We start from the raw sequence: 144179 nt of genomic DNA on the forward strand, positions 1-144179 counted from the left end.
CTTCTACGGGGATCACCGCTTCTGAACCGTAGACTAGGCTGAAGGGTGTTTCCCATTGCTTGTTTTTGGGCTTGTACGGTGAGCCCATAAGATACTTGGGAGTTCATCGACCCAGCCACGCCTGGCCGTTCCCAACCGTGCCTTGATCCCTTCGACTAGGCTTTTATTGATACTCTCGACTTGGTCGTTCCCTTGCGGGTGTGCGACTGATGAGAATATGTGCTCAATATGTAGTTCCTCTAGCCATTTTTGAAATTCGTCGGCAGCGAAGTTGGTGCCGTTATCGGTGACAATGCACATTGGTAATCCGAAACGGCAGATGATGTGTTCCCAAATGAACTTTCTTGTTATCATAGCAGTGGTTGAGGCGAGTGGTTTTGCTTCTACCCATTTGGTGAAGTAATCAACCGCCACTATGATAAATTTAACCGCACCTGGAGCGTCAGGGAAAGGTCCCACAACGTCAATTGCCCATTTCTGAAAGGGCCATGCGGTTGTGACGGGGACTAAGTTGTTTTTTGGCCGCAAGGTTTTTGGAGCATGACGTTGACAGTCGATGCACTTGCGCAACTCTTTGACGGCGTCCAGGTGCATGCCGGGCCAGTAATACCCGGCATTCATGATTTTGGCCACTACCATGCGTGGTCCAGCGTGTATGCCACATATGCCCTCGTGTATCTCTCGAATGAGGTATGTGGCATCCTGGGGGTTGACGCATCGTAGTAGTGGCCCGAGGTATGATTTGCGGTATAAGATACCGTCTCCCATTTGATAATGGCACGCTTTGTATTGTAGTTTGCGTGCTTCTGATTTGCTTTCGGGAGTCACACCTGATTGTAGATATGCGATAATAGGTGTCATCCATGATGTTGAACCGTATTGAATGACGTTGACTTGGCGCAGGGGTACCGAAGGATTTTGCAGGATTTCGATGCGTATCTCCTTTGCCAAGTGTTGGAAGCTGGTAGATGCAAGTTTGGATAGTGCATCTGCGGACTTGTTTTCGCTTCGATTAATATGGCGAATATTGAACGAAGCGAATTTGGATTTTAGTTGCAGGACTTGCTCGAGGTAGAGGATCATGATATCCCCCTTTGCGGCATAGTCGCCGCGTACCTGGCCTGCAACTAATAAAGAGTCGACGTGGGCTTCCAGATGTTGCACGCCGATTTTAACTGCTAAACGTAGCCCCGCTAACAGAGCCTCATATTCTGCCTCGTTGTTTGTGCTTTTGAATTCGAGGCGGATTGCATATGTAAGTTCTTGGCCGTCAGGGCTGACGAGTCGCAGACCTGCACCCGCCCCTTCGTCGTTGGAGGCACCATCTGTGAAGAGTGCCCATGTCTCTGAGGAGGGTGGCGTTGGTGCAGGAGTTTGTGCTTCTTCGCATTCTTGGATGCGATTCACCGGTACTTCGGCGGCGAAATCAGCTAAGATCTGGCCTTTAATCGCGGGGCGCGGCTTATAATGTATCGTGTGCGCGCCCAGCTCGATTGCCCATTTCGCTAATCTCCCAGAGATGTCGGGTTTGGAGAGGATCGGGCCGATCCTGTAATTGGTTAGCACTGTGATGACGTGGTTTACGAAGTAGCGTCGCAACCGTCTTGAAGCGTGCACTAATGCTAGCACCAATTTCTCCATTATTGAGTACCTCGTCTCTGGATCGTTGAGCATCTTGCTGATGTAGTAGATGGGTGTTTGAACCCCCTTTCGCTCCACAATTAGTACCGCACCCACCGCGTTGTCCGCGGCGGATAGGTATAGTATGAGTGGCTCATCCTTGCGTGGTGCGGTTAAAGTTGGGAGTTGTATCAAACACTCCTTCATTTCCCGGAAGGCCTGTTCAGCCTCTGCGGTCCACTGGAATTGTTCTTTCTTTGAACAGCTTCGCAGGGTCTTGATGAACGGATAAGACTTAGCTGCGTGGTTGGCTAAGAATCTGTTGAGTGCCGCTAGCCTGCCGGCTAGCCGTTGCATATCCTTCATCGATGAAGGCGATGGCATGCGCTCGATCGCCTTGACTTTCTCCGGGTTTACCTTGAATCCATCTTTAGTTACGATGAACCCAAGGAATTTGCCTTCTTCCATTCCAAACGAGCATTTCCCTGGATTGAGCTTTATGTTAACGCTTCGCAGAGTTTGGAATGTTCTTTCAATATCTGTGAGCATGGTATCTTCTTCCATGCTCATGACGACCAGGTCGTCCATGTAGATTTCGACACTTTTGCTTATTTGGCCGCGGAAAGTGTCGTTCATCAACTTTTGGTAGGTTGAGCCCGCGTTGCGCAACCCAAACGGCATTTTTGTATAGCAGTAATTTCCGGTGGGAGTCCGGAATGCCGTTTTGTCTTCATCCTCGATTGCCATTTGTACTTGATGGTAACCTTTGTAGCAATCGAGGAAACACTTCCACCTGAATGGTGCGAGATTATCGACCTTTTCGTCGATCTCTGGAAGCGCGTAACAATCCTTGGGGCAGGCTTTGTTAAGGTCTTTGTAATCGACGCACATGCGCCAGCCCCCGGACGGTTTTTCTACCATGACTGGGTTGGACAACCAAGTCTGGTATTTAACTTCCCGCAGGATGCCTGCGGAGAGCAGTTCTTCGATCTGCTCTTGCATCGCCTGATTTTTAGCTGACCCAAGGTGGCGTTGGCCTTGGATCACTGGCTTGATACCTGGCATGGTATTCAAGTGATGTTGCGCAATATCACGTGGGACCCCGGTCATGTCTGCGGGTGTCCACGCGAAGATGTCTTAGTTCCTGAAGAGGAGCTGCTTCAGTTGCGCTTTGGTGGTCGGGGACAAGGCGTGACCCAATGTGACCTTTTGTTCTGGGTATCTCGCGTTGAGAACCCATTTTTCTGGCTGGTCGTTGGGGGTGGGCCTTGCGACCTTGGTCGGACGTACTTCGTCCGACATCATGACGTCCCTGCGGGCATAGATTATCGCGACCCCCGATTCGGTTGGGAAACCAACCGCAGAGTGGGGGACCGACGTAATCATATTGAAATCTCCTTGAGATTCTCTCCCGAGGAGTACGTCATATCTGGAGGTGTGAGGTAAAACCATGAAGTTTACCTCTTCTGTCCTTGTGCGGTTTCCGCTGGAAAGACGCACAGGGAAAGTAATATGGCCTAGGGGAAAGACAGTTTCCCCTGCGAACCCGGTTAACGGGTAATCTACTGCTTGCAACCGATCTTTGTCCTCCTGTTCGAACTGGTTGAAGCATTGTTCGTAGATTATATCAGATGTACTGCCCGGGTCGATGAATAGACGCTCGGTGCAGTAATGTGCCAGTTAGCCTGAAATGACGACGGCGCGCCTATCGCGCGGTCCGCCTCGGACCTTTGGAAAGACGACTTGCTCGTCCTTCCAGTCACATTCCGGCCTTCTTGCCGCTTTTCGCGGCCTGCCCTTGCCTCCGTGGATCATGTGGGTGGAAGCCACGTGCATGGTTCTCTTCCCGGAGGAGGTACCTTCGCCATGAGGGGTAATGCGCTTGGTGGGTTTTTGCCCACCTGGCAAAAGATGTTGCAGTTTCCCCTCCTTTAAGGCGCGCTCAATCTCCAGTCGGAGACTGATGCATCTGTTGGTGGTGTGGCCCGAGTCCTTGTGGTACTCACAGTAGAGTGTGAGGTCCTGATTTTTCTTGGACTTCATTGGTTGGGCCGGTCGCAAGAACTGTGGGTCCGCAAGGAGGACCTCACTTGGCGATATGGTGATCTCGGTCCAGTTGCGGTCCCGAGATTCTTTCTTTGACGCCCGACTGTCTCGGGCGGGGTTGTAGTTCTTTGGGTCGAACGTGTTGGTTTGCGGGAAGTATGGTTTGGAAATATCGCGATTTCCAACGTCCCGGTTGCGTTTATTGTTACGCTTGGACCCTTGTTGGGATGTTTCGGCTTGGGGTTTTGCCTTTGTCACATGCGGTTCGAGTGACCGCTGTGTCTGGGCGTATTTCTTGACCGCAGTTATGACATCTTCCCATTTTTTGGGCAAGCCCTCCTTGCCAGAGATGGTCATGATCATCTCTCTGTCTTTGACGGCCCGGATGAAGTGGTTTCGTGCCATCTGGTCTGCCACGTCACCTATCTCCAGGCACTCTTTATTATATCAGACGACGAATGCTTCGAGCGATTCGTCGTTCCTTCGCCAGATGTTCATGACGTCACACGAATCTCGTTCGTGGCGTCGTTGCTGGCAAAAATGTGCGAGGAACTTGGTACGCAAGTCCTCGAATGAATCCAGTGATCCCACTGGCAAAGAATCGAACCATGCCCTGGCCAGGCCCGTAAGGGTCTGGGGGAAAAATTACACCAAGTGTGTTCATCCCACTGGCCGTTGATGCCCGCGCCCATGAAGACGTTCATGTGGTCGTCCGGGTCGGTCGAACCATTGTATTTCCCAACGTTGAATGGGAACTTTGTCGTGGTGACATGGGCGTTGGCAATCCGCGTGCCGAACTTGGAATTTTCGGCCGCTGCCTTTGGCCTGTATGGTTCGTTCGCAGGGCGCTTTGCCGCCCTAAGGTATGTGTTGCGGGGATGACTGGGAGGAACATAGTTGCGTCCTCCTGGTCTGCTACTGGTGTCATGCGAATCATCGCGGTAGCTGTGGTCGTCAGGGTCGGTATGACCGTACCCTTCGGTGTATGGTTGTGGGCCCAATCGGCTCTGAATGCCTGGGCCGCGTCTGGAGGTTGATCGCCTCCTGTCCTCGCCATGGGGGCCAAGGCGGGTATGTACCGGTCCTCTGGTGTGGGACCCGTATGAGGAATCATCCTCGTTGAGGGTGTGGACCGAACAGTAAGACGATCCCCGTTCTTCACGTCGGCTTCTTGAAGCCGGGCGTGAATGTATCCTGCCGTCGTATTGTAAAATACGCTCAACAGGGGTGTGCGGTGCTGGGGGAAGCCCAGCTCGTATATTCGCTTCAGTACAAGCGCGGTTGTATGCTGCAGTCAGCGTGGCTGCCTGCTGCTCGTACCAGGCATGAACGGTCATGCCTGGTGGGATCACAGATGGGAACTGTGATAAGTCATGTCCGAACATAAAGGAGGGGCTCCTTTGTGTGGACGTGCCAATGTGTCCGGGTTGGGAGGTCGAGGCATTGACCCCTACCGGGTTTTGGATTGGAGGATTTTGGTTATCCGCAGTGTTGTTTTGGTGATCAGTCATGATCGTGAGAGAGGAAAAAGGGATGGTTTAGAAAATGCTAAGAGTAGCGGTGGGCGCCAATGATGAAACAATGGTTAACCGGGCGGGGTTAACACACTGGTCTCGTCAAGAAGGGTTAATCCCTTCCTCTCGAGGATCGCTGGCTGGATCACCGGTGGTTGATCTCCTGCACAAGGAAACAAGTCGTGACTCGTAACAAGGAGGATGGGGTGGGGGGTGCTCCTTGTTACCACTCTCCGGCGTGAGAATCAGTAGTTTGCTTGGGAAGCAAAGTAAGATAGTAGTAGTAGTGAGAGAGTTGTGAGAAGATACCTCAAACCTGGTTTGGGGTTGGTATTTATAGCCGAGGAGTGAAGGAGGATGATGATGGATGGACTGACGACGTGCTGCACCTTTTCAGGTGTGTCAGGCTCGTCGGTTATGGAGGTTACGCCACGTCAGTCCATTGCTTACGTAGCTCTGACAGGTAACTGCCATTGGTGCCACTTGCACTGTGGTGTCAGTACCACTTGCTTGAGTACATAGGATGCGGTGCAAGCCGCATCGCTACGTGCGGTAACATCTGAAGTTACCGCGTCTCCTACTTGTGATCAAGGAATACGCGAGATGCGGTGCTAGCCGCATCGTCGTCTTGCCTGCATCCCTTGTCGTGACGAAAATGTCCGTATGGTGTGGTGTCAGCCGTACCGCTACGTTCATCTTCTTCTATGCCTAAGGTAAGGCTTTCCTGTATTGATAGAAGTGTTCACTGGATGCGGTGCGATGCCGCATCGCTGTGAATACTTCCGTTTTCATACACCAGACGTGATGCTATGTCGCATCACTCTACCGTTCTCATGTTCCATGTAAGTCCTTCTTTGTTACTAGATAGATTGGATTCAACCCTTGTGTCGACGCGTTCCCGCATGGGCACAAGTAGGTTGTTAGTTAGTGGGGGTTTTGATAAGGGTAATGGTCACTCGCGGTCTATGCTGACGCGAGATCTGGGACCATACCCCTTCAGTACCCATATTTGACAATTTTTGGTACCGAGCTCATCCTTAGGTAACACAGCGAAAGTTAACCGGAGTGTAATTTTGATGCTTAAAACCTCCTAAATTATTTTATTCAAATGCATAGGTTCCATTAAAAAACAATCGTTTGGCATGCTAATCATTAAATGAAAGCATCGGTAATTTTGGGGAAAAAAGTGCTTAGTGTTAACATGAACTCACCCGTTTCGACGGGTACCAAGCATACCTTCTGAAGTAGATGTTGAGTTTAGCAACTCATATATAAGAAGCATAAATGTGTAAAACTACCTTCCCCTGTTAACATTACATATGCATCTGCAATTGTCAAAAGTGTGTGATGAATAACCTGACATCAAAACAAATATCATGAGTAGATTAGTCGGCATCTATGTTTCCAGCCAGCATGTTTGTAAAAACTCCCGTGACTGTCCTTCGCATGTATACTTTTCATTATCTTACTTTGGAGGAAATTTACACTTTTTAGGCATAACCTATTTTAGACTCTTTTAAATATTCAGGTGTAAAACAAATGTCTTTAATGTCAGCTTGTTCTAGATATCACACATTAGTAAACAACTTAAATCCAATTCCCTTCAATCTTATCCCATCTCATGTCTCCCATGGCAATACCCTATAGGATCAATATTAACGAAGTGAATTACAGATATGGACATTAATTTCAGTTAAAATAAGAAAAAAATATCAAACATACCTGGATGAGAAGATCAGGTAGTAGGCGTTGCCGCGTTAATTAAGTCCATTAGATGCAACCGGTGAGAAACACTAAGAAACTATACCTATAAAAAAACAAACAAAAGCCATTAAGAAACACTAAGAATCTATACCTATAAAAAATGTTAATAGGTTATATTTGGTCTGTTTAGACACATTTCTAATTCTGATGGCTTCGGTTTTTGTTTAGGTCCACAAAACTTCAAAAATTGAATAAACCAATATCTGAATCAATGAACACCCATGGATGTTATCATAAACCTCCCACTTGACTTTTCTCTAAATGCTAAGAATATAATATGCTATAAAACATACTTGTAACAATAATATGCTATAATACATACTTGTAACAATAGCACTACAAAGACCCCACTCTTACATGGTAGTTTTAAAGATTAGGAGCATCTAAACGCCAAGCCAATGTCTAAAAAACAACATGTTAGGATAAATATAAGAAGTAGATAAAATATTATAATAAGAAAAAAAAATCCAGTGAAAATAAAGACATCGACGTTAAAATAGACTTCTGGCTACTTTCAATCCGTTTGAACCATTCCCATTTAGGTAACTATTTACCCTTAAGCAAAGTAAGAAGCAATATAATTTTTTTAAATATAATATTCATATACCTACCATATTACTGAATTTTGATTATTAACTTTTAATAATATGAAGGGATAAAATAATAAGTAATTAGTCAAACCTGGCTGACTACACAAACAGCAGGAACATTCATGTCGAATGATGCCGAGTGTATTGCTTCTTAAACTTGTTTTCTTGCTGTTTTAGCAACTTCCGTATCTTTAGAGAAGACGAATTAAAATATATGAACTAATATAAATAACTAAAAAAGAAACAAAAACCATGAATTTCCTATGAATTAGAATATATGAATACGCCAGCAGAGATCGAATCGAAGCATCGTTAATGTTTAACTTTGGCGCTACATAAAGGTATTTCGAATTTCCTCTGTTGTTCTTACGGATTTCAATCAAGCTGTCCTCCCACCTCTACCTTCCTTCATTCGCAATTGACAGCCCCTTGTAATGTTCTGATTTCACAGAACTCAAAAACAAAAAACATATTCAACACAAAATTGATTAAGAAAAACACTTTGATTTAGGGTAAATCAGATAACTATGATGAATACATCAGCGAAAACACATTAATCGGTGAAAAAAATCCTTGATTCAACACAAAATCAAAACACACCTGAAGAGTGAGTGGTCGTACTACATCAACATTACTTTCAAAATTTACATCTACATCAGACAACCACTATTTTACATATTTAGCTACGTGCACAGTGGGTTTCGTTTTACGGATATACTGATTAAACATGAAATAGTACAACACAAATCTAAAAATAATAGACGGAATTAGTGAAATAGAAGCAAACCTCGAAAGAAGACAGTTTCAACAACTTTTACTGCATGCACGAAGACAACGTCGATGACGAACACCACCGGCACTGACGACCAACCCTACCAACGACAGGGATTCACTCGTTGGGGCCGAAATCGGCTACTTGGAACCTCGCTGCAGTCGTCACCACCAATCTCCCTTGTACCGCAACCCAAAGGTGCGGCTATTAACCACCGCGAACCACCGTCACAATTGTGGCTATGTCACCAAAACAGCAAACCTGTTTTAACAAACAAAAACATAAGATACACAAATAATAACATAAAAATCCAAACATACCAAGCATAATCCAGGTTAAGAAGAACATCAATTGAGCAGCCATTAATGAAGAAGAGCACCAGCAAACCTAATCGAAAAAACAAAAACTTAAGATAAAAAAACAAACATTACGAAAGAAATCAAATCAAGAATTCCAGCTCAAAGGAATACGGGCCAGAAAAGAAACACATATGTAATCGAATTTCGATGATATATATATACAACTACCAAAAAACGGAAAATGATACAAATGTACGTACAGCAGAAAAAGCTCCAACTTCCTTCCTATCACGCAACCATCCCTAAATATCCTCTTATCATCCTACCTCACCCAATCTACTCTCATTACTCCATGAAGGATTTTGAAATAATGTCCCAACCCACAAACCCAAATTCCACTCATAAATATAAAAATGAATTTCACATGAAAAGATCTAACCTTTTCCTTCTCAGTAAGTTCTGCATATTTGATCAACACCTGCCCATTGTCATATGTCAACCTCTTATTTTTATTTTTTTAATCATATCATCATTGTAAAAGGTGGTCAATCTATGATACCAAATTTCACTGTCTAGCCAAAAAAATTCCAATGGCACAAAAGACACTCTTACAAACAAACTGATTATGGAATGAACCCAGGATTATTGATTATACAACTACCATCTTTTTTATTGATTTAAATAATTGGCGATTTGAGATTTTGAATGAAACCCGACTTCAAGTTTTGTAACTTACCGCTTCAATTTTGGAATGAACCCAGGATTTCAGTTATGATATTGAATATGGAATGAACCCATGTTTCAGTTATAGAATGGAATGAATGGGAGATCAAAAAAGGGTCTATCAAATGAGTAAAATACAGAATGGAATGAAAACCCTAGTTAGTTAGAAAATGAAATCATACCTTTGGGACCCTAAACGATGAACCTGATCTAACAGTTGGACAGCAATGGCTTCACTTCCAAGATTATTCCATTGGTCGATTCGAAACATCCCCGTCGATTAAGCTAAATTTTAATAACAACTAAATCCATTTCCATTTTCAAGAATTGAACATGGATTCATTGATAATATCAAAATTAACAGCAAAATTTTAATAACAAAAAGAAAATAAAAGAAAAAAGGTGTGAGAAATCAATGATTTTTTATCAACCAATATCAAGATATACTTACAAAAAATTCATTCTCGGAAAAATTGGGGTCATGTATCCGATTTGTAGTCACAAACCCTTCACCCATTCAGCGACAACCGTAGAATGAAAGACACGAATCCAAATAATGAGAAAGAAATAACATAAAATCAGATAACAATATGACAAAGCATGAAATTTGTATATAGAACAAAAAAATACCTTTGCCTTCAATTAAGTTATTGATACCTGAAATAAACTTTGCAAAGCATTAAACTCCATTAGAGAAATCACTTCCACTGTTTAGGAAACGGTTCGTACTCGCCGGTAGGTACACCGGAATCTTTTCTCCAGCAAGTTTTCACATCTGGCTCTAATAATTGCCAGACATTGTTCTCAGATATGAACTGAACATCATCAAATATATACCTGCGAGTTCTGTAATCAAAATCGGCAAACCATTGAAAATCAATCATAATAGAAGAAGATCAAGGAATCATTACCGTCGATATTCACTATTGAGTATTGAAGATGGATTAATCGTTGTCGCACAGGGTCGATTGATTGAGCTTCTGAAGAGGCGATTCGACTTTTAGGGTTTACGAATGAGAGAAGGATCGATGGATGAGAGATTAAGAGAGAGAGAGAGAGAGAGAGAGAGTAAAAGAAACGTACGTAATAAGCTTCTCCAATCCTGACCTTAGAGCAATGCCACATGTCCAATTATTTGAGATTTGCCACCTCATTGCCTATGTGTCTGCTTAGTTGGTTTGCACCATTGGGTGACATGTGTCCCCCAATTGTTTGCTTTATTAGAGATATAGATTGTGTTGTATACATTTGTGTTTTTTAAGTAAATTTTAATTTTAATATATTAATGTCAAGAAAAAAAATTCGGGTTGAACTGGTCGTGTTCGGGTCAACCCACAAAACTTCGGGTCGTGTTCGGGTTCATATGTATGCTACGATTTTCGGGTTCGGGTCGGGTTGAACCCGCCAACCCGCGAACACGAACCGTTTAGCACCCCTAGTGGTGGCCACGGGTATTTAAGTTCCACCTATGGTGGACCCTGGTGAGTTTTCCCCTCCATGTCTCAAGTTCGAGTCTGGGTGATAGAAGTTTCTCATTGAGAGGTTTAATTGTTTAAATTAGGGATCTATTGTGCTAATAGACTCTCTAACGCAGACCCGATTAAGATAACATATGTTAAACCTTTCGACATTTGTGAATAATTCACACCATTCAAAAAAACTAGAAAAGACAAAATTATTTTTTCAATATTAATACGTACGGAGGGAGATGTTGGTGATAGTGCTCCACGACTAAAAGCTTGAAAGTTCAATATATATGTTGGATTTAACACCATTTTTAAAATAAAGTTGAATAAAGCTAACACTTATGTACAATTTTTTTTCTTCGACACATCCACTGACGCATTGATGGACAACTATAGAATCAATATCTACTTGAAAATACCATTACAACGTGTCAACAACAGCAAGAATTTACCGAACAACATGCAACGAACAGGCAACTACTGATACAGACCATGTTTTACATGGTTCCGACACTAGCCGAAGGTACGGGCGTAGGGCTATCTAAAAAGCTCATGGCTCGGACCTTGTTAGAAGCTCGTTCGGATTTAGCTCGGAAAAAGCTCGCCTGATATGGCTCGGTTTGAAAGTGATTCGGGATGGCTCGGCTCGGCTCGTAACAAGCTGGGTTGGCTACGCTTGGTAGCTCGGCGGCTTAGCTCGGATTATATTACTTTTGATATATTTTATTTTTATGCACATTACAATATATTACAAAAAAGCCGATTATTATTTACATGTATTTAGGAGTATAATTTAATATTTTGACATATTTAAAGGTTGATTAACATGCTAATGAACTTATACCGTATTTCGTTGAAATTTAAAGCTTATTTTGAGTTGTTGAACTTGATTTTAGCTTTTGGATATGTTCTATTGAGCTATTGAAAAATATTTTAGAGTACTGAATTCTGAGGGTTATGTACTGATTTTTCTTTTTAAAATCGAGCCAAGCCAGCTCGGTTTAAAACCAAGTTGAGCCCGAGCTTAGATTTTCTGCTCGGTTTCAAATCTAAACCGAGCCAGCTCAATTTATAATTGTGCCGAGCCTGAGCTTACCCTGTCTCGGCTCGTTTTGGCTCGTGAACAACCCTAGCCGAAGGTAGAGTTATATTTATATTTTTATAGTTTAAAAAGCTTACGTTATTTATTACTTTATTTTCCTGATAACTCAATGACATATATACGTGTGATTCACACGCATTGATTACCTTTGTATGTTTTTATACCTTTCTATTTTTTTTTTGTGTCCATAATGAATACAATGAAAAAGATTTGTAAGTGGAGGGGGTGGTTCACTAGTGATAGAATTTATCATTCACAAGCACCAATCAAGTTCCGTCATGTCATCGACCATTTTTCCATCACTCACAACCTTTTTTAGTGGGGTGGTCATCACTCACCACCACACCCAACAATTTCCCCCCAACCAACAATACACTCACAAAAAAAAAAAAAATAATAACAGCGTGATAAAAATAACGAAAATGGAATGCGTGATGCTATAATGCGTTATAGTTTGGACCGGCGGTGGGATTTTAGAAAGTTCCACGCGTTATAGGTATTCCCGTTATATTATCACGGGACCACCCCATGTCCTCTAACCAATACATTCATAGCAAATGTTTAAGATATGCATTTACCTTATAGTGTGTTTATTATTACAAAGAATATGTATTGGGTTGACAAAAAAAATCAAATTATGAAGGTAGGGCTATCTAAAAAGGAACAATGATGAATACGTAAAAACTAAGCTCAACTCTCAATGAAAAAGTCTAATACACAATATTGTTTCTATGATTTTTTTTTTTAAAATAACTTATATTTTTAATACAATTTATTCTATTTTGTTTTATTCTATTCTATAAGCTTACATTCTATAAAATATGGATGAACAGTGACAGGCTGCCATTGGTTACTTTTTTTTCTTTTGTCTTTTAGTAACTTTTTTTTTATTTTAGCATGTACCCTTTAACATTTAGTAATGACACTTACAACCCTTCAACTTGCTAAAAACTTTATAATTATTTTTACGTGCTTATATTTATGTACGCGTCGGTATAAATTCAAGTTGACTACGTTCGTATTTTTCTTCTTTTATTAAGTTTTTGTTCATTTTAGTCTTTTCCCGTCAACATATTAGTCTTCTTAAAAAACATAAATATAAGATTGGCAGTATAAGCACGTACATAAATATAAACATGTAAAAATAATTCAATATTGTTTCTATAAAAGTTTGCGTTTTATAAGTAAAAAAATATGTTTTTTAATGACACTTACAACCCTTTTTAAGAAAACATTAAAAATGTTATGCCAGGTGGATTGAACGAAATAAGATATAATCTCGAGTCGTCAATGAGGGTCCACTAGAATAAGAAATGGAAATTCCCATCAAGATATGGATATCACTCCTAACCTTATGGTGAAATTTCATGCAAAGTGTTATGTCAGGTGGATTGAAATTCGTCACCAAAGGCGGGAATGACCCCTTTTTTGATGAGTTGTTTCGATTGTGGAATATGAGTGTCTTCAAGTCCTTAACGTGTAATTTGCGTATAATGTCTTAGGATGAACGAATTGTATAATTATGACGAAAGAAACAGAAAGAAGCAAAGCAGGAAGAATTTGAGTATTTTAAGCATGAAACAAGAATGGTCAAGTATGGGTACTTAAACTATAGACTAGGTCGAATCATGGCAATTCTACCTAATTCCATATAGTTATGGCTCTGATACCAATCTGTCACACCCCAACCGATGGCGGAAACATCGGAGTGAATGAAAACATGATTGCAAGAGACTTCATAACACTATTGGTGACAAGTATTTAATAATTTATTTTACATTGCTTGAACTAGAAATACCACAAGTTTGAAATAAATAATATACAATAAGTATTCAAGTAATTAAATTTCATTTCATTGATAATAGTTTAATATAAAGACTGGAAACGGAATACAACATGTTTGAAAATGACAAAGTGTACGGTACATGGAAACAAATATGACATAACAAACTATCATAACTAAATTTAAGCGAGTATATAGCCATCCTACTAGATTACGTCTCTTCGATAATCATCAACCTGCAACATTATGATAAAATACAATTCAATACAAAAGTATTGGCGAGCATTCATGGTTTATGTGATAGCATACGTATACAAACAAGTTTAACGAAATCCACATGTGAAAAAATATATATAAGGCATATCATGGCATCACTAGCATGTAATCCTACATTGTCAAACCCAAGTATCGCACATGCATACAAGCATCCCGCATTCATAACTATGAATATGACCGTTTTTACATCAAGAATAAACATAGCTAAACAATGACCCGTCGCTACGGGCGGTGTACATATCCTATAGCGCTATACATGTTAAGGGGGGTCTAGCTAAGTAAATGACAAGTATCATACAAGAATCTAGCATGCATGTATTCCTAGCATAAGTTTAGCATGTATAAAGGATTCATTTTCAAGCATAAAGTGTTTTATGTGAGAATGTGTTTGTTAATAAGTTCATAAGTTGCACCCCAAAAGTGGGAAATCAAAAAGAGGCATGAATACTCAAGGTGTAGGATCGGATTCTGACCTAAATGAGTCGTTCAGAGGTAATCTCCTGTGTTTCAGATGCGGAATTATAAGAAACAAAGGTAGAAATAGCTTGTCCTTCACTATAACTGCTTGTTTTATTGATTTGACAGCTTTTACAGTTCAAACGTCACACCGGCAGAGCTTCGGTGCGGAAATCAACGACCATCCAGATCCGCTCATACAACCACCTATATATAGGGTGTTTGGTTCGCTTATGAGACCAGTGTACACATGAGCGGACCTCATGTGTGTCAAAAGCGGACCTACTACCCTTTGTCCCTAAAAGTGAACCTAGGTCACAAATCTCATACAAACTCATGTTTTCTCGTAATTCAAACCCTAATCTATACAATCCAATGTAAGACTCAACCCTAGACGAAATCAACAGATGTAGTGCACCAACAGACTCCCCCTCAGATGTTGATGGAGTCGACTATCGAACACTGACGCTGTGTCTTCACATCTTCAGTCTAGATCAGTCTCTGGGCTTCTCTATCTCTCTATCTTCAGACTCCCGCTCTCGATTTACTGGCATTTCTTTGTTCTTCAGTAATATCTTCAGGATCGTTGTCTGACTCTGCACAGGCTTTCAGGATCGATCAACTTGGCTCAAACATAGATCTTCAGGAATCAAAACCTGGCACTCTATCTTTAGTTTCAAGATCAAATCCTGGCTTTCCTGCACATTCTTAACCCAGAAATAAATTTCTTTCACAAACAATTTTTTTAACAAATAAACGTGCACCAATTCAAACTCCCTCTCATATGCACCAACACTTGATTTCCCCTCAAATCTCTTTCTCTATGATGAACCACTTGAAACTTAGATTATGCACACATTTCAATTCACACAAACACTTCCTCTCAAATGTTGCTCATCATGTTTAACACTCGGAATTTTGAAAATCAGCTATTCAACATCAGTTGTCGAAAATCTTTTTGACTTTTTCAACAATTTATGCTAAAACACACTGAAAATCCTTTTGGATTTTGAAATAAAGAAAACTGTAATGCAGTAATGAAAATATTTACAGACAATATTTTTGTGAGTTCGTGTAAGAGGATCATATCAGTTTATGAGACATGTCACTAACACCGTTAAGCTTTAAACATTCTTAGTTCTAAACAAATTTACCTAGATTGTCAGTATATTGGTCCACTTAAATTTTCACACAAAGTTCAATTGATCAGAGATACGATATTAATGTTTTAAAGACTTAAACTTAATTGTGTATCACTCCACTTGAATATACTCCTGTATCCAGATCCCAAATATTCAGTCTTACAGGTGAGTATACCACAGCTGATATCTGTAAAGGGGTAGATGCGAAACCGTGAGAGCTGGTCAGAACTTCCGTTCAGCAGAGAGATGACGGCTCGACTTTTGGTGGGTCCCCTTTAGAGGATCTTTTTTACAACAGCAATGACTATCAATTTTATTGTTTCATCGATTTGCTGAGGGCTGCGCTTTTTCAAGCATTTGCAGAAAGTATTATCCGGGGACTAGGTCAGTACTTCCATACAGCAGAAGTCCCGGGATAATACCCCAGATATCACTGAGTATAAAGACCTAGTATCTCAGAATACGGGACCTTTCAAACAAGATTTCAGGGGTTACCTATATATCCAAGCATAGTTACCCACGAATTTAAGCAAGTTTAAATTTAGGTTTATATCTCGTTTCAATTTACTAAATGTGCGAAAACCTACTGACATATCCACAGTAAGATTGTTTCTCACATTTTGACATTACATTTCTTTAGCGTGCTGTGATAGTCCACTGATGTACTATCATTTCCTCTTTTCACAACGAAACTAATTTTTGTATTTTATCATGTTTTTGAAATTTTCAAATTTTCAAATGTTTTTGGATTTTCTGAAAAATTTCTGAAAAATTTCTTACTCCCCCTAAAATGCAAACACATTTCAAAGGAAAATTTGAAAACAACTAGACTCTGACCCAATTGAAACATAAAATGCAAACCAAACTGTACAGAAACTTGACAACTGACATCAAATCACATCAATTCGCCATTCACTCAGCATAAACAATCAGAACTCCCCCTATCACAAACCATTTTCTCATTTAGATTTCAAAACACTTAAGTTTGTTTTAATCGAAATGACTTTTCCGGAAAATGAGTTTGTGTTGATAAAAACCACTTGTAGGTTTATCATTTTTAAGTACGGGGATGTGGTTCATCATCTTGTCTATCTTTTACCCATATGTAGTAAATCAAATACAACTTAATGTCCCTGATTTACCATTTGCAATCAAGCAACCTCTAAACCAATTGTAAAAATAACCACTTGTAAAAACACACAATACCACTTGTAGGAATGTTACGTCTACATCACCATTTTACCAATCAGGATGCCGATTCCTGCTTCTCAATTACCATCCTGGAAGCTCCGGCGTAGTCCTTCAACCTGTAAAATCCAAAACACTATTCAAATTCTTTCAAACAAACTATTCAAACACTAGAAAGATGTCGATTCCTGATCCACGATATAAACTTGGGATCTCCGGCATAGTCCTAAGACTATCATGGAAAGCATACATCCATCCAAGTCTTCTCAGACTTGATGGATTTCAACTCTTGAGCAGTAGGGTTGTATGTTGCCTTTTTCGTTGCATAAATATCTTTAACCCCCTTTGCTCTCCCACTCAGCATTTTCCCAAAAATCTTTTTAACATTCCCGTTGAATGTTTTCTCGACATCAAAATCTTTTTTCTCATTGTAAAACTGATTTGAAATTTCAGTTTTTCCAACTTTCTTTTTAACTTCCTCAAACTTCAGTGATGGAAACTCTTCATCATTCACTGAAATTTTCTCCTCAACCTGTGGCTCTTCTGGCTTTTTGGAACCAGATTCATCGCCGACATTCACATCAACCTTTTTAACAACCCACACTTGGTTGTCTTTTTCTTTCTTTTTGTAAAAATTCTTTTACGAACACTCACCAACCTCATATTTAGAATTTTCAAAACATTTAAGTCTATCGGTTGATGGTTCAACATCAACAACTTTTTCTTTTAGTTTCTGAGAAACTCCCTGTTTTGTTTTTGCATTTGCAGAACAGTTCCATGCAATGTGACCAGTTTCATTGCATCTGTAACAGGTACGAGTCTCCCTTTGATAAAACACTTCAGTTCCATTCTTCTTTCGCTCAGCAAGAAACTCTTGGTTTGACTGTCTCCAGAATGGTTTCTTCTGTTCTTCATCTGAGCTTCCACCTGACACAAATTCTGTTTTTGTTTTAGAATTTTTATCATTTTTATAATTTTCTGGTGGAACAAAGCCTAAACCTTTCTTTTTGTAGCTACGATTTTGGTTAGATTTCTTTTGAAAACCAGAACCAGAATTGTAACCCTTTTTCTTGTTTAGACGTTGTTGAACTCTTGAAGTGTACTTTTTAGGTTTTTCAGTAAGATTTAAATCTTTTATTTCAGAAATATTGATTTCTGTCATTTTGAAAACCTTTTTGATCATGTCAAAACGAACACTTCTTATTGGAAACTCTTTGTTGTAATATAATTTGTCAGAACCATTCAAAGTATAAACAACTTCGAATGTTTCATCATTCAAATTTGACTTTGATAACAAAAATTCTAAACTATAAGACCGTTTGACCGACGAATTTGGACTGTTGACTGACGAATTTGACCCTTCAGACTCAGATTTCGACTCGGACTCCTCATCAGTATCCAACACCTGATCGACCACCTTTTTAATTAACTCAGACTCATGATCGGTATCGGACGAGGTAAACGTGATATCAATGTTATCTGGTAAAACGTCAGTTGTGTCGGTTTTTAACTTTATATTGACTGCTTTCTCAAGTTGCTCCTCGTTTGGTTTCATAGGAGAATACCCATCCCAAATTGGAGGCGGACACTTGTTATAGCTAACAGTCGGTTTCTTACCACAGTCTTTCTTCTTCTTTGGCTTCTCGTCTTGAAAAGCTTCCAATCCTGCAACAGTTGGGTAAACACGATCAATGAGATAATCAGAAGTATAATAGCTTAACAATAACCGCCTAATTCTCTCATTTTCGATCTTTTCAGTTTCCAACTCTTGCTTCCATTTGGCACTCTATTCAATGTAGAAATTGATCGCTTTTTTTTTTACATCAAAGTTGCATTCATCATTGTCAGTGCCTGTTCTCTTTCTGAGTTTGTCGTTTGGAGACCCGTTACTGTTTTGTTCAAGACATCGTATGATTCTTTCACATAATTGAGGTTGAACAGTAACTGCTCCTTCTTCTTCTCGTACTCAGCTATAATGTCGTCTTTTGCTGCACATTCCTTGCAAGCTTCCAAACACTTCTCACAAGGCTTGACGACTTCAACAATCTTCTCAACCTCGATTGTTTTCACAACTTCTATCACCTTTTCAGCTACAGTCACCTTTTCTTCTTCTTTCTCCACTTCGGTAACCTTCTCAGCAACATTTTCAACATTCTGAACATCACCTTTACACTTCTCTTGTTGTTCTATATCAGCTCCTTTTTCCTTTAGTTTATTCATGCGATCTGCAAAATAAACATGAAAACTTTTAGGAGAAAGATGAGATTCAGCAACATTTACATATTTTTCTTCTTCATCATCACTGCTTTTGTCAACCGGTGATTGATCAAACTCTACAGATTTTTCAGAATCAGCATCTGCTACACCATAATCAGACGGTGTTTTATCAAATACAACTGCTTTTTCTGAAACCACCTCATTCTGTACACTCTCATCAGAACTCGATAAACTCTCATCTGAACCCTCTGAAATTTCTCCAGATCTTTCTAAAAGTTCATCGGTACTTTCCGAATTTCCATCAGACGCAACAGACTTTTCATCCTCACTAGATACATTCACCCCAATTGATTTCATCCAAGTAGCAAACAGATCTGGCTCTCGGACGATCTTGGCAATGAAAGCTTTAAACTCTCCCTTCTCATCCACAAACATATGATTTCCCCTCAAATCTCTTTCTCTATGATGAACCACTTGAAACTTAGATTATGCAAACATTTCAATTCACACAAACACTTCCTCTCAAATGTTGCTCATCATGTTTAGCACTCGGAATTTTGAAAAATCAGCTATTCAACATCAGTTGTCGAAAATCTTTTTGACTTTTTCAAAATTTATGCTAAAACACACTGAAAATCTTTTTGGATTTTGAAATAAAGAAACCTGTAATGCAGTAAAGAAAATATTTACAGGCAATATTTTTGTGAGTTCGTGTAAGAGGATCATATCAGTTTATGAGACATGTCACTAACACCGTTAAGCTTTAAACATTCTTAGTTCTAAACAAATTTACCTAGATTGTCAGTATATTGGTCCACTTAAATTTTCACACAAAGTTCAATTGATCAGAGATACGATATTAATGTTTTAAAGACTTAAACTTAATTGTGTATCACTCCACTTGAATATACTCCTGTATCCAGATCCCAAATATTCAGTCTTACAGGTGAGTATACCACAGCTGATATCTGTAAAGGGGTAGATGCGAAACCGTGAGAGCTCAGGTCAGAACTTCCGTTCAGCAGAGAGATGACGGCTTGACTTTTGGCGGGTCCCCTTTAGAGGATCTTTTTTACAACAGCAATGACTATCAATTTTATTGTTTCATCGATTTGCTGAGGGCTGCGCTTTTTCAAGCATTTGCAGAAAGTATTATCCGGGGACTAGGTCAGTACTTCCATACAGCAGAAGTCCCGGGATACCCCAGATATCACTGAGTATAAAGACCTAGTATCTTAGAATACGGGACCTTTCAAACAAGATTTCAGGGGTTACCTATATATCCAAGCATAGTTACCCACGAATTAAGCAAGTTTAAATTTAGGTTTATATCTCGTTTCAATTTACTAAATGTGCGAAAACCTACTGACATATCCACAATAAGATTGTTTATCACATTTTGACATTACATTTCTTTAGCGTGCTGTGATAGTCCACTGATGTACTATCATTTCCTCTTTTCACAACGAAACTCATTTTTTGAATTTTATCATGTTTTTGAAATTTTCAAATTTTTAAATGTTTTTGGATTTTCTGAAAAATTTCTTACTCCCCCTCTCGATTTACTGGCATTTCTTTGTTCTTCAGTAATATCTTCAGGATCGTTGTCTGACTCTGCACAGGCTTTCAGGATCGATCAACTTGGCTCAAACATAGATCTTCAGGAATCAAAACCTGGCACTCTATCTTTAGTTTCAAGATCAAATCCTGGCTTTCCTGCACATTCTTAACCCAGAAATAAATTTGCATTTTAGCGTTCCGTAAGTCTTGAGTTTAAGGAGGGTTGAGCCGGGAGCCAAGGTCACCCTATAACGGGAAACAAAGCTGGGTTAGTTTAGGGTTTACAAGACTTGAAGTAATAACATAAACGTAAATGTTCATTAAGTTATTTAGTCATGCATTCCCCAAGAGGGGTCATAAAGTTTGTCAAGCAACGAGGAGGATGATATGCATCCATTTAAACCTCGATATAAGTTCACCGAAACATAACCCGAAGGTCGGTTGGTCATGAGTTCGTGTTCACCAAAGCACAAGTCATTATAACTTGGTTGGTCATGAACAAGGTTAAGATTAGTGTGTTTAAGGTGTGTTTTAGTTGAGAACTCATCTAATGAGCTTAAGGTCTCCACAAACAAAAAGTTTGGGAGTATATAAACCAACTAACTTACTGATTTAAATCAGTAAATTCACCCATTAGTTAGGGTTTTGGTTGTATATAAGTTGGACACAACAAGAACACAAGAAAACTTGAAGAAAACATGGAGAACATGAAGAAAACTTAAAGAACATTTTGAAATCTTTTAAAAGCAGAAAAATGACCAACTTTGGACCTCAAAATCAGATCATTCCCAGATGTTTAACATCATACAATAGTAGGGCATTGATCCTTAGTGGAGTCCAAGTGGTTAAGAACAAGAAAGACAAGAAGAAAGTGAAGAAGAAAGGTGAGTTTTGCTCACTTTTGGACTTGAATGATTCTGTCCAACTCTTCAATTCCCAGCAGATTCTTGGTATTTTTGGAGAGATTAGATGATGAAGTGTTAGCAAAAGTGTAGGACTTGTATTTATAGTGCTAGGTGGTTGGGAGGGTGTTTAATGGTAGTTAGAAGGCTATTGGTGGAGAATGGAGGTGGGGGTTGGAGTAATAATACCAAAATTCAAAATTAAAATTTTCGGGTGAAGTTTAGAGCCTAAAATATAGATTAGAATCCGTGGGTTTAGTGGGGAGTTTGGATTTTTGTCACAAAAGGTCCCTCAAGTTTGATAAATATGCAATCAGGGCTCAAAGTCAGGTTTTTCTTGGATGTTCCTTTTTAAGTGCTTTTCGTGTAGTTTTAAGCGTATAACAAGTATGATAGTATCATAAACATAAAATTGATGTCAAGTATGTCCGGGTATGCATATTCATGTATTAACAAGTATCGAGAATGCCGGTTGTACACAAAATTGTCAGTTAAAGCACAAAATGCAAGTATGAGCACGTTTTAACTAATAAATCATGTTTGCAAGTATCCATAGCATATCAAAAGTGTTTACAAATATAAATTAGTGTAAATTAAGTATTGTAATCGTTAATTTTCGGTATTCGACATGTATTGCGCGTAAACACTTTTAAATCGGTTGTTTACACGCATTGCGACATAGTTTTGAATTAGGGTTTCCAATATGCGTTTTCGAGTATAATAAGTATAAATTGAATATATTAAGTGTATAAACAAGGTTTCCATTATGATCGGTGTCTCGAATTACAATTGAAACGAAAGTACGATACAATTACAAGTTTCCGGAAATAGAAAGCTTCCAAAACTGGAAAGTACAACAAGGCTTGCTATAAATGGAAAGTACAGGAATACGAAATGTTACAACAGTTGTCTATTATCGGAAGATGGTTTGTCGGGATGGACACGAAAGTACAATATTCGGTTAAGGTAATTTGAATAGCGTTTGTGTCTTCTATTTGTGTAGTCTTGTTGCTAAGAACGTCCTACTTGATATCATATAGTGCCCCAGACCTTACCAATAGCTTTGTTATTTGTGGGATTTACTTGGCATTACATAGTCTTGCTTGCTGCTAAATTACAATATGATGGAAGAAAGAAACAAAGTCATTTGGGTAAAACCATTTCAATGTATACAGGGGCATTGATGCACCAGAAATGAATCAAGTTTATGGGGATAATGCTAGGATTGAGCTTGCAAATTTAATCGCTAGCATGTGTTTGACAGTTCATGTCTATTATATAGATAAATTCAAGCGTTGTGTCGGCCCTCCTTCATCCCTTCGTTCCAATCCATCCAGACAACTATGGCAATATAGAAATAGAAAGCCTCTCTTCGACTCTTCTCGTTTACTGCGATAACAATCTTGTACAGGTAATTATGTTTGTTGTGGTCAGTTGTGTACTAGCAAATGTAATACAATATAAAACTCGATTATGCAGAAAACACTGTTGGAGAAGGGAGCCACATGGCATTATAATCTCTATGACAGCCATTATGCACATTTTTCTTTTAGTTTGACGCATCATTCTCACCTGAATAAAACAGATTGGAAATTTGAACCCATAGAAACACGTATGAAGAACAAGATCTGGAAGTCGGGTAGAAAGAAACGAGATGTGATGAACAAGATATGGAGCCCCACGGTGGGCGCCAATGAAGAAACACGGTATCAGCGCCCGGATGATTGGACCGCTTTATCTGTGAGGGTGAAGAATCATACCTTTTTCTTCCTCTTGAACCTAGATCTGCAATGGAGAAGACAAGAAAGTGGAGATGTAGAGATGACCGATAGGGGAAAGAATCCCCTATTTCCAGCAACAAAAGTGTGGTGGCTCCATATTTTGTGCCATAATAATGAGGTGAACACCTCTTTACATAGGAGTATGTGCCTCCCCTAACCTCAATGGGCCAGGCCCAGTTAGGGGTTATCTCTACAAGTCCCCAACCCAAAGTAGTGTAAACTACATCGCGTTGGGCTTTGCGGTTGGGTTAGTAAGCAATAATAATAGATAATAAATAACTAAAATAAGAGCGATAAGTAACGGATATGTCCGGTCGTGCGGGTTGGGTCTAATACCATACCCCATCAATGATCAAAATTTTACGGCTGATTTGGTAGCGTAGAGGAGCGATCGAAAGCAACTTCTCGTAAAAAGGCTGGAGAGAAAATAATAATGAAAAAAGAACAATGATGAATACGTAAAAACTAAGCTCAACTCTCAATAAAAAAGTCTAATACACAATATTGTTTCTATAAAAGTTTTTTTTTAAATAAATTAACTTATATTTTTAAAACAATTTATTCTATTCTATTCTATTCTATAAACTTACATTCTATAAAATATGAGAAAAATGCCCGGATAGTCCCTGTGGTTTCGCCTTTTTTCACCTTAGTCCCTATCTTTCTAAAACTACTTGAATAGTCCCCAAGTTTTCCATTTTTGTTCTCGGATAGTCCCTGGGTCTAACTTCAGTTACTTTTCTCAGTTAAGTGGGTGTTGAAATGACCAAAATACCCTTTCCTTAAAAGGCCAAACCATAGGGACTATCCGGGCACCTTCTCTTTATAAAACCCATCCACCCTTCATCTTCAACATTAAGAAACCCTAATACCCACACCCTGCTTCTCTTTAAATCCACTACCAAACACCCCGTGCCTCTTGTTTTCCCGACACGAATCTGAACCATACTCGAACCATGGCTGAACCGAACTAAGGCAACCCGATTCTGAATCATGTTTGGCCCTTAAAAATTAGTGTTTGACCTGCTTTGGTAAGACCTGAAACAACCAAAACTGAACGAAATCTAAAAATTTGAACCGTAACAAAGCTTGAATTTGAACCTGAATAGACGGTTAAACTCGTCGAAAGAGGCAAAACACCACCGCCGCATCGTCATCATCGGAGACAGGAAGTATCGCCGCCTTGAGACGCGCTGGTCGTCGGTGACGTCGCTGGCAACCTCGGCTCTCCGACTCTCTCTCTCTCTTCTCGGTCTCTCTCTCTTCTCGGTCTCGTTGCACCATCGTCGCCGCCACCAGACAGTGGTGGCCGTTCATCTTCGTTTAACAGGGGGTGTGCGTGAGTGGCCGGAAAACCACCGGCACCGGCTCTGCTTTGGTGACCAGAGAAGACAAGGGGATGGGGTGCAGTTGGTGTGGTTGACTGTGTGTTTGAATAAGACACCCTTCTTTGTGTCTGCAGGTATAACCGAGAGAGAGAGAGTGAACTTGTGGAGTGGTTTCTTTGTGGTTTGAATTGTGAAGGGGTCCTTGAAAACAGATCGTGCAGGGGGGATTTATGACTATAAATTTTGCTTTGGAACTTTAACAAGATTGTCCAGGCAATTGTGGCGGTGATGGTGGAGGGTGGAGAAGGGTGATGGTGGGTGGAGGTTGAAGATGAAGTGGTGTTGGGTGTTGGTGGTTTGCACAGCTGTCGGCTCTGTAAAAGGATGACCGACAGCGGCCGGAGGCACTGGATGACCGGCAGCTGGCGATGGTGGAGGGTGGAGGAGGGTGATGGTGGGTGGAGGTTGAAGATGAAGTGTGGTGGTGGGGTTTTATAAATAAAAATGAAGAAGATGCCCGAATAGTCCTTGTGGTTTGGCCTTTTAAGGAAAGGGTATTTTTGTCATTTCACATCATTTTAACATAGAAAAGTAACTGAAGTTAGAACCAGGGACTATCTGAGAACAAAAATGGAAAACTTGGGGACTATTCAAATAGTTTTAGAAAGATAGGGACTATAAGTGAAAAAAGATGAAACTACAGGGACTATCCGGACATTTTTCTTATAAAATATGGATGAACAGTGAGTGACAGGCTACCATTGGTTATTTTTTTGTTTTTTTTCCTTTTGTCTTTTAGTAACTTCTTTTTTATTTTAGCATGTACCCTTTATAATTTAGTAATAACACTTACAACCCTTCAACTTTCTAAAAACTTTATAATTATTTTTACGTGCTTATATTTATGTACGTGTCGGTATAAATTCAAGTTGACTACGTTTGTATTTTTCTTCTTTTATTAAGTTTTTGTTCATTTTAGTCTTTACCCGTCAACATTTTAGTCTTCTTAAAAAACATAAATATAAGTTTGGCAGTATAAGCACGTACATAAATATAAACACGTAAAAATAATTCAATATTGTTTCTATAAAAGTTTGCGTTTTATAAGTAAAAAAATATGTTTTTAATGACACTTAGGCCACCTGGTATACTCTAACACCCATAGGTGTTAATCCTAGTTGGCATCCGTTAACACATGTTAAACCGCTCCTGAAGGGTGTTAAGAGGCATTAAAAGCTTCACATGTTAAGAAGTTAACTAGTTGAGAGGGAGAGAATCAAGCTTTGCAAAATTTGCACACACACAACAACATGATATATATATATATATATATATAGGGAGAAGATCATGCGAGAACCACCTCTTATTGTGAGAACCGCGAGAACCAATGTGAACACACCAAAAATGCCTAAAAATAGCTAAAAATCACATAAAAATTTTTTTTTTGATTTTTTTAATATTTTTTAGGTTAAAATCGCTACTTTTCGAAGCAAAAAAAAAAAAAATTTTTTTTTTTTTTGCTTCGAAAAGTAGCGATTTTAACCTAAAAAATATTAAAAAATCAAAAAAAATTTTTTAGATTTTTTTTTGATTTTTTTAGATTTTTTTAGATTTTTTTTAGATTTTTTTAGGTTTTTTGGGGGTTTAGTTTTTAGCATTTTAGCTTGGGTGGGGGGGGGGAGGTTAGGTTTTTGGGGGGTGGGGGAGGGGGTTTAGGTTTTTGGGGGGGGGGGTGGGGGTTAGGTTTTTTTTTAGTTTTTTTTAGGTTTTTTTAGGTTTTTTTTAGCTTGGGGGGGGGGGGTTAGGTTTTTTTGGGGGGGGGGGGGGGGGTTAGGTTTTTTTTTTTTGGGGGGGGGGTTTAGGTTTTTTGGGGGGGGGGGGGTGGGGGTTAGGTTTTTTTTAGGTTTTTTTAGGTTTTTTTAGGTTTTTTTTAGGTTTTTTTAGCTTGGGGGGGGGTTAGGTTTTGGGGGGGGGGGGGGTTGGGGGTTAGGTTTTTTTAGGTTTTTTAGCTATTTTAGGTTGTGTTCACATTGGTTCTCAAGGTTCTCACAATAAGGGTGGTTCTCGCATGAGCTCCTCCCTATATATATATATATATATATATATATATATATATATAGGGTAGGGTTCATGCGAGAACCACCTTTATTGCGAGAACCGCGAGAACCAATGTGAACAGGGGGCAATTTTGTAAATAACAAACAAGTTTTAAAAAAACTCGCTACCTGATTCCTTTTACCATCGGACTTCAATCAGTAATTAAACTACATTTAATAAAAACTTTCATGTCCATTCTCTCCAACCTATGATTAGATCCAGATCTCTCAAAATTTCTAAACATTCAACCTGAATCTCTCAACAATACCAACAGTTCGTCCCTGAATCTCTCAACAATACTCAACAGTTCGTCGATTACATCATCGTCTCGAATAAATCATCACTTCACCATCATCAGTTCACCATATCGAGGCATCGAAGCATCTCGATCGAGATTTTATATCAGATTTGAGATTTTACCTGCAGATGGTCATATAATCGAGGTTAGTTCCCAAATTTTGTCCAAAGTCAGTCGCATAATATATATTAGGAACATAATCATCGACCGTACATTCTTCATCCATTCGTAATTAGGGCAACGTGATTCTAAGCATTGTGGATTTTTAATCCGTTCGTAATTAGGGCAACATGATTATAAAATAGATGATTCAATGAGTGTGTCATAGTGAATTTGAGCAAATAAAGTTAATAACATGATTATAATGATAGATATGATGGGCAACATGAAATTTGATTTGGTAAGTGTTAGGGTTTTTTACTAAATTATAACTGTTGATAAGTTATGTCATGTTAATGCACATGTGCATAGCTATAGTTATGCACATGTGCATAGCTATAGTTATGCACATGTGCACAATTTGACATAATATGCTTACACGGAACAGGGGATAATAAGGTAATGTTGTGGTCTATATAGATATGCACATGTGCATATTTTTCTAACAAAACAGGCTTACACAGAACATGTTGATTAGGTATAATTGTGTGACATATAGTTATGCACATTTGCATAGCTTGATAGAATATGATTACACATAAAAGGATAATAAACTAAATTTGTGATCTATATAGTTATGCACATGTGCATAAATTGTTATAATAGGTTAATATGCACGTGTGCATAGTTCGAAATAATAGTTTAACAAGGTAGATAATGTTGATGCATATGACTTTGAATAGGAGTCTCACCTATGCATCAAAGATCTGTAATCGGTATTTAGTTTTATCTAGGTGTTTTTTGGTGTGATATACAGTTATGCGAATGTGTATTTCATCTTGGAATATGTTAATAAGGTATAATTGTGCGGTATATAGTTATGCACATGTGCATATATTGACAGAATATGTTAATATGCACATGTGCATAGTTTGTCAACATATGTTATTAAGGTATTTAATGTTTATGCACATGTATATAATGATGCACGTGTGTATATCTTATATGTTGATCATAAATTAATGTTGATACACATGCTCATTGTAGATCATCGATGGAAAAAAAATACATGGATTAACAGATGAAAGAGTTAAGCAAAGATGAAAGAGTTAAGCAGATGTTAGACGAAGAGGCGTTGAAGCAATAGGAATCTTGGAATATGTTAATAAGGTATAATTGTGCGGTATATAGTTATGCACATGTGCATAGATTGACAGAATATGTTAATATGCACATGTGCATAGTTTGTCAACATATGTTATTAAGGTATTTAATGTTTATGCACATGTATATAATGATGCACGTGTGTATATCTTATATGTTGATCATAAATTAATGTTGATACACATGCTCATTGTAGATCATCGATGGAAAAAAAATACATGGATTAACAGATGAAAGAGTTAAGCAAAGATGAAAGAGTTAAGCAGATGTTAGACGAAGAGGCGTTGAAGCAATAGGAATGCTAGGGTGTGCTCAACAACCGGAAAAATGAATAGACGATATGATGTTATGGATGTTATATGTGGGTGACTCGAGGACATGAAACACGTAGTGTTTGTTTTTTTTCTTTTTTGTGTTTTTTTTTTTGTTTGGGCAGTAGTAAGTGGCTAACTGATGTGTGTGTGTGTATTTGGTTGACAGTAGTTGTATAGGATAAATTATGTATGGATGCATGTGTGCATTATGCAAAATTAGTAATCATATGTCGATGTATTATGTATGTCAAAGGATGTATTATGTATATTAAAGCGATATATATACGTATCAAAGCGTGCTGGTATGTTGTTAAAAAATATGTATGGGTAAGAGCATTATTAGAACACGTATATTGCGCGTGTGCATCTTTTTTTCCGTATCAAATAACCATGTTAAGTTAAACAGAAAAACATGTATGCACATGTGCATCTTTCTGTCAATACATTAAGTTTGGTAATGCACATGAAAACAACTAAAAAACATAATCAAAATGTAAATTTGATAATCCACATCATGACAACTAAAAAAAACAGAATTTTTATAAATACTGATTGGAATTGGTTTATCGTCATAAATAGTTAATTCGAGAATCATAAATTTGGGTTGGTCGATTTACTACGTCTTGTTGAACATCTAAGAACGATTGTAGCTCGTTATCAACTATAACGTAATCAAAATAAAAGTCTTTGAGGTTGGCAAATTGGGGTTTCATTGTATGCAGTATAATGTATGAATCACGTTCACCGATAAATAGACGTACGTCTCTCGTATGTACGTATGTACGTACGTCTCTCGTATGTCTCTAGAACGGTTTTTGAAATCTTATATCGTCTGCATCACCCTTATCGTCCTGTATTTTTTAAATGCATACATAATGTAATTATTAATATAATGCACTTGTGCATAATGTAATTGTCAACATAATGCACACGAGCATTATCAATTTATATATAACGACATTTTTTAACATAACAAGATGCCACATATTCAAACCATAACTTTAGACATGAACTAGAGAAGTACACATACAGTAAACATATAAACTCCTATTTTTTCTATTACATTCACACCACTAGTGTACCACTCTTCAATCACTAAATTCTCTATTTTGGCTATGACTTTCATCCACAACAGAGTACACTCATTGACTTATTCCAGTCTTCTAGTATTTGAACACCGCACGACTTTGAAAACCTTCTCATTTCTGCTCGACCATATGATCCATAATGTAACCATCAATATACAGTTGACTGTCTTTTTCTTCTTCTTAGAAATATCCAGCTTCCACGAAAAAAGAGAGAATATTCGCCACTGTTGAGTAAGAATGTAAATCTTTTACTCCCAGCCATGCTCTGACCATCCACCATAGCGTTTTCGACATCAAACACGGAATGAGGATGTGTCCAACAGTTTCTTGCTCGTATCCGCAACCTGGGCACAATGAGTCGCTGATATGAATTCCCCTTTTTATAGCTCTGTCTATGTCAGTAACCTGCCTTCGACGCCTTTCCATGCTAACATATTGGCTTTAGGTGTAGCCCAACCGTTCCAGGTCATTACAAAGCCACTCGACGGGTCCCCGCTTGTGACACACAAATCCTATCTAACGGGTTTAACATTGAAAGTCGACTTATTTTTCCGAGTGCCAACCCAACCCATATTGACCCGTCTTCATTCGGGTGTCTTTCACCAGCGCCAAAAGCTGCATTTACTCCAGCGATGCCTCCCTGGTTGTCGGCTTGTTCTTCCATTGCCAATCTCACACAGTGACCTCCCCTATTTTTTTTTTTTTTTTTTTTTTTTGTAGTTGTCCGCCACCCAAGACTCTTTGTGCTGCCATTTTGTACATAATTGGATAGTTATCCATAAGGCACTTGTTCAGAATACATACACCAACGATATAGTATAATTTTTAACATAATGCACATGTGCATATAATTTACAGTAAACATAATGCACATGTGCATATAATTTAATACAATATCATTTACAGTAAATATAACGATTTACAAAGTATTTACCTCATTTACAGTCAACATAATCCCTTTAGTCACAAATCAAATGATTTTCAACTCTTGATGTTCTGTATTTGTAGGTATCTTGTGACTATCAACTCTATTATCAGCAGATGGACCAACAATTTCAGCATCAGATGTATGAGGTGGATTATCAGAGAATGTATGAGGAGGAACATCAGATGTGTGAGGATCGACACGTGATGAATCAGATGATGCCATGTAGAGGGTGTAAATGGTGGGTTGTTCGTTGTGAATGCCGCCGGAACACCGTGCCCAGATGTCGCCGCCGTGAACTCCGGTGAGTTACGTGAATGCTGTCGGTCGTCGGCCGTCGTCGTCAATGTATACAACAATCTGATCTGATGAATGAAACCCCAATATTAAAGGCTGAAGCTGATGAATAAAACCCTAATATTAAAAGCTGTAGATCCTGAACATAGTGGTGAGAAGAGGGGCGCGTGTTTTTTAATAAATACCACATAATTACAACTTTGCCATGTGTTCACACTGGTTCTCGCGGTTCTCGCAATAAAGGGTGGTTCCTAACGGATCTTTGTCATATATATATATATATATATATATATATATATATATGTATGTATTTTAATTAATTTTAAGGGGCGTTAATGGGGTTAAACAATTTCCTTGGTGTGCGGTGAAGTGAAAAAGGGTCAAGTAGGTTATGTGGTGCCTACGTGTAGTAAAAGGGTGTGAAAGTATACCCCATGGCCTTACAACCCTTTTTAAGAAAACATTAAAAGCTTGGCAGTTACAACTCTTCAACTTTCCAAAAAAATTATAATCATTTTTTACATGCTTATATTTAGGTACGTGTTGTATAAATTCAAGTTGATTGTCTTTCTTTAAAAATGGGTAGGCTCAGATATAATATGTTCTTTTTTTTTTTTTTTTTTTTTGCTTTTTTGTACGTTTTAAGTTTATATACGTTTTAGCATAAATTTTGTTTTACAAATTCGACTTACTTTACGTTTCGACCCCACCGTAACGCATGGTACCATTTTTAACTTAAAAACATAATTTTTTTTACTTATTTTTATGTACGCGTCGGTATAAGTTTTGGTTGGTGGTCAACGTAAATTTCTTTTACAAGCAAGTCGGGCCATATATAATACGTTTCTCTGCTTATTTTTATGTATATCTTCAATTTATCTACGTTTTAACGTAACTTTTATTCAGAAACAATTCAACAATTCGGTCTCCACAAATCCAAGTTACTTTACATTTGAACCAATGAGGTATAAATATACACGATGCATATTACATAAGTCTAGAATGGCTAGGGCTCCAATTTGTCAACAAAAACCCCCAATTCCAAAACTTATGATCAAACCACACTCAATAACATAACCATTGATTGATCTCACGACATGCGTTCTGTAACCACTAACGATGATCTGTTACCGAAGCGAAGATTCTCTTACGGCATCTGGTAATTCACCTTCAACAACTGTTTAAACATTCAATTATCTGCTTCATTAATACATTTGAATCTCGTTTTGTAGGTGATTAGATGATATATTGCTGCTATTCTTCTAGAAACTGTCAAAGTTTTAATCTTTTGTATATTGGTGAGTTAAAGATTTGATTTTTTTAGTTTTGTTGTTAGTTTTTCTAAGTTTTGTGAACCTTGTTTATTGAATAATGCAGTGAATTGGGTTTTGTTATGACAAATTGATAGTCTTTTTTCAAGATATATGTGGGATTATGCTTTGTTTGAAGTTTTGAACCTATGTTGTCAAAAGCACACTAGGTGCACTCTGCTGTTTCAGGCGATCACGCGCGTTTTCCGGCTGAATTGCCACCAAAAATCGTAACCCCCAAACAAGCCTAAAATTAGGGGTGTGAATTTCTGACACACCCCGAAAACACGACACGAAATTCGCGGGTTTAGGTTTAGTCTAAACGGGTTTGGGTCAGTTTCAGGTTGAACCTGCAAACCCGTTTAGATAAACGGGCCGGGGTTGACCCGTTTAACCCATTTGTATTATATTTTGTTTTTTACAATATTTATTATGTCATACATTGATTTGGGTGTGTATTTTATGCATAATTATAACTTAAAAAGAGAGATTGACATAAAGTTTTATAATTAAAAAGCAATTTTATTATATACATTTTTGTTTTTTAAGTAAACTTTTAACTATAATATATTAATTTGCGAAAAAAAATAAAAAAATTGAAAATTCGGGTTGAACGCTGTGTTTGGGTTCATAAAAAAATTTCGGGTTCGGGTCGGGTTGAACCTGCCAACCTGCGAACTCGACCCGTTTAGCACCCCTACCTAATAGGTATTTCTATACTATGCGTCTCGCTTAAAAAGCCTTCACTTTTTTGCGCTTTGACTACATAGGCTTTCACGAAAAAATGTCAATGTTTATGTAGATTAAGCCATTAAGGTTTTGTATGATCTGCTTTTAGATGGAAGAAGTATCTCCCAACCGTAAGCATTTGACAAATGACGAAGACGGTGAGACTAATCTACAGGAGAAAGTAGAACACGACAGTGAAAACGGATTTCCCGAAGGAAAGAAGGATTTTGTAGCCCCTGCTGTAGGAATGGAGTTCGAGTCGTATGACGATGCATATAATTATTATAATTGTTACGCTCGGGAGTCTGGTTTTCGAGTACGTGTGAAAAATTCATGGTTTAAAAGAAACAGCAGAGAGAAATACGGTGCGGTTTTATGCTGTAGCAGCCAGGGTTTTAAGCGAATAAAAGACGTGAACCGTCTACGAAAAGAAACACGAACAGGTTGTCCTGCAATGGTGCGAATGCGTTTAGTGGATTCAAGAAGATGGAGAATTCTCGAAGTTACGCTAGACCATAACCATTTACTCGGTGTAAAGGTTCATAAATCCATCAAGAAGATGGTACAGTCGGATTCTGACGCAGAAGGGCGAACGATAAAATTATATAAAGCACTCGTGATCGATTCAAGGGGTAATAACGGTAATTCACATTCACACGGTCGGGAAATCGGTTCTTCTTCGTCTGTTCATGATCATCCTGATCAGTTGAATTTAAAGAAAGGTGACGCGCAAGCTATATATAATTACCTCTTTCGTATGCAATTGACGAACCCTAATTTCTTTTACTTGATGGATCTTAACGATGAGGGGCGTTTAAGAAATATGATTTGGTTAGACGCCAGGTGTCGGGCTGCGGTTGGTTACTTTAGCGATGTGATTTATTTCGACACGTCGTATTTGTCGAACAAGTACGAGATTCCGCTCGTCACGTTTACAGGGATGAATCATCATTATCAATCCGTATTATTGGGTTGCGGTTTGCTTTCAGGTGAAACATCCGAGTCGTATTTATGGGTTTTGAGATCATGGTTAGTTAGCACATCGGGGCGTGTCCCGCAAACGATAATTACCGACAGGTGCAAGATCTTGCAGAGGGTGGTTTCGGAGGTTTTTCCGAAATCTCACCATCGGTTTAGTTTATCTAACATAATGAAAAAAGTTCCCGAGAAATTAGGAGGGTTAAAAAACTACGACGCGATCAGAAAGGTTATGGTTAAAGCGGCTTACGAGACGTTAAAACCGTTCGACTTTGAAAACGCGTGGGCTTTCATGATCCAACGGTTTGGGCTCGGTGAGCACGAGTGGCTTCGGGCTTTATACGATGATCGGGCCTGGTGGGCCCCGGTGTATTTAAAAGACGCGTCTTTTGCCGGAATGGCTCCCGGTGACACGCCGCAACCCGTGTTTTATAAATACATCCACAAACAAACTCCGTTAAAAGAATTTCTCGACAAATACGAACTCGCGTTACAGAAAAAACACAAAGAAGAAGCAAACGCCGACGTGGAATCAAGAAACTCATCTCCTACATTAAAAACAAGATGTTTCTTCGAGTTACAACTGTCGAAAGTTTACACCCACGAAATCTTCAAGAAATTTCAACTCGAAGTTGAAGAGATGTATTCGTGTTTTAGTACCACGCAGTTACACGTTGACGGGGCGATTACGATCTTTTTGGTGAAAGAACGTGTTTTAGCAGGTGAAAACCGGAGGGAGATTAAGGATTTCGAAGTTTTGTATAATCGAGGGGCAGCTGACGTACGTTGCATTTGCAGTTGCTTTAATTTCAACGGTTATTTATGCAGGCATGCGTTATGCGTGCTAAATTTTAACGGGGTCGAAGAGATTCCTTCCAAGTACATTTTATCGAGATGGAAGAAGGATTATAAGCGATTATATGTTTCGGATCATGACGGGATTAACAGTAATGACGGTACAGATACGGTGGAGTGGTTTAATCAGTTGTATAGAAGCGCGTTGCAAGTTGTGGAGGAAGGCGTGATCTCGTTGGATCATTATAAGGTTGCTTTGCAGGCGTTTGAAGAAAGCTTAAGTAGAGTTCATAATATTGAAGATAAAACATGAATGATTTGTATTCTGTTATTGCCCTTTCCTGTGCATATATGTTTGATATATAATTTGTTTCCTGGTATTGCTTTTGATGTTTATACATATGCCGGTTTTGTGTTCGCTGTCGGTATGTAGTGAGTTTATATATTTTGTTTTACAACTTTACACCACAACGTACGAGACATTATACTTTTTTTTATCTATTTCTAACCACGTTAATGTCACTAACGTAAACAAAGTAGAACACACGTCACGCCTGACCGTTTTCAATAACCAAACCGAAACAAGAAACAAAAACTGATTGTTCGCTTTTTGGATTTTTAATAACTGAAAATTTCGGTTCGGTTTTCGGATAACCATTTTCAATAACTGAAAATAACTGAACCGGACTGATAAGTTATAATAGTAGGCTAAATCCATATATTTTTATGTTTAAGTTTAAGTATTTAACCAATGCTACTACTAAGAATTATTAATTTTGTTCTTGATTCTTAAATATTTATAATAAGAACATTAACATGTTTATTTATCATTGAAACATGATTTATCCATTGTTTACAAGAAATAACATAATTAACTATAAAAATTAAATGATTTTCAAAGAACAAAATTTAACATAAAAAATAAATGATTCTCAAAAGATTATAAAAGAAAACGTCTTAATAAAAACTTTGAATAAAAATTGAAATAGATTAGAAGGTTAGTTTTATGTGACAATATTAATTAAAATTTAAAAAGATTAAATATATTAACTTAAATGTAAATATTTAAGAAATATTTTTAAACTTTGAATCATACTTTTTTATTTTTGAATATTACGTAATTTGTTTCTAAAGCCGAAAAATCGAACCGAACCGTTGCTAAAACCAAAAATTAACGGTTTTCAAAAACCAAAAATCGAACTTTCGGTTACAGTTTCGGTTTTACCTAAAAATCGAATCAAACCGTGCACACCCCTGTAGGTAAAGCAAATCCGAGGTCTAGAACGAAAACAACTTAAACATTGGGGGTGTAAATTGTCATGCTGGAAAACTTCTACCCCTTTATTTTTCCCTCCAATTGGCCCAAATTATTCGATCATCAAATTCAAGGTACTCTCTCTTAAATCTGCATATTTGTTGATTATTTATGCTTATTCTTCCGATATTTAATCATAATTTGTGACGAATCGCTACTCTTATCATACCGTAAGTATAATTCTCTCTCAAATTTACATTTTCGCTAATTCATTGTGATTATTCTGGATTTTTGAACTTTAATTACGATCTGTGATGAATCGGTACTTATTATCATGCTTATTGTTTAGTAAATCGATGATATGAAACCAGATGTTATAGTTTTTTGTTCGTGTTTAGTTTATGACGATTTTAGGGTTACATTAGGGTTAGGGTTTTATGATATATTGATACGTGTATATATTTGATGTTTTTACAGGAATTTGGTTGTTAGACAGTTAGACTGTTAGCTCATTAGTTCTTGATAATATACGGATTAAAGAACACAAACACCTTATTTAGGCATGTAAGCGAACCGAACGTTCAACGAACAGTTCGGCGGGAAGTTCGTTTGCGTGCGTTTGTTTATTAAATGAACGAACAAGAACAAGATATTACGTTCGTAAGCTAAACGAACATGAACAAAGGATGCATTGGTTCGTTTATGTTCGTGAACGTTCGGTAATGTGTCCATTCATTTGTGTTCGTTTATGTTCATTTGTGTTCGTTCACAGAAAGGTTTTTATATGTTATATTTTGAGTTTTTTGGTTTTAGTTTTTTAACAATTATGAAAAGCTGGTTATACTATATGCCTCCGCCAACATCCTTCATTTGCTAATTTAAATTTCACTTTATGACAAAGCTTGGAAAACTTCTAAATTTTTGTGTTAGTTATGTTTATGACAATTATGTCAACTATGTTTCGGGTAATTATATTAAGTACTTATTTAATTTTGGGGGATTTTTCGTAATCTTTGTAATAAGAAATGCAGATTTTATTCTAAAACGAGTATATGTTCGTCTGTATTTGTTTGTGTGCATGAATGTTCGTTTGTGTTCATGTATGTTGATGAACATTTGTTTGTGTTCTTGTGTTCGTTTGTGTTTGTTTGCATTCGGTAAGTGTTCGTGAACAGTTCAGGAACACGCTCATTTCCTTAATGAACAAACACGAACAAGAAATCAAAGAAATCTCGTTCGGTAAGTGTTCGTGAACAGTTCATGAACATGTTCATTCGGTCATTCCTTAACGAACGAAGATGAACAAGGCTCTGTTCGTGTTCGTTCGGTTTGTTTACAGCCCTAACGTTATTAATTTCATGGACTGCTAGCTCATTAGCTCTTGCTAATATTCACAGATTGAAGAAGTTGGACACTTGAACGCGTTGTTAATCTCACTGTGAAAGATGAAGTTTAAAGCCTTTCTTACTGACCATGGTGTTAACCTCTTAGAGAAACGATTTCTTCCAGCCCTAGACAAAATGGGGAAAACCTGCCACCTGTACCTAACCCGAGACCACGCGATCTTCCTCCACAATCTTCTCAACGGTGACGGAATCCAATCCATCGCTCAGTTCCAAAAAGAAGCCCTCTTTGAAGATTACCGAATCTCCAGCCAAAACGATGACCGTATCGCCTTCACAATCGACCTCTCACTTCTCCAACGAGCCCTGCACAGCGTTCTCACGATCTACACTGAGTTCGGCGGCTCCATTGGCGGTGATGCCACCGCCAACCGCCTCCAGATCAAGCTGGTGAAGAAAACCCCGCCTCATTCAAACCAACCGATGCCGTTTCTAACTTTCGAAACCAAAGGGTATAAGTCTGCTGTTATTCAAGACGTCCCGATCTCGAAACCGCTGTCGAGGACAGACGTTCTTGAACTCCAGTCAGCATTAGACATGGCTCAAGACTTACCGCAAACGCTAGTCCAAGTTCCGGACATGAACCAGTTACAGTCGTTTGTGGACCGTATGAAACACGTTGGTGATGTTTTAAACGTTTCGATAACCAAATACGGTGACTTGCATTTACAAATCTCGACTAGTTTGATCACGCTTGGGGCCGAGTTTAGGAAACTGAAGGTGATAGGGGAGCAGGCGCGGGTCCCGCCTGGTGACGAGAATTTGACTGCGCAGACTCGAACGCGAAGGGCGATTGATAAAGGGGATGCGATGAGTGTGCAAGTTAGCGTGAAGCATTTCTTTAAGTCGATTCAGTGTCATTTAGCAAAACCGGATTGTGCTTTTTATGGGATTGCTCAACAGGGTTCTTGCTTGACTGTGGTGTTTCAGTTTTTCATTCCGGGTACGCGCCAAACTGATAAATCGATTAGTCTGCATTGCCGCCTTCCTGTTCTTGTTGATTCGGGTACCAACTGAAGTTAAATGAAGATTGAAACACAGGTTATGTTTATTATGTTTTCTCATCATGAAGTGTAGACTAACAAGTGAATAGAGTTGAAATGTTTTATTCTTGATATGGCTGATAGGTGCTTTCATTGTTGATTTAGTTTTGTTTTTTGTATTTTTTTTTTCTAAACATGTTTTTTTTGGATGATCGAATGAACTTCGGGCTCGTGTTGAAGGTGTATGCGCCTTCACACACACAAAAAAAAAGAGTTAAATGCCATTTTCGTCCCTGTGGTTTGGGTCATTTTGCCAGTTTAGTCAAAAGGTTTGTAATGTTGTCATTATAGTCCAAATAGTTTGAAACGTTGCCATTTTAGTCCACTAGTTTACTTCATTCCATTTTTCTATTAACGAGAAGGGCAATTTGGTCATTTTATATGGTCGAATTGCCCTTCTAGTTGGCAGAATTACATAAAAAATGACTGAATTGCCCTTCTAGTTAACAGAGAAAATGAATGAAGTTAACCCAGTGGACTAAAATGGCAACGTTTGGAACTATTTGGACTAAAATGACAACGTTTCAAACCTTTGAACCAAACTAGCAAAATGACCCAAACCACATAGACTAAAATGACATTTAACTCCAAAAAAAAAAAAAAAAAAAAAAAAAAAAAAAAAAAAAAAAAAAAAAAAAAAAACACTCCTCATTTAGAGGATTATTTGATTTAAGCTGTATTACAATCTATATTGAAATATCCTAGCTGGAATACTAATCAACCACCATAAGAATGTGAGGTTATACAGGTGTATGCACTAAACGGCTGTTTACAATGAACTAACATAGGCTAAACGCTGGTTCACAAGTAATATCCAGGGGCTAAACGCATGTTCACATTCTCTCGCCAGGTCTAAACGCTTGTTTACACAGTAACACCGAGGCAGACGAGGTCACGAGAGAGAGTGGGAGAAACAAAATAGAAAGGGGCGGTTTGGGTTGGGTTATTTTATTATAGTTCAAATTTTGTGGCATGGGTTAGGCTAAATTGTTTAATGAGTGGATTACAAACTTATAAATGATGTTGTATTTGTATAAAAAGCAGTCTTTAGGTTATATTTTTATAAAAATCGGTGTTTATTACAACTTTTTTTATAAATTAAAAATATGATTATTACCAGAAAATTAACACTTTTTTTCAAGGGGTGCGGCCGCTCACCCACGAGTGTGGGTAGGTCCGCCCCTGTAAAATATATAGTATTGATTTGGATTGTTGATAGAGTAGGGAAAATGATAAAAAAATATAGATTTAAATTTTCTTTTATTATATTCGAACTGAAATAGAAAAGTATTTAACAAAATAGTTATAAACTAAAATTATTCGTTTGGTTTGACGATAGATATCTAAATATATATTTTATAGGTTTACTATCACTATCTATAGAAAGATTTATAATAATTTAGAACTTATAAAATTTTGAAAGGAGATATTGCCACATGACATTATTTGGAATCCTTTATTATAAGTTGGAGTTGGATTAAAGAGTAAGGAGTTCTCACAAAGTTGTGTTGCTGTGTTTTTGATCCAATTCATTCCAACAATTGGTATAAGAGCGTGTAACGGTCCAAGGAAGAATCAAAGTTGTCAAAACCTTTGTGGATCAACAGAGAAAAGGAAGACTCCGAACCTAAGTAGATCGAGCAGGGAAGTTAAAGCCTAAATGGATCGACAGAAAGAAGAACATTGAACAAAGTGATCAAAACCTAAGCGGATCGATAAAGAGTTAAAAGGAAGGCTGCAATCATACTGAAGAGATAAAAAAGAACAATTTTTTATGATGAAATATTTGGAAAGAAAATAAGATGCAAGAAGGTTTTTAGTGTGATGTTAAACAGTGTATTAGTTAATAACTTAATATTGTAAGTTGGTGCCAGTTTGTTTTGTGTTATTTAGCTTGAAGTGGACCTGCTAGTCTGCTACCACTTTGACTTGGAAATTGAAAGGAGGCCCAAGTTGGATCAAGGCAGCCCAATAAGAAAAGAAGAAACCTATATAGCTATATAGTTGAAGGCAATTGAAGTAAAAACAGTTGAGAGATGGCAGACACAAATATCCTGTCTGTCAAGTGTCAATACAACACTTGTTTCGGTTCGAGAACGTATTAGTGCTTCGTTTCAGGTTCCTCGATTAACATCAACAGACTATAACACTTGGATCATTTTAACGGATGGTGTTGATGGTGGTTGTTGTTGATAGTGGTGACGGGTAATGGTGGTGGTGGTGGTTGTTGTGGTGAAAGTTAGAAATTCAATAACTAGGTTTGTGCCACATAAGTTGCCACGTCAGCAAAAAACCATCAGGGTCCCAGTTAGAATAGGATCGATGGGCGCCAATTCTTATAACTTGGGATTCTTATAAAGATTTTTTTAAGTTAGTTTTACGGCCGGCCAACGGGTGAAAATTAGGATTATTAAAATCCAATAACACTTATAGAAACACCCTATTTAACTAAGACCATTCATGACCTGGAAAATCTAATACTAGTAATTATAATCGTTTTCGTCATTGCATTCGCTTAAGTTTCTATAACATGATCATTATATTTAAATGGTTATTTGCAAAAATATGCATGTTTTGCATTCACTTGCAAAAATCTGCTTGCACTGTTCTAAATTTTCTTACACAAATTCGTTTGCACGGCTAGCAATGTAGGCGTCGTGAAACAATCACATTGCATACGAGCACATATATCATAGTCGCACCATTACAGTCGAACAAGAATCAACTTGATCGCCAACTTACGTTCGTTCTACAGATCCACTTTCTTCATGACCAAACAATCACAATAACTACCAACCGACGCATTCAACGTTTAAAACCGTGCACACTGCAGCACACACACAAATATAAAAATGGTAGAACAAGGCAAATAGAACCCAAATGATTTACATGATTATACCACAAATTCAAGTCTAATACTGTTTAACAAAATCCTCACAAGGGAAACGATTATTGCCTACTTCTCTTCGACAAAACAAGTTAAAAAAAAGAATTAGAATCCGTCTGTTACTCCGAGTTTTAACAAGTACCTGCAAAACACCCTTGTGATTGTACGTCTAAAACGACTATAAATGAGTTTTCACTACCGATTTTGGAGAAATCGAGGGTGAAAGATCCGATGAATGATCTGATATCCCGTTTTGCAGCCAGTCTTTTGCACATACAAGTGCTTCAAAGGTCGATGGTTTTAACGAACATCGATATCTATCTATCTTCTTACACTTCATATCGAAAACCGAATCTTGAAACTTTGTAGAAACGGGAATGGATAATATGTCGGACGCCATTTTCGATAAAGTTGGATACTTTTTTCGGTTTGATTTCCACCACCCCAAGACGTCGAACTCTTGCATACGCGGTAACACCGATTCTTCTAAGTATTGGTCGAGTTCTAGTTTTGTATTCTGGTGATTCGAAATTCCTGAGATGTATACATCGAAATCCGAAAGCTCGTCGCTTGTTGACAGAAATAATTCGTTTTCATCCGCCTCGGTTTTCACAATTTCGCAATGAAGAATCGTCTCTTCGTCTTCTTCTTCTTGACGGATTTCCGGCTTTAGAAAACCGTCATTTCCGTTAACGACAAACGTCGGTGGCGGAAGCATCTGTACAACGTAATCAAGAAACAGTTCATGAACACCGTTACTCACGTCTATAATCCAGTGATCCGCATCCTCACCGTAAATTCTCGTAAAACTAAACTCCACAAGCTTCATTTTAAAACGCGGGTCCATCACAACCGCAATCGAAAACACTAAAAAGCAATCTTTCCAGTACTTGTTAAACCTTTCGTACATTGACCTGGTCAACTGTCTGATAAACGCATCGTCACTAACCGATGCATTTCTAAGCTCGAGCTGTATCTTCCACGCTTCATGAAAAAACGCATTTGCGGTTGGATACGTGGGGCCCGTTAAAATATCCGCTGCATCGAGCAAAAGTTTCAAGAACGTACAAAGAATTTCGACGTGTTTCCATTCGTCCAATGTGATACTAATTCGGTAATTTGAGTCAAAAGTATCCAAACAAGAAAATACTTCTTTTAATTCACACGCAGCTACTAGCATATGATACGTCGTGTTCCATTGACTTTGGTCGTCAAGTACGAGACTTTTCGCACTCGGTACCTGAAGTTGTATTCGAAGATCGTTAAATCTGTCGAGACAAGATTTAACCGTAACCACATACTTTACACTATCACGAACTTTTTTAACCGTTTCCGATATCACCCCTAAAGCATCTTGTGCAAGATGGCATAAAACCCGTGCGTAACAACTTCCGATCAAGAACTTACCGTTAAGAATTAACGGGTTTTTAACGGAAAGCAAATGCCGTACATTCTTTCTTACGGCTTTGTTTGCGAAAGTTTCGTCAAGCGTTACCGCGAGCAACTTCGTCTCCAAGTTCCAATCGGCAACACACGAAAGAAGAGCATGATTAAACGCAGTTTCCGAATCGGGAAACGGTAACAAAATAACCGAAAGAACCATTCGATGCAGTTTCCAATCATCGTCGATAAACTGACCTGTTATGATTACGTACCCTACGCTTTGATCGGTGGCCCACATATCGAGAGAAAGATTAACCTGACCCCGTATACTACTAACAAGATTCAAAAGCGTCTGTCGTTCCCGTCTGTATAATCCCACGCAATCCCGTTCAACGGCTTCAACAGACAAAATGGGAAATTCGGGTTGAAGCGATTTTACACAGTTTAAAAAAGCGGGACATTCCGTTATCGTAAGCGGGTATTCGTGCATAATAACCATCTTTGCGATATCCTGTCTTCGACAATCTTGATAAAACGAAAAACTTGTTGATCCGGAGGTGCTACTTTTAACGCGCTTTCGTGGTACAGCGTTAACATCTTGAGAGACTTTAATCGGAAGAGGAGTGAACGGTACGATTTGACCGCTTTTCTCGTGATTTCGACTTACGGGGCAGATTCCCAATGCAATATGTCTTTTGAGGTGACTTGTGCCGGCTAACTTTGATCCCGAAATATACGCAAATGATTTCTTGCATTGCATGCAACGGGCTCTTGTACATCCAGCGTCGATTGTTTCGATTGTGAAGTGTTCCCAAACTATGGATTTCTTCCTCCGACGCTTGTTGTTCGTCTGTGAATCCACATTAGGGGGTTCACTGTTGTTTGTCGGGTTGGCCATTGATACGGAAATTTCTGCAATGTATAAATCCGTCAACACGTTATGCATAAATGATAACATAAAAACTTAAAAATTACAAAAAAAAAAAATTATAATATTTTGAATATAAAGTTTTTCACTAGAATGGCTTTCTTTTGGCGACTAACATAAACACTTGAAGTACTATTAAACTTACATTTAGGGGTACTTTAGCATTATTTAAAAAAGAGTAAATTACAAAAATCGTCCTTTATGTATGTCACTTATTGCAAACTGTGTCCTTTGTCTTCAATAATTACAGAAAACGTACTCGATGTTTGCAAACCCTTGCAAGTTATGTCCTTTAGCCCTAACTCAGTTACATTTTTTTGGTTAAATCTGACCAAATTGACCCCACATGATGGTATTTTTGTGGTTAAATCTGACCAAATGGACCCCACATGAGAGTAAAATTACCAAAATACCCTCATGTGGGGTCCATAAATTGCAAGGGTTTGCAAACATCGAGAATGTTTTCTATAATTATTGAAGATAAAGGACACAGTTCGCAATAAGTGACATACATAAAGGACGATTTTTGTAATTTACTCTTTAAAAAAAAACTATCAATCAGAAAATCAGCTGTAAAATAAACGTTCCGAGAGATGGTGTTTAGTTTAGTATTGGTTTCAAAACTGTTATTTATGGTATTATGTGTTACACGACCCTAAATAACCATTTGTGCCCTAGTTCGCGTCGATTTTAGACCTTGTTGCCTTGGTGCGCTTCTTGCCTTTTGAAACCAAGATATAATTAACACTATGTATTAACATTCTATTCACATGATTCCCCTACTCGTCCACACGCATCAATCTAGGTCTATTAGTCTATACGTACGTAGAGAAGACTAACGGGGCAAGAAAACACCAATCAAGGTCTATTAGTCTATATACATCTACATAAATCTTTTATGTTTATGGTAAAACTTTTTTGTTTAACTTTCTTTAAAATATATTATATATTGCACATATTAAATATCGGTTTTTGGTTTACATGAAAAACATCATATAAGAATGTGTTATAAGCAATTAAGCAATAAGCATCACTATTTAATATGTAATATGTTTTAAAAAAGTTAAAACAAAAATGTTTTACTTAAAACATAAAAGTATTGTGTAGATGTATATAGATTATAGACCTTGATTGATGTTTTCTTGCTCCATTAGTCTAGACGACCCTACACTCTAAACAACCATTTAGTCGTTTTTTTTAAAGTGCACCTGAGGGACATTTAGACACAAGGCGACCAGTGGCGGAGCAGGGCCGGCCCTAAGAATTCGTGTACCCTGTTCGAGCTTGAAAAAATGTGCCCGTAGGCCTTAACGAAATTGGGTATGGGGCTCACTAAAGGTCTAAACCTAATGCCAAAGGGGTTAATAACTAATCTAAACCATGAGAATAGTTTTGTGAGGGGGCCTATGTTGGTGTTTGTATGAGTGTACCCTATTAAAAAGTTATTTTACATATATTTATCGGGTTTTTTTCATAAAAAAACATGCCCCTCGGAATATCAGGCCCTGACCAGTGGTCCTCCCCGCCCACCCTCAGGGCCGGCCATGGCAGAGCTTGAACGAAAACTCCGTGTGGGTCGGACTCTCAAAATGCAAATCGGCGGGGACCGGACTCTTAAACACCCAATATTTTACACTGTAATATTTTTTCAGTAAAACTAACACCACGAGCGAAAAATCAGTGGAGGTCGGGGCAACATTAACTTCCGCCCCTGAAAGCGACCTCAGGCGCAGGGGGTGTTGCCTCAAACTATATAAAGCGAGTATTTTACATTTTTACATGGCATTTTTATGCAGTAAGATGTTGTACAGCAGGCTTATTTATAGCTAATATTTGGGCAGGGGATGCTAAAACCTATGAGATATAAATACATATATATGTATATATACGTACGAAAGGGACACCATTTTGCACCTCCATGCGTTTCTCGCTTTTCAAAACGAATCGGTTCTGTAGCAGCTAGTCCTAAACTGATCTTCCAAAGCTACTTATTTCATTTTAAACCCTAAATATCCATACAACCAACATCAATTTCACTATACCCAAAACAACATAAATTACTTGAAAAACAAGATAACCATTAGGGTGAGCAAGTTTAGGTCCGGACCGAAAATAACCGAGAACCGAACCGAAAATATACCCAACCCGACCCGAACACAAGTATCTAGGTATTTAGATCGGTTCCAATTTTTCATATAAAATCGGGTCGGGTCGGTTCTCGGTTCTTTTCATGGTGAAACCCGACTTGGACCTATGGATCGGAACCGACCCTATATTTAGGGTAGTGAATCAGTTCTGTATTTTATGTTTGATCGGTTCTCGGGTAATGGTCGGGTAGGGTCGGGTTTTCCCTTTGCTCACCCCTAATAACCATATAATCACTTTCAACACACAGTGCCAAACACCCCCTAGTCAATGCAACTTATGCAGCATTCAACTTTCAATTTTAACAAAACAAAAACCCTAAAAAACTCAAGAACTCATCTTTCATTCAAAAAACTATCTGTGCAAAAAATACTATTTCACATAAACCCAATTTTAAAATTAAAAAACATGAATCTTGAATGTAAAAAAAAAAATTTAAATAGATCTACAAACAGCAAACAACCCATGAACAATGATGATCAAGAAACCTAATGGGGCACAAAAGTTCGTTAATTTGACAAAAAAGATTCAAGAAAAGCAACAAACATGTCGATCTTGATCAAGATAATCGATACCCAGAAGCTATAATCAATAAAGGTTTAAGCTTTAACATAAAGAAGCATGATTTGAGTGAAATAAAACTAACCCTTGAGGCGGCAGAGATCGGTGAAAGAGGAAAAACAGTTGGTGTTTGAGAAATCTTGAAAAAAAAAATTGGAACTAGGGTTTAAGGGCTTCAGTTTATATAGTGTTTTTAATATTTGTGAGAGAATATTAAAAGAAATTAAAAACTAAATCTTCAGAGGTTTTTGTTTTTGGAGGTTGATGAAGATTTAAGGATGTTGGGCTTGGAGTTTTGTGGGCTGGGCTTAAGCCCAAGTGGCCCAATCACAGCCATTTGTTCATTTTGGGATCACAATTATGAGTAGTATCGGTTGAATCGTCTGGTAGAACTGGTTAAACCGTCCAGTATACCTGATTGAACGGCCCGATACACCCGGTTAAACTGTTTCTGAGCTCAATCTGGTACGGTGTAAAAACCGGTTTTTAAAACATTGAGTAGGGAGAGCGACTTCCGGTTCCGACTCTCTAGACCCACGAACCCAAACTATTAGAACCGTATTCATGAAGCTTGTAACTTTATAAGCCACATGGGTTTTGTTATCTTAGTTTAAAAATATAAAATTTTATCTAATGTTTCTTTATTACTTTTTAACCCGTTTATATATGAGCTTTAATGGTTAAAAATCACATAATATTATACTTTACATGCTAGTGACACTTATGTTGGTCAATTCTTTATCAAACGTAATAGAAACAAAAATATAGAACGTGCTTACTTGATAATCTAGAAACAACATAGATGGAGATAGACATGTGTTGGTGATCAAAAAACTATCTGATTTAATATTTAGTTGATAATCGAGCCGGAGGTCTCACTGGAAGCAGTCTCTCTATTCCTACATGGTAGAGGTAAGGCTGTCTACATCTACCCTCCTCAGACCCTACCTTAGCTTTGCTATTGATGGGATTTACTGAGTATGATGATGATGATGATGATTAGTATGAGATCGTTGGAGAAAAATACGTTTAACTTAGGATTGTCTTTAAACATTTTCTTAGTTGTGATTTAATATAAACCAATAGATGAAAGTTGGATTAGATAGGCTAAGGCACTCCATGGGTAGTGGTTGGCGGGTTCGAACTAGTGTTATAACACCGCCGTCATCCCTAAGGGTAGACAAGGCAGGTTGGTTAAGCTAGTAGGATAACCCGTGCAAGGGTTGAGTTGTTTGAGGGGGTTGTTGATCTTGGGATTGGTTGGTGGGTTTTAATTGGTTGGGGCATTTGACTTTTTTTAAATAAAAAAAAAACAAAATAGTTTATGGCATAGACAGGTGTCGCCGGTGTTTACTAGCTAATGGGTACTTTGAGTCAAATTTGACATGGTGGATGTTGGTTGGTTGGGGCAAGGGCACTACCCTTGAATGCCTATTCCTCGCTTTTTGGATCCGATAACCCTCCTTTTTTAACAAATAATGTTTTTCTTTTAAATGCAAAGGAAAAAATGCTTGTCATTATGACATTAAAACACCAGGCTACCGGAATGGTATTAAAATAGTTTGGGGTTGTGGTTGTGCTCGGTGTTAATTGAACGAAGAATGAAAAAATATGTCAAGAGCAAAGAGCCATTTGTGCTGATAACGTGTGAAAACTAAAAAGAAATGTAAGAAATAAGCTAATTCATTCATTCAAGTGACATATACATTATATATAGACCAATACAATACCTTAAAACCCATAAACATTTAGTTGGACCATAAAATAATCTGCGTTTATAGCAGGTTTATTATATACCCAACTTTATTTCATTTATATAAATATTTTTTATAAAACGCAAACTTCTGTGTTTTCCCAAGCATGTATCCTACATCTTTTGAATTGTGGATCTTTCTCGTAGCATTTTTATCCCCATGTACCTGAAATGGCGAATATAGTAAAGTAAATCATTGTTAGTTGATATTTTAAATTACATGATGATATATTTTTAAATATATATCAACTTTTTCTCATTGATCAATATATATATATATATGGGATCGCTAAAATGAAAATCACCTCTAATTGTAAAAACCATGAGAACCACTTTTTGGCCCTTAGATCAACTAGATGGATGGATGAGATTAAAAGTAGTTAATATTAATATTAAAAGGTTTTTGTCTTATTATGTCATTAATATTTTAATCAAAAAAGGTATTTAAGTAATTTTGTTTTTTTTGTCTTATTAGTTTTATTGTTTTTTAATACACTTTTGTCCTATTGCATTAAATGTTTCTTTTTTTTTTTTTTCCTAAAATCAGTTTTTTTTATTAAACAAACATATTGAAATCAGATTTTTTGATAAAAAAAAATTTGCGTGCGTTTTTCTTAAGGCCCGTTTTTTACGCGGGTTTTTTACGACCCGTTTTACGCTCCGTTTTTTCACGCCGTTTTACGACACGTTTTTTACGACCCGTTTTACGACCCGTTTTTTACGACCCGTTTTACGCCCGACTTTTTCACGCGTAGTTTTTTCAACGCGCCGTTTTTACGTTAACGTTTTTTACGTTTTACGCGCCGGTTTCTTACGTTAACGTTTTCCTACGTTTTACGCGTCTGTTTTTTACGTTTTACGTTTTACGTAAAACTTTTTACGTTTTACGTAAAACTTTTTACGTTTTACGCTTTACGTAAAAAGTTTTACGTTTTACGTTTGGCGTAAAACTTTTTACGTTTTACATATTACGTAAAACTTTTTATGTTTTACGTTTTAGGTAAAAAAGTTTACGGTTTACTTTAAAAAGTTTACAGTTTAAGTTTTTTTCTTTTACAAAAACTTTTTTACACAAAAACGAACGCACCCAGGAAATCGTTACTCGGTAGGTGTCTCAGATAGTTTGCTATCATCATCGACGCCTCAAAAAAAATATAAAAAACCCAACAAACAAAAATCAAAAAGAACGAGTGGATTATGGGAAAAAAAAAGAAGTTTCGGCTCAGATTTTCCGAACATCAGAGGCTGCAAAAGTGGGGTTGCGGGTTCAAAAACCTACCCTCCACCATCCTTGTCGCGCCATCGTCCTTTTTTTTTGCATCATCACCGCCGATTCAACATGAACAACATTCAAACCCAGATTCAACAGAATCAAACCCAGAAAGTCAAACCCCCCAAGATTCAAAACCATATTCAACAGATAAACCTGCAACAAAAACACAAAGATTCAAACCCAGATTCGAACACCCACCACCAGAATTCAACAAAAATTAAAACCCAAAATCAACAAAATTCAAACCCAGATTCAACAAAAAAAAACCCCAGATTCGAACACCCACCACCGGATTCAACAAAATTAAAACACAAAGATTCAAACCCAGATTCGAACATCAAACCCACATCGATCAAAACAGAGATAAAATAGAGATAAAAATACCAAATCAGAGATAAAAAAAAACCCACTTAAATGTGTTGTATGTCTATGTTGTATAACATTTTTTGTGCTGAATTTTTGTACTATATTTTTGTGCTAAATTTTTTGTGCTGAATTTTTTTGTCTTAAATTTTTTTTCCTCAATTTTTTTGTGCTGGATTTTTTGTACTACATTTTTTTGCTTAAATTTTTTCGTGCTATATTTTTTTACTAGATTTTTTTGTGCTATATTTTTTTGTACTACATTTTTTGTGCTATATTTTTTGTTCTAGATTTTTTTGTACTAGTTTTTTGTGCTAGATTTTTTTGTACTAGATTTTTTTGTTGTATTTTTAAAAAACAAAAGAGGTGCCACATGTTATTTTCACTCTTATTTATAAGGACCAAAATGCTCTTCATTCCTACTTATTAGGAGTGCCACATGTTATCATCACAATCCTTCTTAGGCTACTTAGGCAAAATCCACTTTTTAGTGGATCCTTCCCCTATATATATATATATATATATATATATATATATTATGTGTTAAATCATTAAAACTAGTATTAAGTCCCCCGCGTTGCAGCGGGGACGTAAAGGCATGCCAAATAGCATCAACGTCACACTATTGTCAGTGACCACCAACAATGGAAAAGCTCGTAAAACAAAAAAAATACATTGAACGAAAAGTAGACGTAGAAACGTTGAACCACACACGCCCGTTGCGACTGTTGATGAAAAGAATTAATACGAAACGTAAAACATAATAAATAATAACTAAGTCAATGCTCCGCGTGTTGCGACGGGCTAACGGGAAAAGTAGACATTAAAACAGAACCATACACGCACGTTGAGGCGTTTTAACTCGCAAAATTTAGAGCGAAACGTAAAACAAAAAAATTGTAAAAGACGAAAAGTACACATGACCAGAGAATAAAAAAGTGTTTTGGTTAAATTGTAAAAGATGAAAAGTATTGGGTTAAAAGTTGAAAACACACACAAAGCATAATGGAGATTGTACCTTAAGCTTATAAATTTGTAAAACAAACTTGGTAAATATATGTGTGTGTATATACTAGTGTATTTACTTGTAAAATTATGTATTTACTCTTGAATATACTATTTACATAACTATATAAATATAGCATATTCACAAGTGAATACAAATGGTTCGTAAACATTTAGTGGTTTTCATTTGTATCCAAAATTATAACTACCTATACCTTCCGAGCATCATCGTAGTAGCTTGAGGATTTGTTCCAGGGGAATTCAAAAGGGTTGAACTATCAATGATACGTAGTGCAGAAACACCAATAACTTTATAGTTGTGATCAACAACTTTATCAACCTGACACCCTCCATGGTAATGCCATATGGTCATCACTGTGTCTTTGCAATATTGCTCTAGGTCAAACGGAGCATTCACATGCCTAGGTCTCAAATTCAAAGGCAAAGCGACCACCAAAGCAAACAAATCTTGAACCGATAACAAAGGATCACGAAATTTTGACAATGATTTCGATTCCAACACCTTTACAATGGTTTCCAAGCCCTCAACACATGTTTGAAGGTCTCCAGGGTCTTTAAAGTAGTTAAACGTGACTTTAGGATTTTCATCCGGATTTGTTGTCACGAGCTCGAGACTTCCAGAAGAGAGTGGGCCCCTCACCTTTTCAAGGATCAATCCACCGTTAAGTTTCGAAAAATTCAAGTTAAAGCGTTTCCCGATGATGGATTTGACCTTGTAACAAAATAAAAATATTACGTGCACCCAGACCAACACTAAAAAAAATATAAATGTATCTATTAACTAAATTTTGGATGTTTTTAACTTTTATACCTACCTCTTTAGAAAGAAATCCAATTTTTTGGAGCAATGGCAAACTAATATTGGTACTAGCGGCTTCAATGAAGCTCCCGAATCGGGTAATACCCACAACCTCAATCAATGAAATCTCTACTTGCTCATGTGAAGGGACTAATACTATATTCATTGGGTTATCAGATAAGCCCTGCCCAACCATGGGTTGGTCCAATAACACCTTAATTCCATGGCCCATTAAATGTTCAGCAGGCCCAATACCACTCAACATTAGCAATTGTGGGCTCCCAAGTGTGCCTGCTGATAATATAACTTCGTTCATCAATGACCCTTTGTTTAAAATTGCCATATGCTTGTCACCTTTCATATCCGTGTACATTACTCCTCGGGCCCTTAGCTCTACACCATACCAAAAATAAAACATAAACTTCAAAAATATTATTAAGGGGTCGTTTGTTTCAGCTCAGTGGGTTGTTAATGATTTAGACATCTTACTGGTTCAGTACTTTATGGTTCAGACTGTTTGTTTCGCGAGCAGGTGTCTGAATGGTTCAGACATTTGCTTTTGAATGGTTAAACATTATACTGGGTCTAAATGGTTAAGACCTCTTATCTGAATTGGTCAGACATTAGCCTCTAGACGGTTAAGCATTATATTGGCTCTTAATGGTTCAGATATCTTATTGATTTAACACTTAATGTTTCAGACCTCTTACTAGTTCAGCACTTATAAATATTATATATTTTATAAATATTATATATGAAGAATACTATTGTTTATGAAAAAATAATTTAAAAAATGAGTAAAAATAAATTTAAGCTTAAAACGTGTTATATAAAAATATTAAGTTAAAAGATTAAGGTTAAAATGATTATTTATTAGATTGTTTTTAATAAATTGGGTATATTTGATATTTTAACTATTTTGTAAGGGCATATATGATATTTTAAGATTTGGTTGGGTATATATGAATTTTTTTAAGTTTGTAAGGGTATATATAAAATTTATCCTCTGATTACCATTGGGTTCGAATAATATTTGGTGCACGGTAGCATTCAAGTATACGGTAATGTTGCTTGGCTCAGCATACTCTAACAAATCGGCAGCCGTGTGTCTCCTCCCGTTGTGGTCGAAAATGCTACCGCCAACTTTAGTTCCGTATATATGTTCATAAGTAAACCCATTATCCGGCAACACCCCGGCCTCCAACAACCCTTCTTTGACCGCGGCTTGCCATGCCAACACCTTGGGCTCAAACGCCACTTTCTTTCCAACCCACTCGTAGGATTCCTTCACTAGCTGAGGGTCCCACCCGGCTACATTGACAAAGTTATCACTTGCCCAAGTAAAAAAGCCCGCGTTCAGGGCGGACCCACCGCCCAGAACGCGGGCCCTGTGATTAATCACTCCGTCAGTGGACACAAATGTTTGAGAGGCCGACGTGGAACCTAGGTCGGCTAGAGTTTCTAAAAAGCCATTAATGGTGTTGACGGAGGGAATGGCGTACGGTAAATCACCTCTTTCGAGCACTAGAACTTTTGAGGCTTGTGAAAGCGTTGCCGCCAATGCACAACCGGTTGTTCCACCGCCGATTACTATGTAGTCGTAGGATGTCTCCGCCGGAGCTTGTGTGGCGTCTCTTGCAAATGTGGAATATGGAGCTACAAAGAATCAATAAAATGTAGTTAATTATTAATATATGTATGTGTAGACAAAAGAATAAGTACATACGTTTTTCTGAAGTTGAAGAAGAAGCAAAAAAGAGGATGATTGCAAACATAGGCAAAAGATCAAATACAAATAATCTTAACATACTAAACATACAAATTGAAGGAAAACCCAAAAAGACAAGGTGGCATTTTTGTAATTACCACCAACTATCAAAGTTACAACCAAAAATACCTAAAAAAACACAATTTTTTTTTTAACATTTTTTATTAAAAAAATCGCTACATTTCGTTAGCAAAAACAAAAAAAAAAAAAATTTTTTTTTTGCTGCTACTAAAAGTAGCGATTTTTTAATAAAAAATGTTCAAAAAATAAAATAAAATAATTTGTGTGTTTTTTTTTATTTTTTTAGATTTTTTTAGGTTTTTTGGGGGGTTTAGTTTTTAGCATTTTAGCTTGGGTGGGGGGGGGGGGGGTTAGGTTTTTTTTAGGTTTTTGGGGGGTGGGGGGGGGGGGGTTAGGTTTTTTTAGGTTTTTGGGGGGTGGGGGGGGGGGTAGGTTTTTTTAGGTTTTTAGGGGTGGGGGGGGGTTAGGTTTTTTTTTAGGTTTTTGGGGGGTAGGGGGGGTTAGGTTTTTTTAGGTTTTTGGGGGGTGGGGGGGTAGTTTTTTTTTAGGTTTTTGGGGGGTGGGGGGGGGGGGGGTTTAGGTTTTATTTGGGGGTGGGGGGAGTGGTTAGGTTTTTTTAGGTATATTAGTAGAGTAACTTTGATAGTTATTGATAATTACAAAAATGCCACCTTGTCTTTTTGAGTTTTCCTTCAATTTGTATGTTTAGTATGTTAAGATTATTTGTACAAGAACTTTACCCTGCAAACATAAACTGGGAAATGAAGGTGTTGTAATCCATAATTGAAACAAGAATTTAGTGAAGTAGATAACAAGAAAACAATATCCTCATAATAATACAAAGAAAGTTTTGTATATAATAATAATTCATAAGAAATCAAAGACTAGTCTTATATAAAGACCACTCATGCGTTAGATTATTTCAGTGTTTCATAACAGAATGTGGTCACACTTGAAAATAAATTATTTTTAAATTGACAACTTCAAAAAATGGAGTACATGTATTTAAATATATTTCTATAAATAAATTAAACTAAATAATTACGCTGGCATATTACTAACTAAAACAGCTTAAGACGAGTTAGATAAATGCACAAGCTGAATGTTCAAATTTCAAACCAATGTACACCTATATGCTATATATCATTTTCCACATTTTGTATTGAATATTTCATTAAGTTTATAAATTAACTAAAATATGATAAATGGATATAACTAATTCAATAAAATTGCTGAAAAAATAAAATAAAATAAAATAAAAACATAAACACTTTGAGTTATAAATGGAATTTGGAAGCCGAACTTGTTCACAAATAAGATCGCTTACAGTAATTCTACAAAAGCTTTTAAAAACAAAAAGTGTACAAAGACACAATAGATCGTAAAATATAACAAAATGTCGAGCAAATTATAACACAATGTGGAGCAAAATATAACACCAATGTCGAGGAAAAAAGACATAGTGAGTTACCAAAAAGACACAATGACGCAAATATAGAAAAGACACAATGATGTAAACACAAATTCCAAAATATACAAGTTAAACATCTAAAGGCAAAAAAACCTAAAATCTAATATTATAGAGTTCGATAAGATGGTTTCAATGCCACCAATAAGGTAGTGGTGGAGTGGTTGAGGAAAGAATTGGTGTTCCTTGTGGCCTAGGTTCGATTCTCACTCTCCTCATTATTTTCTGCGGCATCCAGGTGAAGAGCAAATACGGGTAGCGCTGGTTCGACTTGGATGGGAGGCAGGGTTTTACCGATTATTCCACTGTCGTGCCTTCGGACGGGTGGAGGTCAGGTTTCCGCGCATATGGGGAGACCCAAGGGTCTGGCGGCGGTCGAGTAGTCGACCTTGGCCACAGCGCCCAGTGTCACGGTGGTTGACACATCGTTCCTTGCCGTTAAAAAAAGACGGTTCCAATGTCGTTTGAATAAGGTTAATCGTAGTCTATTTGCTACTCTTCTTACAACTTTTTATTTTTAGGAGAATTTGTATCTGATCTAATCCGTAATGTTACATCATAATATTAAATCATTTTAGTGTTTTAGTTGATGATTTACCTTAAACTTTGTATAGTCTTTTCATGTTGTGGTGTAAGATGAAATGGATAATTAAAAGTAAAAGATAGTAAAGAGCTAGATTTACATCTACAAGGTTTAATTTTCTTAGCTTCATTTTTGCACCATTTATAAATATAGCCACATGCACGTTTCATCTTCTTTTTGTCTGTTTCGTATTTGGAATTAGAATTAGTTTGTTTTATTATTTTAGTTCTACGAAAAGATATTTAAAAATCTGAAATTGCATATAATCATTTTACATTTATGAATGACGATCAAATATGAAGTTTATTTTAGCGGGAGTATAGGAAGCAATAAGATTAGAACATGTAGCAAAATTTAAAATAAAGAGGAATGGTATTTTAGTCAATTTTATTCTTTTCTTCTTCATTTTTCAAAACCCAATAACTTCAAAACCCACCATTTTCAAAACCCACCATCTTCAACCATTTCTTCACTTTCTATCTCAATAATCACTACATTATAGTGCGATTCTCGTCACCAATCAATGATTCAAACACCTGATTAACGTGTTCTTCAGCTTTTTTTGAAGAAAACCCAGTTTAATTTCATACAAAATCTCGTTTTTTCCGGTGATTTTGAAGGTAATCACTCGATCCGTTCGATTCGATCTCTGATAAGTGTTTCAATCATTCAAATTTCGTCAATCGTTGAAGAAACCGACTTCGATCCATGTAAGAAATTTTTTAATTTCATTTTTATTATCTGGGTTTTTGATTTAGTCATTGCGTTTTACGATCTTGGCGGGGGTCCGGGAGCAGCGCCCCTGGCGGGGTCCAAGGGGCAGAGCCCCTGGCTGGGGTTGATTGTCTCTGGAAAATGCATCAGAAAATTAAATTGTCTCTGGAAAACTGCATTCGTAGACAGACTTTTGATCTCCTACTTCCTGGTTCAGACAATTCACAGACAAAATTATTATGCTGGTTCAATGCTTTCTAGAGAGAAAACATTTTCTTTGGTGTTTTTAGCCTATTGCGTTTTAGAACTAAGACATTTTTATGTGTTTTCTGGCCAATGCGTTTTAGAAAAACACATTTTTGAAGTGTTTTTAGTCATTGCCATTTAGGTAAAACACATTTTTAGGTGTTTTCAGTCCATTGCGTTTTAGAAAGAATACTTTCTTTTGTTTTTTTTAGGCCATTGCGTTTTAGAAATGAGACATTTTTAAGTGTTTTCTGGCCATTGCGTTTTATAAATAAGACATTTCTTTGTGTTTTTTGTGCATTGCGTTTTAGAAAAATGTCATTTTTAGGTTTTTTTTTTCATTGCGTTTTACGCAACTGGGTTTTAATTTTTTTTTTTCGAAAATATAGCAATAGTATACTCGTTTTAAAGATAAAAAAACGCTCGTTTTTTTGGTGCAATTTTTATAAAAAAATAATGTCGTATGAAATAGTTATTAACGTTTAAAAAATGAGGGAATTGGAGGAGAGAGAAACTCACGCGTCTATTTTGTTCCCTTCAATTTCTCTCATTTAATCTTAGCCCTTGATTAACTAAACGGATGATTAAGATTACTTACTAGCCTTTTTAGCCAAATAAACTTCATATTATATCATAACCCTTACATTTATATAAAACATACTATCCTCGTAATTTTCTTTTGTAATTAATGATTTAACAAGCCTACACGGTGTAAAAAGAATATAGGCTCGGGCCTTGTTGAGGTCAGGCTTGACTACACCGTTATTAGGTCTTTAAAAAAGTGCGAGTATACCGTGTCTAATTTATACTATCATATTTATTAAAACAATTTTGATAGAAAAATGACTTTGGGTGATAATTAAAAGTCACACTTGTAAATTTCAATATTATCACAAAAACCATCTCTCCAACGCAGGGGCGGACCCAAGCCCACTTCAAGGTGGACAGGCGCATCCCCGGGGAAAAAAATTTTTAGTGTTAAAATTCCGTCGAAAATCCCGTCCGCACCCTTGGAATTTTTCGTCCGCACCCCTTGGAATTTTTCGACCGCACCCTTGAAACTTTTCGTCCGCACCCCTTAGGTAAAAAGTGTTATCAATTTATATTTTAATTTTTTTTAGTAAACTCTTATTAAAAAAATACTACCTAAATTATATAATTTTTAATACATAACTAACTAAACCCAAATACCCATACATTTACCCACTTATAATTCCTAACTAGCTAGCCCACTAAGTCTTAGCTCATTAACCAAACCCAACAATATTTCAAACTATAATAAAATAATTAAAGCTCAGAAACTTTAGAAATTCTCTCCCTCTCTCTCCCTCTCTTGCGTCCCTGCACTGCCAACGAACATCACCCAGCGACAACAGTCCAGCAGCCGGCGACCACCATAATCAGCCACCATACCACCGTCGTTTGACACCAAATCTAACCGGAATCCAAACACGGGTAAGTTTCTTTGTTATTTTAATGATTTTGGTTGATATTATAGGAGGAAAAAAAGGTAATAAAGTTGTTAAATAGGTTTGAAATTTTGTGTGTTTTGACATTGTTTATGGTTGTTTAGATTATTTTTAGGGTGATTATGTTGTTTATATATTTTTAGGGTGATTACAACTAACGTTATGATTTCTAGGCTTGAATAGTTGAAAATTAAAATTGAAACATTATGTTATGGAGCGATGAACTTATGTTATATAGAGAAAGAATTGTTTAAAAAATTAGTTTTAAAGATGTTTTGGATAGATTTCAAAAAATGAAAACACGTAGGGCGTCGACATTTTAATTATGTTTGTAACAAAGTTTACATGTTTTTGATTATTATATAAATTACGTTTGTTTTACATTACCTGACCCGACCCGACCCGATACGAACCGATTTTTTTACTCATATACCTAGGGGCCTAAAATTTTTAAAAATGTTCCGCACCCCCATAGAAAAATTCCTGGGTCCGCCACTGCTCCAACGTGGAACATTTTGCAATATTATTTTCCAAGAGGCAGGATTCATGTTGACATGTAACAAACTAACAATCAAATAAAAGACAATGTAAGCCTTCCGGGTTCATTGAAGTTTTCATTAGAGCTTATGGTTACGTTTAGGGGTGCTTGGAATTCCTTTTCAACTTCTCCTTCTCAAAAAGTCCTTCTCAAATCCAGAAGTGAGAAATCCTTACTTCTCAAAAACTCCTTTTTGAAGACATAATAGTACTGAAAGTCCTTTTTTTCATGGTGTTTGGAATTCCTTATGCTTCAAAAGTTCTTCTCAGATGATGTTTGAGTTTCATTTTCCTTCTCAAAAGTCCTTATGTGCTCCAAAAGTCACTTTTAAAAGGAATCCCAAACACCCCCTTAGTGTTGCAAACGAACTGAATTTTCAGCGAACAGTTCATGAACCGTTCGGCGGGAAATTCGTTTGTGTTCGTTCGTTTGATAAATAAACGAACATGAACAGAAGCAGTGTTCGTTCGTTTATGTTCGTGAACGTTCGATAACACGTTCGTTTATCTTCTTTGTGTTCTACAGTTAACTAGAGTTTTTAATTTATATATTGATTTTTGATATTCTTTTATTTTATTTGAGGTAACTAAGACAAATAAACCCTATTCCAATATTCCCAACTTTATTAGTATATTTTTGGTGGATCTTCTCAATGTTTATGTTGAAAGATTCCTATTTTATTCATGAATTTTATATATGTTCATTTGTGTTCGATTTTGTTAATGAACCCTTGTTTGTGTTTGTTTGTGTTCATGAACACTTGTTTGTGTTCATGAACGTTCGTTTGTGTCCATTTTCATTCATGAACGTTTGTTTGTCTTCGTTTGTGTTTGTGTGTGTTCATGAACTGTCTGTGAACACGTATTTCCTTAACAAACGAACACGAACAACGCCTTGTTCGTGTTTGTTCAGTTCGTTTGCAGCCACGTTAGAAACCAATGCAATCATTAAGAGCAGTTTGTTCAGTTCGTTTGCAGTTCGTTTGCAGCCACGTTAAGAAAAGCTAAAAAACCAAAAGATTCAAGAAAACCTCAAAGGTTCTTGGTAGAACTTAAGCGAAAACGAAAGCAATCAAATGGCTAGAAACTCAAAAGATTAACCAAAAGCTTTAAGAAAACCTCAAAGGTTCTTGATATAAATTAAAGTTTCACAATATATAAATAATCAACCAAAAGACTAAGGGGCTGTTTGGTAACATCTGAATAGTTAAGTGCTGAACCAGTAAGAGGTCTAAATCATTAAGAGCCTGTATAATGTTTAACCGTTCAGAGGCAAATGTCTGACCAATTTAGATTAGAGGTCTTAACCATTCAGAGGCAAATGTCTGAACCATTCAGACATCTGCTCGTGAAACAAACAGTCTGAAGCATCAAGTGCTGAACCAGTAAGAGATCTGAACCATTAAGAACCTCATTAATAGGTAAACGACTGTTTGGCAACTTCTAAATGTCTAAGTGCTGAACCGTTAAGTGTTGAACCAGTAAGATTTCTGAACCATTAAAACTAAAGATAAACACGAACATAAAATAAACTAAATAAAAGAAATAAACTTTGAAATTCAAACTTGGAAATAATTCACACTCCCTATCTTAAAGGAAAAAAAACCCTCGTCTCTAAACCTCCACCACAGGCCCACGAATTAATTGTGAATTGTTAGAAGTAGAAATAGAAATTGGGCCATTACAATTTTATAAACCTACGTGAGATTTTGCATGCATCAAACCATAGGCCCACCAATTAATTAAAAGTACCAATTTTGTTAGAAGTAGAAATTGGCTCATTACAATTTTGTAAACCCACGTGAGATTTTGCCTCTTATGAATTGCAATCACCCTTTTTTTATTGGTTCCTCCTTATTTTGTGTAACATTATGATGATTGATAAAATTTTAAAAGTTCCGGATTTAAAAGTTCTCCACTAGAAACATTATCTATATCACATGTATGGCAACCTCTACAATTTCTTTAATTTGTATTAGGGATCACAATCAAACATATATCACCCATATATCAGTTATTAGTAACTAGGCGAGAACCTCGTGTATTACACGGGGTTGAATAAATAAATTTAATAGTAAATAATAACAATAATATATCTTTAAAAACCTCATTTATTGTATAGGTGTTAAGTGTTGTAATAAGTAAATATTATATTATTTTTAATTATAATTATTATTCAACATATACAAAGAACATGACAGGGAATAGTATCTCCCTGCCATTGGTTCAAATGGGCGGCCGACACTCTCCCATTGGACCAACCAGTTTATTATTTTTACACGCTTTAAAATTACGTTTTTGTCTCGGAACAGTGTTTCCCTACCATTGGGTCAAATGGGCGGCGAGCAATACCCATTGAACCAACCAGTTTATTATTTTATACCCACTTTAAAATTACGTTTTTTGCCCCCAATTAAAAAATACGGTTTTGCCCCAACTTCAAAATACATTTACCTTTTGCCCTGAGCTAAAAAATACGATTTCGCCCTCGGTAAAAAAATTACGCTTTTACCCTCAACCAAAATTACGTTTTCACCCCAACTCAAAATAAAATTTTGTTTTTCCCCTGGCTCAAAATTACGATTTTACACCAGTTTATTATTTTATACTCACTTTAAAATTACGGTTTTGCCCCCAGTTTAAAATAAAAAAAATACGGTTTTCCCCTGGTTCAAAATTACGATATCACCCTCAATTCAAAATTAGGTTTTTACCCCCAGTGCAAAATAAAAATATGGTTTTTCCCTAGCTAAAAATTACGAATTTACCCTCGTGAAAAAAAAAATTGTCCTCCCCCCAGGTAAAAGTAAAAATATGACTTTGTCCCAGCTAAAAATCATGTTAAGGAGCTACCTAACACTCGCTCATTAGTCCTTACAAATTACTGTTTTGTTTTGAGCTCAAAATTACGATCTTCTCGTCGTTTTACTTTTTCTTTTTAGCAAAACTATAGTACTGTTTTTTTAATTGGTTGAGAATCATTCGGCCATCGCCCCGCAACGCGGGCGAGGCATCACCTTGTTAATATACATATGACAAAAAATATTGTTTTTTTTATTAATATCATTGTTAGCAGTGTTACTTATATTATTATGTTTTAATTACAATTGCTACCATTAGTATTTTTTTATTTTAATTATTATTTGTATAGATATAAATAATAATTATCTATAATTAGGTAGAAGAGATTAAACTAAATAATATTTCGTAGGAGATTATCTATAATTAATTAGAAAATATTAAACTAAATGATAATTATCTATAGAGTAATGACCTAATATGATGACAAGTGTCCAAAACATGGTTTCTTTTATTATATAGTTTAGATTAGATTGGGTGAGATATCAGTGCAAAATATCGGTACCAATATTGTTGATGATACTGACTAATATATCATTGAGTATCCTGATATCAGTACTTTTATTCTTAGTTCTACCATTTGTCTTTCTTCTTATTGCTGTTATTAGTGTTTTAAGTTATAACTAGAATTGAGACCCGCCGCAATGCGGCAGTGATTCTTTAGTTGTAACTAAGTCGATTTAGGACCCGCACGTTATGTTAAATCTGTCAAACGGGAGAAAATAGACGATGTAAAAACGTTCACCCACACACGCACGTTGCGTCGTGTTAACTCGCAAAATTTAGAACGAAACATAAAAATGTTAAACCAAAGACGCACGTTGCGATGTGTTAAGTCACAAAATTTAGAACTAAGCATAAAACGAAAAATTTGCGGAAAATGAAAACTATAAAGGACTAAAGTTGAAAGTAAAAAAAGTTGCGAAAATAGATTGGAAAAGATAAAAAGTTTTGGGATAAAAGTAAAAAAAAAAAACAAATAGTTTTGGATTAAAAGTAATTTATGAAATCCTATTTGGTGAAAGTAAAAAAAAAATACATTTTTTTTTTTGGAAAACCCCCAAAGCCAAGGTCACGACCAAGGTTTAAAAAAACGGAAACGAGTTTCGAAGCGTTTTCCCTTCGCCTCACGAGGCGTAAGCCTCGAGGCGAAACGAGACGTAAGGCCGATGCGGTATTAATAAATAAATATAAAAACTATATATATTATAAAAATAATAATACTAACTAATTTCATCATCAGATTCATCAATATCATCAAAAACACACATAAAAAGACATAAAATGCTTGAAATTGACACAAAAGTCAAAAACATCAAAAACAACTATCAATATCCCCTGAGGCGCAACCTTTCTTAGCGCCTCAGCCCCTCTGAGGCGATATACAATAAAAACACCATGAGGCGCGCCTCAGACTCGTTTTTTGGCCATTTCGCCTCGAGGCGCGCCTGGAGGCGCAAGCCTCAAGCGTTTTTTAAAATCATGGTCACGACAACCATATGCATAACAATTTTTTCTTTAGAAAACCCCCAAAGCACACCCCGCGTTGCGGCGGGGCGTAAAACGGTGTCAAGTAGTACTAATGTCACACAACCATCATCGACCACCAACACTGACTCGACGTAGGATCTGCGTGTTGCGACGAACCTGTCAAACATGAAAAAAATAGAGGTAAAAACGTTGAACCACACATGCACGTTGCGTCGTGTTAACTTGCAAAACTTGAAACAAAACATAAAAAAGTTGAACCACACTCGTACATTGCATTGTATTAAGTCGAAAAATTTAGAACTATACGTAAAACGAAAATTTGCCAAAGATGAAAAGTATAAGTGGCAAAAGTTGTGAAGTTAAATTGCAAATAATGAAAAGTTTTTGGTTAAAGTTAAAAAAACAAATTATGTAAGGTTAAAATTGCAAAAGCTAAAAACCTTTGGGTTAAAAGTAAAAAATCAAGTTTAGTTTTGGGTTAAAGTTAAAAAAACAAATTATGTAGGGTTAAAATTACAAAAGCTAAAAACTATGGGTTAAAAGTAAAAAATCAAGTTTTTTTTTTTTTGAAAAACTCCCAAAGCACAATGTATAAGTGGTTATGCACAAAAAACTTGCTTATTTATATATGGAATAATTGTTAGTGTTAAATGTTAGTGTTTTGCAAGTTGTAAAAGGTTAACTTGTTAATAGTAGGAGAGTATACTAAATTGTTAGTGTTAAATTGCTACATGTATAAATTCTGCATGATATTAAAATTACCGATATCCCACCGTGATTTCCAATATCTAAAATATCAGTCCTCGACCGATATCCGATTTTTTACGGCATTAACTGCTTAGGAATGTATATAGTATGCAATTGATTAATAGACAATTATAAAAGATTAGAATGGTAAGAATTTTTTGTTTTGAAAAACCTAACAAGTATACCCGATATTCGCGTATATGCGTGATATTGACGGATAATTACCAAATAGATACCATATGTGTATTGAGCCAGTTTTGCAATGGGGTATAGGGTTGGGATTACCAAAACTAGTCCCAAACCCGCCCCGTTTCCATCCATAATTTGAATTTTCATATACTTTGGAGATAAATAGATACCTTATGCAAATCAACATTCAAACTTTCCATATTTGACTACCAAAATAATGGATCTTCCATATTAGTAACACTCAGACGCCGTTTGAGATGGTTATTTAACTCCAAAAGTGTTTATTGATTTACGACTTTTCAAAAGGAGTTTAAAAAAAAAGTGTTTGGATTAGTTTTTATAGTGGGAAAAGCCCATGGCCGGCCCTGAAGGTGGGCGGGGAGGACCACCGGCCAGGGCCCGATATTTTGAAGGGCACGCTATTTTTTAAAAACTCCAATGTGTATATGTAAAAATAAATAAATTAATAGGGTATACCCATACAAACACCAGCATGGGCCCACTTACAAAACTATTTTATGGTTTAGATTAGTTATTAGCCCATTGGCATTAGGTTTAGACATTTAGTGAGCCCAATACCCAATTTCGGGCCTAAAGGCACGTTTTTTCGAGCTCGAACAAGGTACATGAATTCTCAGAGACGGCCCTGGAAAAGCCAATGAGTAAATGAGTTGTTTTTTAAAAAGTGTTTGGCTTAGCTTATTCATGTAAAATGACCAAAATAGACATTCTTTTATATTTAAAACCATTTACTACTTTTACATATAAAATTATATACTTAACAAATTTTTTTGTGGGTGTGTACAGGTGAAGGTAGAGGGGGTGGCGGTGGATGGTGGTCGGGTGAAGGTGGCAGGGGTGGTCATGGGTATGAGGGTGGCAGGGGCGACAAATGGATGGTGGTTAGGTGAAGGTTTACCCGTCGAGATAGGGTTTGATTGTCGTCCCTAGTTTCAACTACAATAAAGCAGTATCACTTGAAAGATCATAGATCTTTTCCAATAGAAAGTTAGAATATAAATTGCAATTGCAAGAAAATATTGATTGTGTAACGCTCTAGGCAATCATACATTGACCGTAGACAAGAGAGATATTGTGTTACTACTTTTCGATCTCAAATACATCAATGTGATACATGAGACAGGAACCTCACAACTAGGTGTGCCTATGTTAAAGCATTCCCGAAATGAGTGGCATGGCCTCCAGGGAAGGCTCTATTCGGGCAATAAAAACACGAATCCTCAAGCTTTTAAAGGCAAAACGCACAATATTGTAGGATATGAAGCTTGGATTTACATATTGCCTTAAAACAAGGGCAACACATATTTGCTTTTTCGGGCTTGTAGCTCTCGTTTGTATCCCAGTTTGTAATTAGTTAGCCTCGGATTTAGTTGGGTCTTCTGCTAGTTCGATGATCCAAATCGGCAAATTAACTTAGTCCATGGGAGCCTAACACCAAAAAATTCACTATGTGCATCTTATGTAAACAAGTCGAGCCAAGCCTGACCTCAACAAGGCCCAAGCCTAGCTAGTTTAGTTCAGGAGAGTTCGAGCTTAATATATTCTTTTTATATATAACATATAGTTATTTTTATCATAATTTTATAAAATATTTATTATTATACAAGTAGTGTGAGGTTCATTGAAGAACACTAAAAAAGTGGGGAATAATAGGGAACCGACTCAAACGAACTCCGATTGGACTCATTCAACGGTGTTGGAACCGGTTTGTCGAACCCTAACTAGGATCTCTTAATCCTAAACCATAAATCCTAACCCCTAACCCCTAAATATATTAGGGTTTGGCTTTTAGAGTCTTATATTAGGGTTTTGCTTTAGGTTTTAATTTTAGGGTTAATCATTAGTATTTACGATTTAGCTTTTAGGGTTTATAGTTTAAATTTTACGATTTAGCTTAGGTTTTAGCCTTATTGTTTAGCATTAGGGCTTAGGGTTAAAAGAACCTAGTTAAGGTTCGACGGGCCGGTTACAATGCCGCTAGAATGAGTCTAATCGGAGTTCGTTTGAGTCGGTTCCCCACTATTCCTCGCGCTTTTAGTGTTCCCCAATGAACCCTCCCCTATACAAGTAAATATATTTTATATATTGATACAAGTTCTACAAATAACAGTCTCGTTTAAGTCCATGAGCCGGCTCGAGCTCAATAAGTGAAGCTCAGGCTTGGGCTTAGGCTCGTTTATTAAACAAACTCATTTTTAAGTTTGGTTTGATTCGAACTTTTATGGAATTAATCTCGAGTATCTGACGAATGGCTTTACTTGTTTACACCCTTAGATAAATATTAAATAATTGCGCTTCAAAGAGATATATTTGGGGAAAAAGTTTTCACCAAAATTTGTTGAGCACTCACCGATCATTAGGGAGGTTGGGAAAGGGGAAAAGTGGGTAATTTTGAGGAAAACCGGAACGACACCATGCATTCTAGGGAAAACAGAGAAAAATAGGGAAAAGAGAAAAATAGGGAAAACACTGATGTGACGCTAACGTGCCACACGGGAAAATCCGGGGGAAAATGGGACGACTCCCTTGAGCATTAACCAATGGGGCACCAATTTTATTCGCGATATTGTGTTTATACACTGCTTCAATTGTGACTTCTTAAAGTGCTTTAACTGCATTGCTTAATTAAATTGCTTCAATTGCACTACTACTGCCTAATGGCCATGCAGCTTCAACAAGGGTGATATTTTTCTTGGATTCCAAGCCTGTTTCAAACAACACACAAAAATAATATAAAAAATCATTGCTTCTGTTTTTTTTTTTAAATTAAAATATCAAAATTTCAACCCTTTTTATTCAAATAGTTGATTTGAACATGGATTTTAAATAAAACACTTTAAATGAAAACATAATATTATTAGTTAGGGGTGTAAATTTCTGACACGACACAAACCTAACATGAAATTCGCAGGTTTGGGTCATTTTCAGGTTAAACATGCAAACCCATTTAGCTAAACGGGTCAGTTTCGGGTCAACCCAGTCTGGTTGGCAGGCTGACCTGTTTAACCCATTTATAATTATATTATATTATATTTTTATAATATGCTTTATGTCATAAATTAAATAGGGTGTGTATTTTTTTCCGTAATTAAAACTTAAAAAGAGAAATTGACATAAGATTTTTATAATTTAATTGTAATTGTATTATATACATTAGTGTTTTTTTGTCGTAAATTTTAATATATTAATTTGCAGGAAATAAAATTGAAAAATAAAAAAATTCAGGTTAAATAGGTCGTGTTCGGGTCAACCCACGAATATTCGGGTCGTGTTTGGGTTCATATGTATGACAGGATTTCAGGTTCGGCTTCGGTTTGTCCAAACTTTTCGGGTTCGGGTTCGGGTTGAACCCGCCAACCCGTGAACACGACCCGTTTATAGTGTAATGATATTCTTTTGTAACCTTAATTAAAAAATGCATCACTTTTACAAATATATAACAAAAAGCGGATCAAAGGTAGGCAGGCGTATTTAGAATGACTCGTTTGACCCAAAATACCCGTCAATCTTGCGATCTTTAACGTATGAACTATGAAGAACTAAGAAGGTACAATGAGCTTACCGAATCCTTCCACTAGCAAGAATATCGATACACAAGATCCATGCATAAATAGGACAGGTCAGTGGGGTCCATATCAAAATATGTAGATTTCGCATATTCGAGTATGGTTCGACAAGCATCGTGAGCCGCCAACACGTACGTTCAGTTCCATCAATAAAACCAACCTATGTAATTGTCAAAAAAAAAACATAATTAGTGAATTTATGTTGAGTTTTTTAACATCAGTGCACTAATAGTAATGGTTACGGTAAGATTAACAGTAACGAATACCTGAACAGCTCGATCGAAAAAGAACGGACCCACATACATTCGTGTACGGGCAATATTTATCTACTTTTAGAGCTCAAGCTGCTGCTAGTAATTCATAGTTCAAATAACTGCAAAAAGAAGATACGATATGATGTATGTAGAAACGTATATGAAACAAAAAAAAATAGAGATACGAATTTGTAGAACCCAAACACGACATATATATTTACTTGTGTCAAACCCTAATCCCCGAGTTGTAAATGAGTTGTAACCAAGCTGTAAAAGTGTTAACTGGCGTATTTAACTCATGCATCTTAACGAGTCAAATGAGTTGACTGATTGTAAATGAGTTATAATCAAGTAACGGGTCGATCTGTTTAATTGAACAAGTTAAACACGCCCCGTTTATTAGAATCGCTAAGTGGAATCAAAATATGATTATTTTCATATTGTGTTTTATTGGTGTGTGCTTAATAGTGTACACGTTCCAAATCGTTATCAAAACGACTCCCTGAAAAACTTTGTACATAATCTCTTAAGAGTTAATTACTTTTTTCGTCCCTGTGGTTTTTGCTGAAAATAACTATTACAGTCCACCTCACTTAACACCGTCCATTTAAGTTGTTAAGTTTGGGTGAAATGACAAAATTGCCCCTGTCAGTATAAAAACATAATATATAAAATTCTAAAAAAATTAAACAATTGAAAACGTAATGGACTGTAATAGTTATTTTCAACAAACCACAGGGACGAAAAACGTAATTAACTCTAATCTCTTAAACTGAAAAACTTTCCGCTAATTTCGAGCAAACTAAACAAAGAGGCAATTTCATATACACCCCTACAAACTTGCAAAATATCATATATACCCATGGAAAATTAAAAATATCATATATACCCTTACAAAGCAGTTGAAATTTCATATATACCCAATTCATTAAAAGCAATTTAAGAGATGACAATTTTATTCTTATTATTCTAAAACGTTAAATCTCATATACAACCTTTAACTTCAAATATTATATTTACTCATTTCTAGCATAATTTATTTAGCTTAAATATTATATATGGAGTATACTATTGTTTATAGATAAAAAATAAAAATAAAAAGGGTAAAAATAAATTTAAGCTAAAAATGTGTTATATAAAAATATGAAGTTAAAAGATCACCATATAAGAAAACTTGAAGTTAAAAAAATAAGGGTAAAATGTTCATTAATAAATTGTTTTTAATAAATTGGGTATATTTGATATTTTAACTACTTTGTAAGGGCATAAACGATATTTTTAGTTTTGGTTGGTATATATGATTTTTTTTTTTAAGTTTGTAAGGGTATATATGAAATTAATCCAACAAAATATTAAACCGTCAACATAATTGACCAAGGCGTCATATTGACCCACATCCGAATTCCAACCCATAAAGATTTTAAATAGCTTGGATATCATAACTTTACGTAAACGTAACAGGTTACCCGTCACTACATTTAGTTCGTGAGTCAATCATTGACCGCTCCGTTGACTGCTTAGCGGTCAACCAAGCTTGCAGTTTTTGTTCTATCTCAGGCTCAGGCAGTAAACCTTTCGACTTCATTTCTACATGATACTTATACGCTTCCTCAAACTTCCCGTTCAGAAAAAGCCCGTTTACCAACGCAACGTATGAACTCCTATCGGGATCTAGCCCGTTGCTAATCATCTCGTCCCATAGCTTCCACACGTTCTCAAACGTATCCCATCGACAAAACTTTGTAATCAACATAGTGTAGGTCTCGTGATTCACGCAACATCCAATCCGATTCATCTGTTTCAAGATCGACAAAGCTTGTTCAGACGTTCTTGACGCGCGAAAAAAAGCATTGTATGTTTGAACCGTAGGCGACAGCCGTCTTCGAAGCATTTCATCGAACAAGTTAAACGCGTCCAACGTTTTTCCCTTTTTACAAAGAGGAATGATCATCGAGTTGTAAGTACTCGTGTTTGGATGAATCCCCTTTTCTTTCATCGATTTCATAAGCTCACGCGCTTCTCTTTCAAGCCCGGATTTCGAAAAAGCGTGAATCACACCGTTATATATCCGTATATCCGGATTGACACGCGAGGCTTTCAACTCGTTGTAAATCTTGATCAATTCTTTCGTCTCGTTGCAGTTCGTATAGCACGTTATGATCGTCGAATACGATATAACATCACGCGGGATCTTTCTATTACACATCTCCCACCATATCCTCTTTCCCTCTCGTGGACTACAAATAACGTTACACCATCCGTTTAAAACAATGTTAAAACTTTTCGTCGTTAACGGGTAAACATCTTTGTTACGCTTCAACAAAACCTCCGCTTCCTTAACGTTTTTGTACCGACAAAGTGCGGATAAAAGATCATGAAACTCATGAACACCGGTTTGTAAACTAAACCGATGATACGCGTAAAACGTCTTTATAGCTTTATCCACATCATGAACAGCCGAATACTTTCGGATCATGATCAACAACGTCTGTTGACTCACCATTGACTCCCCACCGTTTCTTCCGCCTTTCTTCATCTCACTAATCAAAGCCCAAGCAGCGTTAAACCGTCTCGCTTTCCCCAATATCGCGATCACGCAATGGTACTGGCGAAACGAATGCGTGTAACCCGGTTGTTTCCTGGCCCATTGAAAGAACATAAACGCCGCCTTCCAATCGTTTCGTACCCGCGACAGAACTTCCGTCACAACGTCCATCGACACCGCCACATTACACCCCTCAAGATTCTTCCTTACAGCGGTGTAATCTCGACCCGGTTGCCCGATTATGTCCATTATCAATCCAACCCGTTTTTCAAGTTCACATTTATCAACAGAATCTTTAACTAAACCTAGGGTTTCACCACGATTTCCTACAGTTGAGGAACAAAAAAACACTGGGAAATTATGGGGTTTAACTTTAATTGGGTAATTATTCAAGGGATTTATCGGGCGAATTATAGATACATAAGTTGTTGTTGTTGTTGTTGAACATAAACTATTGCGATTTGAAAGCAGTAATAACAATGGTGGGACAATCTTTGTTCTGTACTTCCACATGGTTAATGTAAACCTAATTCATGTGAGGAATAGATACATGAGGATGGGTATGAGAAGAAGAAGCGATATGCATACATGAGCAGAAGCAGAGTAAGGGAAAACAATACATGCATACCAGGTGTTTGATAATATGCGTCAGAGAGAGTCCAGTTTGTGAATTCCGATTAGGGTCTAGAAAGAGAGGCTACAAAAGAACGAGTCAATATTGATTGGGTTATTTGGGCTAAAGTTTGGTTTGTATTTTGGTATTGGGCTAGTTATATGGTGGGTCAGATCCAATTGAATGATGTGTGCATACATATGGAGAAAGTGTAAAATAGAACAGTGTTTATCGTGTGTTACACACGTGAGCAGGAGATTAAGACGTGTGTCATTTCGTACCTTTTATAACGTGCGTAATTATGTATAGGGTAGGGATATGATAAAAAGTGTCTAAAATGTAAGAAGGGTAAGAAGTGTTTTAAACCATTGGATATTTGATCTAATGGTTGAGATCAATAGGGTATAAAATGTAAATTGTGTTTTAATTAGAAGGACCTTATGTAAAAATTGAAGGGCAATAGTGACTTTTCCAACATTTCAAATATGGTAACCGTTTCAAAACCACCCATCAAACTCCTAAAGATCAGCGAATTATATGTAACCGCCATCAATCTCCAAAAAAAATCAGCGAATTTCTTCATACTTTAAAACATTCCCAGATTTTTAAAACGTAATCGCAGATTCAAGTCATGGTGTTTTATCTGGAGAGATTGTTGATGGCGTGGTGTTTTATCTGGAGACATTGTTCATGGCGTAGTGTTTTATAAATACAAAACATTCCCAGATTTTAAAACACCATGACTAGGATTCAAGTCATGGTGTTTTATCTGGAGACCTTGTTCATAGTGTGGTGTTTTAAACATCTATGATTCAAGTCATGGTGTTTTATCAGGAGACATTATTCATGGCGTGGTGTTTTATCAATACAAAAACATTCCCATATTTTAAAACACCATGACTATGATTCAAGTCATGGTGTTTTTACATCTGGGCAATCAAATACAAAACATTCCCAGATTTTAAAACACCATGACTAGGATTCAAGTCATGGTGTTTTATCTGGAGACCTTGTTCATAGTGTGGTGTTTTAAACATCTATGATTCAAGTCATGGTGTTTTATCAGGAGACATTATTCATGGCGTGGTGTTTTATAAATACAAAAACACCATGACGGTGAATGATTTGTGGAGACGAAAGAAATTGGTGACGATGGTCGGAGATGCAGACGATGGTCGGAGAAGATGATCTGAGAACTAATGGCGATTTTATGATGAGAATTTACGATCACCATCCTAAAAAAACTCATTAGCGGTTATTTTTTTTAGCAATTATCTAGGAAATCAATTAATTGATAAGAATGGACAATTACTAATATACCCTTTTGAATTAATTAAGATTAGGGACACTTGTCATTCTCACATTATTTCTCACACTTCTTACAAAAGTTGGACTTTGTACAGGATCCTTTACTATTATGTATATAACATGCGTAATTAGTAATTAGGGCTTGCAACAACTTATGCGTAATTTTGAGTTTAACATGCGTAATTTTCGTGTTTGGTGGCATGTGGGTTTTGATTTTTTTATAACGTACGTAATTATGCAAATAACGTGCATGATTAGTGTTTAACCAAACCATGCGTAATTATGCATTATAACATGTGTAATTATGTCAAGTTAATTACTATTGTGCCACCGCGTTCAATTGAAGGCCAAGAGTAGGTCAGATGTGCAATTGATATGCTCACGTACGCTTCACACTGTTGTACGTTAACTGGCCTCTTTATATATAAATATAATTGTATATTTGTGTGTGTATAATAAGTTAAAAAACAATTCGAGCTGAGCCAAGCGGACATTTACTCATACTTTTCTCATTTATAAACCGAACAAAACCGAAAATCGAACAAGCATTTTCTGAGCAAGCAACGAGCAATTTAGATGAAAATTTGTCAAGAAAATATAATAGTGATCACCAAATTTTATTTTATTAAAACTACATGAAAATAAAAATCCTATAAAATGTACCGTTTGTGTTGATCACAAAGTTTATGTAACACTTAGATATACCCTTATTTTGTATTAAAAAAATATCCAACATTAATAGAAAACTTTTCATAAGCACGTGATATATGATGCTATACAAATCCACAAAGATTTGCTAGTGATTTAGTTTACCACATCACAAAAATTCTCTTTTTTTTTTCCCTAGAAAAGTATGGCAACAATCATATCTATATGATATGATGCGTTATTTTCTATAAGATATCATATCACATTCACATTTGCCTTTCAAAATAAAAATATCACATTCACATTTGCCTTTCAATCAAGTTAAATGTTGCCGTATAACAATATATTCATTAAAATTGACTCTAATGGCTACGGCTGCAAACAAATCAAACGTTCAGCGAACAGTTCGTCAATCGTTCGGCGGAAAGTTCGTTTGTGTTCGAATGAACGAACACGAACAAAAAATTTGGTTTGTTTAGTTAAACGAACAAACATGAACAGAGGCCGCATTCGTTCATTTATGTTCGTGAACGCTCGATAAAGTGTTCGTTAATGTTTTTAGTTTTTATATTTTATTTAAATACTTCAAAACTCCGGCAAATAAAATATTTAATAAGTGTCAGTGTATTAAATATTTTGTTCTTGAATGCTTGTTGTGTTAATTTGTTTCCATTGTGTTCATGAACGTTAGTTTGTGCTTTTCATCAACGTTCTTTTTCGGCCGTTGCCTAAAGTTAATAAACGAGCACGAACAAAGACATTTCCTTAACAAACGAACGCAAACATAAAATTTCGTTCGATAAGTGTTCATAAACATATATATTTCTTAACAAACAAACATGGACAAGGTTTTGTTTATGTTTGTTCCGTTCATTTGCAGCCCTACTAATGGCGTTTGACCATGTAAATGCTTTATCTAATTAGGAACCAATCTTTAACAGTTTCACCTTTAAACCAAAGTACCGAACTATAAACATCCCTAGTCGGCACTAGCAGAGTAGGAGGCATTAGAAGAGCGGTAGGGCGATGAAAAACTAAGCCATTTTAGAAGCAATCGCGTATTGTAAGGGACGTTTGACCCTAGTTTTGTCAAGGCTAAAAAGAACACACACGCGGTTAACCAGCATGGTTAATAATCAAAATCCAAATGAATAATAAAAAAAAAAAAAAAAAAAAAAAAAAAAAAAAAAACCAACACATATGAAGTTATGAACACCCCCACCATTGCCAATGGTGTATAATCATGAATCTGACTGAGTTTGTTGGTTCAAATATTCAATCAAAGTAATGTGTTCATCTACAAAATGCACCTAATCTTCCAATGGGGAATAACAAAAACACAAAACCTAACAATTACAAACTCCAAAGTATAGCTCTTTTGTAACAAGCAAACCCTAAATTCCACTGTCGGATCTCGAAAAGACGGATTTGCCCTTCTCCATATGTTAACCCCGCCATCCATCAGCTATCGCAGCATCTCATAACGCACCTTCCTGTTCATCATCATCATCATCAACATTCAGATAATATTCCTAATATGACAATTTCAAGTATTAACTATAAGCGGAAAAAACAAAAATATGGTCGTAAAAACGTACCAGATCATCTAGCCGAGGCTCCACAAGAACATATAGCGGTACCCCGTTTAGTCTCCAATTACCCTGTCAACCATCACAAGTCAATTTATATAATAAAAAATAAAAAAAAAATAAAAAAACTACTTTTGGAAAGAAAAAAAAGGATACCTTCACGAGCGGCAACCCGATAACACATGCACATTCAACAACTTCGGCTCCAACGCGTTCTACAACAAACATGTTGAAACAAACACATACAGTTATCGGTCCGGTCAAGTATGATTGTAACTCCATATAAAGATGCGTCTTCCGTGTTTACCTAAAAGCCTTATGGCTGCCGAGAGGGTGCCACCTGTCGCCACGAGATCATCGACGATCAACACACTCTCACCCGGTTGCACAGCCCCAACATGCATCTCTAGACAGTCTGTACCGTACTCTAGCACATATGCCTCAGATATTACCTCACCTACACATTTTAAGTTGATAATCAATTTATGGGTTACCCTCAGCCCCACATGAGATATCACATTAATGTTTGAAATTAATTGTTAGATGACACATTGGATGCCATATTTATTTATATTTAAAATTTAAAAAAATAATTATTAAATGTCACACATCAGATGACACTTAGACAAAAATATAGACACTAAAATGACAAATAAGATCTCATGTCATTGGTTCTTAAAAATTAGCAAAAATAATATAAATTAATAATATACAGTGTTAGTTGATTTCTATGTGCCTAAACTTAAATTAAGCTGCTAAAAATATAGAAAAAAAAAATATTCTTAAAAATTAACAAAAAATTATAAATTAATAATACAGTGTTAGTTGATTTCTATGTGCCTAACTTAAATTAAGCTGGTAAAAATATAGAAAAAAAAGAGTAAATTGCCATTTTAGTCCCTGAGGTTTGGTCTAAATTGCCATTTTAGTCCAAATAGTTTTTTTTCCTCCTCCGGGTCCTTAACGTTTCCCTTTTCTTGCCATTTTGATCACATTGTCTAACTCAGTCTAAAAATCTGGTTATAATCAAGGGTATTTTTGGCATAACTGTTGTGTAGTGATAACCAGAGGTAGTTTACAACATAATTTATAAACCTTATAATAATTTAATGCCAAAATACCCCTGATTTTAACCTGGTTTTTAGACTAAGTTATGCAATGTAATCAAAATGACAAGAAAAAGGAAAAGTCAGGGACCCAGAGGAGAGAAAAAAACTATTTGGACTAAAATGGCAATTTGGACAAAAACTCGAGGACTAAAATGGCAATTTACTCAAAAAAAATTATATGTATCTATTTGGTGCAATTATATAATTACTAAATATAACATTTAGGATAGCTCTTATCTTCAGTGTATTTATTGGATAAAAATGAGATGTTAATAACAGTTATGCCACTAGAATTTATCAACATCATTAGCCGATTTTGTTTGTTTAGTGGTCCTTCAAGCTCTTTCCATTTTTTAATCTTTTAGTCGAGTTTGTTTTATTTCTTTTAAAGTTGTCATTTATATCCTTGTATTTTCTAGAAATCTTTTGATCACTTTGACTTTCTAATATGTATCGATATAAATACGAGTTCGTCTACGTTTTACATCATGTGGGTTACTTGGTGTTACAAACTCGTGTTTTTCTTTTACGCTTTTTTTTTTTCGATTTTGGTCATTGTTGGCCTGCTACTTAGCACGATTCTAACAATCTAACCCCCAACGCTGGTAGTACGGTTTTACACCCCCCACCCCGCAACGCGGGGGGCTCAAGCCTAGTTCCTAATATAAAGATTCCTAGGAGGTTTAAACCCAAGGGCGTAGCTTAAGAGGGGCCGGGAGGGGCGCCCGACCCCCCGAACTTTTCGCTTAGTAGTGTTATATATGTAGTTTTCGTATAGAAATTTTTGGGTATATACGTTTTCGACCCCCCGGTTCTATAGAATTTTTTGGGTATATACTTTTTCGACCCCCCCGTTTTCATGGTCAAGCTTCGCCACTGTAATTAAACCCTTAACTTTTTAGCTAATTTTTTTTTGGATAATATATAACCTAAAGAGAAAAATGCACGTATAGCCGTTGTGGTTTGCCAATACTTCACTTTTAGTCCCCAACTTTATAAAATTACACTTTTGGTCATTTCACAAACACTTAACTACCCGAGTAGCAACCGAGCAAACCACAGGTAACAAAAGTATAATTTTACAAAGTTGGAAACTAAAGATGAAATACCGACAAACCACATAGACTATCCGAACATCTTTCTCTAACCTAAATTACAGGCTAAAACTGTGAATATGTGGTGTTAATATAATAAAATAAATAAAAAATTATGGGTACCTGGCAGCTTTCTTGGCTTGCGCAGTGGGACAAACTTGGCACCAATAGCTAAAGCAATTGGAGGACCAAATATAAATCCTCTGGCTTCAACTCCTGTATATTAAAAAAAAAAAAAGACATTTTTTTTTTTAAAAAGTAAAAGAGCTTTCATTGGTAAGGCCATAATATTTTAATATATTTTTTTTTGAAAAGAATAATATTTTAATATATACAGCTTAGTTGTCACTTTAAAATACGTTTTTGACATAAATTCATACCTAATAAACAGCATAGACATGTGACCAAAAAAAAAATAGATACTGATATGCTACATACATAATCTATGCCTTATAAACAAGTAGGACTAAAAATAGGTCCACATCTAATATCAATCTTCTGAGGATACAATTATACAAATAATGGAACCATTGGTTAGGAACATTTAATATCAACCAAACTACCAAGTTTTCTGTCACTTTAAATTTGTCTTTGTCATTAATCCATACCTAATCTACAGTTAACAATATGTTAATATGTTAAAATGTTAAGAGTAAACTGCCATTTTGGTCCCTGAGGTTTAGTCACTTTTGCCACTTTAGTCCAAAACTCAAATCTTTTGCATCTAGGTCCCTGTGGTTTCAGTTTTATTGCCATTTTGGTCCAAAAGTGAAATCAGGTCATATTTGTCTTATAAAATCCTGCTATTTTGTCATTTTTCTCAGGGGCAAAATGGTCATTTTGATAAGATAGCAGGATGGTTAGGAAAAATGGTTATTTTCCTCAGGGGCAAAATGGTCAGGAAAATGACAAAATAGCAAGATTTTTTAAAACAAATATTACCTGATTTCACTTTTGGACCAAAATGACAATAAAACTAAAACCACAGGGACCCAGATGCAAAAGGTTTGAGTTTTGGACTAAAGTGGCAAAAATGACCAAACCTCAGGGACTAAAATGGCACTTTACTCAAATGTTAAATTTCATGTTAGACAAGAAAGAACAATCCACATGCAATCTTTGGGTGCTGATATGATACATAATCTATGTTTTCTAAACAAAGATGATAACAAATCAGGCCCACATGTGACATTATTTATTATTAAACAATGTTTTATAACTTATAAGATATAATAAGTTATATGTCTTGGTTTAAGAGTTATCTATTGCTTTCTCTTGCTTTTTTGCAAACTTCCAGCACTAGAAATTGGATAAAGTTTGGATTTTTTGCAGAGGGAATAATCTTGATCTTAAATTATATATTAAATTAAATTAATAGTTAATTGGTTTGACCACAAAAGTCAACATCAAGCCCTAAATATTCTACTGCTTGGTAAATGTAATTTTTTATCTAAAAAGAATAACTTGAGCACAATGCAGACTTAACAATGTTCTTAAAAAAAATAAAAAATAATAATTAAAAAAAAACCTTGACAAAGAACAAATTACTTCACCATGTTCTTACAGATTAAACACCCTAATTCCCACAACAGGAAGTAAACAAATATATTTTAAAAAAAAAAGTAAATTAAAAACACCAATTTACCGGCAATCCACTGCATGAAAGTGTATAAGAGAATTCAATAAATACACAAAAAAAAATGAATAAAAGATAAAACAGTTTTAATTGGTTTGAAAGTGTTAATTGGTTTGACCACAAAAGTCAACATCAAACCCGAAATATTCTAATGCTTGGCAAATGTAAATATTAATAATAATAATCTGAGCACAATGCAGACTTAACAGTTTTCTTAAAAAAAAAAAAAAAAAAAAAGAAACTTGACAAAACAACCAATTACTCCACCATATTCCTACAAATCAAGAACCCTAATTTTCACAACAACAAATAAACAAATATAAAAAAACCCCATGAATTAAAACACCAATTTACACACAATCACTGCATGAAAGTAAAAAAAAAAAAAAAGAAATAAAATACACAATAAAAAAAATAAAACAATACCAGCAACAACTGAAATTTTCTTGTCTCGATAACGATCAACAAAGATATCAACAGTGTATCTGAACGCCTTTTGATCCAACAGAAGCGTTGTAATATCTTGAAACATTATCCCTACAGCAGAAATTCAAGTTAAGTAACCGACCCACCAAGTGTTCGACGAAATTCCACAGTGAAAAAACCCACCAAGTGTTCGACGAAATTCCGCAGTGAAAAAAACATAATAATAATAATACCTGGTTTAGGGAAGTGGGGAACGACTCGTATGGCGTCTGAGATGGCCTTTATTCGTGGGTCTCCATGTAAACCATTCTCTTCTGCAAACATGATCTGTTAATCGGTAACTTTCCGGTGAGATTGAATGTTAATCACTTCTTCTTTCTTGATGAACAACGACTTATCCGGTATGCTATTTATAGGAGAATAACATGTACTTTCCTCCCAATGAAAACTAAAATTCTTTATTATTAAAATATATTTTATTATTATTATTATTTTATTTATTTTAAATGTCACTAAATAATTTCTTTTTTATTTTTCGGCGGTAAGAGGTTAAAACCAAAGAAATCAGTGTAAATATTAGGTCCTTCGGTTTCATTTTGGTTTAAGCCACAGGTCTAAATGTAAGGCGATATCGTGGTCCGAATGGTCTGTTTTTAGCCTGGTGTAATCGTTGGGTTTTGTTTGGCTACTTTAGCCTTTCGGCTTGTGTGGCTGCGTTTTGTGTTTTATGAAATTCACTGTTCCGAAAAATATCTTTTTTTTTTATTTTGTTTGGATTTATCAGTGAGCTCATTAGAGCAAAGAGATAATTTTAACACGCTTTTAAGATACTTAATGGGTTTAACGTCTAAAAATAGGGTGAAATTACATTTTTGTCCTTCTACTTAACCCGTGTATTACAATTTAAAAAGGTTGAAACTCTCAAACATGTTTTGTTTCACATTACTTGCCTAAAGAAACATTGACGGAAAAATTCTTATAATAGAGAAGAGTAATTCAATAAAATATTCCTTAACGGCATTGTTTAGTTACGCCGATAGGCCATTTGCCTGTTTAGTTTTAATTTTTCTTGGTTCATGGATGGTTCAAAACTGAACCGAACCAAAAGTTATGGTTTTTGTTTTGGTTATGGCTCAAAACCCAATTAAAACGTCTTAAATATTAATCTAAGTGTTATGTTCCTAGCCGTATCACACAAGCACCACTGTATACTTATATTTATCCATTTTAAGTTTATGCGCCCACTTTAAATTTGTATATCTAATTCGTGTATAACAAATAATACAAACAAATGTACCCAATAAAATCTCAATCCTAATATTCGTATAGTCTGGATGGGTATAAGCAGGCAAACATTTTTTTATTTTTTTAATCCTAGGAGATAAGACTGGCTGCTCTCAACGAGAACCAAAACCTTAAAAAAAATCTTATTTTTAGCATGTAAAGTATATTCTTATGAATTATTGGACTTAACAAAATATGTAAAAACAAAAACTTAGATTGTAAATGTTTTGTTTATTATTGTTTCAACTACTGAATTTTCTGAAAATACTTGTTAAATGACCACATGTACATAGTTATGTAATAATATTTACATACTAATATATATTGTATAATTTGTTATTTTGTATTAGATCAGTATAATAGTAACAACTAAACAAGGTTTGAAAATTTTTTATATTAAAAGTGAACCATTGACTTTGTAGTTTCAACCCTCGCAGTTCACAAAGTTGATTTGATCGTTTTTCAGTACTGATGGCGTAGGGCGAATAGGACTACCACCTTTTATATTGTTTTTAAGGGTGTAAGGGTGAAGGGGGTGCACACCTAATAGGTGAGTGCCCTCTCTTACGCCAAACCAATCCCCGTGTGCCACGTCAACTCCCCTCTTAAACTCCCCTAACACCCCCATTTGATGGCGCCACTCCCCTATTAGGTGAATTGGTTTTTTTTAAAAAAAAAAAAAAAAAAAAAAAAAAGAAAATACCTGATTGGACAGCTGCCTTCTCTCTCCTCCCTCTCTCTCGGTGAGCCGCCACCGGTTCCCCACCATCTCTCCTCCCCGATTTCATTTACCGAAGGGTTGGCGGTGTCTTACCGCCTTCCTTCTCTCCACCCCGCTTCGGTATACCGAAGACGCCCCGAAGGGCCTAAGGGGTGCTCACCTAATAGGTGAGTCCCCCATCTTACACATAGCCAATCAGATCAAGCCACGTCAACTCCCCTAATACACTCCCCTAATACCTTGTTTTGATGGCGGCACTCACCTATTAGGTGAGTTGTTTTTTTTTTTTTTTTTATTCTAAAATAATGCATGTTTTATAAATTAAAAAAAGATTAGTAAAAATAAAAATTAAATAAAAGACATTTCATTAAATTAAAAAAAAAAACATTCGAACTAGAAAAAAAGATACATTCAACCTAAAAAAATATAAAAACAAACTACTCCTCGTCCGAATCAACTTCAAGGTGAGGCAAATCTAAACTTCCGAGATGCTCAACGAGATCGTGTTTTAGCCTCCAATGCGTGTCTTCGTCAATGAGCTCTGTATAGGCTGTATCATCGAAGACGGGTTCGACTGGAGGATCTTGAATATGAACCGGTGCTATCGCCCTTCCGTCGTCTTTTATAATCATGTTGTGTAAAATAAGGCACGTATACACGATGGACCTTCTTGAAACCACTCGTCATACGCTTCCACGTCACTAACAATTTTTAGGAACAAAGACTTGGACATACGAAACCTGTGACGAAAAGTATCTTCACTAAATTTTGGATTTTCATCAAAATAATCGGCCATGAGTGTCTCGTGGCCCCCCACACGATCTCGACGGACATATTTTTTTTTACTAGACGATGTCGTGTCTAGTAGCTCCGCTTGTTGGATGAGATTTTGGAAGAAAACTAAGCTACTATCGCTTGACGACGCATCTCCATCGTCGGGAAAGTCGGGTAGGGTAGAAAGAAACGGGAACTTGGAATCCATTTTGTGTTTGAAAGATATAAATTTGAGAATTTTGGTGTTGGTTTGTTGTGAATGTGGTAAAAAATGAATTAAGATTGGTTAGTATATATATTGTTTTAAAAAAAATTGATTTTTTTTTTTAAAAATTCGACCGTTGGTAAACGGTCAATTCTCGATCCACGCGCAAAATCAATCGGTGAACCCACAATCAAAACCCACCCCGATTCGGGACCCCGCGGTGATGGCGGCGGTGTTCCCGATCGGGGAAAGGCCTCACCGATGGGACTCCCCGAGAACGCCCCGTTCACCCTAATAGTTTAATTCTGAATTGTTGTTTCCTCTATTCAGTTATTCTTTTCTCTATATTTCTCTATATTATATAGAATAAAGATTCTAATAATACAACCACTATACTCGTTCATTTAAAGATTTAACAAATGTCGAGTTTAGGGTGGATGGTGCGTAACACGTCGCAACCCTCTTAACAACCAATCATCAGTGTCCACCTCAGCTCTCCGATCTGAGGTCGTCGAAACCCGAATAGACCGGCGTTGGTGTTCCCGAGCTACTCCCCCTTCCCAGGCTCAACACTCACAAACACACTCCTAACCGTACTAGTGACTCAGTGAGTAGTATAGTCCATGTGGGGTGAAATCAAAAGAATACCGGTAGGAGTGGGGCCGATGTTGTCGTGGGTACCCGAGAACTCGGAAAGGGGTATCCGAAAGTGCTTCATCCACCCTTAGATTTATCAAACGGTGAGAGCATATTCACCAATGGCCAGGTCATAGGCAACAAACATTGTACTACTTTAAAGATTGGAATTTACGCCTATGGCGTTATAGTCTGGTGGCATCTTGTGTGGTGGGATAAGGCTTTTGATCATTAGGTCATGAATTCGATTCCCACAAGGGGGTTTTTCTCAGATTTGTTAGGTTTCCTCCTAAATTTGTGTATATGCATTATTGTCTTGTGGAGATAGATAATTAGATATGATCAGGTAATTCCGCTGATGGCACGATAATACTCCAGAGGTCCGTCAGTGATCCAAATTTGCCGTTAAAAAAAAGATTAGAATTTACAAAACTATAATATTTTCATAATCTTTGTGATCTTAAAGAAGATATTAAATGAATTTGAATTTTCAAGAGCACATGTTTTGGCCACTTACTAATTAGTGAGCCAAATCGAGAGACTCGTTGCCTATACATTTGATTCTCCATACTATGTGTATAGTGGTTGAGTAGCATTTATGTGATTTTGCATAGTCGTTGTCACACCCTAAATTTTGCATGTTTTTCTTATTAGACAAAAAGCATTGTTTATAATCAACTTGAACCAAAAACTTAGCTTTCTAAAAACATGAAAGTCAAGCTTGTTGACTACATTCAAATAAGGCTTTATAAAATCAAGAAACTTGTACATTAAATTTAATTAGTGAATTAATAAAGTTTAGTTTTAAAAATTTGATGAAAATGTGTTGTTTTAGATTTATGAAATCTCATAAACCACAAATAATAATGTCTCAAGTTTGAAAAAAAGTAATATGTCAACAAACACAAGTTTTTTCTTACATGTATAAAGTTGATCCCATAACCATAAGAACGAAAAAGCTTGTCAACAAACTTGACAAGAAAATGCGACATACCATGTCTTGATTTTAACGTGACTCCAATCTTTTTTTTAACAGTTAACGAATCCTATAAATAGACTACTGACGAGATTTACCATATTAAAAGTGAAAACCTATAAAATCATAACATATAATTAACTGCAAAAAATAAAATATTTTATGAAAATATCTTATATGAAACAATACACACAAAAAGTGAAACCATATACACAAAATATTTATGAAAATATCTATTTAATTTAGAATATTATTTTAATGGATAGCAGATAATGAAAACTTGTAAAACCATACACATAAAACTAAAAAAAGTGAACGAGTTTCAGTGGCGAAGCTTGAGATTTTCGACCGAGGGGTCGGAAGTCACCGAACCTTAAATTATACCTAAAAAAGTGAGCGAGTTGCCAAGTTCATACGTACATGATAGTTATGTAATGATTACTTTGTTGACGTGACAATGAAAAATTGTGAAACCATAACAAATGGTAAGTAATAAAAAGTGATGTAACTTAACCAATTGTGAAAAACAAAGTATTTTATTTTATGAAAATAATCTTCCTTAACATTACATCTATGATACGTGAAAATGAAATTAATTACGTGTGGCAGAGAATAGTGGTGGCAGTAGGAGATCCGGGATCTTGGTGGTGGACCCGGCCCACTAAAGTCCAAATGACGTGGCAAGGCCCAAATGGAGGTATAATATGGAGATAGGTGGTAAATGTAGGGTCAAGATCTCGCCTGTCGCTTATAAAAGGAGAGAACAGTGGAGTCGGGTACACCACAATGCACACAATTAAATGCTCCACAGGCACCCATTTAATCACATATATAACTTGGGTTGGTTGGCTCCATCACCCGGGCCCCTCCCACCCATTTCATACCTTATTAAAAAGTTACAAAATAATAATAATAATAATAATAATAATAATAATAATAATAATAATAATAATAATAATAATAATAATAATAATAATAATTTCATACCTTATTAAAAAGTTACAAAATAATAATAATAATAAATAATAATAATAATAATAATAATAATAATAATAATTGAAAAGGAATTTGTTTGTTACGTCACATGGTGTGGTTTAACTAGCTTTAGTTAACGTTGTATGTTTCAGCTCTTAGTGAGTTTTTAATAGTTCAGACAATCAGACTGTTTGTTTCGTGAGCATGTGTCTGAATGGTTAAGCATTATACTGGATCTGAATAGTTAAGACATCTTATCTGAATTTGTCGGGCATTTTCCACTGAATGGTTTAATATTATACTAGCTATTAATGGTTTAGATATCTTACTGGTTCAACACTTAATGGTTCAAACATATTTAGATGTTTACCAAACAGCCCCTTAGTTAAAGCGTCATATTACCACTTCACGTATATGGTGGGGATTTAACTCACTCATTTGTTAACCAACTCGGTTATGATTTCACTAAAGAGTAAAAAAAATATGATTGATGGAATCAAAGGTAGCCTCACAGTTGGAATGAGGGCTTAACGAAGCCCCCTTTGGCTAGCTAGCATGAGGATGTATTGAGGGCATTAACCAGCGTTAAAAAGGATGAGATGGAAAGGGATGCTTGCCACACATGTAGCCTTACTTCAAATTTACATCAAAAAAAGTTATGTGATAATATGTTTACAAAGTTAAAGGTGTTTAACGTACAACAAATTTTCGATTGTAAATATCGAAAAAACTAATACACGCATTTGTTACTAATGTATGAAAGCAAATCACATGTAATTAGAGAAGAAACGAAGATAATTAAAAAATCGTCTACCATGTCTAAAACAATTAAGCATTGGCGTAGCTTAGTGGGGGCGGCCGACCCTCCGAACTTTTCGCTCAGTAGTGGAGGGTATGTAGTTTTTGCATAGAAATTTTTGAATATATACGTTTTTTACCCCGTGGTTTTATAGAAATTTATTGGTATGTACGTTTTCGACCCACCAGTCAGAAATCTCAAATTTCACCAGTGACAACAAGTACACATTTTCACATGGTTTTACACTTGCCTACTCAAAATTGTATCTCTAATGAGTAATGAACATCTTTGTGTCAATTGTGTGTATGCGCTTACAAGTTCATGTGTTTTCTGATATGCTTTTATTTGTAGATATACTAGTTGATGCCCCGCTCGCGTTGCGGGGTGATAGCCGAATAGTTCTCAATCAATTAAAAAAACATTACTATAATTTTGCTAGAAAAAAAAAGTAAAACGATATTTTTCGGATCAGGGAAAAACTGTAATTTTTTAGGACTAATGAGCGAGTGTTAGGAGGCTCCTTTACACGGAAAAAAATTAAATTCAGTCAACCAACTAAAAAAATGTTTTCTACTTTTGCTAAAAGAAATAAAACGATTGGGAAAACGTAACTTTTAATTGAAGGCGAAATCATAATTTTAATTCAGGGATAAAATCGTAAATTTAATGGCCCAATGGGGGAGTGCCAGGAATCTGCCGGCATGACTGTAATTTTACATTGGGGGCAAAATTGTAGTTTCACCAGGAAAACAAACAAAAACGATGGAGAAAATGTAAATTTAAGTTGAGGACAAAATCGTAACTTGGCTGTGAGAAAAAAAAACTAATGGCAAAACTATAAATTTATACGGGGTAAAATCGTAATTTTGAACCGAGGGCAAAATTGGAATTTTTAGCTGAGAGCAAAAGCGTTAATTTATTTTTAAGTGGAGGTAAAACATAACTTTGAACTGATTGCAAAATCGTAATTATAAGCGAAAAAACTAATGACAAAACTGTAAATTGAAACGGGGCAAAGTCGTAATTTTTAACCGGGGGCAAAATTGAATTTTTTAGCTGAGAGTAAGAGCGTAAATTTATTTTTAAGTGGGGGCAAAAACATAATTTTGAACTAATGGTAAAATCGTAAATTTAAAGGGGGATAAAATCGTAAATTTGTTGGACCAAAAGGGGAGTGACAGGTAGAATAGAAGGCAATCACTATTGCCCCAAGTAGGTTTTGTAGATATTGAATTTTATGTTTATAGTGAACTTAATTTATCACAACCGGTATAATTCTAAAGTATTTTGGAAACTATTTGTTCGTAACACATGGTAACAACATGCCTGATTAGTAAGGTTTAAAGTGACACATTACCAAAATTTACAATAGAGTTTAAAATGGTGACAATAAACTTTATGACATAAATGGATTGATTAGTACATATCAACCATGGAATCAAGTTCCATCTGTATCTGTAGTGGGTTCGGGTGAGTTTTTCCTCTAGGTCTCAAGTTCGAGTCTGTGTGATAGGGGTTTCTCATTGAGGGGTTTAAATTGGGGATCTATTGTGCGAGGGGGCTCTCTAGCGCGGAACCGGTTAAGACAACGTATGTTAGACCTCCCAACATTCGCGAATAATTCAAACATTTCAAAAAAAACCATGGAATCAAATCCCTGTAATTACCATTTGTTTATTACTAGGTTATCACCCGGGATTGCTTCCCGGGTTGGAGAAAGTTATATAGATAAACATTAAGTGTTTAGATAAAATAAAATACAAAGAAAGTGTAATATTACATACATTAGTGACAAAGTGGAAATACAATTTAAAGATAGTCGTGTTCCTTTGAATATGCATATCCTTCGAGTGGCCAAAACCTTTCTGAGTAAATCGAGTCCCTTCTACAAAAAGAACTGAAGAGGTATGGTCCCAATTCCCTGCCTACATGGCAGGGACCACACCACTTTTTGTGCACACAAGGCATCCACATCATCTGGATCTTCTAGAAGCTTCCAGAAGACAACCGGATAAGGCCCGGCGGGCATCAAAGATGCCTCGCCCAACATCAAGGACAATACGTGGCACCATACACAAGAAGCCACATGGGCCTGCGACAATCCAGGGAGCAGGGCTGACATGACCAGTACGAGGTGCCCAACACCGTCGAATGCAGGGACGCCACGTGTACCACTACGCCGTCCCTGACAGAGCAGACCAAGAGGATATTCCCCTTGGTCGGACAGCTGGCGCACATCCACAGCTGGCACAGCTACTTCCTCCTTCTTCACCCTCCGGCTATAAATAGAACCCTTCATCATTCAGGTTAAGGATCTTGGCTCTCTTTACTCACTCTATACACACACTGTTTTATTCATCTCGGAACAGTACTTATTCTCACGCCGGAGCCTGGTTAAGAGGGAAAACCTCTCTTTCCCCTCTTAACGAGACTAACGGTGTTTACTGTTTTGCAGATCTCGAGCCTTGGATACGAGCAAGAGAGGAGGTTGAACCCTATAAGTGAAACGACCCCCTTGGTTATCCTTTGCGTTAACCATTGTTTCAACATTGGCGCCATCCGCTTTTTTGCAAGACCACTCTCACCTCTTTTTCTCTTTTAGAAAAACTCGTAAAAATGGCAGACCAGAATCATTCACACCCAGCTGACGGAGAAATCTCTTCTTTTGAACTCGTTTCGGACACGGCACACGTCCAACGCAGTCAAAGGAACGAGACCATCCAGGAAAGCCAGCTGAACAACGAATTCCCGTCCATTTTTGGAAGTGCGTCTAGGGCTGCTAGCCAGACCACAACTGGACCCATTTTCCAAACACCAACAAGAATTATCACTCAGACCACAAACGGGGCTGCTCTCCAACCTCCAACGGGGATGTTACATCAAACCCCACCGCCGACGCAGACTGTAGGCCATGGGCCAGGCCCTTCGGCACCATCGGAACAAGCACAACTCAACTATTCTGCACTTTTAGGGCTACCCGAAGGAAAAACTCTGGCTTCCTGGTATGCCGAACAGATGGCGTCTATAAACCTTGTCTATACGCAGCTCAGCGCACAACAAGCCTTACTCCAAGCACAGGCTAACCAATCAGCGTTCGTAACTCCACAACCAAGGTCTCTGAGTACACACACGGCTCAGCAGACAAACGCGTGGAATTTACGACCAGAAAGAGAACCAGTGCAACAGGTCAGAAGACCCAGCATACAAGACACGCGCGATACCTATGCTGAAACAGAGAGCAACTTCGTCCAAACTTCCAATCAGCAACGAAGACCGATCCAAACCCGCTTGGGCGCGCGAAACATGAATACAGAATGGGAAGAGGAGGAAGACGACCCAACGTACAAGGCAGAATCCACAGTGTTTAGCAGACTTCCTCCAGAGCATGAGGCTTACAAACCAACCAAGCGCGCGGGGTACAACCCCAAAGCAGAACACGACTTCACCTTAAGCTATCGTCCTGAGGACATGGCTGAAAATTCAAAATTTATTCCAGAAATCGCGTGCGCGGCCATCGACAAAACAAAGTTACCGCACAACGTAGGTAAATACAATGGGTTGACGGATCCAGATGATCACCTCCAGGTGTTCAAAGGCGCAGGAGCAACAGGTGGTTGGAACCTACCAACATGGTGTCACTTGTTTGCTCAAACTTTCGTTGGTGCGGCACGCATCTGGTTCGACAATTTACCAGCTGGAAAAATCAAGTCATGGGTCGACTTCCGAGAAAAATTCTTAGCACACTTTTCTCAACAGCGAAGACACGCCAGAGACCCAGGTGATTGTCTGAACATATACCGAAAAGACTACGAAAGCGTGGAGGATTTTATTACGAGGTACAACAAAGAATGTCTGGAAATTGGAGACATACCGGAAAAAATGATGCGCGCACACTTCATGCGAGCAGTTAAATGCGACGATCTGGTTAAAAGAATCAAAGGGCGTGACGGAGGACCCAAAGACTGGGAAACCTTCATTGAAGCAGCCAAAACCATTGCGCAGACAGATAGGCAACTGACCGGTGACGATCACCGTCAGCGCGCACACAACCACCACGATCGAAACAACAGAAGGGGTAGAAATCAACCCTGGAGGGCTTCCGGGAACAGAGAAAGAAGTCCCCCACGGGACGACGCACGCCATACGATCAATCAGATAGCCCGTCGAAAAGAAGTAAAGCGCGAAAATAGAGAAAAGCAGTGGACTCCACTAACTAAAACACCTTCTGAAGTTTTAGCTACAGAGAACCATCAATTCAAGCCACCTTTGCAGATGCGCAACAAAAGGGGTCAAGACCCAAATCTCTTCTGTGAATTCCACAAAGACACGGGCCACCTGACCGATGATTGCTTCAGCTTGAAACAAGAAATCGAAAGAGCTCTAAGAGACGGCAAGCTCGGTCACTTAGTCAAAGGAGGAAAGCGCGATTACCGCCAGATACAACGAAGAGACGAAGGTCCAGACAACAAGAAGCTCAGAAAGCTAGAAACCCATATGGTGCAAGGAGGACCACGGCGACCAAGAAAAAACTACAACAAACGCGCGCAGGATGATTCATGGCGCGAGAAGCAAGTAGTATTCCCAGTTGTCAGGGGAGGCCCAAGAGAAAAGCGGCCAATAGTCATTCCAGGGGTGATCGGCCACTACCAAACAGATTACATCTTTATTGATCCAGGAAGCACCGCAGACATCATATATGAACAGTGCTTCAATCAATTCGACCAAGAGGATAAGGCGCGCCTGGAACCAGTTGACTACCCACTAACTGGATTCTGCAATGAGGCCGTCTTTCCCCTAGGACAAATATCTTTCCCAGTATTACTTTCTGATGGGAGAAATTCAAGAACTGAAGAAGTCACATTTATGGTGCTACCGGCACATTCAAGACATGACATCCTTTTAGGACGAGAATCCCAAGGAGATTTCAGCATGATCTGTTCCGCACCACATTCTGCCATAGGTTTTCCAACCGAAACAGGCGTTGCGTTGATATACGCAAGCAAGGAAGTGCTAGCAACAGACGAAATCAGGCCGGCAAAAGCAAGCAAGCCCGCACCGCGCAGAGAGGCAGAAAAATGGGTATTGAACAGTGCATACCCAGAACAAACGGTCACTCTGGGACCCGCAATGTCTGACCTAACGCGTGCGGCGTTAAAGAAATTACTGCATGAAAACATGGATGTGTTCGCCTGGACACCAGCCGATATGGTTGGCGTTCCACGACACATTGCGGAACATCGGTTAAACGTCTCAGAGGATGCAAAGCCAGTAGTGCATGCTAAACGACACCTGGGGGACATCAAACATGATGCAATGAAGGAACAAGTGTTAGAACTGCTAAACGCAGGAATCATCAGGGAAGTCCGGTACCAAACGTGGGTGGCAAGCCCAGTCATGGTGAAGAAACCGAATGGTAGTTGGCGAATGTGCGTCGACTACAAGGATCTGAACAAAGCATGCCCCCGTGACTGCTATGCGTTGCCCGACATAGACGAGAAAATAGATTCTTTGGCAACGTTTCGGTGGAAATGCTTTCTGGATTGCTACAAGGGATACCACCAGGTCCAGATGGCTGTTCAAGACGAGGATAAAACCGCTTTCCGCACGCCAACGGGGCTATACTGCTACACCAAGATGCCGTTCGGCTTAAAGAATGCCGGTGCTACGTATCAACGATTGATGAACGAAACATTTAGTGACGCCATCGGTAAATACATCGAGGTATACATGGACGATCTGGTAATCATGAGCAGGGAGGAGAGCGCAATGCTGGTAAATATCCAGAAAACCTTCAACACGCTGCGAAGCGTGAGCATCAAACTGAATCCAGCAAAATGCTCATTTGGAATGGAGGAAGGAAAGTTTCTGGGATTCATAGTCACCAAAGACGGTTTTAAGGTGAACCCAGAAAAGGTCCAGGCCATAGAGAGGATGCCTTCACCAGCAAGCATCAAAGATATGCAAAAGCTCGCAGGACGATTGGCAGCCCTCAATCGATTCCTAGCAAATCACGCGGCAAAATCCTTCCCATTCATCAAGACCTTACGAAACTGCATGAAGAAAACCCAATTCCAATGGACTCCGGAAGCAGAAAGCGCGTTCCGCGAGATGAAAGACTGTCTCATCAAGCTGCCAACTCTAACCGCACCTAACAAAGGAGAACCTTTGGTTTTGTACCTCTCAGCTTCCGACAGGGCCGTCGGTGCCGTATTGCTGGTTGATCGACAAGGTGTCCAAACACCTGTGTATTATGTGTCCAGAACCCTAACCGACCCAGAAACAAGATACGCAATCATGGAAAAGCTTGTCCTTGCACTGATTCACGCGTCAAGAAGGCTACGCCGATATTTCGCCAATCACGTCATCCACGTGTTAACAAATTACAATATTGGGAATATCCTAGCAAGGCCAGAAATATCAGGAAGGTTGGCCAAATGGGCGATAGAGCTAGGGGGACTCAACGTAGTCTTCAGACCACGACCGTCGATAAAAGGCCAAGTTTTGGCAGACTTCATGACGGAAGTCCCCGATGACAAAGACAGAGAATGCAAGGCGATGGAGAAGGCGGAGAAAAAACAAATCGAAGAACCATGGATGTTGTATACGGACGGCGCGTCCAACGAAGATGGGGCAGGTGCGGGGTTGCGGCTAGTGAGCCCAGACAAAAACGAGTTCACCTACGCCATACGTCTAGACTTCAAGAGCACAAATAACGAGGCAGAGTATGAAGCCTTTCTGGCCGGCTTGCGCTTAGCAATCAAAATGGGAGTCCGACATATTGAGGCACATGTGGACTCCATGCTAGTGGCAGGACAAATCAACGGTCAATACGAAGCCAAGGGCGACATCATGGCACTCTATCTCAACCAGGCAAAGACGTTGCTGCAAACTTTCTATTCTTACAAGGTGCACCACATAAACCGCAGCGAAAACAAGCCAGCAGACGCCTTAAGCAAACTTGCGTCAACAAGTTTTCAGCACCTAGCCAAAGACGTACGAATAGAAGTCTTAAGCAACCCGTCTGTGCCACTCCGCGAAGTCAGCGTCATCCAAACAGGAACCACGTCATGGATGACACCCATCATCATGTACTTACAGTCCGGAATACTCCCAGAAAATAAAGCCGAGGCGCGGAAAATCCAATATAAGTCAGAACATTATCAAATGGCGGATGGGATATTGTACCGAAAGTCATATCTCGGCCCTCTGTTGAGATGTGTCGACGCCGACGACGCAAATTATCTGATCCGGGAAGTACATGAGGGCATCTGCGGCATCCACGCCGGGCCACGCATGGTAGTGGCTAAAGTAATGAACGCCGGGTACTACTGGCCCGGAATGCACCTCGATGCCGTGAAAGAACTAAGGAAATGCAGCGGCTGCCAACGGCATGCACCAAAAACCATGCGGCCAAAAAATGCGTTGGTGCCTGTAACAACCGCATGGCCCTTTCAGCAATGGGGCATAGACATGGTGGGCCCCTTTCCAGAAGCTCCGGGGGCAGTCAAGTTTATCATCGTCGCGGTCGATTACTTCACCAAGTGGGTAGAAGCAAAAGCACTTGCGTCAACCACGTCAGCAGTCGTTAAACGCTTTATCTGGGAACAAATCATATGCCGTTTCGGCCTGCCACTCCGAATCATCACCGACAATGGTACAAACTTTGCAGCAGATGATCTCGAACGATGGTTCAAGGAACTAAACATCGAACATACCTTCTCGTCGGTCGCACATCCGCAAGGGAATGGGCAAGTTGAAGCGGTCAACAAGAGCATCGTCGATGGCATCAAAGCAAGGCTCGGTGAAAAAAGACGAGGGTGGGTCGACGAGCTACCAAGCATATTATGGGCCCATAGAACAATGCCCAAAACAAGCAATGGAGAAACACCCTTCAGCTTGGTCTATGGGTCCGAAGCTGTGATCCCAGCAGAAATCGGACTCCCATCTCCAAGAATGCTCTCCATGAATCTGATCAACAACGAAGAAGAACGGAGGATCGATCTAGACCTCCTAGAAGAACGAAGAGAGATGGCTGCAATCAATGAAGCCAAGTACAAATCAAAGCTTGAAAAGTATTACAATTCCCGAGTCCGGATCTGCACCTTCAACCCAGGCGATTATGTCTTAAGGGACAATGAAGCATCCAACACAGAAAAACCAGGGAAACTGGCTCCCAAATGGGAAGGCCCATACATCATTGATGCGGTCCTCGGCAAGGGAGCATACAAGCTACGCACCATGAACGACAAAGAGGTCCCGCGAACCTGGAACGCCCAACAGTTACGAAAATGCTACATATAAACATGTAATCGTATAAGGCGAATCGCCGACACATTTACTTAATACAAGAAGCGTTTGGCTACCTCTATTTCATGCAAAATTTTTGTCACAACTGCATTTATTACTTCGGGCGTACGCGAAAACATCAATGGCTCGACCATAGGAAACGTTGTAGACCTCCAAGGCTCGTCACAACCAAGTGAACAGCCGGGTCAGAAACACAACCAAAGCCTACAAAACGCCAAAAAACATAACTTCGTGCCCACATAAACACGAAAACATCGATAGCAAGGCAACTAAACATTGTAACGCTCCCAAGGCTGCAATCCCAGCCGAGCTCACACAATAACCTGCAACTCGATCACTTCGTATATCACATACAAGCGCGCATACTTAAACGACAGGATAAAAACGTTGTCATAACACAACATCACCTGTCAGCGCCATCATTCATTCGCGACACTTAATCAAAGTAATTAAAACATGCACATATTATGACGATTTCAAAATTTGCATAAACACAATCAGAGCAACAAACAATCGTCAAAGTACACAAAAGTACAAAGTAAGCAAATTGTCTTGAAACATCATTACAAGCCCATACAAGGCTGTACGCGGCGCACAGGCCGGAAATCCCAAACTAAGTGCGGCTGGAACCAGCACCACCCGCACCGCTAGCATCATCTCCTCCCAATGCCTTCTTCAACAAAGCTACCCCATCCGCTTTGAGGGCCAACTTACCAGCAGCCTTAACTACGGCAAAATCAAGCATTGCAAACTCTCGCCGTTTCTTCGCATACGCATTATCGCAATCAGCTTTATACAGCTCAAACTTATAATCCTTCTCATTGTTTGCAGCAGCACACCTGCCTTCAGCATATCCATTCTTGCGGCCACTATTATAACCTGCCCCACCCAACTCAAACATGTATTGGGCAAGCTCAGGAGAATTCAAGATACGATCAGCAAGCTACATGAAAAACAAGGTTGAATAAGATAGCAGAAAAAACTACACAAAAGTAGAACAGGCAAAGAACATTACCAATGGAACACCACGAGATAGCAGCCACCTACTATCAGCTGAAGCTTCCTCAGCAAGGAGCTCAGCGGCACGGCACTCCGCCGCCTTCTCATCAAGAAGACGCTGAGCAGCCTCACATTCCGAAGTCTTCGCCTGCACAAGAAGCTCCAGCTTATCTATCCGCGCAATGTACTCCTTTTCCTTCTTCTCCGCCGCAAGACGCGTTTGATGAGCCTCTTCCGCGAGAGCAGTCTTCTCACCAGACAGCCGCACAATAGCATCACGCTGCGACTGCATCTCCGCGTTCGTACGAGCACAGGCCGACTCCCAATCCTTTTGTTTTTGCTCGTTTAACTGTTTCTGCTCTTCAAATTTCCGCTCAGCCTCAGTAACCCGCCATTGAAGACCCTTCTGCTCTGTATTAAATTTTTCCTTCTCTTCAGCAAATGCCTTCTTGGCCTCCTCAAACGCCATAGTTTCTTCCCCCATAGAACGCCACTCACGAAGAATCTCCTGAGAGGTGGCAAAGAAGTTAACCCCAGCCGTAACATGATCATCTATAAGGGCAAATCGGCTGCGGTTTTTCTGAAACATCCTCTCGGCAGGAGGAAGGGATAATGAGAAGAACTCCTGACAGTTCTGCAAGTCATTCATGCGGGAGCCCTGAGTAAGGCCCCAACGGGGGACGTGCGGCAAATCATCGCAAGCCGGGTTACCCCAGGAATCACCAGGATTTTGTTCAAAGTGCGGACTCCGCACAAAGCCAGAAGTGGCTCCACCTTCAACGGGAGGACGTTTTGTGTAAATGGTTTGTTGTGGAGTAGTCTCACTAGACTCCATCTCCACCTCAATACCTTTACCCTTATCAACTCCACCAGCATCACCACCAACATCACCACCAGCAGCGTCACCTCCCTCAAATATACCTTCAAGCCCTTCACCGCCCTTCACAGTTACATCAGCATCATCTCGAGGAGGGGTCAAGCCAACAGTCCTCGAAGGAGGAGAGGTAGGTGGCGTAATCTGCGAAATATCCACTGGCCGTGGCTTCTTGCTAGTCTTAGATTCTGCCACAAAATTACAATTAGCTAAAAAGACAAAATAAAAGATGACAAAAACATACACAGAAACTAAGTTACCAGGCCGGGGAGCAGAAGCCTCAAATATCTTCTCCAACAAATTCCCTCGACCCCCACTAAATACACCCAAATCAACCTCAGATTCAGAAGGGGCTGGGGGGGCATCCTTTTGAAGCTTGGCCCTCTTGGCCGCAAGAAGGGCAGCAGCTTGTTCATCAAGATGACGCTTATGATCATCAAGAGCCTTCTTCTTCATATGCTCAGTTAAAGTGGCTTTATCATCAAGATCCGACCCTTGACGCACCTCCCCAGGGCCTAAGCCAGACAACGTATCAGACACTACTACATAATCTAGATAAGAAAGAATGGAGGGTCGCTTACGAGAAGATCCGGCAGCTCCACCCTCAACTCCCTCTCCTTTCCTTCCAGACCTATCAATCCGAGCTTTCTTCCTCGTCTCCAACTGAGCAGACGGATCAATAGACGCTTCCACGTCATCATCATCATCTCCAACAACCTCGTGTACAGGTTCAGCATTGCCACCAGGCACGGTACCTGCACGCGCGGAACGAGACGTTAGATCCCCACCACTCCGACCAGAACTCCCACTGGAAACAACGATGACATCCTCTTGATCAGAGTTAACAAAGTCACCCAAAACATCCTCACCAAGAACCTCAGCAGCATATCGGTTCAAACTTTGCTCGGTAGGGTGCAAGAAGCGATCTTGTATTTGATCCAGCCACGTCGGGTTACCATCAGCCTGGATGGCTTCAACCATGGCACCAGCAGCCTTGGGGTCCAAAGCATTCAACAAGCTATAACCAACTGCAGAAAAACAACAAAGATCAAAGCACAAAACAAGCCTAAAGGGAAGTAAACAACCGACAAAATAAGAAGGAATCATACATTTGCCCTTATGGCTGTATACAGGCTGACCCAAAGGATGCTTAGGCACCCATAACATGCTCATCCCAGCACCGACCAAGGCCATTTCATCCAGTTGAGAAATAGCAGTTGCCTTGGCCGTTATCCTCCCATACCATTCTTGGGCAGCAAAATTCTCCAACGGTTCCATCCTTGGAACCCCTTGATCGACCTGCCTGTACGTCATCTCCGACGGAATCACTCCACGACGAATGTAGAAAAACTTCTGTTTCCAGTCATGAATACCCTTTATTGGGGCAGAACACACTGGGACAGCCCCCGTCCTGGCTTGAAAAGAATAAAAACCACTAGAATATGTCACACTATAAAAAGTGTTGAACATCTGAAACGTTGGTTCAACCCGATAAGACCGGCAAACAAACTCGAAGTGAGTAATCCGGGGAAGCCCAATGGCATTTATCTGAGAGATATGAAGACCATAACCCCTCAAAACACCGGCAACAAACTTAGTAATGGGCAACCTAAAATTGCCCTCTCGGAAAAAAGCAGCATATAAAGTGATAAAACCGGGGGGGGCATCCAGTGCAGTAGATCCAGACGGAGGATATCGAGCCCCCCACTCAGGTCGAAAGTTATGCCCCCTAACGAGGTTATGAAATTCCTCCTCTTTCCAGTTAATGACGGCCTGATCCGGGCCAGGAGGACCCCTACTCCGTTGTTTCCTTTTCTTCTGAGAAGGATTTTTCTCCGCCATTAAGAAAAATCAAGAGTAAGATACTTCGGATTTGAAAAAATATGAAGGACAAGAAGAACAAAGGAGAAAGGAAGGGAGAGAATCACTTAGAAATTTCGAAGATATGGGAGAAGTGAATAACCGCTCTACTATTTATACTCATCGCATTAAATGCGAGAGATAGTGGAACGTCAGGAGGCAGGAAAAGTAACCAATAGATGGCCGACACGTCAGAGGAAAGAGAAGACGTCGGCTCATTTTTCGGGAAGCATGGGCAACAGGGTCTGCTGATGTGACAGAAAGTCACTGCAAAAGCAACTGTTCACCTCCGAAAAGACAGGGATGTCAGACGGTCACACCAAACGCTCCCCCATAACCACCAAACTTCAAACAGAAGAAAGCACGAAAGGGCCAAAACCCATGCGGCATGCGTCCATTTGGCTCACTTTTTTCAAAGGGCCAAAACCCATGCGGCATGCGTCCATTTGGCTCACTTTTTTCAAAGGGCCAAAACCCATGCGGCATGCGTCCATTTGGCTCACTTTTTTCAAAGAGCCAAAACCCATGCGGCATGCGTCCATTTGGCTCACTTTTTTCAAAGGGCCAAAACCCATGCGGCATGCGTCCATTTGGCTCACTTTTTTCAAAGAGCCAAAACCCATGCGGCATGCGTCCATTTGGCTCACTTTTTTCAAAGGGCCAAAACCCATGCGGCATGCGTCCATTTGGCTCACTTTTTTCAAAGAGCCAAAACCCATGCGGCATGCGTCCATTTGGCTCACTTTTTTCAAAGGGCCAAAACCCATGCGGCATGCGTCCATTTGGCTCACTTTTTTCAAAGAGCCAAAACCCATGCGGCATGCGTCCATTTGGCTCACTTTTTTCAAAGAGCCAAAACCCATGCGGCATGCGTCCATTTGGCTCACTTTTTTCAAAGGGCCAAAACCCATGCGGCATGCGTCCATTTGGCTCACTTTTTTCAAAGGGCCAAAACCCATGCGGCATGCGTCCATTTGGCTCACTTTTTTCAAAGAGCCAAAACCCATGCGGCATGCGTCCATTTGGCTCACTTTTTTCAAAGGGCCAAAACCCATGCGGCATGTGTCCATTTGGCTCACTTTTTTCAAAGAGCCAAAACCCATGCGGCATGCGTCCATTTGGCTCACTTTTTTCAAAGGGCCAAAACCCATGCGGCATGCGTCCATTTGGCTCACTTTTTTCAAAGAGCCAAAACCCATGCGGCATGCGTCCATTTGGCTCACTTTTTTCAAAAGGCCAAGACTCACGCGGCATGCGTCCACTCGGCTCAATTTATATTCACCAATTCCAACGCGATGCATAAAAAACCACAACTCTCATAAGTCCAGAATCCCTCCTAGACGATCAACTCAACTAGAAGGCACACTGGACTGGGGGGACTTGAAGAGGTATGGTCCCAATTCCCTGCCTACATGGCAGGGACCACACCACTTTTTGTGCACACAAGGCATCCACATCATCTGGATCTTCTAGAAGCTTCCAGAAGACAACCGGATAAGGCCCGGCGGGCATCAAAGATGCCTCGCCCAACATCAAGGACAATACGTGGCACCATACACAAGAAGCCACATGGGCCTGCGACAATCCAGGGAGCAGGGCTGACATGACCAGTACGAGGTGCCCAACACCGTCGAATGCGGGGACGCCACGTGTACCACTACGCCGTCCCTGACAGAGCAGACCAAGAGGATATTCCCCTTGGTCGGACAGCTGGCGCACATCCACAGCTGGCACAGCTACTTCCTCCTTCTTCACCCTCCGGCTATAAATAGAACCCTTCATCATTCAGGTTAAGGATCTTGGCTCTCTTTACTCACTCTATACACACACTGTTTTATTCATCTCGGAACAGTACTTATTCTCACGCCGGAGCCTGGTTAAGAGGGAAAACCTCTCTTTCCCCTCTTAACGAGACTAACGGTGTTTACTGTTTTGCAGATCTCGAGCCTTGGATACGAGCAAGAGAGGAGGTTGAACCCTATAAGTGAAACGACCCCCTTGGTTATCCTTTGCGTTAACCATTGTTTCAACAAGAACCAACCAAAAGGTATGAGGATAGTCTTTTAATATATAATTGACCAACAAAGAAATGGAAACTGGGTATAATATATAATAAGTTAATAACGTACAATCAAATTTATTTTTTTCCTCATAATTGATTTTTTTCCTCATGTTTTAAACGTAAGACTATGTGTACTGTTTTGTGTTAAAGTTGTTTGTCAAATTTTCATCTCAACACCATATAGGAGAAAAAAAAAAACTTTAACTAAACCACATTTTTCACATGTGTATGTAAAGAACAACTATATTAACGTAACACATCATGTTTTAACTAAGTTTTAATCCTTAATCAATTTTATTATTTAAAAGAAAAAAATGTGTGATTGGTCGGTAAAAACTTGGGTCCCACTCACGCACGTTAATGAGCTAATGAGCGTTGCTTTGATGCCCTCTTTCATTCAAGTGTAATGGTGTTTGGGACGCTAAACTGATGTTGTGGCTTCCCCTTCGTCTAACAGGGCTGTCTTCGAAAACCAAACAAAAAAAATTGGCCGTGTGCGAGATAAAAAAAATTGGGTTCTATTCGAAAATCTCCATTTAATATAAACTCATCAATCAGTAAAATTTATGTGAATGTAATTTAAATAGTTATTTTAACTAATTTTAGGAAGTAATTTATTAATTAAAGGGAAAGACGCAGTTGACAAAATTAAGCACTAACAAAAAAAAAACAAAAAATAAGCTAAAATAAAGAATTTGGAGACGCCGAGATTAGAACCCACGTCTCCTTGTAGTTTAAGCAAGGCAGTAACCACTAATACAAGAGATCAATTATGTTATCTCTCGATTCAATGTATATATATTTTATCTTATACAACGTAAATTTTATACAAAATTAAAATGATTTGGGTCCTCAGAGGGTTTGGGCCTTGTGCCATCACCCACCCTGCACCCCTATGTGACGGCCCTGATCTAACATGTATCATTGTAGTAATTGTATTGTTGTGTCAATAACTCTTGAACTTAAAGTGTTAAAACTTAAAAGGGTTAAAAAAGTCACGTGTAAAAGTCAAAGTAGGATTAGATGTAAAAAAACATATTTAGTGGGATGACAAGAGGTGTTGGTCTACTCTTAATTGTTCTAGATACACATAAGACCAGATGAATAATAACAAACGAACCTATAACATCACGCACAAAGTCGATATTTAAATACGTATGACAAAAATTATAATAAAGGTATTATGATTTAGGTCAAATAAAGGGTCACTCATTCCTTTTGTTTGAACCAATCATTATTTGTTTTTCTTAACTCATTAGTTTATAACTTTGTATAAGAATTTTTAAAATAATATACATGGTTTACTATTATAATAAATATAGATAAGTACATATTTAAAAAAATGAAGAAAAAAGTAGATACTAAATGTTAAATGGGTAGTTCGGTTTACACTTTCAGTTCTGGGTTTCAAAGCGCAAAGCAATTCATTTGGAACTCATGTTGGCCAAACCAGCTGACTTGCTTCAATTTGAAAGGTTCCGTCCATTTCAAAGCTTTATAGATTAAAAAAAGAACGTTATGAACCAAGTATAATCCTTTAGCATCACCGGTGGCTGGCATGGCAAGTGAGTTATCTTGTGATCTCCGAGGTTGATCATTTGAGGATCACATAAGAGTTTTCGACGAAACACCATAATGTTAAACTCGAGGGCTTAGAACTTGACATTGTAAGCAGTGATCAACCAACCATAAGAGTCGATTCAAATGAAACTAAGTAGGAAGTTTACTGATAATTGTAAAAAAATCCATAAAAATGTAATAAAAATGTAAGTGTTACCAACCATGTTAACTTAATTTTGTGAATAAATGACAACTTTTTGTAAAAGGTAGGTAATATGGAATAAGTCATTAAGTCCTTCCCACATTAGTGTTTTTTTAATTAAAATGGGTAATTAATCTTATAATCTAAAATGATTAAATCTGAAATTATGTAATGAATTAATTACATGGTTAATACATGTGATTTATCTATTTTGTCAGTTTCATACCTTTTTTTTTTTTTTTGAAAATTTCATCATTGGTATCAACTTTTTACAAATTATTTCACTATTAGTACCTGTGATTGTAGAATTAGTTACATTGTTAGTACCTCTGATGTACTAATAGTGAAATCATTTTGTAAAAGTTGGTCCAACAGTAGCCTCATGGCTTCCTTTAAGAGAGTACGTGAGTTGGACTCCCGCCTGAAGTAATTTTCTCCGAGTTGAGCTAGGGTGACTTTCAAGTTATGGGTTTCTTCCTGGATAGATGTGTCAGGTTATCACGTCCTGTTCTTCGGGTGGAAGGATGATCACGTGTGTCCCTAGTCTTTGTTGTTCAAAAACAATAATAAGGGCCTACGGAGTGGAGCGGTAAACTTATGTTTACCGAATCGGTGACCATTGCCCAACAATTTTACCGATCAAAGTTACCGAAATTGGAGGTGTTTTCGGTGAAGGTTCACCGAATCAGGGAGAGTGGTGGAAGGGGAGAGACAGGGGTTGTGACAACCCTCATAATTACATGTATCCGTACAATTTATTAATGTTAATTAAAGTGCTTGATGACTGTGCTGAATTACTTAACTGCTTTCTGATTACTGCGCCATACTTACATGTGCTTGTTAACATACTAGTCTTGTGCAGAAAATTGACTAAATAGTCTGGTATGCTTTCCTAAGTGTTGGAAATTAAAAGTGTCACAACAAGTTACATAAAAGACACTAAACGGAATAACTTGACACTTTAACGAACCGGTATCTAACCGAGCAACCGGACATTACCCGAAACACCAAAATTATACTAGAAGCTTTGTTTTAACATTCTCAGCTAGTTATAGTCCCCGAACATCACAACACCCCATAAAAATATCAACTAATTAAGACATCTAACTAAACACTTACAATTCAATTACCAACTAATCATATGGTTACACCCTACACCTATACCCTCCCACCCCCACCTATCTCACGGCCACCAAGGCCCTTACACACTTGATTTTCTTTGAATTATTTATTAGATCATGTTTGTTCTTTTGAGACACAATATACATGGGTTAATACTTATGTATGGATTATAAGAATGCACAACATGAACTTAACTTCATTTCTTACACACATCAAAACACACCTCAAACTCTCTCTTCTCCCTCTTGGCTTCAGCCGAAATCAACACCACCACCACCACCACCATCATTCACTCATCTTCAATCAATTTCAAGCATATACAAAGGTGTTAGAGGTTGCACAAGGAAGCTAGGAGCTTTCGGAAGTTCAAGGACCTTCTTCATTTGCTTTTATCCACTCCATTTCTTCCCTTGATCATCCCTAGCCTTGAGCTAGTGGTAAGAACATCATACACTCCATTTTACATCTTACTATAGTGGTTAAAAGATGATACATGTTGATTATCATGAAGAACACTAAGAATCAAAAGAATGAAACTTGAACATAAGCTTAAACAAGATGATATATGAAGAAATAATGTTAGTATGATGTTGTGTGGTATATGTTGATGCTTGCTTGTTGATTACTAGAAATATGATGTTGATCATCATGTGGAACTTGTTAAATCATGATTAAAGACATGAGTTAACAAGTTAGGAGGTGATTAAGGGTTTACATAAAATGATCAACTTCACATTTAGACATGAACTTGAACATAAAATGATTTCTTGTAAAATAACAAACAAAGTGAACTAGTAATCTTGTAGATCCAAGACTTGTGAATGATTTTCCTAAAGGAACCAAGTTTGAAAAGATGATTCTTGAAAGATCATGATTTTTAGTAAACATACACTATTTTTAGTAACAAAATAAGTGTAGAAATATTTTTGGAACAAGAAGATGTGGTAAATAAATATTTTTGTAAAAAGTGCCTACAAATTGTAAACATCTAGAAATCCCGAGAAAGAGATTTTCACAAAAGTAAATACACTTCGGGAGGTAACTAAGACCACTAAATACCTTACCAAGTTACTATGCGTTTTTACGAAAACTCAAGTTTATGTTACTACGTAGAGTGCATTGTTTTTACACTTGGTGAATGTAATATTGTTTAGTGAATGATTGTTGATTGTTGAATAATGTTTGGAAAAGAAAATGATATGCTTATTAGCATGGACACCTCCATTTACAAAGGAAACTCTGGCGAAATTTTCTAAAAATTCCAACACTTAGAAATTATTTTTCTAACAAGTGTTCATAAATACGTTTTAACTTTGTTTTTTCAAAATAAACTTCGTCATGAGTTTTGTTACAAAAATACAAAGTAGCGGATGTTGGTTTTTACAAGTAAAATGGTTAAATATATATATTTAGAATATATATTTTATACTAGAACACTTGTGTGGATACTTGTTTATTTTGTGAGAGTTATATTATTTTAGGGTAAAATAATATAACTTAACAAAGTATATTGACATTAGAATTGTGTGGTACGTGATAGAAGTAATGAGTAGGTAAACCGTAGGTAGGATACGTGTTATGCGTGAGAAACTCATTGTTATCTGTACCTTATTAGGGTGTGCTTGATTTCTGATTATTAGAGTAACTAATCTAACCGAGCAAACCAAGGTGAGTTCACACACTTTCTAAGGCATGGGATTCCCGGTGGTTGGGAATGGGTTAAAGAATTAAAACGGAACCTACATATCCTCCTTGGGTAGGATATGTACCGCCATCCTCCATGGGTAGGATGCCAATATTAATCCTGTGTATTCCCTTTGGGTAGAATACGTACGTTCGTCCTCCTTGGGTAGGAAAACAACCTTTAAACTTACTAGACAAAACTCTATCATTAAGTCTCTCATTTTATATCGACTTAATCGCCGAGGCCAATGGCGAGCGGGTCATTAGTTAATAGTGCTATTAGGTTTAATAAACCTCACACCGTGCCAGTCGGACGGGCGTGTACTAATGGACTATGGCAAACTGTCAATGATGATAGACATTGACGTAGGGCACAACTTACTTTCATTAGTAGTCGATATGGTAACGGTCTAGTGGTTCACATGGGGAAGCCCCCACTGATTATGGATATGGTTTAGGTAATAAAGAAGGAACTGGTTAATCATATTTTCAACTATGGGGTAACCCCCACGGCCAGTAAGCCAGCGAAAGACAAACCATGTTTTCGGAAACAACTTAAAACTAAACAACCAACTGTGAACTCACTCAACTTTGTTGTTGACTCGTTGTTACATGCCTTACAGGTTGTTAGATGCTTATGGAGCTTACACAAGGAGGAGGTCGTTGTGGGATATGGACTGTTATATCTCGTGCTTAATATTTGAACTTTATAAACCTATAAGACTTATGTTTTGATTGGGTGATTTGAGAGTTTACCTATTCAAAGTGTCTAACCAATCCCTATACTCTAACAATCTTAGGGTATAAGCCACAAGCGGAATTTATACATGTCTTTATGTTCTCATCCTTGACCAATCAATCATGTTGCTTTTTGGAAACATTCGAAATCGAACGACTTGGTTGAATACTACAGTCCATTTGAATCCTGTTTTTTTCTAGAAGTATTTGACATATATAATTGTCATTGGAATACATATTTTATTGTTGAACGAGTGGAAAACGACATGAGACCAATGTAACTCTTTTTAGTTTTCACATTCATTAAAATGTGTAAGAAATAAGAGCAAATGGAATATATTGATATCAAATTTTAACTTTATATGTTGGTGACGAAAGCAGGTAGTTGTTCTCGAAGCCTTTTTGTATTTTGGTGTCTAAAAACTTGTATTTAATATAGATTAATTTAATTGTTTGTTACATCATTTTAGTTTGTATGAATTCAAATTTGTTTTAACACAAATGTTTTAATTAGTGAACATCCCTTTTAATGAAACTAGTATTTTTGCCCGTCGAGCGTTGCTGCGGCACGCGACGGGTGGCAACATGTAGTAAGGCAATACACGATTCGTAAAACGCAATGTGTAATAGACAATTAAAAAAATGTAAAACATAATGCATAAAACACAATTACAAAAAAAGAGTAACACACAAAGGTAGACATGAAGTGTAAAACAGAATGACTAAGACATTTCGTAAAACACCATGCATTGGTAGTTGCAAAGTAAAAGTAGTTTCTAGGGGTTAAAATAGAGTAATATTGCAAGGGATAAAAATATAAAGTCTAAAATTTGAGGGAAAATAAAAGTAGAAGGGTAAAAATGGAAAGTATAAAAGTAGAGGGGTGGTGGCAGAAAAGCGTTGAGGGGTGGTGGCGGAAAAGCGTTGAGGGGGTGCTGGCTGGAAAGGCAAAGTGTAAAAGTAGAGGGGTGATGGCGGAAATGTGTAAAAGATGAGGGGGTAGTAGTATAAATGAAAAAAGTAGAGGGTTGGTGGCGTAAAATTGTAAAAGTTGAGGTGGTGGTGGAAAAGCAAAGTAGAGGGGTGATAATAGCAAAGTTTGAAATGCGAGGGCTAGATTGTGGAAATTCAGAGTAAAGGGGGCGATTGTAGCAAAGTATTGAAGGGGTATGGTCCCAAAAAGTCGCGCAAACCTCATAACAGGTTGCACGTTAGACCATACTCCTTAGCATAACAACTTGATAATAACAACCTCGCGCAGCTTACATCACATTATGACTTACCCCCGCGCGAGGAAGAGCACATAATAAACTCAGATAGCAACACTTAGCATAAAAACAATGGTATAAGTGAGCACACTAGCCCCGCGCGGGTTAGTTGCCATCAAACAAAATCCTCTCCATAGGAAGACGCGCTGTTACCTACAGAGGTACACAGGGTACAAGTGGCAGTAAAAAGAGCCAATGAACGTCCAGCAGGCTCTGTTCAATCGTGCGCCACGATCTTCTGACGATAAGTACACAAGGACGCCTACATGGCACCAATCAAGAGACGGGGACAACTGTCCCACGATCTCCACTTGTCTGCTGATGACAGAAGGGACAACAAGGCCGACAACAATGACACGTGGCTCCAATCAAGGTGCGCCAGCGCCGACGAGCATCTAGAAGCCACTAAGCAGTCGAGGCCAGCAAGGCAAAGAGCATATTCGTTGTTGTCCGTTTCTGGCCCAAGGCCCATCAGCCCACAACCTCTTACACCTCTCCGGCTATAAATAGAGACCTTCATTCCTCAGGTTATTCATTCTATTCTCTCGGCTCTTACTCTTAACTACTTAATTACTCTCAAAGCAGTCGCTTATTCTCACGCCGGAGCCCGGTTAAGAGGGAAACCCCCACATTCCCCTCTTAACGAGTAACGGTGTTCTGTTTTGCAGGTTGATTAACCAGTCGGAGCTCAAATACCTAAAAGAAGATTAACCTCTATGATAGGAACATAAGCCCACCTAATTAATACCTTAATTAGATCACTGTTTCTTCATTGGCGCCCACCGATTTTTTCTATAACCACCCTCATCTTCTTTTATTTGAGCTTTTGACAACTTTTCCTTCGACTATGACTGGTCAAGGAACCATCCCAGAGTTCGGTTTCGGAACCAACTCTAACACGGCGTTGGGTGAAGGAGTCCAAACCTTCCAAGCCCAACAAATCGAAGAAATCGGCGAAGTTGAAATCAACAATACTGGGGGTCCGCGCGGGAGCTTCACCCGCATCACACAAGTGGTCACCCCAGGAAACGGAGAGGGACCTTCGAACACAGCGCCACCTCAAAATGTATCTGCATTACTTGGCTTACCAGAGGGCGAAACCCCAGCCTCGTGGTATGCCAAGAACATCGCCACTATCAATGCAGCATACCAATCGCTCATCGCGCAGCAGGCAGTTTTGACGGCAGAACCGTCCTTGGTCACCCCTCCGAGTCAGGGGATGCGCCAAATGCCACCACCAGCCAATATACAAGGCAGAACCAACAGGCCTCCCCCTACAAGACGTTTAAGCGTACAAGACACGCGCGATACAAGAGGGGAAACGGATAGTTACTATGAATATCCGTCGAACCTTCAACGAGGCCCTGTTCACAGCCGGCTCACGCCGCGCAACATGAACAATGAATGGGAAGAAACCGACCCATATGATCCTACATGGGAAGGTGATGAAGAGTCATCAGTCTTTAATCGTTTACCAAAAAACCATGAGTACTATAAGCCAAGACAACACATTGGCTATACAGAAGAGGCTGAACGAGATTTCCGCCTGGCATACAGACCAGCGGAAGCTGCGGAACACTCCAAGTTTATCCCGAAAATCGCACTCGCACCACTCTCACGAGAGAAGCTACCCCCAACCGTTGGGAAATTCAATGGGTTGACTGACCCAGACGACCACGTCAGAACATTCACGAGTGTGGGCTGCATGGGAGGTTGGAACATGCCCATGTGGTGCCACCTGTTCATTCAAACTCTTACCGTAGCGGCTCGCGCCTGGTTTGACAGCCTTCCGCCCGGAAAGATTAAGTCATGGGCAGATTTCAAGACGCAGTTCTTAAGCTACTTTAGCCAACAACGTCGCTATCAGCGTGATACGGCGGAAGTAGAAGATATATGGCGAAGGGATGGTGAAGGTCTGGAGGACTTCATCACGCGTTTCAACAAAGAATGTTTAGAGATTGGCGGCGTCAGTGAGCAACTCATGCGCTGCCACTTCAAGAAGGCTATACGCTGTGATAGCCTCATTAGAACCATCACAGGCAAAGATGGGATGCCAAAAGAGTGGGATAAGCTGATGGAAGCAGCGAAGATCGTCGCGCAAACCGAGGAATCCCTTGCTGGTGGAAAGGGTTATTACTCCGAAGATCGATTCTCAAGAGCAAACGAGAGGCCGCGCGACAACAATAACAAGCGCAACAAATACAAAAATAACGATTGGAAATCTGAAAGACCACGAGGCCGGGAAGACAGACCGCGCTACAGAGAAGATGCGCGAGAAACAATTGATCGGATTGGTTACAAGAAATCAGTCAGAGATGACAACCGCGATAAACACTGGACTCCGCTCACAAAAACTCCAAAGGAGGTATTAATGACGGAGAATGTCGATTTCAAGGCGCCAAGGCCAATGACAAACAAGAAAGGGCAAGACCCTAACTTGTACTGCGATTTTCACAAAGACTCTGGGCATTTGACCGATGACTGCTACAGTTTGCGCCAGGAAATCGAAAGAGCCCTCAAAAGCGGCAAGCTAAGCCATTTAGTGAAGAATGTGCGCAAGGACACCCGTCAGCTCCAACGTCACGATGAAGGTAGCCACAAAAAGGTGAGACGGCTAGAGACTCACATGGTCAACGGACCAAGATACACCGCGAGAGAAAAAGGCAAACGGCCCTATGAGCCTTCTTGGCAAGAACAGCAAGTCATATTCCCAGTAGTGCGCGGCGGTCCTCGCGCCACACGACCCGTCGTCATTACTGGTATAATTGGTCACTATGAAACAGAATACATCTTCATCGACCCAGGAAGCACAGCCGACATCATCTACGAACAATGTTTCAATCAATTCGATGAAGAAGACAAAGCGAGACTCGAGCCAGTCGATTATCCTTTGTCCGGCTTTTGCAATGAAATGGTCTTCCCTCTCGGCCAAATCAGTTTCCCCGTCACGTTCTCTGACGGGAAACACTCAAGAACAACAACCGTAAACTTCATGGTAATGCCAGTGAAGTCAAGACACGATGTACTCATTGGAAGGGAAACACAAGGCGAACTAAACATGGTGACTTCAACACCTCATTCTGCCATAGGTTTTCCTACCAAGACAGGCGTCGCAATCATATACGCCAAAAAAGAAGTGATGTCAACTGAAGAGCTGCGCCCAACAAAAGCGGCGAAGGTCTCTACGACCGAGCCAGAAAAATGGGTCTTAAACCGCAAGTACCCAGAGCAGACAGTGACAATTGGCCACACCATTTCGTCAGACATCAGAAAACATTTAAAGCAACTGCTGTTCCGCAACATGGATATATTTGCCTGGACCCCGTCAGACATGACCGGCGTCCCGCGCAACATAACTGAGCATTGCTTAAACACGTACCCTTCTGTAGAACCAAAAGTCCAGCGAAGGCGCAGCCTAGGCGCGGATAAGACAAAAGCGATGAATGAGCAAGTATGTGAGTTGCTCAAAGCTGGAATCCTGAGAGAGGTAAGATACCAAAGCTGGGTCGCGAACCCAGTAATGGTGGAAAAGTCAAATGGCGGATGGCGCATGTGTGTAGATTACACCGATCTCAACAAAGCATGCCCAAAGGATTGCTATTCCTTGCCAGAGATCGATAAAAAGATTGACTCCCTCGCGCCTTACAGATGGAAGTGTTTCTTGGATTGCTACAAAGGCTACCATCAGGTGCAGATGAAGCTTGAGGACGAAGACAAGACAGCCTTCAGGACTGATCTTGGAATATTCTGCTACACCAAAATGCCTTTTGGTTTAAAGAATGCAGGCGCGACATACCAACGCCTCATGGACAAGACCTTTGCTGGAGACATTGGAAAGCACATCGAGGTTTACATTGATGATCTGGTGGTCAAGAGTCCCGAAGAAGATCAGATGCTGAAGGATATTGAAAAGACGTTCAACTCTCTGCGCGGCGTCCATATGAAACTAAATCCTGCCAAATGTTCCTTTGGTATGGAGGAAGGGAAGTTCCTGGGTTTCATCGTCACAAACGGCGGTTTCAAGGTGAACCCAGAGAAAGTACAGGCTATTGAGCGAATGCCATCACCGCGAAACATAAAGGAGATGCAACGTTTGGCCGGCCGACTGGCCGCGCTTAATCGTTTCCTATCTAATCACGCCGCGAAATCATATCCTTTCATCAGTACACTACGCAACTGTGTAAAGAAGCAAGAATTCAGATGGACATCGGAGGCAGAGACAGCTTTTCAACAAATGAAAGCATTTCTGATTGAACTGCCCACCCTTACGGCGCCATTTGAGAAAGAGCCCCTTGTACTGTACTTATCATCCTCGGATAGGGCAGTAGGGTCAGTGTTGCTAGTGGACAGAAACGGAATTCAAACACCGATCTATTACGTCAGCAGGATACTCACAGACCCAGAGACAAGATATTCCACGATGGAAAAGTTAGTACTTGCGCTACTTCATGCCTCCAGGAGGCTGCGCCGATACTTCACAGGGCATGTGATAACCGTGCTGACGAACTTCCACATCGGAACCATACTACAGAAACCTGAAACGTCGGGCAGATTAGCGAAGTGGGCCATTGAGCTGGGAGGTCACAACATCTTGTATAGGCCACGCCCAGCAATCAAAGGTCAGGTTCTAGCCGACTTCATCACGGAAGTGCCGGCCGATAAAATCAAAGAATGCGAGATGATAGAAACTCCCAAAGAAGATACAGAGGAAACTTGGATGCTTTACACCGACGGGGCATCAAATGAAGATGGCGCGGGAGCAGGTTTGCGCTTAGTAAGCCCCGAGAATCACGAGTTTACTTACGCCATTAGGTTGGATTTCAAAAATACCAACAACGAGGCTGAGTACGAAGCGTTCCTGGCAGGCTTACGCCTCGCCATCAAGATGGGAGCAAAAAACTTGCGCGCATATGTTGACTCACTCCTGATCGCAAGTCAAGTGAACGGCATATACGACGCGAAAGGAGAAGTCATGGCCTTGTATCTGGAACAAGCGAAGGAATTGCTACAGCAATTCAAATCCCACAAAGTTATACACATTAATCGCTCAGAAAACAAGCCTGCCGATGCTTTGAGCAAGCTGGCCTCGACTTCCTTCCAACATCTCGCCAAGGATGTAAGGATAGAGGTACTCAAGAACCCATCGGTTTTACTGCGCCAAGTTAACGTAATCGAAACAGGGCAGACATCATGGATGACCCCCATCATCCAATACTTGCAAGAGGGGGTGCTTCCCGAGAACAAAGCGGAAGCAAAAAAGATCCAAAACAAAGCCTTACAGTACGAAATGAATGGCGGTATCCTGTACCGAAAATCCTTCCTGGGACCACTACTACGTTGCGTGGACCCCCAGGATGCAAATTATCTGATAAGGGAAATCCATGAGGGGATTTGTGGCATTCACTCCGGACCACGGATGGTTGTCGCGAAGATCATGAGCGCCGGTTACTACTGGCCGGGTATGCATGTCGATGCAATGAAGGAGATCCGCAAGTGTGACTCTTGCCAGAGGCACGCTCCAAAAACGCTGCGCCCTAAAAATGATCTTATCCCCGTGTCCACCGCATGGCCCTTTCAACAATGGGGAATTGACATGGTGGGACCCTTCCCGGATGCTCCCGGCGCCGTAAAGTTCATCATAGTAGCTGTCGACTACTTCACAAAGTGGGTAGAAGCCAAAGCCCTTGCATCCACCACAGCTATGATTGTGCGCAAATTCATATGGGAGCACATCATATGCAGATTTGGCCTCCCGCTCAAGATTGTGACAGACAATGGCACCAACTTTGCTTCGGACGATCTTAAGAACTGGATGAAGGAGATGAACATTGAACACACTTTCACCTCCGTTGCGCACCCACAAGGCAACGGACAAGTGGAAAGTGTGAACAAATGCATCGTCGAAGGGATAAAGGCCAGATTAGGAACAAGGCGGCGCGGATGGGTTGATGAGCTCCCAAGCATTTTATGGGCTCATCGGTCCATGCCAAAGACAAGTACCGGCGAAACCCCTTTCAGCCTGGTCTATGGCTCAGAGGCGGTAATCCCAGCGAAGATTGGCCTGCCCTCGCCACGCATGACAACGATCAACACGGTTGACAATGAAGCAGAAAGGCGCCTAGACTTGGACCTGTTAGAAGAAAGACGCGAAATCGCGAGAATCAGAGAGGCCAAGTACAAAACCCAGCTGGAAAGGTACTACAACACAAGGGTTCGCATTTGTACCTTCAATCCAGGGGAGTACGTCTTTCGCGACAACGAAGCATCAAATGCGGAACGCCCAGGGAAATTGGCACCTAAATGGGAAGGCCCATATCTGATTCATGAGGTCCTGGGCAAAGGGGCCTACAAATTGCGCACCCTAGATGGCCACATCTTACCAAGAACTTGGAATGCGCAACAATTGCGCAAATGCTATATGTAATCTTTTCGGCCTTGCGCCATTTTTTCAATTCGCTACGCCGGCTACGAGCCATTGGCAAATATGTATGAAGGCCTAAGAGCCAACTTCTGACTTGAATGAAAACATACGACATGTTTTTTCTATTACATTTTTTCGTTACAAATGCATGTTAAACTTTTGATTAGCGCGAAAACACTACAGCATTTCAAGACGGTTCAAACCACCTCCAAGGTCCTCCGCAAACAAAGCGTGAGACCGGACGATCACCTAAATACTTACAAAACGCTTCCATTTATTCGAGCTAATTTAGCATAAAGTTTTATAACAATGCAATAATTGCAACGGAAAAAACAAAATGTTTCATTAACAACTTGCGCAACCGCGCAGCATCATACATAAGAATATTCAAAGAAATTACAAAGGCACAAATGCCTACCAACTAACTACTCAACAAACTCTCCTACTCTTCGCGACGATCATCACCATCATCTCCGTCATCTTCACCATCATCATCGTTGCCATCATCATCACCATCACCGCCATCATCACCAGCTGGCTCTTCGTCGGACAACTCGACGTTAACCGGTGGATCGAGGATTGCCTTAAGACGCTGGCACCAGTCGTCTTTCTTTAACGATTCGACAACCAACTCCATGATAGGCAAGGAGAGGTTGTCATAGGAATTTTCAGCACTTGCCAGCGCAGCATCGGCACGTTCTGTTACTGAGCAATGGCTTGTGTCAAATTCTTGCCCAAGCATTTGCTCAACATGATCAGCACACTCCAGGTAGCCTCCTCGGTGACCCACCGCACGCGCCGCATCTGTCAGAGCCGCCACGGCGCGATCTAGCTCGTTCGCATTCAGGATGGAGTTGGCAACCTTCAACAAAAGATAAGCATTAAAGAAAAAACTCTTCAAATCAACTTAAGAAAAAAGCACAAGGCACTTACCAACACTACTCCACGAGTGCGCATCCACTCCGCTTCTGAGACAAGTGTATCGACGATACCTTGAGCCTCAGAGTAATTGGTTTGAGCCACATTCAGCGCGGCAGTGCTCACAGCACGCGCCTCCTCAGCATCAGCAGCCTTGACCTTCTCAGCCTCAAGGTCAATCTCCAAGGACTCGCATCTGTCGATTTGCTCATTCAAGCGACGTTTGAGTTCCGCTATCTCAACGTCCTTGGCATGGAGATCCTTGTCCTTGTTAGACAATTGCACCTTGGCTTCAGTCAGCTCAACCTAAAAATTGACAAACGCCTTGAGAATTGACTTAGAGAAATCTCATAAACAAAAAGGAAGAGCGAGAATCAGTAGAACTAACCTCCATCTGCTGCTTGGCAGTTTTTTCACCCTGCGCTTCCTCCACCTTTGAGGTCAAGTCCGCAACTTTAGCCTCAAGATCAACGATCTTCTGTCGTAGAGCATAAGTACGCTCGTTGTCTTGGGCGCATATACGCTTGAACTCGGCCTTCTCCTTGGCCAGTTGCTCCTCAACATTGTGGAGTTTTTTCTGCAGCCCCTCGCGGCCCCACTCCTCCGCCTTCTTGTCAGCCTCAAACTTGGCTCTTTCTTCGTCGAACGCAGCTTTCGACTTCTCAAACTCCGCAATTCGCTTCAGCATACGCTCGCGATAAGCCTCCCAGTCGGCGCGCTCCCGAACCATCGTTCGCCATTCGCGAACGATCTGATGGTTGGCAGCGCGGGCATTGGCCTCCCCAAGAATATAAGTACGATATAACATCTCATGGGGTTTTGCCCTTTGCCGATTGACCTCACCAGGGGGGAAGGAATTCAAAAACCATTCACGCGAAGCGCCAAACTCAATAAATGTATCCTTCTGTTTTAAGCTCCAGGGGGCTTGATGGAGGACATCACCGCGCTCTTCTTCAGTGTATGTCTTGTAGTAGATATCCCCAACGGTATCTTTTGCCCCTATCACGTTAGGGTTATAACCCCCGGCTCCACCGGAGCTCGCGCCGCTAGAAGAGTAGCGGCCGAACCCTTTCGAAGTAATAACAGGGCCGGTGCTGGTTGGCCTGGTGACCTCAGGACCTTGAGACTTCAAAGGCTGATCCATAGCCTTTTTCGCCGCTACCTCCTTCTCCAAGGCCTGCTTCCTAGCCACCTCAGCCAGCCTCTCCTGCTCCGCCCTCCGCTTCCTATCCTCCTCCTCCTTTTTCTTTCTCTCCTCCTCTACCTTCTTCTCTTCTTCTTTCTTTCTCTTCTCCTCTTCTTTCTTACGCGCCTCCTCCACCTTTCGCTGCGCCTCAGCCGCCTTCGCGGCGTCCTGAGCTGCAGCGTCAGTGGACTTGACGGTTATCTTGGGCCTCTTTACCCCAGCTTCACTGAATGTAACCGCCTTTTCAGGGGTCCTCTTCTTGATCTCTGCAAAATAAGGCAAGGGTATGTAAGCAAAGAGGTTTTTTAGAAAAGAGAAGAAAAGAAGAACATACCAGGAGAAAATTGGTACAACGAGCGCAGCCTGCTTGTCTTCCCTATCGCGGGTATCACCACAGATGTAGGCGCGGAAGCCACACCAGTCGTAGCCTCGCTCCTACCCCTCTTTCGCCCAATAAGTTGGGCACCAGCATCTTCCTCCTCTTCTACATCTTCGGGAAAACTGGGGGTCGCGCCAGCATCTGGGTTACGAGAACCCGCGCTCCCAGAACTCTTTGACCCACCAGCACCAGCTTTTCCCTTAGCTGCATGTGATAAACCTTCATATGAGTCACTGATTATCACATAGTCGCCTAAATCACGTTGACGAAGGCGAAGAGTACCTTTGACAGCAGCAGATGTTGCGCGACTAGGGCCGGTGCCCTTACTGGTCACCTCAGGCTCCACCTTCTTCTTCTTCTTCACCGGCTTTTTCTTCTTCTCCTCGGGGTCAATCCCCAGGTCGCGCAACACACCTGCAAAGATTTCAGACCAAGAGCTTAGCTCGCCGTTGGAAGAACCTACAGACTCCTCGCTGGAAAGATAGAAAGTTTCTTTCCCAGCGAGAGTCACAGAGCGCAATGGACGAGGTTTTGGATATTGCGCACCTTCAGTAGCAGTTGGCGGCGAAGCGAAGGCATCAGCAGCTGGAAACATGAAGTTTCCTTTAATCTGGTCATACCAGCTTTCTTCATCATCGCGCACTGGGCGAACGCCCATGGAGCCTCCAAAAGTAGAGAAGGCAGCTTGGTAAAGTTGCGCTTCTATAAACGGAGATACCTTAATTAGATCACTGTTTCTTCAAGTATAAAAGTGAGGGGTCGGTGGCGTAAAAGCCACCGACTTTGTGCTTTAAGATAGTTAAGAATTTGTAGTTTTTAAATATACCGTTTACAAAAAAGTTAACTTTATAAAAATATAAAAACACTCCAAGTATGACATAAATAAGTAACTCTAGCCCATTGCTGTATGCAATTAAAGTTTAACCCCAAACATGACAAAGATATCTTGTACCTGTTTTGGTAATATGTCATGTTTATTTGTTTAGATGTAAATATTGAGGTGTTGTCTTTACCCGAACCCGTTTAGGAAACCTAATCCAACAGTTGGTATTTATATCAATAAATGGTTTTAGAAAAGGTTAATCGGGTTATCCTTATTATAAAAAAATCACTAATAAGGCTAAAGGGTGTGTGGGTCATGGTTGGGACATGATTCACCATCTAGGAATATGAATGGAAGACTATACCACCCCCTTCCCTAATCCATCATGGTTTGCATGGATTAAACCATGGCAACCATGACCCTCCTTTCCCCTTTTTCAAGGAACATGAATGGAAGACTATACCACCCCCTTCCCTACTGGAGATGGATATGATCGGGTGATTCCGCTAGTGGCACGATAATACTCCAGTGGTACGTCAGTGATCCAATATGCCGTTCAAAAAAAAAAAAAAGAGGATAGTGGTTTGGGTCATGACCACACCCTTAGGGTAGTGGTTTTGGATTGTGGATTAGAAGTGAGTAACATGGCACTGACGTGGAGGGTCATGGTGTTCATGAGGGTCTTGACCACACCCTATAGCCTAATATGGTGAGGGTTGTTATTAGTGGTTTCATATGATCATATCTCTTGACTCTTCGTATCATTGAGACTCTTCATATCATTGTGACATTCATTGTACTTTCTAATAAGTTCAAAACAGGAGACTTTGAATCTACTATTGCATAGCATGTAAAGATAGAAGTAGGGTAGAAGAAGAAAGGTAGTGGACTTGTTCTTTTTTTTCTTTGATCGGTGCTCAAACAATGTAGTTCTAGGATCTAGGAAGAGGGATATTAAGATTGGCCAAGAATGATTGAAGTTTTAAAGAAGAATGTAACTTTGGATTCGGTCTCATTTGGTAGGAAAAAAGTAAAGTGCAAAAAAGTATATAGCTTTGTTTTCTTGGTCGGTGGAAGAAGGTTGTTGAAGTGGGAGGTTTAACCCAGGTTTGATATTTTGTTTCATTTATCAGAAACTCTTTCTAGCCAAGGAGGGACAATCGCAGTAGGTGGCTCGAGTTCTTTCGGCAGAAAAACTAACGGTTGTGGCGCGAAAGAGACGAAACATCAAGAGGATGAGGTATTCGTTTAATGACTTGACGACGACGCAGCTGGCGGTTGTTGTCTTGTTGGTGGTTGATACGCACCAAGTGCATATCTAGGAATAGTTTGACACTTTGGTGATACATGATCAAATATGGGTTGGATCTAAGAAAAGTCGAGATGGTCCGAAAGACAGGGAACCAACATTGTTAATTGTGAAGGATGATATGTCCTTGATAAGATTAGGGGGTTGATTGTTGGACTAATCTTGTTATAGTTTAATACTTGGAGGGGTTAACTAGTAACTTCTATTTATGGACTTGTACTTTAAGTAAAATTATGAAGTCTTTATTTAGCGTTCGGTATGCAGGAACGAGAGGTGGAATAGAAGGGACCATTGCGAGAGAATGAAGAAAAGAGTGTTTTGTTGATCGATGGAACGGAATCGCTCATTCCAAAATGCATTCCATTCCCTCAAAATCATTCCATCTCTCCCCTCTGTTTTTTTCCATTCCATTCCATTCCATCTCCGCCCTTTATTAACAACACCACAACCCACCAATGTTACCACCACCCACCACCACCACCGCCACCAGCCGTCGTCATCCACCTCCGCCGCCACCCAGCGCCGTCACCGCTACCAATGTTGTTGCCACCAGCTCAGACCACCACCATCGCCGCCAACTGCTGCCACCCACTGACGACACCGCCATTGCCAACACTGCCACTACGACCATCGCCGCCACCACCGCCCATCCGTCACTGGCGCTACCGCCACCCACCTCCGTCCCCACCGCCACCGCCGCCACTGCCACCTCTGATCATCGCCGCCACCCACCGTCGTCGCTGCCACTTCTGATCACCGCTGCTACCCACCTCCGCCACCGCCATCGTTGCCACTTTCGATCACCGCCCCACCCACGTCCGCCACTGCCACCACCCACGTTCGCCACCCAACATCGTCGCTTCTACCTCCAATCATCGTCGCCACCCACCTCCGCCACCGCTGTCCACCGTCACCGCCACCACGCATCGTCGGCGCCACTACCACCGCCCCACCACTATTGCCACCGCCACAATCACCACCCACCTCGTCGTCACCCACCACCACCACCGCTGTCACCACCCGCTGCCATCACCACCAACCATCGCCGCCACCCACCGCCGTCGGTACAATTGCCACCTATCACCACCCACCATCATTGCCCACCACTGACTACCGTTATCCGATTTTATTCCTTCGTCTTTTCTTGCCAACCAAACAGCAAAACGTAATGATTCATTCCGTTCGCACATGATAACCAAATAAGATATGGAATGGTAATGATCAGTTCCATTATCTCATCCATTCCATTTTACTATTTATTTCATTACCCCATATTAAACATTAGTCTTCTATTTTAATGGTTTATGTTTCTTATTTTCTAAGATGTTTGTTTAGTATAAATTGATGGTTAAGGTTAATATAATCCTTGAGATTTTTTAGTATATTAGTACAAACAAGTGGATCAAAGGTTTTCTATACAATAGAACCCGAACTAACATGTATACTTTAAAAATTGCTATACTGAATTTGACTATTCTTGTTCTAGAAAAAGGTGAATAAGCAAACGAAATTTAAAATTTAAAATAAAATAAAAAATTAAACCAATTCGTTTTGGATTTTGTGCTGAGACCAAAAATAAGCAAGCTGTGAAGTTCTTATTACAAAGTGGTCCAAACAGATTAAATATTTGTATATTCTTTTTATAATTATAAAAGCTCACAAATATAATAATCAGATTAAAAATAAAAATGTACATAATAAAGCATTTAACTAGCAAAAAGTAGATAAATTAGTTTTTTTTTTTTTATTGGGGGAACAGATACTTGGGAATTATTAGGAATCACAAGAGACAACCCACGAGGAGTATGCATTTGTGACGAAATTATTGTAGTTTTAATGTGACGAATGATTTATTTCCCAACAAGACAAGTTTGATGTTCGTGCAATTAGGCCGGAGGGTGTGGAGGCGTCACCGCAGCCACCTCACCTCTCATAACGCCTGGAGGGCGTCACCACCCACACCGTCGTCTTCAAGGAGGGGCGCCATTGAAGGGGGCTTCACCATGGTAACGAGGAAGAAGCATGTGTTCAGGTGGGGCTCACCTGATTTCATCCAATCAAATCTTTTTTTTTAATTTTGTTTAATACGTGGCTTTATCTTACACCCTGCAAGTTAAGGGAGGGCGTGATAAAGCTCTCTGACTGACGTGGATCCTACGTAGCGCTGACGTGTCCTTATAAAGCCCCTATGGGCTCCATCCCACACCCCATAGCCTTACAACAAGATGCCTGGTGATGAGAATACGTCCTAGGTCGAATCGAATGCTTGATAAGTATAAGGTCGGACCATTAGCGCAAGGGGCTGGTCGAACCTAGTGTCCCCTGTCAGAACGATTAACCAATAGGATCTTCCCTAACTAATTGGGGGCCCACAACTTTAACTACCTGACAGCGACTGGTCCGACCCTAACTAACTCGCCACGTCAGCACACCCAAAAAGTATAAATACCCCGCCAAGACCTCCATCAAAGGGTAATCGCTACTTTCTCTCTCTAAACTCTCCCTCTCTCTCACTGACTTACTTCTCCTCACAAATACTTATTCTCACGCCCGAGCTTGGTCACAGAGAGGCCCCCCTCCCTGTGACGAGGCTAACGGTGTGTTTTCTTCCTTGTGATCTTGCAGGTCTCTGTCAAGGTCATCTAAAGTTCTGTTCATACCAGCTCGAACCAACTGGTTTTTGAGTCTTCACCTGGTTTTTTCACTTCATTGACTGCGACTTTTTTTAAAAGCATAGAAAAAAAATAAAGTTATTTGTTCAAATTTTACATCAATTAAATCCTAAAAGGTGTTGGTGTTTATTGTTCGGTTCATGTGTGATGAAACAATGGTTAACCGGGCAGGGTTAACACACTGGTCTCGTCAAGAAGGGTTAATCCCTTCCTCTCGAGGATCGCTGGCTGGATCACCGGTGGTTGATCTCCTGCACAAGGAAACAAGCCGTGACTCGTAACAAGGAGGATGGGGTGGGGGGTTCTCCTTGTTACCACTCTCCGGCGTGAGAATCAGTAGTTTGCTTGGGAAGCAAAGTAAGATAGTAGTAGTAGTGAGAGAGTTGTGAAGAGATACCTCAAACCTGGTTTGGGGTTGGTATTTATAGCCGAGGAGTGAAGGAGGAGGATGATGGATGGACTGACGACGTGCTGCACCTTTGCAGGTGTGTCAGGCTTGTCGGTTGTGGAGGTTACGCCACGTCAGTCCATTGCTTACGTAGCTCTGACAGGTAACTGCCATTGGTGCCACTTGCACTGTGGTGTCAGTCCCACTTGTTGAGTGCGTAGGATGCGGATGCGGTGCAAGCCGCATTGCTGCATGCGGTAACGTCTGAGGTTACCGCGTCTCCTACTTGTGATCAAGAAATACGCGAGATGCGGTGCTGGCCGCATCGTCGTCCGCGGAGACTATTTGCCTGCATCCCTTGTCGTGACGAAAATGCCCATATGGTGCGGTGCCAGCCGCACTGTTATGTTCATCTTCTTCTATGCCTAAGGTAAGGCTTTCTTGTATTGATAGAAGTGTTCACTGGACGCGGTGCGAGGCCGCATCGCTGTGAATACTTCCGTTTTCATACACCAGATGTGATGCTATGTTGCATCACTCTACCGTTCTCATGTTCCATGTAAGTCCTCCTTCGTTACTAGATAGATTGAATTCAACCCTTGTGTCGACGCGTTTCTCGCGTGGGCACAAGTAGGTTGTTAGCTGGTGGGGGTTTTGATAAGGGTAATGGTCACTCGCGGTCGATGTTGTCGCGAGATCTGGGACCATACCCCTTCAAGTCCCCCCAGTCTAGTGTTGCTGCCACATACAAGTTGTGTGTGGGAGGAGTACTGGACTATGGTGTTTGGAAGGTAGTTTGGAGTCTGGAGAAGATCCTAGACCATGTGGATGGTCTTTTCTGTATGTAAATCAAGCTGGAGGTCTGGAAGGGTCATCTGACGCCTCTTCCGTACCGGTGAAGGAATTTCGTCTGATGCGAAATTCTCGGCCGTTTTATGTCACCAGGTGGGTTGCCACCTGTTGTTGTGCCGAAGGTCTCTTGGAGACTTTGTTAGTAATGCTGCACAAACTTCGAACCAACCTCTGAGATGGTGGTTTGAAGGTATGCACAAGCTTTCAACCTCTGAGAGATGGTCTTGTCTTCAAACCACTTGTTGACGTGGTGCATGAAGAAGAAAAGAAACTTTGGATCAATCTCTGAGATCGGGATCAAAAGTAGTTGATGCTTGTAAGTGCTTTGCTCAAGCTCTATGTTCAGCATCTAGCCATGAGATGACGATCCCTTTTTTGTTGGGTTTTCGTGTTCGTCGTCATAGCTCTCTAGTAACCGCACGTCCTTTGCGGTTACCTCGTTGCGTCATTGTTGGCCATGTTTGGTCGAACAATGTAGATTCGTACTATGGGTAAATAAACATGGTCATAGGCAAGGGTATGCCCACCATTGTTTATTCTATGCAGCCCATAGGCGGGCAAACAAAGTCATAAGCAGACTTGTTACCGCTGTTCGGACGCTTGGTGTTCGACAAGGGCTTGTTTAGAGCGTTTATCTGCGTTCGTTTTGGAGCCACTTACCTTCCCGCTCCAATACCGAGTTTGCCTTGTAGTAGCTTCGCTCGGTGATGTGGAGTGAGGTTGGCTCTTCCGTAGCAACCAGTCTGCGGAAGCTATGGTTATGTCCGTAGCTCCTCGTGAGTGTCTGCGGTTTTGCATTACCATATTCGCTCGAAGCGGGTGTGTTGCTCGGATGTAGCTCTTGAAGGTTCAGGAGTCAGGGTTGCTGATGTGCGCGCGCGTACATTCCCTTCCTTCTTTATGTTAAAGAAGGTGTTCATGTACCCTCTGCGGTTGTGAACCGGACAGGAGGGATTTGAAGCTTGAAGAGAATGAAGGCGATGCGGTTACCTGTGTCTGAGATGCGGTTCAGTCCAAAGAACAACGCTGGTTCTGAGCATCTGACACACCTGAACGGGCTCGTGTGTGTCATGTCCGCATATTCCACGTGTGCTCGTGGGTAGTGCGGATAGGTATTATACCCCCTTATAGTATAGAGATATATATTTTTACCTATTTTTAGGGGTATGTTAAAAAACGACATGCGGTATGGGTTATGGTGCGGTATACCAGAGAAACCGCATGCCGCTTATCATTGGATAATGTAGTCGCTTTTTGTTGCATACGTGGCTGATCTCACGTGTGAGTTGGTGGAAGTTGGTGAGATCTTCCTGGCATGTGCTGAAATGAAAGGACTTTTGCACTGCCCGAGGCATTAAATGCACTGTAGCAAAGAGTGTAAATGTCTCTTGTGTCAGGCGCGTGGGCGGCCACGCGCGCGTGATAACCGTCAGCGAAAACGGCGCTTGACACGTGGTGTCGCGCGATTCGTTCTTTTTGAACGTGATGATTCGTTTTCTCCCTCCGCATTAATTGCGATGGGTATATAAGGGGAAACCGTTCGTGGTTTCCCCTCACTTGTTCGAAATTTCAAAAATTTGCCGGTGAGAGAAAACTTGTTCTTTGTCTTCTCCGACGATATTTCTTGAAGTTCCGGTGAGGTTTTTAGTTTTTCCACTCACGTTCTTTTATTTCCTCGATATACCTGATGGCTGAACCATCAAGTCCACACAATGTGGAGGGTGAAAACCCTGAACAACCGGTAGTGGTGGAGGAAGAAGAAGAGGGAGCCGCCGGTGGTGGTTTACCGGCGTTAAAGTGGACCAGGAAGAGCTTTGATCGTCTGCTTCTTGATGTCCAAATGTTCCCTGAATATGGGGCTTGCTACCCATCGGAGGGTGACACTGGTGCCGACGCTCCGGTCGGTTACGTGACCATGTGGGCGGACTTTTTTGGTGACTGCAATCTCCGGTTACCTTTGACCGTTTTTGTTGTCGAGGTTTTGGAGTGGTACAAGGTCCACATTTCTCAAGTGAGTCCGTTTGGTATGATCCGGATTCGAAATTTCGAATTCACCTTTCGTGCTCTTGGTATAGAGCCTACCGTTGGAGATTTCCGACGGTTTTATCAACTGACGATGTCCTTGGGGTTCTTTTCTTTCCGTCAGCGAGAGGGTAGTCCCAAGCTGATGACTCCTCCCAAGGGGTTGACGATGTGGAAAAAGAAGTTCTTCTACATCAAGGCTGCTGCCATTGTTGCAAAGATGACGTTTCGGAACGTGACCGAGACGATCATAGCAGAGACCATTGGGGTCCCTAGTGTGAAGACGGTGGAGTGGTTTCCGCAGTTGCAGACCATTGAGTCTGTGAAGTTGACCAACACCCAGTTGTGGGTGTTGCGCATGATGTTGACAAGGAGGAATAAGAGGTCGAAGCCCGTGGTGCGGGAGAAAAGTGGTGGTACGTACTTTTCATTTGTTTAGCTTTCTTATCCTTGTATGCGTTACTGACTTGTGCGTTTGTTATCAGAGGACGCTCCCGTATGGAGGATGTTTGCCCCGGATTTCCAGGGTCAGGTGGAAAAAGTTGTTTGTGCGGATGGCGAGGAGGAGTTTAATGTTATCATTCGAGATAACTTCCGGGTGCCTACTGAAGCCGCATTAGCAGTTGAGTTGCCGCGGGGCAAAGGTATGTTTAGGAATCCTTTATTCTTGTGATAATAATAATGGTTGCACTAACTCACCTCTTGCATGGTTTTCATGCAGGTGATCTTGGGGCCTTAGGGGACCCTGATGCGAAGGGTGTGCCTAAGAGGCAGACGGTGAAAGGCGTGCGCTTTCGCCAAAAGAAAATATCGGAGGTCCCTGTTGTGCCTCATTTGGTACCGCAGGCGGCAGGTATCTCTCACTCTTCTTTTCGTAGATACTTGGATTATGTGATAGTATCTGACACCCTTGAGGGTTTGGGTACAGCTGCGGGCTCGCAGTCTGGTGCTGGGAAAAGACCAGTAGAAGAGACGGCTGCTGGTGCCGGTGGACCGAAACGTCGGAGGTTGCAGTCTAAGAGGACTGTACCGACATCGAAGAAACCTGCGGTTACTGTTGGTAAGTTTTGTTTAGTTGGTCTCAAGTGTTATGTATAACTTGTTTTGACAGCTATTTGACTTTGTTTTTGCAGAGCCTCAAGATGAAGATTTTTCTATCTTTGATGCTCCGGAGTCACCCCCTCGTGCCACGGGTGCGGGTGCGACTGAGGTACCCTCGACACCTCCTGCCAAGGTGGTGTCTGAGTCTACCGTGCGGAAGGAGGGTACCGCAGAGAATGTTGCGACCCAGATATTTGATACCGTTGACTCGTCCAACAATCTGATCTCTCCCAATGAGGGAGATAATTTGAGTGTGCGGTTTGCTGATACTGGGAAGCAACAGTCTGATGCCGAACCGCAAAAAACTGGTGCTGAAGTGCGGCAGCATGATGCTGAGCCGCGGAGGTCTCCTGCTGGTGAGAAGGGTACCGGTTCGTCTGCCGGTGGTGCGGGTTATGAAGGGCCTCCAATTCAGCCTGGGGAGTCTGAATTGGAGTATTACTACCGCACCTATACCCAGGGTCGAAGTATTGTTTATCACCGACCCCCCTGGACTGTTATGCAGGGGATGATATTTCCAACGACCCTTCGGCATGTAAGGAGATTCTGGGTGGTCTGGGCACCCCCTTCGAAGTTGAACGTGCCCGTGCCGCACCTCGTGAGATGCGTATAAACCAGCTCTCAACAATGTTAATAGGATCTTCCATTGTGGCTAATGCCATTTTGGGAGATTACAAGGTGTTGGGCCGCCGCGAGGAAGAAGCTGCTCGCATGCGGGCTGATGCGGAAAAGTTGGTCGAGGCTGCTCGTGCGGGTGCGGAGCAGCTTGAGAAAGAGAGGGCTGCTTTTGAGAAGCAGAAACAGACCGCGGAGTGGGCTGCCACTACTCAGCTGAAACAGGTTCGTACTCTTGCCAAACTCCTTTCTGATGAACGCAAGAGTTGGAACGAAAAGTTGTCCAATGAGCGTAAGAAGTGGAATGAATCTTGGGCTAAGCAGAATGACACTCTGTTTCGTGCTCGGCAGGAGTTAACGAATGCCAAGGCAGCGAACGTTGCCTTGGGCAAGGAAAAAGCTGCAGCTGAGGCCATTGCAGTTAAAGCGCAGCTGGCGAAGGCCGAGACCCTAAAGGCGCTTGAAGAGGCCAAGGAAGCCGGGGCGCGTGCTGCAAAGGCCCTTGAAGAGGCCGCAGAGAAGGAGAGCCGTTCTTCTATGGCTCTTGAAGAGGCGAATGCGGAGCGCATTCGTTTGGATAAAGTTGTTGCCAGCCTTCAGGTATGTTTCGTTACCTCTGTTGTATATTTCCTTCATTATTTTGAAAATGTTTATCGAGTAAACTGTTTTCTGTTTTTTTTGACAGGCTGAGGTTCAGGCCCGGGAGGTCGCGGTTACAGACCTTACTGCCCGCGTGTCTGTTGCGGAGGAGCGGGCTGATGCCGCTGTTGAGGCCAAGGATGCCTTGGTGTCCTCTTTTGACCAGCTGAAGGCTGACCGTGAGTGGTTGCGAACTCACGGTATCGCGCGTGTAAGTATCCGTTGCCTTTATATTTGCTTGGATTATCATCCGAAACTTATGATCTTTCTATTGCAGATTGTTGAGGCTATCATGGATGCCCCTGAGACCGCAGCTGGCTTGGACTTGGTCAAGCAGCGTGCTCGTGACGCTGGTTTTAAAGCTGGTTACAACCGCTGTATTTCCCATATGAACGTCATGTCTATAGGCGGTGATATCGAAGAGCGATCCGGCTTTCGGGACGTGGATACCGAGTCGCTTCTTAAAGCGGCCGAAGTCTCCTTTTATGATACGTCCCTTGCCTGTGTAGAGGAACTGGACAATTGTTTGGAGGCTGCGGACTATGTTGATCGCCTGCGGATGCTTTATCCGGATGCGGAAGAGGAAGATCCCGCTGGTGGTGCCGGAGGAGATGCGGGAACCAGCGGTACAAAATAGGGTTTAGGTTGGCTAGTGTGCCTCCTGTTTGTTTTCCTCTTGTATAGAATAGGAACTTTATGTAAATTCATTAAGCACCACGTGGGTGCTTGAATTTTTTGAATATAAAGTTTTTTGTTCAGTTTGTACAAGTGTTTTTAATTCTTGCATGTCTGAACGTATGTATGCGTAACTTTACCCATTTGTGAATGGGGTCAAGTATACTCCACACTTTTGTCGTATGAGTACGCGTCAATTCTGTTATTTACCGCGTTAGGGTTTTAGAATTGTGTAAGCTTTGTAAAAGCTTATATATCCGGAACTTTACCCATTTGTGAATGGGGTCAAGTGTACTCCATACCTTTGTCGTATGAGTACGCGTCAATTCCATTGTTTGCCTTTTTGGGCTCAGGAATTGTGTTAAGTGTTAACAAAAAACTTGTTTATCCGGCCGGATAAATATGCCAGTCTTTTTGCCTTCTGCTGGCCTATTACAATATTTGTGTGTGGTTACCACTTTGTATGGGTATCGTGAATGAAGATTTTGTCAATCTGTTTTTGGGATACCGCAAAGTGGAACACGCATTTTGTAATAGTAATAACAAACAATAATGTATAAAATTGCTTATTTATTTATTTGCAAATGGCCTGCGGCCCGATAGGTTACATAGAGAAATGTAAGAACATGGCTTACATATAACAGCGTCGAAGCTGTTGTGCATTCCATGTTCGTGCGATAGGTTCGCCTTCTAGCGTTTGTAATTTGTACGCGCCTTTCCCTAAGACCTCTTTTATGAGGTAGGGTCCTTCCCACTTGGGGGCAAGTTTGCCTGGGCGCTCGGCATTAGATGCCTCATTGTCGCGTAGGACGTAGTCTCCTGGGTTGAAAGTACAAACGCGGACGCGCGTGTTGTAGTACTTTTCAAGTTTGGATTTATATTTGGCCTCGTTGATGGCAGCGTTTTCGCGCCTTTCTTCCAAGAGGTCCAAATCGATCCTGCGTTCCGTGTTGTTGTCTAGTTTTTCAATAGCCAACATTCTAGGAGAGGGGAGACCTACTTCTGCGGGGATCACTGCTTCTGAACCGTAGACTAGGCTGAAGGGTGTTTCCCCATTGCTTGTTTTGGGCTTGTACGGTGAGCCCATAAGATACTTGGGAGTTCATCGACCCAGCCACGCCTGGCCGTTCCCAACCGCGCCTTGATCCCTTCGACTAGGCTTTTATTGATACTCCCAACTTGGCCGTTCCCTTGCGGGTGTGCGACTGATGAGAATATGTGCTCAATATGTAGTTCTTCTAGCCATTTTTGAAATTCGTCGGCAGCGAAGTTGGTGCCGTTATCGGTGACAATGCACATTGGTAATCCGAAACGGCAGATGATGTGTTCCCAAATGAACTTTCTTGTTATCATAGCAGTGGTTGAGGCGAGCGGTTTTGCTTCTACCCATTTTGTGAAGTAATCGACCGCTACTATGATAAATTTGACCGCACCCGGAGCGTCAGGGAAGGGTCCCACAACGTCAATTGTCCATTTCTGAAAGGGCCATGTGGTTGTGACGGGGACTAAGTTGTTATTTGGCCGCAAGGTTTTTGGAGCATGACGTTGACAGTCAATGCATTTGCGCAACTCTTTGACGGCGTCCAGGTGCATGCCGGGCCAGTAATACCCGGCATTCATGATTTTGGCCACTACCATGCGTGGTCCAGCATGTATGCCACATATGCCCTCGTGTATCTCTCGGATGAGGTATGTGGCATCCTGCGGGTTGACGCATCGCAAGAGTGGCCCGAGGTATGACTTTCGGTATAAGATACCGTCTCTCATTTGATAATGGCACGCTTTGTATTGTAGCTTGCGTGCCTCTGATTTGCTTTCGGGAGTCACACCTGATTGTAGATATGCGATAATAGGTGTCATCCATGATGTTGTACCGTATTGAATGACATTGACTTGGCGTAGGGGTACCGAGGGATTTTGCAGAATTTCGATGCGTATCTCCTTTGCCAAGTGTTGGAAGCTGGTAGATGCAAGTTTTGATAGTGCATCTGCGGACTTGTTTTCGCTTCAATTAATATGGCGAATATTGAATGAAGCGAATTTGGATATTAGTTGCAGGGCTTGCTCGAGGTAGAGGATCATGATATCCCCTTTTGCGGCATAGTCGCCGCGTATTTGGCCTGCAACTAACAAAGAGTCGACGTGTGCTTCCAGATGTTGCACGCCGATTTTGACTGCTAAACGTAGCCCCGCTAACAGGGCCTCATATTCTGCCTCGTTGTTTGTGCTTTTGAAATCGAGGCGGATTGCATATGTAAGCTCTTGGCCGTCAGGGCTGACGAGTCGCAGACCTGCACCCGCACCTTCCACGTTGGAGGCACCATCGGTAAATAGTGCCCATGTTTCTGAGGAGGGTGGCGTTGGTGCAGGAGTTTGTGCTTCTTCGCATTCTTGGATGCGATTCACCGGTACTTCGGCGGCGAAATCAGCTAAGATCTGGCCTTTAATCGCGGGGCGCGGTTTATAGTGTATTGTGTGCGCGCCCAGCTCGATTGCCCATTTTGCTAATCTCTCAGAGATGTCTGGTTTGGATAGGATCGGGCCGATCCTGTAATTGGTTAGCACTGTGATGACGTGGTTTACGAAGTAGCGTCGTAACCGTCTTGAAGCGTGCACTAATGCTAGCACCAATTTTTCCATTATTGAGTATCTCGTCTCTGGGTCGTTGAGCATCTTGCTGATGTAATAGATGGGTGTTTGAACCCCCTTTCGCTCCACTATCAATACCGCACCCAACGCGTTATCCGCGGCGGATAGGTATAATATGAGTGGCTCATCCTTGCGTGGTGCGGTTAGGGTTGGGAGTTGTATCAAACACTCCTTCATTTCCCGGAAGGCCTGTTCAGCCTCTGCGGTCCACTGGAATTGTTCTTTCTTTGAACAGCTCCGCAGGGTCTTGATGAACGGATAAGATTTAGCTGCATGGTTGGCTAAGAATCTGTTGAGTGCCGCTAGCCTGCCGGCTAGCCGTTGCATATCCTTCATCGATGAAGGCGATGGCATGCGCTCGATCGCCTGGACTTTCTCCGGGTTTACCTTGAATCCATCTTTAGTCACGATGAACACAAGGAATTTGCCTTCTTCCATTCCAAACGAGCATTTCCCTGGATTGAGCTTTATGTTAACGCTTCGCAGAGTCTGGAATGTTGTTTCAATGTCTGTGAGCATGGTATCCTCTTCCATGCTCATGACGACCAGGTCGTCCATGTAGATTTCGACACTTTTGCTTATTTGCCCGCGGAAAGTGTCGTTCATTAACTTTTGGTAGGTTGAGCCCGCGTTGCGCAACCCAAACGGCATCTTTGTATAACAGTAATTTCCGGTGGGAGTCCGGAATGCCGTTTTGTCTTCATCCTCGATTGCCATTTGTACTTGATGGTACCCTTTGTAGCAATCGAGGAAACACTTCCACCTGAATGGTGCGAGATTATCGACTTTTTCGTCGATTTCTGGAAGCGCGTAACAATCCTTGGGGCAGGCTTTGTTAAGGTCTTTGTAATCGACGCACATGCGCCAGCCCCCGGAAGGTTTCTCTACCATGACTGGGTTGGATAACCAAGTCTGGTATTTGACTTCCCGCAGGATGCCTGCGGAGAGCAGTTCTTCGATCTGCTCTTGCATCGCCTGATTTTTAGCTGACCCAAGGTGGCGTTGGCCTTGGATCACTGGCTTAATACCTGGCAAGGTATTCAAGTGATGTTGCGCAATATCACGTGGGACCCCGGTCATGTCTGCGGGTGTCCACACGAAGATGTCTTGGTTCCTGAAGAGAAGCTGCTTCAGGTGCGCTTTGGTGGTCGGGGATAAGGCGTGACCCAATGTGACCTTTTGTTCTGGGTATCTCGCATTGAGAACCCATTTTTCTGGTTGGTCGTTGGGAGTGGGCCTTGCGACCTTGGTCGGACGTACTTCGTCCGACATCATAACGTCCCTGCGGGCATAGATTATCGCGACCCCCGATTCGGTTGGGAAACCAACCGCAGAGTGGGGGACGGATGTAATCATATTGAAATCTCCTTGGGATTCTCTCCCGAGGAGTACGTCATATCTGGAGGTGTGAGGTAAAACCATGAAGTTTACCTCTTCTGTCCTTGTGCGACTTCCGTTGGAAAGACGCACAGGAAAAGTAATCTGGCCCAGGGGAAAGACAGTTTCCCCCGCGAACCCGGTTAACGGGTAATCTACTGCTTGCAACCGATCTTTGTCCTCCTGGTCGAACTGGTTGAAGCATTGTTCGTAGATTATATCAGATGTACTGCCCGGGTCGATGAATAGACGCTCGGTGCAGTAGTGTGCCAGTTGGCCTGAAATAATGACGGCGCGCCTATCGCGCGGTCCGCCTCGGACTTTTGTAAAGACGACTTGCTCGTTTTTCCAGTCACATTCCATCCTTCTCGCCGATTTGCGCGGCCTGCCTTTGCCTCCGTGGATCATGTGGGTGGAAGTCACGTATGTGACAACTCGAACTTTAGACTTGCTTAGATGTAACGTTATGTGTGCTTATATGACACTTCGAGTTAACGAATGTTATGATGTTACGTACTATGTGAACTTGATTATATAATTATGTGAGTACGTGTGTTAATATGTGCGTTGTGTGATATATGTTTGCATGTTAATCGAGCCAAACCCAAACCGCACATTATAACCGGTCACACAAGCCCTTTGGGCCACACCTTGTTCACGGATCCATTAGGCAGCCGAGTGGGCTCGGCCCACTTTCCACTCGCAAACACTAAACCAAGTTAGGAGGTTTTGTTTTCTCATTGTTGTTACAAAACACAAACACACACAACCCTACTTCTCTCTCTCGTCTCTCTCTCTCTCGGCTTGAGTTGAAGCCCGACGGCAGGAACATCCACAACTCGGATCACCCTCTCCCCTCTCTAATTCGGTTAGTATGTTTTGATTCATGACCATTCGGATAGTTGTTGATGATAATATTCTTGTAACCGGTTAGTATGTTGATTATGCTTGTATGTGTTTGAAATCGGCTCATGTATGTTTATAAGATGATGATTGATTTGATGATAACTGTTTGGGTTTTGTTAATCGGCCACCATGTTTTATACTCGGATTATTGCCTGATATTGGTAGTTTGGATGTTGCAAATTGATAATGTTTGAGTGTGCATGTAACCGGTTGATTTATGTTAAACCCGAATAATTTACTTAGATCCGTATGAATGTTAGGATGGTTATTCTTGAACATGATATGAACAGGTTGAATGTGTTTTGAAACTGATTAATTTATGAGTTTGATCTGATTTCCGAAACTGCCAAACTTGTTTGCTGAATTTACGGAAGTGATTGAGATTGAATTTAGGGAATCAGGAAATCAGTTACACACTGGGTTGCGACTCAGATTGCGAGTCGAGACCTCATGATCCCGACTCGAGACCACACAACGACATCAGCCGAAACCATGGTTGCGAGTTCCGTTGCGACTCGTAACCAGACCATGATGAGCCGAGACCACCTGTTGCGACTCGTAACCAGCTGTTGCGACTCGTAACCAGCTGTTGCGACTCGTAACCCCCTGTTGCGACTCGAGATCGCCGGTTGCGACTCGAGACCAATATGCACGTACATTCGTTTGGGCCAAATGATTGGACTTAGGACTGTTATGTTATTGGACTGCTTATCTGATTGGGCTGCTATGATTACTTGGGCCGGTTAATATTGAGCCTACCTGTTTAAACCGTACGACTTGTATTGCTTGACTGTTAAAGTATTGGGCCATAAGTATATTCGGTTGGACTGCTATATCGTTGGGCCGAGTACTGTTGGGCTTATTAGAACCGTACAAGTATATGTGTTGTGACTGTTACTTGTATTGCTCAACTGTCAAACATTGCCATGATTTACATGTGATAGTAACGTGTTAGCTTATGTGATGCATACGTGTACTACCTTAGTCAAAACCTGACTTGATTAATAACCATGATAGGACGTGGTTGACCATTTACTTGCTACCTGTACTCTTTGTGTATCTGCCGAGCAAACCAAGGTGAGTTCACACAGCCAAGGCATGGGATTCCCGGGTTGGGAATTGGGTTGGAAATGTTGATATTGAAAGAGTTACTCGTACTTACGCATTCACTAGACTATAGACCATCGTCCTCAGAATAGTCAGGACACGTTACGTAAAGCCTACGTAACCCCGTATTTGCCATTTGTCTCCCGGGTCGGGAGGACACGTTACGTAAAGCCTACGTAACCCAATACCTTCTACTGTCTTCCGGGTCGGAAGGACACGCTGCGTAAAGCCTACGTAGCCCCCACGCGTACCACTGTCCTCGGGGAAGGGCACGTCACGTAAAGCCTACGGGACCCAGTACGTATTCCTGTTCTCGGTAAAGAAGAACACATGGTTGGAAGTTAGTCTAGTAAGTACCACTAATGAGAAGCCCTCGTTAGTAAGGATAAACGTGGGAAGCCCCCACCGGTAATATAAACACAAGGTTTGGGAAGCCCCCACCTTTAGTACGTACTAGTATGGGAAGCCCCCACTAGCTAAACTTATGCGCTATGTTATGAACTTACTTTCTGTGAACTCGCTCAACTAGTTTGTTGATTATTTTGCTGCATGCCTTGCAGGACCTTAGGTACTTTATGGAGCTTGCACAGGGAGGAGCAGGTCGTTGTGGGATTTGGATCATGAACGATATCTGAACTTATAACTGTTTTGAGATTACATTACTATGCTTCCGCTACATAAATAATGTTTGGTTTTGAAACATCAATCGTGTCATGATGAACTACATTAATTACTTTTATTATTAAATGCTATGTTTGATATGATTGATGGCTTGATCCTGGTCAGTCACGCTCCCAAGCGGTGGTACTCCGCAGGTGGATTTTGGGGGTGTGATAGATTGGTATCAGAGCCATTGGTTATAGAGAACTTGGTTTTAATATGGGAAAACATTTTTATTAAAACCGGACTATAACCAGTACAGTGCTCTCAACGATGCACAACGACGCTTCGCTCCACGTGCAAGACTCGACATCCTAGGTAATAAGGTTATGTTTATTGCCTGTTTGCTAGAACTGTTTAGAACTTTGCTCGCATTACGCTTAGATACACATGATACTATAGCATGAGAATCCCTACGTGCTTACACTTTTCTGTCATCGCCCTATTCGCGAACCATTCTTACCTATGCTACTTGTTACAATGAAGATCATGTCTGGACGAATCAACATGACACAAGCCCAGCTAGAGGCTCTCGTTCAAGCTCAAGTTGCTGCGGCAGTTGCAGCAGCTCAAGCAGGTAGTATATCCTGCAGTATAGGCACACTAGGATCTTTAGATCCTACCTTAACTCTCGTATTTAACTTCGTCCTATTCGTACACAATAGGTCAACACGCGCAGCAGCCTGTCTGCACATTCAAGAACTTCATGGACTGTCGTCCAAATTCTTTCAGTGGCACAGAGGGGGCAGTGGGACTCCTCCATTGGTTTGAAAAGCTAGAATCAGTATTCGAAATGTGCGAGTGCCCTGAGGCTCGCAAGGTCAAGTTTGCCACCGGCACCTTGGAAGGAATCGCGCTAACCTGGTGGAACGCGCAGGTGCAAATTCTGGGGTTGGCAGCTGCTAACGCCACCCTATGGAACGATTTCACAGAACTCATCAAGCGTGAGTATTGTACGCGTGAAGATATTCACAAGTTGGAAGACGAGCTGTATAATCTGAAAATGGTTGGGTCAGAGATCGAAGCGTATACTAAACGGTCAAATGAGCTGGCCGTTCTGTGTCCAACTATGGTGGACCCTCCATACAAGCGCATTGAGATGTATCTCAAGGGATTGGCACCAGAGATCCAGAGCCATGTTACTTCGGCTAATCTCGACAACATCCAGGAAATCCAGCGTCTCGCTCATCGCATCACCGACCAGGCAGTGGATCAGAATAAACTGCCTAAGCGTGTCAACGCTACTGCTACTGTCACTCCTTCAGCTACTCCTGCTATTACTAGCGAAAGCAAAAGAAAATGGGATGGAGATTCCAGCAGGGGTTCAGCGACTGTTCAGCCACAAGCTCAGCAGCAGAAGATCGACCACTATCAGAGTCCCAGTCAGCAATCCTCTGGTGGTCACAGACAGAGGAGATATCAGGGAAGTCAACCTAAGTGCCACAATTGCCACAGACATCACAATGGCCCGTGTAACAAGGGTCGTTGTCAAAGGTGTCTTAAGATGGGTCACGAGGCCAAAGACTGTAGGAGTCCACGGCCTGCGAATCAGAATCAGCAGCCTCAGCAACCAGCTCCACAGAACCAGCAGCAGCAGCAGCAGCCACAGCGTGGAAACCGGGGATGTTTCCAGTGTGGGGCTGAAGGTCATTTCAAACGCGACTGCCCTCAGTTGAACCAGAATCGCAACAACAATAATCAGGGCAACGGGAATAACAACAACGGGGGAAACAACAACAATAATGGCAACGAGGCTAGGGGACGCACTTTTGTGCTAGGTCGAGGCGACGCAGTGAACGATCCCAATGTGGTTATGGGTAAGTTTCTCCTCGACAATATATATGTTACTGTTTTGTTTGATTCGGGTGCGGATACAAGCTATATGTATGTGAAAATGTGTCAACTGCTAAAACGTGCACCAACACTTTTACCCACCAAACATGTAGTAGAGTTAGCTAACGGTAAAAGTCTAGAAGCCACACATGTAGTTCAGGGTTGTAATCTTATCCTAGCTGGCCAAGCCTTCTCTATTGATCTCATTCCCATAGTTTTGGGTAGTTTTGACGTCGTGATTGGGATGGATTGGTTATCCCAACACCAGGCAGAAATCTTATGCAGTGAGAAGATAATTCGCATTCCTCGTTCTGGTCAAGAACCTCTCGAAGTCCAAGGTGACAAGAGTGGTGCAGTGGTTGGCATCATCTCGTTCTTGAAGGCTCAGAAATGCTTACGTAAGGGTCACACAGCCATTTTGGCTCTTGTTTCGGATGCATCGACGAAGGAGAAGAGACTGGAGGATATACCAGTTGTACGTGACTACCCTCAGGTGTTTCCTGAAGACTTACCTGTATTACCGCCTCATCGTCAGGTCGAATTTCAAATCGAGCTCGCTCCAGGAGCAGCACCCATAGCTCGCGCACCATATCGTCTAGCTCCATCAGAATTGGAGGAACTGTCAAAGCAGCTACAAGAGCTCTTGGAAAAGGGTTTCATTCGTCCAAGCTCTTCGCCTTGGGGAGCTCCAGTACTTTTCGTGAAAAAGAAAGACGGTACGTTCAGGATGTGCATCGACTACCGTGAACTCAACAAGGTGACGGTGAAGAACCGTTATCCTCTTCCACGCATCGACGACTTATTCGACCAGTTGCAAGGGTCGTGCTACTATTCCAAGATAGACTTGAGGTCAGGGTATCATCAGCTGAGAGTCCGGGATGAGGACGTCTCCAAAACCGCATTCAGAACTCGTTATGGTCACTACGAGTTTCTTGTCATGCCGTTCGGCTTAACGAACGCGCCTGCTGTATTTATGGATCTTATGAACAGGGTGTGCAAACCCTACCTAGACAAGTTCGTCATAGTGTTCATCGACGACATTCTGATTTACTCCAAGAGTCAGGAGGAACACGAGCAGCATCTTCGTCTTATTTTGGAACTCCTTCGGAAGGAACAGCTGTACGCCAAGCTTCCTAAATGCGACTTCTGGCTTCGTGAAGTCCACTTCTTAGGCCATGTGGTGAACAGGGATGGGATCCATGTCGATCCATCCAAGGTAGACTCGATCAGGAACTGGCCTGCACCACGAACGCCAACGAAAATACGCCAATTCTTGGGTTTGGCAGGTTACTACAGACGGTTTATCAAGGATTTCTCAAAGATTGCTCAGCCGCTTACGTTACTGACGCAGAAGGGTGTTACCTATCGCTGGGGAGAACCCCAGGAGACTGCTTTTCAGCACCTAAAGGATAGACTTTGCAGCGCACCTATCCTCTCTCTGCCAGAGGGCACAGATGACTTCGTGGTTTATTGTGATGCATCCATTCGGGGACTTGGATGTGTGTTAATGCAGCGCGACAAGGTTATTGCTTACGCTTCACGTCAACTCAAAGTTCATGAACGGAACTACACGACGCACGATTTAGAGCTGGGAGCTGTTGTTTTCGCGCTTAAGATATGGCGACACTACCTGTACGGTACCAGGTGCACGATTTACACCGATCACAGGAGTCTCGAGCATATCCTTAAGCAGAAGGATTTGAACATGCGTCAACGGCGATGGGTTGAACTACTGAACGATTACGAATGCGCTATCAAGTACCATCCAGGCAAAGCCAATGTTGTGGCTGACGCTCTAAGTCGAAAAGACACTTTACCACGGCGCGTGCGAGCGCTACAGCTTACGATTCAGTCTAGCCTTCCTACACAGATACGAAATGCTCAGATAGAAGCATTGAAGCCCGAAAACGTCAAGGCTGAAGCCTTACGCGGCTCACGACAGCAAATGGAACAGAAGGCAGACGGCGCCTACTATGTAACGGGGCGTATTTGGGTCCCACTTTATGGCGGTCTACGCGAACTTGTAATGGATGAAGCTCACAAGTCTCGCTACTCGGTACATCCAGGGTCGGATAAAATGTACCACGACATCAGCACTACTTACTGGTGGCCTAGCATGAAGGCCCACATCGCTACGTACGTTGGAAAATGCTTGACCTGTGCCAGAGTCAAGGTTGAATATCAGAAACCAGCTGGCCTACTTCAGCAGCCTAAGATACCTCAATGGAAATGGGAAGAAATTTCCATGGATTTTGTCACAGGCTTACCTAGATCCCAACGTGGGAATGATACCATATGGGTGATCGTGGATCGACTCACCAAGTCTGCACACTTCCTACCTATAAAGGAAACGGATAAGTTCTCCACTCTAGCAGACGTTTATCTTAAGGAAGTTGTTTCGAGGCACGGGGTGCCCACATCTATCATTTCGGATCGCGATGCACGATTCACGTCAGATCTATGGCAAGCGATGCACAAATCTTTCGGCTCACGGTTAGACATGAGCACAGCATATCATCCTCAGACGGATGGGCAGTCTGAGCGAACGATCCAAACACTTGAAGACATGCTTAGGGCATGCGTTATCGACTTCGGCAACGGCTGGGAAAAGCACCTCCCTTTGGTGGAGTTCTCGTATAATAATAGTTATCACACCAGCATTCAAGCCGCTCCATTCGAGGCATTGTACGGGCGTAAATGCTGGTCACCTCTCTGTTGGGCAGAGGTGGGGGATAGTCAGATTACGGGTCCAGAGATCGTAGTGGACACCACAGAAAAGATTGCACAGATACGACAGCGCAAAGCGGCAGCACGCGACCGTCAGAAATCCTACGCGGATAAGCGTAGAAAGCCTTTGGAATTTCAGGTCGGGGACCGGGTTCTATTAAAAGTTTCACCCTGGAAGGGTGTAGTTCGTTTTGGCAAACGGGGCAAACTGAATCCGCGATACGTCGGACCATTTGAAATCATAGAAAAGATTGGCAAGGTAGCCTACAGATTGAACCTACCAGCTGAACTCGGGGCAGTTCACAATGTCTTTCATGTATCGAACCTAAAGAAGTGCCTATCGGATGAAAACCTCATCATTCCTTTCAAAGAACTCACTATCGACGAGCGGTTGCAGTTCGTCGAGGAACCAGTTGAAATCACGGACCGGGATGTGAAGGTCCTCAAACACAAGAGAATCCCTCTTGTTCGAGTTCGTTGGAACTCCAAACGTGGCCCAGAGTACACCTGGGAACGCGAAGACAGGATGACAGAAAAGTACCCCCAGTTATTCGAAACCAATGCTACCACTACTGAGGCTAAAGCTACTACTTCGGAATTTCGGGACGAAATTCCAGATCAACGGGGGGAGGATGTGACACCCCAGGAAAATCAGTGAACAATACAGTTTACCTAGCTTCCTCAGTGAGTGCATACCAAATTTCGGGACGAAATTTCCAATTAGTTGAGGATAATGTGACAACTCGAACTTTAGACTTGCTTAGATGTAACGTTATGTGTGCTTATATGACACTTCGAGTTAACGAATGTTATGATGTTACGTACTATGTGAACTTGATTATATAATTATGTGAGTACGTGTGTTAATATGTGCGTTGTGTGATATATGTTTGCATGTTAATCGAGCCAAACCCAAACCGCACATTATAACCGGTCACACAAGCCCTTTGGGCCACACCTTGTTCACGGATCCATTAGGCAGCCGAGTGGGCTCGGCCCACTTTCCACTCGCAAACACTAAACCAAGTTAGGAGGTTTTGTTTTCTCATTGTTGTTACAAAACACAAACACACACAACCCTACTTCTCTCTCTCGTCTCTCTCTCTCTCGGCTTGAGTTGAAGCCCGACGGCAGGAACATCCACAACTCGGATCACCCTCTCCCCTCTCTAATTCGGTTAGTATGTTTTGATTCATGACCATTCGGATAGTTGTTGATGATAATATTCTTGTAACCGGTTAGTATGTTGATTATGCTTGTATGTGTTTGAAATCGGCTCATGTATGTTTATAAGATGATGATTGATTTGATGATAACTGTTTGGGTTTTGTTAATCGGCCACCATGTTTTATACTCGGATTATTGCCTGATATTGGTAGTTTGGATGTTGCAAATTGATAATGTTTGAGTGTGCATGTAACCGGCTGATTTATGTTAAACCCGAATAATTTACTTAGATCCGTATGAATGTTAGGATGGTTATTCTTGAACATGATATGAACAGGTTGAATGTGTTTTGAAACTGATTAATTTATGAGTTTGATCTGATTTCCGAAACTGCCAAACTTGTTTGCTGAATTTACGGAAGTGATTGAGATTGAATTTAGGGAATCAGGAAATCAGTTACACACTGGGTTGCGACTCAGATTGCGAGTCGAGACCTCATGATCCCGACTCGAGACCACACAACGACATCAGCCGAAACCATGGTTGCGAGTTCCGTTGCGACTCGTAACCAGACCATGATGAGCCGAGACCACCTGTTGCGACTCGTAACCAGCTGTTGCGACTCGTAACCAGCTGTTGCGACTCGTAACCCCCTGTTGCGACTCGAGATCGCCGGTTGCGACTCGAGACCAATATGCACGTACATTCGTTTGGGCCAAATGATTGGACTTAGGACTGTTATGTTATTGGACTGCTTATCTGATTGGGCTGCTATGATTACTTGGGCCGGTTAATATTGAGCCTACCTGTTTAAACCGTACGACTTGTATTGCTTGACTGTTAAAGTATTGGGCCATAAGTATATTCGGTTGGACTGCTATATCGTTGGGCCGAGTACTGTTGGGCTTATTAGAACCGTACAAGTATATGTGTTGTGACTGTTACTTGTATTGCTCAACTGTCAAACATTGCCATGATTTACATGTGATAGTAACGTGTTAGCTTATGTGATGCATACGTGTACTACCTTAGTCAAAACCTGACTTGATTAATAACCATGATAGGACGTGGTTGACCATTTACTTGCTACCTGTACTCTTTGTGTATCTGCCGAGCAAACCAAGGTGAGTTCACACAGCCAAGGCATGGGATTCCCGGGTTGGGAATTGGGTTGGAAATGTTGATATTGAAAGAGTTACTCGTACTTACGCATTCACTAGACTATAGACCATCGTCCTCAGGATAGTCAGGACACGTTACGTAAAGCCTACGTAACCCCGTATTTGCCATTTGTCTCCCGGGTCGGGAGGACACGTTACGTAAAGCCTATGTAACCCAATACCTTCTACTGTCTTCCGGGTCGGAAGGACACGCTGCGTAAAGCCTACGTAGCCCCCACGCGTACCACTGTCCTCGGGGAAGGGCACGTCACGTAAAGCCTACGGGACCCAGTACGTATTCCTGTTCTCGGTAAAGAAGAACACATGGTTGGAAGTTAGTCTAGTAAGTACCACTAATGAGAAGCCCTCGTTAGTAAGGATAAACGTGGGAAGCCCCCACCGGTAATATAAACACAAGGTTTGGGAAGCCCCCACCTTTAGTACGTACTAGTATGGGAAGCCCCCACTAGCTAAACTTATGCGCTATGTTATGAACTTACTTTCTGTGAACTCGCTCAACTAGTTTGTTGATTATTTTGCTGCATGCCTTGCAGGACCTTAGGTACTTTATGGAGCTTGCACAGGGAGGAGCAGGTCGTTGTGGGATTTGGATCATGAACGATATCTGAACTTATAACTGTTTTGAGATTACATTACTATGCTTCCGCTACATAAATAATGTTTGGTTTTGAAACATCAATCGTGTCATGATGAACTACATTAATTACTTTTATTATTAAATGCTATGTTTGATATGATTGATGGCTTGATCCTGGTCAGTCACGCTCCCAAGCGGTGGTACTCCGCAGGTGGATTTTGGGGGTGTGACAACGTACATGGTTCTCTTCTCGGAGGAAGTACCTTCGCCATGAGGGGTGATGCGCTTGGTGGGTTTTTGCCCACCTGGCAAAAGGTGTTTCAGTTTCCACTCCTTTAAGGCCCGCTCAATCTCCAACCGGAGACTGATGCAGTTGTTGGTGGTGTGGCCCGAGTCCTTGTGGTACTCACAGTAGAGTGTGAGGTCCTGATTTTTCTTGGACTTCATTGGTTGGGCCGGTCGCAAGAACTGTGGGTCCGCAAGGAGGACCTCACTTGGCGACATGGTGATCTCGGTCCAGTTGCGGTCCCGAGAATCTTTTTTTGATGCCCGACTGTCTCGGGCGGGGTTGTAGTTCTTTGGGTCGAACGGGTTGGTTCGCGGGAAATACGGTTTGGAAATATCACGATTTCCAACGTCCCGGTTGCGTTTATTGTTCCGCTTGAACCCTTGGTGGGATGTTTCGGCTTGGGGCTTTGTCTTTGCCACGTGCGGTTCAAGTGACCGCTGTGTCTGGGCGTATGTCTTGACCGCGGTCATGACATCCTCCCATTTTTTGGGCAAGCCCTCCTTGCCAGAGATGGTCATGATCATCTCTCTGTCTTTGACGGCCCGGATGAAGTGGTTTCGTGCCATCTGGTCTGCCACGTCACCTATCTCCAGGCACTCTTTATTGTAATGGACGACGAATGCCTCGAGAGATTCGTCGTCCCTTCGCCAGATGTTCATGACGTCCAACGAATCACGTTCGTGGCGTCGCTGCTGGCTAAAATGGGCGAGGAACTTGGTACGCAAGTGGGTTCATCCCACTGGCTAAAATGAATCCAGTGATCCCACTGGCAAAGAATCGAACCATGCCCTGGCCAGGCCCGTAAGGGTCTGGGGGAAAAAATTACACCAAGTGGGTTCATCCCACTGGCCGTTGATGCCTGCGCCCATGAAGATGTTCATGTGGTCGTCCGGGTCGGTCGAACCACTGTATTTCCCAACGTTGAATGGGAACTTTGTCGTGGTGACCTGGGCGTTGGCGATCCGCGGGCCGAACTTGGAATTTTAGGCCGCTGCCTTTGGCCTGTATGGTTCATTCGCAGGGCGCTTAGCCGCCCTGAGGTATGTGTTGCGGGGGTGACTGGGAGGAACATAGTTGCGTCCTCCCGGTCTGCTGCTGGTGTCATGTGAATCCCCGCGGTAGGTACGGTCGTCAAGGTCGGTATGACCATACCCTTCGGTGTATGGTAGTGGGCCCAATCGGCTTTGAATGCCTGGGCCGCGTCGGGAGGTTGATCGCCTCCTGTCCTCGCCATGGGGGCCAAGGCGGGTATGCACTGGTCCTCTGGTGTGGGACCCGTACGAGGAATCGTCCTCGTTGAGGGTGTGGACCGAACAGTAAGACGATCCGCGGTCTTCGCGTCGGCTTCTTGAAACCGGGCGTGAATGTATCCTGCCGTCGTATTGTAAAATACGCTCAGCAGGTGTGTGCGGTGCTGGGGTAGGCCCAGCTTGTATATTCGCTTCCGTACAAGCGCGGTTGTATGCTGCTGTCAGCAGGGCTTCCTGCTGTTCGTACCAGGTATGAACGATCATGCCTGGTGGGATCACAGATGCGAACTGTGATAAGTCATGTCCAAGCATAAAGGAGGGACTCCTTTGTGTGGACGTGCCGATGTGTCCGGGTTGGGAGGTCGAGGCATTGACCCCTACCGGAGGTGGGATTGGGGGATTTGGGTTATCCGCAGTGTTGTTTTGGTGATCAGTCATGATCTTGAGAAAGGGAAAAGGATAGATGAGAAAATGCTAAGAGTAGCGGTGGGCGCCAATGATGAAACAATGGTTAACCGGGCAGGGTTAACACACTGGTCTCGTCAAGAAGGGTTAATCCCTTCCTCTCGAGGATCGCTGGCTGGATCACCGGTGGTTGATCTCCTGCACAAGGAAACAAGCCGTGACTCGTAACAAGGAGGATGGGGTGGGGGGTGCTCCTTGTTACCACTCTCCGGCGTGAGAATCAGTAGTTTGCTTGGGAAGCAAAGTAAGATAGTAGTAGTAGTGAGAGAGTTGTGAAGAGATACTTCAAACCTGGTTTGGGGTTGGTATTTATAGCCGAGGAGTGAAGGAGGAGGATGATGGATGGACTGACGACGTGCTGCACCTTTGCAGGTGTGTCAGGCTTGTCGGTTGTGGAGGTTACGCCACGTCAGTCCATTGCTTACGTAGCTCTGACAGGTAACTGCCATTGGTGCCACTTGCACAGTGGTGTCAGTCCCACTTGTTGAGTGCGTAGGATGTGGATGCGGTGCAAGCCGCATTGCTGCATGCGGTAACGTCTGAGGTTACCGCGTCTCCTACTTGTGATCAAGAAATACGCGAGATGCGGTGCTGGCCGCATCGTCGTCCGCGGAGACTATTTGCCTGCATCCCTTGTCGTGACGAAAATGCCCATATGGTGCGGTGCCAGCCGCACTGTTATGTTCATCTTCTTCTATGCCTAAGGTAAGGCTTTCTTGTATTGATAGAAGTGTTCACTAGACGCGGTGCGAGGCCGCATCGCTGTGAATACTTCCGTTTTCATACATCAGATGTGATGCTATGTTGCATCACTCTACCGTTCTCATGTTCCATGTAAGTCCTCCTTCGTTACTAGATAGATTGAATTCAACCCTTGTGTCGACGCGTTTCTCGCGTGGGCACAAGTAGGTTGTTAGCTGGTGGGGGTTTTGATAAGGGTAATGGTCACTCGCGGTCGATGCTGTCGCGAGATCTGGGACCATACCCCTTCAATGTGGTTCTAACAAAAAATCTTGACTAGATTGTTTACTATGATTTCAGGAACAACAAACCAAATTAGCCGGTTGGGTGGGTCGGGTAAATAGACCCGCTTACATGTTTGACGGTTTAACAATTCAATTTTGACGATTTGAATTATTCTTCTTTCAAAAAATTGGCTTGTATTAAAAAATTTAAGAACATAAAAGACGGTTCATGATTAAAATGCATATGTATAAATACGTATTCCAAAATGAAATATATATATAAGTTAAATGGTTTTTTCCAAGTTTCGAACTGGACTCAACGTATCAATGGGAAAATCGCTAAAAGTAGGTGAGTTGCTTATGTTTGGACGGTTTCCAATGGTTTGTGAACATCTTTACCGGTAATTGTGGAGGTTTACTAGTAGAAGTGCACAAAAGGGGGGGGGGGGTCAAAAAGCAGACTTCGGTTCCTAGTATGGTCAAATGTGGTCAAAATGGAATTGGGTCGGGTATATAATTGGTTTATGAAGAGGGGATAGTTGATATGATTTGAATCCGGTTCCATGTTTATAGCATGTGTCAACATGTTCGAGTATGTTGGAACCCATTTCAAAACTTGCTTCAGGTCAGAGGGGGGGGGGGGGTCAAAAAGCAGACTTCGGTTCCTAGTATGGTCAAATGTGGTCAAAATGGAATTGGGTCAGGTATATAACTGGTTTATGAAGAGGGGATAATTGATATGATTTGAATCTGGTTCCATGTTTATAGCATGTGTCAACATGTTCGAGTATGTTGGAACCCATTTCAAAACTTGCTTCAGGTCAAAGGGGTCAAAATAGAACCAAGTCGAGTATATAACTGATGCGTGTGTAGTGTCGTATATATTTATGTATATTTTTAATCCTTTTTATACTTTAGTCAAGTTTTAAATTTATAAAACACGATATTTTACTAACACTAAACACACATATGGGCAAGTGCACCCATCGTGAGCATAGTATAGCGTTGGTAAGATACCGAGGTCGTCCAAGGACACATAATCAAATCAAAATTTTAGAAAAAAGGTTTAAACATGAAAAAAAAAACTAAAAATGCTGAAAATAAAAATAAAAATAAAACAGCTAGACAAGATGAATCACTTGGATCCGACTCGCCTTTAGGGTAATCTTTGATTATTTCCGCACTTTTACACTTTTTAAGAGATTATCTTAGTTATAGTAGTAGGCCCCTCTTTTGAAGGTGACGTTACCTTTAACCCAGTAGTTTAAGTCAGCAAGGATACAATCCTAAAGTGTTGGATTATTGAAAGATAACGAATTAAGTTATTAATGCATAATGTGGTAGGCCCCTCTTTTGAAGGTGACGTTACCCTCGACTAAGTAGTTTGAGTCAGCAGGGATACAATCCTAAGTAGCCGGGTTAATATTTTAATAGTAGTTTACATATGAGGGCATCAAGAAATTCGAACCCCCGCCATCCAATACCAGTGGGTATTGAAGGAGGTCATACTAAGCTTGACCCAGGTCCTTGCAGGATCTATACACTGAACAAGGCAAGACTCTTACCAAACCATTCCCTTAACCCCCGACCTGGTAGCCAATATATCTCCATATATTCCGTGGAGATATGAATGGTGTA

General features: G+C 40.3%; 8 protein-coding genes and 1 long non-coding RNA gene across 20 annotated transcripts; 3 read left to right on the forward strand and 6 right to left on the reverse strand.

Moving 5' to 3' along the window:
• Positions 1-6392: 6392 nt before the first annotated feature.
• LOC110916560 lies at positions 6393-10436 on the reverse strand. 6 transcript variants are annotated; one of them, XR_004884684.1, is made up of 9 exons: positions 10240-10436; positions 9986-10165; positions 9511-9835; positions 9045-9083; positions 8627-8693; positions 8322-8545; positions 7626-7973; positions 6903-6987; positions 6558-6821 (listed from the first exon to the last, which is right to left on the reverse strand). It is a non-coding gene; the product is annotated as an uncharacterized LOC110916560 (long non-coding RNA). The 6 variants fall into 6 exon arrangements; XR_004884682.1 differs by lacking the exon at positions 6558-6821 and adding exons at positions 6393-6505; positions 7302-7346 and having other exon boundaries at positions 8322-9630; positions 9780-9835; XR_004884680.1 differs by adding an exon at positions 7302-7346 and having other exon boundaries at positions 8322-9630; positions 9780-9835.
• A 21354-nt stretch (positions 10437-31790) lies between these two features.
• LOC110914989 (protein FAR1-RELATED SEQUENCE 6) lies at positions 31791-35041 on the forward strand. Its single transcript, XM_022159603.2, has 3 exons — positions 31791-31970; positions 32044-32109; positions 32960-35041. The coding sequence occupies exon 3, from the start codon at positions 32960-32962 to the stop codon at positions 34934-34936; it is 1977 nt and encodes a 658-aa protein (XP_022015295.1). The 5' UTR covers positions 31791-31970; positions 32044-32109; the 3' UTR covers positions 34937-35041.
• Positions 35042-35954: 913 nt separating this feature from the next.
• Positions 35955-38431, forward strand: LOC110916588. 4 transcript variants are annotated; one of them, XM_022161293.2, is made up of 2 exons: positions 35955-36012; positions 37276-38431. In XM_022161293.2, exon 2 carries the CDS (start codon positions 37324-37326, stop codon positions 38296-38298), a length of 975 nt encoding a protein of 324 aa, XP_022016985.1. In that variant the 5' UTR covers positions 35955-36012; positions 37276-37323; the 3' UTR covers positions 38299-38431. The 4 variants fall into 4 exon arrangements, with proteins under 4 accessions (XP_022016985.1, XP_022016983.1, XP_022016986.1 ...); XM_022161291.2 differs by having other exon boundaries at positions 36010-36108; XM_022161294.2 differs by lacking the exon at positions 35955-36012 and adding an exon at positions 36028-36112.
• A 2746-nt stretch (positions 38432-41177) lies between these two features.
• On the reverse strand, positions 41178-46453 carry LOC110915807 (zinc finger BED domain-containing protein DAYSLEEPER). Its single transcript, XM_022160558.2, has 2 exons — positions 46314-46453; positions 41178-43506 (listed from the first exon to the last, which is right to left on the reverse strand). The coding sequence occupies exon 2, from the start codon at positions 43490-43492 to the stop codon at positions 41390-41392; it is 2103 nt and encodes a 700-aa protein (XP_022016250.1). The 5' UTR covers positions 43493-43506; positions 46314-46453; the 3' UTR covers positions 41178-41389.
• A 1573-nt stretch (positions 46454-48026) lies between these two features.
• On the reverse strand, positions 48027-53218 carry LOC110918891 (protein HOTHEAD). Its single transcript, XM_022163168.2, has 5 exons — positions 53169-53218; positions 52457-53098; positions 51426-51835; positions 50838-51355; positions 48027-48147 (listed from the first exon to the last, which is right to left on the reverse strand). Exons 1-5 carry the CDS (start codon positions 53215-53217, stop codon positions 48096-48098), a joined length of 1671 nt encoding a protein of 556 aa, XP_022018860.1. The 5' UTR covers position 53218; the 3' UTR covers positions 48027-48095.
• A 12801-nt stretch (positions 53219-66019) lies between these two features.
• LOC110916734 (pentatricopeptide repeat-containing protein At5g15010, mitochondrial) lies at positions 66020-70699 on the reverse strand. 3 transcript variants are annotated; one of them, XM_022161415.2, is made up of 5 exons: positions 70549-70699; positions 68842-70446; positions 67388-67494; positions 67118-67281; positions 66020-66260 (listed from the first exon to the last, which is right to left on the reverse strand). In XM_022161415.2, the coding sequence occupies exons 2-3, from the start codon at positions 70431-70433 to the stop codon at positions 67461-67463; spliced, it is 1626 nt and encodes a 541-aa protein (XP_022017107.1). In that variant the 5' UTR covers positions 70434-70446; positions 70549-70699; the 3' UTR covers positions 66020-66260; positions 67118-67281; positions 67388-67460. The 3 variants fall into 3 exon arrangements, with proteins under 3 accessions (XP_022017107.1, XP_022017108.1, XP_035841891.1); XM_022161416.2 differs by having other exon boundaries at positions 68852-70699; XM_035985998.1 differs by lacking the exons at positions 66020-66260; positions 67118-67281 and having other exon boundaries at positions 67386-67494; positions 68819-70699.
• A 2991-nt stretch (positions 70700-73690) lies between these two features.
• Positions 73691-78778, reverse strand: LOC110915973 (adenine phosphoribosyltransferase 5). The gene is made up of 7 exons (XM_022160722.2): positions 78577-78778; positions 78344-78454; positions 76405-76497; positions 74386-74535; positions 74235-74293; positions 74088-74150; positions 73691-73982 (listed from the first exon to the last, which is right to left on the reverse strand). The coding sequence occupies exons 1-7, from the start codon at positions 78665-78667 to the stop codon at positions 73968-73970; spliced, it is 582 nt and encodes a 193-aa protein (XP_022016414.1). The 5' UTR covers positions 78668-78778; the 3' UTR covers positions 73691-73967.
• A 14693-nt stretch (positions 78779-93471) lies between these two features.
• LOC110916655 lies at positions 93472-97192 on the reverse strand. 2 transcript variants are annotated; one of them, XM_035985999.1, is made up of 3 exons: positions 95154-97192; positions 94036-95081; positions 93472-93963 (listed from the first exon to the last, which is right to left on the reverse strand). In XM_035985999.1, exons 1-3 carry the CDS (start codon positions 96733-96735, stop codon positions 93634-93636), a joined length of 2958 nt encoding a protein of 985 aa, XP_035841892.1. In that variant the 5' UTR covers positions 96736-97192; the 3' UTR covers positions 93472-93633. The 2 variants fall into 2 exon arrangements, with proteins under 2 accessions (XP_035841892.1, XP_022017044.2); XM_022161352.2 differs by having other exon boundaries at positions 94036-97192.
• A 27720-nt stretch (positions 97193-124912) lies between these two features.
• Positions 124913-125394, forward strand: LOC118488424. Its single transcript, XM_035986000.1, has 2 exons — positions 124913-124924; positions 124991-125394. The coding sequence occupies exon 2, from the start codon at positions 125006-125008 to the stop codon at positions 125348-125350; it is 345 nt and encodes a 114-aa protein (XP_035841893.1). The 5' UTR covers positions 124913-124924; positions 124991-125005; the 3' UTR covers positions 125351-125394.
• The last annotated feature ends 18785 nt before the right edge of the window (positions 125395-144179 follow it).

This window comes from Helianthus annuus, chromosome 16 (genome assembly GCF_002127325.2).
Source record: "Helianthus annuus cultivar XRQ/B chromosome 16, HanXRQr2.0-SUNRISE, whole genome shotgun sequence".
Taxonomy (NCBI): domain Eukaryota; kingdom Viridiplantae; phylum Streptophyta; class Magnoliopsida; order Asterales; family Asteraceae; genus Helianthus; species Helianthus annuus.

Bases quoted from the DNA above. Each gene is read 5' to 3' on its own strand.
- LOC110915807 (XM_022160558.2), bottom strand. From the start codon at position 43,492: ATGGCCAACCCGACAAACAACAGTGAACCCCCTAATGTGGATTCACAG.
- LOC118488424 (XM_035986000.1), top strand. From the start codon at position 125,006: ATGGATGCCCCTGAGACCGCAGCTGGCTTGGACTTGGTCAAGCAGCGT.
- LOC110916588 (XM_022161293.2), top strand. From the start codon at position 37,324: ATGAAGTTTAAAGCCTTTCTTACTGACCATGGTGTTAACCTCTTAGAG.
- LOC110916655 (XM_022161352.2), bottom strand. From the start codon at position 96,735: ATGGCGGAGAAAAATCCTTCTCAGAAGAAAAGGAAACAACGGAGTAGG. The intron at 93,964-94,035 runs GTAATGTTCTTT...TTTTTCATGTAG, and splicing joins TATCTCGTGGTGTTCCATTG to CTTGCTGATCGTATCTTGAA.
- LOC110914989 (XM_022159603.2), top strand. From the start codon at position 32,960: ATGGAAGAAGTATCTCCCAACCGTAAGCATTTGACAAATGACGAAGAC.
- LOC110916734 (XM_022161415.2), bottom strand. From the start codon at position 70,433: ATGTGGAAGTACAGAACAAAGATTGTCCCACCATTGTTATTACTGCTT. The intron at 67,495-68,841 runs GTAACCTGTTAC...TTCTTTTTGCAG, and splicing joins CGAACTAAATGTAGTGACGG to TTATTTGAACTATGAATTAC.
- LOC110915973 (XM_022160722.2), bottom strand. From the start codon at position 78,667: ATGTTTGCAGAAGAGAATGGTTTACATGGAGACCCACGAATAAAGGCC. The intron at 74,294-74,385 runs GTAAACACGGAA...TGTTTGTTGTAG, and splicing joins GGCAGCCATAAGGCTTTTAG to AACGCGTTGGAGCCGAAGTT. The intron at 74,151-74,234 runs GTATCCTTTTTT...GATGGTTGACAG, and splicing joins TCGGGTTGCCGCTCGTGAAG to GGTAATTGGAGACTAAACGG.
- LOC110918891 (XM_022163168.2), bottom strand. From the start codon at position 53,217: ATGTTTGCAATCATCCTCTTTTTTGCTTCTTCTTCAACTTCAGAAAAA. The intron at 51,836-52,456 runs GTAATCAGAGGA...GGTATGGTGTAG, and splicing joins AATATTATTCGAACCCAATG to AGCTAAGGGCCCGAGGAGTA. The intron at 48,148-50,837 runs GTATAGGTAGTT...TCGCCATTTCAG, and splicing joins ACTACGATGATGCTCGGAAG to GTACATGGGGATAAAAATGC.